Source organism: Mobula hypostoma, chromosome 3 (assembly GCF_963921235.1).
Source record: "Mobula hypostoma chromosome 3, sMobHyp1.1, whole genome shotgun sequence".
Classification (NCBI taxonomy): Eukaryota; Metazoa; Chordata; class Chondrichthyes; order Myliobatiformes; family Myliobatidae; genus Mobula; species Mobula hypostoma.
In genome coordinates, this window is record NC_086099.1 from 94,072,189 (window position 1) to 94,188,326 (window position 116,138).

The 116,138-nt window shown below is 43.5% G+C and overlaps 1 protein-coding gene and 1 long non-coding RNA gene across 4 annotated transcripts; one reads left to right on the forward strand and one right to left on the reverse strand.

The window, feature by feature from the left end:
* Nucleotides 1–25,987: 25,987 nt before the first annotated feature.
* Nucleotides 25,988–87,278, reverse strand: tmem150c (transmembrane protein 150C). Its single transcript, XM_063042190.1, has 8 exons — nucleotides 87,179–87,278; nucleotides 72,137–72,225; nucleotides 43,493–43,546; nucleotides 40,870–40,905; nucleotides 40,694–40,761; nucleotides 30,349–30,476; nucleotides 27,182–27,359; nucleotides 25,988–26,382 (listed from the first exon to the last, which is right to left on the reverse strand). Exons 2-8 carry the CDS (start codon nucleotides 72,223–72,225, stop codon nucleotides 26,180–26,182), a joined length of 756 nt encoding a protein of 251 aa, XP_062898260.1. The 5' UTR covers nucleotides 87,179–87,278; the 3' UTR covers nucleotides 25,988–26,179.
* Nucleotides 87,279–87,710: 432 nt separating this feature from the next.
* Nucleotides 87,711–114,479, forward strand: LOC134344140 (uncharacterized). Of its 3 annotated transcripts, none has more exons than XR_010017373.1 (4): nucleotides 87,711–88,201; nucleotides 89,088–89,212; nucleotides 103,814–104,265; nucleotides 113,735–114,479. It is a non-coding gene; the product is annotated as an uncharacterized LOC134344140 (long non-coding RNA). The 3 variants fall into 3 exon arrangements; XR_010017374.1 differs by lacking the exon at nucleotides 103,814–104,265 and having other exon boundaries at nucleotides 87,711–87,950; nucleotides 88,148–88,201; XR_010017372.1 differs by lacking the exon at nucleotides 103,814–104,265.
* The last annotated feature ends 1,659 nt before the right edge of the window (nucleotides 114,480–116,138 follow it).

The following is a 116,138-nucleotide window of genomic DNA, read 5'->3' on the forward strand; positions in this document are numbered from 1 at the left end:
ACACAGTTTAATCCATCACAAAAAAAACAGGCTCTCCCCCATTACATTTGTTTACACTTTCTGATACTTTGGAAAAACAGCCAATATAAACAAAGACTTCACCCACCTGGGCATCCTCTGTTTTCTCTCTTTCCATTAGACTGAAGATATAAAAGCTTGAAAGCATGATATTCCACTATTATAAGATTACAGAATGGATTTCTTGTACAATAAAGATGAAATCCTGACCTGACAACCCACATCACCATGGCACACACGAGGAAATCTGCAGATGCTGGATATTCAAGCAACACACACAAAATGCTGGTGGAACGCAGCAGGCCAGGCGGCATCTATAGGAAGAAGTACAGTCGACGTTTCGGGCCGAGACCCTTCGTCAGGACTAACTGAAAGAAGAGATAGTAAGAGATTTGAAAGTGGGAGGGGGAGGGGAGGGGGAGATCCGAAATGATAGGAGAAGACAGGAGGGGGAAGGGGAGATCCAAAATGATAGCAGAAGACAGGAGGAGGAGGAGGGATGAAGCTAAGAGCTGGAAAGTTGATTGGCAAAAGGGATACAAGGCTGGAGAAGGGAGAGGATCATGGGACGGGAGGCCTAGGGAGAAAGAAAGGGGGAGGGGAGCACCAGAGGAAGATGGAGAGCAGGCAAGGAGTTATTGTGAGAGGGACAGAGAGAGAGGTAAAAAAGGATGGATAGATAGATAAATAAGGGATGGGGGTAAGAAGGGGAGGAGGGGCATTAACAGAAATTATAGAGGTCAATGTTCATGCCATCAGGTTGGAGGCTACCCAGATGGAATATAAGATTTTGTTCCTCCAACCTGAGTGTGGCTACATCTTGACAGTAGAGGAGGCCATGGATAGACATATCAGAATGGGAATGGGACGTGGAATTAAAATGTGTGGCCACAGGGAGATCTTGCTTTCTCTGGCAGACAGAGAAACCACCAAGCACATCTTTCCCTCCCCCACTCTCTGCTTTCCGCAGGGATCGCTCCCTACACGACTCCCTTGTCCATTCATCCCCCCACCCCTCCCACCGATCTCCCTCCCGGCACTTATCCTTTTAAGCAGAACAAGTACTACACATGCCCTTACACTTCCTCCCTTACCACCATTCAGGGCCCCAAACAGTCCCTCCAGGTGAGGTGACACTTCACCTGTGAGTCGGCTGGTGTGATATACTGCGTCCAGTGCTCCCGGTGCAGCCTTCTATATATTGGCGAGACCCGACACAGACTGGGAGACCATTTCGCTGAACACCTACGCTCTGTCCGCCAGAGAAAGCAGGATCTCCCTGTGGCCACACATTTTAATTCCACGTCCCATTCCTATTCTGATATGTCTATCCACGGCCTCCTCTACTGTCAAGATGAAGCCACACTCAGGTTGGAGGAAAAGCACCTTATATTCTGTCTGGGTAGCCTCCAACCTGATGGCATGAACATTGACTTCTCTAACTTCTGTTAATGCCCACCTCCCCCTCGTACTCCATCCATTATTTATTTATTTATTTATTTATTTATTCGTTCATTCTCTCTCTCTCTCTCTTCCCCCCCCCCACAATAACTCCTTGCCTGCTCTCCATCTTCCTCTGGTGCTCCCCTCCTCTCTTCTTTCTCCCTAGGCCTCCTGTCCCATGATCCTCTCCCTTCTCCAGCCTTGTATCCCTTTTGCCAATCAACTTTCCAGCTCTTAGCTTCATCCCCCCTCCTTTCTCCTGTCTTCTCCTATCATTTTGGATCTCCCCCTCCCCCTTTCAAATCTCTTACTCTCTCTGCTTTCAGTTAGTCCTGACGAAGGGTCTCAGCCTGAAACGTCGACTGTACTTCTTCCTATAGATGCTGCCTAGCCTGCTGCTTCCATCAGCATTTTGTGTGTTACATCACCAATGCCTTGTGATTTATTGCCTATCTGCACTACACTTGCTCTGTAACCGTAGATATATTCTGCATTGAGTTGTACTACCTCGATATACATAGTGTATGTTTTGAAATTATCTAATGCATGTAAAACAAAGTTTTTCACTCTTCTGTATTCCAGTACATGTGACCATAAAAACTCAATTACATGCTTAGAAGATTTTAACTGGCAAAGGGCGGATTAACCTCTACCTTGCTGAGGCCAGGTGGCAACACTCAGATATTTCCTCTTTCTCACCCCTTCAATAAGTCCCCATTCTGGACCATCAGACCATTGTCTCCTGCAACATCACCAACCTCATCAACTGTGGAGATCTCCCATCCACTGCCACCAACCTCATAGTTCATAAGAAGATAAGAAATAGCAGGAGTAAGCCATCTGGCCTGTTCGTTTCTACCTCCTACCCAAGATCCACAAATCTGACTGGCCAGGTAGACCCATTGTCTCACTGAACTCAAGTCTACATACTTTGATTCCATTTCCCCCTTGGTTCAGTCCCTTCCCACGTACATCCGCAACACTTCACCTGCTCCCAATCTCCTCGACAACTTTCAGTTCCCTGGCTCTGACTGCTTCGTTTTCTCCATGGATGTCCAACCCCTATGCACTTCTATTCCCCTTTAAGAAAGCTTTAAAACTCTCTGCTTCTTAATCGATGACAAGCCCAATAATTCCCCTCCATCTGGTGGAACTGGTCCTCATCCTCAACAATTTTTTGGCTCCTCCCACTTTCTCCAAACTCAAGGTGTAGCCACGAGCACCTGCATGGGCCCCAGATGTGCCTGCCTTTTTGTTGACAACGTAGAACAGTCCATGTTCTAGGCCTTCGTTTGTAATGCTCCCAACTCCTTCAGTGCAACATTGACAACTGCATTAATGCTGCTTCATTCACCAATTCTGAGCTTGTCAATTTCATCAACTTTGCCTCCAACTTCCACTCATGCTGTCCCCTTTTTCGATCTCTCTGTCTCCATCCCTGGAGATAAACTGTCTACTGATATCTTTTATAAAGCTACCGACTCCCACATTGTCTCCTGTAAAAATGCCATTCTCTTTTCTCAGTTCCTTTCTCTCCACCAGATCTGTTCCCAGGACAAGGCTTTCCTTTCCAGAACATCAAAGAAGACCTTCTTCAAAGAACGGCATTTCCCTTCCTTCATTATTGATGCTGCCCTCACTAGCATCTGCTCCATTTCCCAGACATCCGCTCTCACACCATCTTCCCGCCACCTTAACAGGGATAGAGTTCCTCTTGTCCTTACCTACCGCCCCATGAGCTTCTGCATCCAGCACATCTTCCATCATCTTTAATGGGCTTCTACCACCAAACACATCATTATCTTTCCACCACTCATTGTTTTCTGCAGGGATTGCTCCCTCCATGATTTCTATGTCCATTTATCCCTCCCCATTAATCTCCCTCCTGGCACTTACCCCTACAAGCAGAAGTGCTATACCTACCCATTTACCTCCTCAAACACCTCCATTCTGGGACTCGAACAGTCCTTCCAGGTTAGGAAGCACTTCACCTACAAATCTGTTGGGGTTGTCTGCAGTATCCCAATGTGGCCTCTACATTGGTGAGACCTGACGTAGGCTGGGGGGACTGCTTTGTCGGGCGTCGAGCACCTTTGCTCTATCTGCAAAAACCAGGATTCTCCAGTGGTCAACCATTGTAATTTCAATCCCCCTTCCAACATGTTGGTTCAAGGGCTCCACTACTGCCACGATAAGGCCACTCTCAGGTTGGAGGAGCAAACATACCTCATATTCCATCTGGGTAGCCTCCAAACTGATGGCATGAGCATCGATTTCTCCAATGTCCAGTAATTCCTCCCCCTCCCCTCTTTTTCATTTAACAACTCTGGTACCCCTCTTATCTCTTCTCCTCACCTGCCTATCACCTCCCCCTGGTGCCACTCCTCATTCCCTTTCTCTCATGGTCCTCTCTCATCTCCTATCAGATTCCTTCTTCTCCAGCCCTTTACCTTTTCCACTTATCACCTCCCAAATTTAAGTTTCATCCTCCCTCCCCACCCACCTGGTTTCACCTATCACCTTCTAGCTTGTACTCCTTCTCCTCCCCCCACTTACTTATTCTGGCTTCTTCTCCCTCCCTTTTGAGTCCTGATGAAGGGCCTCAGCCTGAAATGTCGACCATTTATTGCTTTCCATTGATGTTGCCTGACCTGCTGGGTTCCTCCAGCATTTAGTGTGTGTTGCTCTGGATTTTCAACACCTGCAGAATCGCATGTTTATAATGAAGCACAGAAGTGTTTTCCTCTCTTAGCTCATTATCATTTCTCCTTGCACTCCTGGTTCCTTAGCAAAGTCCTCACAAGCAGCTCCTCCACTGAAAACATCACAGTCACTATATAAACGGTCCAGGCCGGAGCTACTTTCTCTCAGTGAGCCATGAAATCAGATACAACAAACCAAATGAATGATAACAACATTCAACTCTCTGACTGTGTGGGAAAGGAAGCTAAAGAGCATTTTAAAGAAATTATACAGCTCAGATGGAAGAAGTAGAATGCACAGTGATCTTTGTTTAACACAAGGACAAGATGATAAGAAACAGGAGCACAGGCATAACAATTACAATTCATTTAAATCACTGACTGTGCTTGAGAGTAGGTGCCTAACGAAGGTTACCCTTTGTTTTGTATATGCAAGTTCTGAAGATGTTGTTGTGGTGGTGGTGATGTATGATCTGGACCTGAGGATATAACACTCTTGCCCATAGTGCTTTGGTACCAAGTACAACAGTGCTCTAACCGGGTGGGGAAATCATTTTGTTGAGTCTCTGTTTTGACTAAAATGAGTTAAATTTTTAATGCATTCTTCAGCAATTTGTTTCAATTTTCTTTATATTGTTCCACCTCTGCTTTGTATGAAATAAAAGAATGAAAGCCCTTTTCTACTGGACGATGCTTTGCAGCATGGGCAATGCTCAACCTTGCTTAATTCCTATTAGCCTTGCATCTGATCTATCTTTCAGACAGGAGTATGCAGGTTAAAGCTCCACTTCAGAGACTTCAAGTCTAGCTACTGCCAGTGCAGCACTGGGAGACAGCTGCACACTCACATGCTGTTGTCTGCTCCCTCTACCCTCAGCCTCCCCAACTCAGTTTCCCTCACACCCTCTCTCCTTCAGTTCCCTCACTTCCCTTTTGCATTCCTCTTCTGTCTTCATTCCCAATTGCTCTCCCTTTCCATCCCTATTCTTCAGTAGCCAGCTGTGCACTCTTTTCCGGGGTGAGGCCATCCCTCCCTGTGCAACTGCCAGCCATGAACTCTCCTACCACAGTGAGCTCTAAACTCTCCCCGTAAGACGTGGCCCACCTCATTCTCCAATGGACAGTCATCTACTCTCCCTCCCCAGGTGAGTCTGCACCTTCCATCCACTGCTGCTCCTTCACACCAGAGAGGCTCTTTAGGCAATGTCCAAGACATGTCCACCCTCCCCTAAATCCACGCCCTTCCAATCTTTCCCCAGAAAGTGAATCAAAGTATACCGCAGATGCTGCAAATCAGAAATAAAACCAGAAACAAAACCAGAAACAGCAGGAAACACTCAACTTCATTCAGAATAAGGTAACTATCAATGACCAGAGGATGCTGTGAAATTTGTTGTTTTGTGGCAGCAGTAACGTGCAAGACCTTTGAGAAATCTCATGGCAGAGAGGAGGAAACTGTTTCTGTAATGCTGACTGTGGGTTCTGATGAACAGTCTTGGATTTGAAATATTAACATCGCTCTCCAATTTGCCGAGTGTTTCCGAAGTTAGTGCAATGTAGACCATTGTCAGCAGGCCAATATAGCAGCCATAGCGATGTCAAATATCGCATCGAGCTATGAGAGGAGCTGGCCAGGAAGAGATGTTGAGGACCAAAACAAAGGTGCAGTGAAGGAAGGTCCAGAGGAGGTTCACAAGAATGACTGCAGGAATGAAAGGGTTAAAGTACTGTATTAGGATCACTTCATGGCTTTGAGCCTGTACTCACCGGAGTTTAGAAGAATGATGGGCAATCTTATTGAAACCCATTAAATATTGAAAGGCCAAGACAGAGTGGATGTGGAGAAGATGTTTCCTATAGCAGGGGAGTCTAGGACCAGAGGGTACAGCCTCGGAATAGAAGGACATACATTTAGAACAGAGATGATGAGGAATTCCCTTAGCCAGAGGGTAGAAAGGTAGGAAAATGGGGTCGCGAGTGTTAATAAATCAGCCATAATGGAATGATGGAGCAGACTTGATGGGCTGAATGGCCTAATTCTCCTCCCATGTCTTATGGTCACGTCATCAGCAGCTGGTCAGCCTCCACTGAGAACACAGCTGAGACAGCTTTGCAGCTCGTTGGCTACTCCATTGTAAACCTTCCACTGTGAGCAATCCAGAGGTCAGAGAAAGCAGATGAGAGTGTTTGGGACCTGACTTCCTCTTGCAAGGGACATTTGATATATCGCTGATCACAGATAAACAGTCTGGTAATCGAGGAAACAAATGGATACTGCCAGCAGCAACCTGGAGAAGCTGGGAAAATACAAGCTCATAGAGATAGGATTAGAACTGATGTTTCCGGAGTTACATGAAGAGTTGTATAAAAGTTGCTTAATGAGATGGCCAGCAGCAGTGACTCCAGACAGCAACTACCGAAGACTGAGTCAGAGACTCAGAGTAAACCTCACTAAGATCACACCCTGGCCAGATTCTTCAAGAGTGGGTAATACCTGAATACAAGCAGAGAGTTTTGGAATACAAGAGATTCTGGAAATCTTGAGCAGCACACAGAAAAAGCTGGAGGATCCCAGCAGGTCAGGCAGCATTATGGAGGGAAATAAACAGTCAGTGTTTCTGGCTAACACCTTTCAAGACTCAGCATTTTAAGTGAGTTTTGGAAGTTGTAAAAGTAAATGAAAAAGTTGCGTAAGTAACTAAAGTAGTGAAGATGAAGAGTTAATGAGTCTTATTTGAAATGACTTGCTGAATCTTTCAGTAGGTTGAATCAAGCATGATTAATAAAGTATAGTTGTTAGGCAAAGTCATTGTCTGATGTGTTATTCTTGTGCTTAATTGACAACATTACTGTCATCTTATGTGCTTATGTTTATCCAAGTTCGGCCTGTGTATGGCTACATTGGGTCCGTGTGTGGTCAAAGCGGGTCTGTGAGCAGCCAGGGTCAGTCTGCATGGTAGAGTCCAAGTAGGCACATGTGTGTGCTTCCACTATGGTCAGTATGTTAACCCGTGCAGGACAGTCCAGACTCGGTTGCCTTAGCACTCTTTGCCATTAGAGCAAGAATGGCAAAGAGAAGCCAAGGTTACTTCGTGAAGTCAACGAGTCTGACAGCTGCCCTAAATGAAAAGAAATCAAAGACATGTAGCAACCACTGCTCGCAGTGAAGCTTGGCAACTGGAAGTTCAGGACCATGAGGGCCCTCAGAGTGGCTCTTCAGTCAATGCTGGGAGCTCGGGAGCTCTGATATGGACATTGACATCCTGAAGAGGCTATGCTGAGCAGAAGACAGCTGGCTCAAGGTGCAAGGAGACAGATAGAGCTTCTGAAAGGACAAGAGGAATGCTGCCCTCTGAGGCTGCTTTCTCGGTCAAGAATTGGGTAGCTTGCTACCTCAGCAATTCCCCTAGTAGGAGGCAGAATCACCTCTTGAAATCCAGCTCACTCTAGCTGAGCCATCATAATAAATGTTCTAACACCTTAAGCAACAGGTATGACCAAGGAGTCTGATTTCAGCATTCCTGCCTAGAATCCCAATGGTATCACCAACTCCAGAACATTGTTTTGTCAAAACCAATTTTGTCATATAAGTATAATGCTTGATAGCAATACCCTATATGCAAGAAATGGCATTAGCTAGATTATTATTTCTTATATTTCTCAATGATTATGAACTAGAGGAGCCTATTTGGCTTATAGTGTCCATGCTGGTTTTCAGAACAATCCCATTAACCTTATTCTCCTACTTATTTCCCAATATGCTTTTCTCTCATACATTCACATTAACATCCCTCTATTCTCCTACAAGCCATCTATTCTAGGGTCAATTTGTAGTAGCCAATTAACCTACCATCATCGTGTGACTGAGGGGGCATAATGACGTCCACATTATTCAAACATGATAAGTGGAAATGACTGCAGAACTGGTCACCATTCATCTCATCCATCAACCTGCCACCAGGTGATGACACTAAAAATGCTAATGCAGGAAACTCAAGCGTTAAAAGCCCTGCAAAGAAAACTTACCCTAATCAGTCCCTCACACACAACCAAATAACTTTCAACCTGAACAAGCTACGATGTCTCCACAGTGCTGTCTGGTCTGCCCTGGAATCCACCATAATTATCATCCATCAGAGAATGTCAGAACCGTCTTCATGAGAACAGTCCAAGAGATCCATTAACTCATTAATTCTAAATGCAAGGTCTTCTTGGATTGGAACCATGATCTCATCTCAAGGGAAAAAAATCTATAGATCTAAAGGCAGCCAAGGCCAAGGTCCAATATAAACCTTTGACCTAAAAAGCAGACTGTATCTGGAAAGAGCACAGACGAACCCAAAACTAGCATGGATTCTTCACTACAGTTATTTGTGGACCAAATCTACCCCCTCTGAGAGGCAAAAAATAAAGGAAAGCTTATGAAGGACAAAGAAATTATGCCATTTAAAGACCTCCTTAATTGCAACTATGTCTTTGGTAGAAGTGACTTTGATTCCATCCCACAGTACTCTCTCTGTGACAATCTTGGCAATATCTAAGGTCAGCCAGAAGTTAGAAAGGGCCTCAGCCCAAAACATCGACTGCTTATTCATTTCCATAGATGCTGTATGATCTGCTGAGTTCCTTCAGTATTTTGTGTGTATTGCTTTGGATTTACAGCATCTACAGAATTTCTCATGTTTACGAAGCCATCTGACAATTGGAAAAACAAGGCAGTGTCCCTGATCCCTGATGATGTACAAAATATAGTAGAAACTTACTGGGGAAAATTCCACTTTGGAAGAGAAGAAAATGCCAGTGGATCTCAGAGATAACACAATCATGACTCTCTTTATTGAGGAGATGACTGAAGTAATATTGAAGCCTCTGTGTGTCACATAGATCTTTACAACAGCCTCTTTCCAGTCATGGAACTTATCCTCCTGGAACTTATCCTCCTGGATTTTGTCAACAGTACAATGGACATTGTCTTCACTTTAGTACAAACGCTAGAAGAAAATTTGCACTGAGCACCAAAGGTTTTCCTGACCTTACAAAAGCCCTTAAAGTTTTCAACTAAACCCTTCACAAAAAGTTGCTGTTTGGTTATTATTTAATGTCTGTCATATGATGTATAAGCAGTGATTTTTACCCATGCAGAGCCAATCCTATTGCTGCCTGATACAAAACATTGAGCCAAACCTCTTCTTAATATTCCTCACTGCCACACTGCACCTCAGCTCCTTTTACTAAAGTAGAATTACCACTGCAGTAGAATTAATCTGCAGAATGAACAAAAAATTGTTCAACCTTCATTTTCCCTATTACAGGACCAAGATCTTCCAAACATATTCGTTGGTTTACAATGTGCAGATGACTGCACAGGTGCAAGCCAGAGGCCAAGCTATTGTCCCTTCATCGAAGCATACAAGAGAATGTTCCTCACGCTACACAATTAGAATATAGAAGTAGCTGCCACCACCACAGCACTACCCCTTGGCAATCAAGATCAGGTAGACCTTGAAAAACATGAATCACATTCTCTGTGCCGGAAGTCACCCCTCAGCAAAGGCAGCCAGCAATAGCAAGACTCTTCAGTGCTGTCTGTCCAAAGGAAACTCTTCAGCAAACTGAGGAAAAGCTTTCAAAGACCAAACTGTAAACTCAGGACCGAACCTATTCCCTTCTGGGCAGCAGTGATCTCTGTCTTCCTGTATGCTGTGGTGACATGGACAATATAAAGTAGGCAACTCCAGACAGCGATGGAGCCCTTCTGATGAATTTTGCCTTCACTATGTTCACGAGCTAGATCTGGGAGGCACAAAAGGCTGGAATCTTGCTCAGAATAAACAAGCTGCTGGAGGAAATCTACCTGTCAAGCAGCATCCATGGAGAGTAATAGACAATCAACATTTCTGGTCAAGGCCCTTCATCAGGATTGAAAGAGTAGAGGGTAGATAGCCAGTGTAAAGAGATGAGAAGGAGGGATGAGGCAAGACCTGGCAAGCAACACCACCTAACTCCATCTGCAAAACAAACCCTCCTCGCCTGCATTCATCTATCGTTTCCTAGCCCTTGCTAAAAAAAGACTGCACAAAACAAGTTATTAGTTTTTTTCACTCTATTGTATAATTTGAGTTTTGCATGCTGTCTAAAATCTATGTTCTGTGACATTGCTGTAAGCAAGTCTTTCATTGTACTCCACATGACAATAAACTCAATATCTTGATCTTAAATGTTGACTATTCATTTTCCTCTACAGATGCTTGTAATGTATGGATCTATTTCTTTTAGAGCAATGACTCTCCTACACATGCACATTGTTCGCTCTCTCTCTCTTGCTGCAATGTGAATACACCAGTTAAAGCCATCTCCCGCATGTGTGCTTTTATTTTAATCGATATGTAGTGCACAGACACAGCAAATTGGTGACAAATATGAACCTGAATGTCAGAAAATATCACGAACTGCACTGACAGTTACGGGACCAGACAGCGACAGGAAAGAGTTAAACAGTACAGAGAAGGCCGTCACAGACGCTAACAAAGGGATGCATGAATACAACATAGTACACAGCGAAAGACGCAACTAGCAAAGTTAAAGTGAAAATAACATGATGATGGCTTTAGTCGGTAAAGTTGACAAATTCAATAGTGCCAATAAAGGCTGGGAGTCATATATCAAGAGCGTGGAACTGCATTGTAATTCGAACAACATGGAAAAGCAAAAGAAAGTCCCCACACTTAGCTTAATGGGTCCAAGAAAGTACAATCTGTTATGCAACTCAGTAGCCCCTGAGAAACCAGCAAGCAAGACGCTGGACAAAATTGTTAGTTTTACAAAATCACTTGAGCCCTAAACTCCTGGTAATAGCTGAGAAATTTTGATTTTATAGAAGAAACCAGTCAAAGGATGAAAGCATTTCTGAATACATTGCAAACTGCAAACTTTCCCAGTACTGTGACTTCAGAGATGGATTTTCTGATTCATTAAGGGACAGTTTTGTAAGGCTTGTAAGCACTCAAAAGAGGCTACTGTCAGAAAGAGACTTAACCTTAGAACGGGAACTGATTATTGCAATATAGAACATAGAACATAGAATAGTACAGCACAGTACAGGCCCTTCGGCCCACAATGTTGTGCCGACCCTCAAACCCTGCCTCCCATATAAGCCCCCACCTTAGATTCCTCCATATACCTGTCTAGTAGTCTCTTAAACTTCACTAGTGTATCTGCCTCCACCACTGACTCAGGCAGTGCATTCCACGTACCAACCACTCTCTGAGTAAAAAACCTTCCTCTAATATCCCCCTTGAACTTCCCACCCCTTACCTTAAAGCCATGTCCTCTTGTATTGAGCAGTGGTGCCCTGGGGAAGAGGCGCTGGCTATCCACTCTATCTATTCCTCTTATTATCTTGTACACCTCTATCATGTCTCCTCTCATGCTCCTTCTCTCCAAAGAGTAAAGTCCTAGCTCCCTTAATCTCTGATCATAATGCATACTTTCTAAACCAGGCAGCATCCTGGTAAATCTCCTCTGTACCCTTTCCAATGCTTCCACATCCTTCCTATAGTGAGGTGACCAGAACTGGACACAATACTCCAAGTGTGGCCTAACCAGAGTTTTATAGAGCTGCATCATTACATCGCGACTCTTAAACTCTATCCCTCGACTTATGAAAGCTAACACCCCATAAGCTTTCTTAACTACCCTATCCAGCTGTGAGGCAACTTTCAGGGATCTGTGGACATGTACCCCGAGATCCCTCTGCTCCTCCACACTACCAAGTATCCTGCCATTTACTTTGTACTCTGCCTTGGAGTTTGTCCTTCCAAAGTGTACCACCTCACACTTCTCTGGGTTGAACTCCATCTGCCACTTCTCAGCCCACTTCTGCATCCTATTAATGTCTCTGTGCAATCTTTGACAATCCTCTACACTATCTACAACACCACCAACCTTTGTGTCATCTGCAAACTTGCCAACCCATCCTTCTACCCCCACATCCAGGTCGTTAATAAAAATCACGAAAAGTAGAGGTCCCAGAACAGATCCTTGTGGGACACCACTAGTCACAATCCTCCAGTCTGAATGTACTCCCTCCACCACCACCGTCTGCCTTCTACAGGCAAGCCAATTCTGAATCCACCTGGCCAAACTTCCCTGGATCCCAAGCCTTCTAACTTTCTGAATAAGCCTACCGTGTGGAACCTTGTCAAATGCCTTACTAAAATCCATATAGATCATATCCACTGCACTACCCTCATCTATATGCCTGGTCACCTCCTCAAAGAACTCTATCAGGCTTGTTAGACACAATCTGCCCTTCACAAAGCCATGCTGACTGTCCCTGATCAGACCATGATTCTCTAAATGCCTATAGATCCTATCTCTAAGAATCTTTTCCAACAGCTTTCCCACCACAGACGTAAGGCTCACTGGTCTATAATTACCCGGACTATCTTTACTACCTTTTTTGAACAAGGGAACAACATTCGCCTCCCTCCAATCCTCCGGTACCATTCCCGTGGACAACGAGGACATAAAGATCCTAGCCAGAGGCTCAGCAATCTCTTCTCTCGCCTCGTGGAGCAGTCTGGGGAATATTCCGTCAGGCCCTGGGGACTTATCTGTCCTAATGTATTTTAACAACTCCAACACCTCTTCTCCCTTAATATCAGCATGCTCCAGAACATCAACCTCACTCATATTGTCCTCACCATCATCAAGTTCCCCCTCATTGGTGAATACCAAAGAGAAGTATTCATTGAGGACCTCGCTCATTTCCACAGCCTCCAGGCACATCTTCCCACCTTTATCTCTAATCGGTCCTACCTTCACTCCTGTCATCCTTTTTTTCTTCACATAATTGAAGAATGCCTTGGGGTTTTCCTTTACTCTACTCGCCAAGGCCTTCTCATGCCCCCTTCTTGCTCTTCTCAGCCCCTTCTTAAGTTCCTTTCTTGCTTCCCTATATTCCTCAATAGACCCAGCTGATCCTTGCTTCCTAAACCTCATGTATGCTGCCTTCTTCCTCCTGACTAGATTTTCCACCTCACTTGTCACCCATGGTTCCTTCACCCTACCATTCTTTATCTTCCTCACCGGGACAAATTTATCCCTTACATCCCGCAAGAGATCTCTAAACATCGACCACATGTCCATAGTATATTTCCCTGCAGAAACATCATCCCAATTCACACCCGCAAGTTCTAGCCTTATAGCCTCATAATTTGCCTTTCCCCAATTAATAATTTTCCTGTCCTCTTTGATTCTATCCTTTTCCATGATAATTATAAAGGCCAGGGAGCGGTGGTCACTGTCCCCCAGATGCTCACCCATTGGGAGATCTGTGACCTGACCTGGTTCATTACCTAGTATTAGATCTAGTATGGCATTCCCCCTGGTCGGCCTGTCCACATACTGTGACAGGAATCCATCCTGGACACACTTAACAAATTCTGCCCCATCTAAACCCTTGGAACTAATCAGGTGCCAATCAATATCAGGGAAGTTAAAGTCACCCATGATAACAACCCTGTTATTTTTGCACCTTTCCAAAATCTGCCTCCCAATATGCTCCTCTGTATCTCTGCTGCTACTAGGGGGGCTATAGCATACCCCCAATAGAGTAACTGCTCCCTTCCTGTTCCTGACTTCCACCCATACTGACTCAAAAGAGGATCCTGCTACATTACCCACCCTTTCTGTAGCTGTAATAGTATCCCTGACCAGTAATGCCGCCCCTCCTCCCCTTTTTCCGCCCTCTCTATCCCTTTTAAAGCACTGAAATCCAGGAATATTGAGAATCCATTCCTGCCTTCGTGCCAGCCAAGTCTCTGTAATGGCCACTACATCATAATTCCATGTATGTATCCAAGCTCTCAGTTCATCACCTTTGCTCCTGATGCTTCTTGCATTGAGGTACACACATTTCAGCCCTTCTACCTTACTGTCTTTACACCGTTTATTCTGCTTCTCTTTCCTCAAAGCCTCTCTGTATGTTAGATCTCGCTTTACTCCATGCACTTCTTTCACTGCTCTATCGCTTTGGGTCCCATCCTCCTCGCAAATTAGTTTAAACCCTCCCGAACCATGCTAGCAAACCTACCTGCAAGGATATTGCTCCCCCTCGAGTTCAGGTGCAACCCATCCAATCTGTACAATATCATTAGAGACTGCTGCAAAAGATGCAGCAGAATTACAGGAAAAGAAGTTAGAATGTGAAATGCACAAAATGTCCCTGAATAGTGCAAAAAGCCAAAAATGTTATCAATGTAGCAAATTCTCCCATGAGGCAAATGACTGTTGGTTCAAAGAAAATGTCTGCAGAAAGAGTCACAGACAATGTCACATAGAGAAAGTATGCAAGTCAGACAAAAAGTACAACCAAAGAGAAAACCCATACAGTGTGAAAAGTTTCAAACACAAATCTAAGCAAATGCATAAACTAACCCAGTGTGAAATAGTACCAGACAACACAAGAATCTGACAAAGGTGAACTGTCATGCCTAGAATGGCACACTATTACTGAAGCAGATTGCAATATAATATGGATCACAATATAGGTATCTGGTGTAAAACTGAAAATAGAGCTGAATACAGGGTCAGCTTTGTCAATAAGTTCAGAGGCTGAATATAACAGATTGTTTTCTAAGCTACCATTAGAGAAGTTCTGAGTGATGGTAAAGATTTACACAGTTGAAAAAAGTGTCTCCAAAAGGCAAACTGAAAGTGAATGTGACGTATGGAGGCCAGACACAGCAGTTAGAGCTGTATGTATCAAAAAGTGGAGAGCCAGCACTTTTCAGACGTGAATGGTTGAGAAAATCCAATTAAACTGGTACATATTCAAAGCTCTCAATGTGTCATCAATAGGCAACTGCAGCTCAAATGGTAGAACTAAACAGAGACTGGCACAGTTGCTTAATGCTAATGAGAAGGTGTTTGAGAAGGGGTTTGGTAAACTCAAAGGCATAAAGGCCAGTATTACATGGAATGAAGCAGTAACATCAAGATTCCATAAAACATGTCCAGTGCTTTACACACTACATCCTAAAGTGGAGTTGAAGTTCAGAACTAGGAGGCATTTAGAATTCTCTCCAAGGTTGAGTGGGATGATTGGGCCAAGCCCACGGTCCCTGTGATCAAGAAAGGGAAGGCCGGAGCCATTCACATATGTGGGGCTTCAAGGTGAGCATCAACCCAGTGTTGTGTACTGTGCAGTATCCCCTGCCACGTATAGAAACCATTTTTGCATCTTTTGCAGGCGGGGAGAGGTTTTCAAAGATTGACTTGTCACAAGCCTTGTCTGCAACTGGAGATTGAGGAGTCAAGCAGAAAGTTCTTCACAATGGATTGTTCATGTATGATCATCTCGTTTTTGGTGTCACATCAGCTCCAGCAAATTGGCAAAGAGCAATGGACCAACAGCTCCAAGATATCCCAGAAACATAATGTTACCTTGATGACATCATTGTGACTGGCAAGAATGATGAAGAGCACCCTCAGAACCTTGGTAAAGTGCTTACCAGCTGAGTGAGTATGGTCTGCATGCAAGGAGAGAGAAAAGTGAGTTTCTCAAGAACTAAATCTCATATTGTGGACATGTCATTGACAAGCATGGCTTACAGAAGTCACAAGAGAAGACTGAAGCAATACTACAGGCACCCAAACTGGAAAATATGTCACAACTCAGGACATACTTGGGCCTTATAAACTACTACCACCGGTTTCTCCCAAACATTACTACAGTGCTGCACCCATTGAATGTCCTGTTGTAGACAAGAGCAAAGTGGGAGTGGTCAGAAAGATGTGAAAGTGCATTTAAGGAAACTAAGAGACTAATAACATCAGATGAACTGCTCACCCATTATGACCCATCCCTGCCCATCAGACTGGTATACGATTTGTCCCCTTAGGGCATTGGTTCTATTTTGTCACTCACGATGAAAGATGGATCTGTACGTCCTTTTCCATTTGCTTCAAGATCACTGATGAGCGCAGAATGCAATTATGCACAGAACAACTGAGAGGCCCTTAGTCTAGTATGGGGAATAAAGTAACTTCACCACTACCTCTGTGGTCAAAAGCTTACACTAGTGCAGATCACCAGACCCTTGTGTCCATTTGCAAAACCAGCCAGGTAATTCCAGTGATGATTACTACCCAGTTACAATGTTGGGCACTGTTCCTAGGAGTCCACTCTCATAACACAGAGTTCAAGGGTACCAAACAACACAGTAACACTGACAGCTTGTCACTGCTGACAACTGAAAAAGTAAAGTCTTCATACTGTGACCCAGCAGAAGTGTTCCACATCGCATTGGTGTACCAGTTGCCTGTAACAAATTCCGAAAAACAAAGGGAAACAAGAAATGACCTGACATTGTCAAAAGTCTATGAAATCACCATGCAAGGATGGCCAGCTCATGGTAACCCTATCTTTCCAGAGTTCTCAGCAAGACAAGACCAACTGTCGGTATGTCAAAAAACACTGATGTGTGACTCTCATTTTGTGGTTCCCTCTAAACTCCACACCTGAGTGTTGGAGAATCTGCATGAAGGACACCTGGGTACAGTCAAGATGAAGAACCTCACTGGGAATAGATAAGACAGATTGAAGACTTGGCCAAAAGCTGTTCAGGTTGCCAAAATATTCAAAATGCAGCCCCACAGGCACCGTTACACCCATGGGACTGGATGCTGTCATCACCAAGGCAAAGAGTACATATAAGAGACTTTGCTGGGCCATTCATGGACTCCATGTTTCTGATTGCTGTGGATGCTCATTCGAAGTGGCCGGAAGTGAAACTAATGAAGTCAACCACATCAGCAAAGATTGCCTTCACTCTGAGGACTATCTTCGCCAGAAATGGCTTACCTGAAAAAATTGTGAGGGACAACGGACCACAATACATGTCAGAAGAATCCAGACTGTTCATGAAGAAAAATGGCATCAGATATTTCAAGTCAGCTCCTCACCACCCAGCAACAAAAGAATTAGCTGAAAGGTTTATACAAACCTTCAAGAAGTCCATTAAAGTGATGGACAAGGAGGACATTTCTCTACAGCATAAGGTGGACAACTTCCTTTCTGTGTTTCAGAACTCTGTTCATTCAATGTCAAATCAACCTGCAATGCAGTTTATCAGCAGAAATCTGAGACCTCCTGAAACCAAATCTACAGAGGGAACTGCAGAATAAACAGTTCACCCAGTTGCCAAATGAATCAGCAAGGAGCTTCGAGAAGTGCTAGCGTGATTACTGAGAAGACAAGTGGACACCCGGTAAGATAGTTGCAAGAACTGGACTACTGACGTACACTGAAGATGTTGGAGATCATACATGGAGATGTCACATGGATGCTGGACGATACTGGATGCTAAACTGAAGAACACACCTGAGTCGATTGGTTGAGAGAGTGAGCAGTTTCAAATTCCTGGGTGTTAAGATCTCTGAGGATCTAACCTGGTCCCAACATATTGATGTAGTTATAAAGAAAGCAAGACAGCGGCAATACTTCATTAGGAGTTTGAAGAGATTTGACATGTCACTCAAGTTTCTATAGTTGTACCGTAGAGAGCATTCTGACAGGCTGCATCACTGTCTGTTGTGGGGGGGAGGTTACTGAACAGGATCGAAAGAAACTGCAGAGGGTTGTAAATCTAGTCAGCTCCATCTTGGGTACTAGCCTACAAAGTACCCAGGACATCTTCAGGGAGCAGTGTCTCAGAAAGGTAGCATCCATTATTAAGAACTCCAGCACCTAGGGCATGCCCTTTTCTCAAGTGTTACCATCAGGTAGGAGGTACAGAAGCCTAAAGGCACACACTCAGCGATTCAGGAACAGCTTCTTCCCCTCTGCCATCCGATTCCTAAATGGATATTGAACCCTTAGACACCACCTCACTCTTTTTTTTAATATACAGTATTTCTGATTTTTGCACATTTTTAATCTATTCAATATATGTATACTGCAGTTGATTTATTTATTTATTTATTATTTTAAATTTTTATTTATTTTTTTTCTCTTCTACATTATGTATTGCATTGAACTGCTGCTGCTGCAAACTTAGCAAATTTCACATCACATGGAGATGTCACATAGATGATAATAAACCTGATTCTGATCTTGATTGCATCCAACAAAATGGACACATTACAGTCACCGGACTTACCTCTCAGCAATGTGACACCGAAAACAGAGAACGTTGTCTTAGACAAGACAACTGCCAAACCTGATGCCTCTCCACAGGTCCAGAGGCGCTATCCTAAAAGACACAGAGCATCACCCAGAAAATTGAACCTTTAGAACAGTGAAGTTAGTTATGGAGTGTTATTGTGAAAGCATGTTTATTTGAATACGGTTTGGAAAAGGGAAATTGAATGTTTTGTACATATAGAGTCTTATATTACATTAATCTAAAGGGGAGGAAGCGTAACACAAGGATCTATTTATTTTAGAGCAATGACTCGAATAACACTCTATGGAGTGTTATTGTGAAAGTATGTGCATTGACCTGTTGTCTATGCATGCACATTGTTCTCTCTCTCTCTCCCCCTCTCTCTCTGCAATGTGAATACTGTACACCAGTTAAAGCCATCTCTTGCATGCAGACTTTTATTTTAATTGATATGTAGTTGCACAAACTCAGCAATGCTTACTGGCCAACTGAGTTCCATCAGCAGCTCACTTTTTGATCAAATATGGGAAGCAATATCAGCTTCCATTCACAACCCAACAGCCCTGGCATGGAGGCTTTAATTACCTTCAGTCACGGCCATGTGATGGGGAAAGCCACATCATTCCCAACTCTAACAATAGGCTCTCGGAGGGCATCAACCTCCTAGAATCTCCACAATGGAATTACTCTGAGAATGTTGGCAAACAGTGGAAAGAGAACTTGTGCCATCAATCATCTCCTGACACACCTGTGGCAGAGTATGTAGATCCTGCAGATGATTCATTAGCCAAAGGTATGAAGTGAAATCAAATCATCCTTAACTGTCCAGCCTTGCTTAAAAAGAAAAAGAACAGCATGGGATGGTTATTTGACAGAGAGCATCCCTTTGGCTGAAGTATTTAACTTGCACTCAGGAGAACATTGGCACAATTTTAAATTAGGATGTGGAAGTTTCCCAATATTCTGGCTAAAGTTTATTCTTTATCCATTATGTCACATACAATCTGGCTATCATTGTCATTGCTTTTCTGGGACCCTTGCTGCTATGTTCTTTGGTTAGAAGAATGGTGGCGCATTGCATGTAACTCGGGAGATGGGAAATATTGGCAAGTTCCTTTTTCAAACGCAGGTTCCTGCTCAGCAAACAGCATTGAGGGTCGCCATCTCATGGCCAAACAGAGAAGTTGGAATAGAATTCATAAGAGATTCACAATACATCAGAATCAGAATCAGGTTTATTAGCACTGACTTACATGATGTGGAATTTGTTGCTTTGTGGCAGCAGTGCATTGAAAAGTCAGAAAATTATTATAAATTACAAAATAAACAAATAGTACAAGAAAAGGGAACAATGAGGGAGCGCTCAAGGCCATTCAGAAATCTTATGGCAGAGGAGAAGATGCTGACACCAGATCGTTGAGTGGGGGTCTCCAGGTTCCTGTAGTGCCTCCCCAATAGTAGTGACAAGACAAATGCAAGTTCCAGATGGTGAGGGCCGTTAAAGATGGCCGAGGACTTCTTGAGGCATTGCTCTTGAAAATATCCTCTATGGTGGGGGGAAGGGTAAGTTTGTTCCCATGATGGTGCTGGTTGATTCTACAACCCTCTGCAGCCTTTTGCGACCCTGTGCATTGGAGCCTCCACACCAGGCTGTAATGCACCCAGCCAGAATGCTCTCCACCTTAAATCTCCTCAAACTCTGAGCAGAGAAGAGCCACTGGTGTGCCGTCTTTGTGATTGCATCAATATGCTGGACTCGGGATACATCCTCAGAGATGGTGACGCCCAGGAACCTGAAGTTCGATTGTATTGGGTTTTTTGATTGTGACGTTCTAAACTCAAACAAAGACCTTAAGCCCTATCCGATATAAATAGCCAGAGGTACTCTCACTAAAGGGAGGTTGTACTGCGGCTACATAATCTTCAAAACTACTTCACTTCCCATAACTGCCAATATCCACTATTTGAGGTGTTTGGGTCCCCCTTCCCCTACTAAGGAGGAGATACTTCCAGCTAACAAAGTAGATTAAGCACAGTTTATTTATTTTCAGTGATACACGTTTAATTCCAAACAATATTTTAAAACACTCATAGAGTATTTTCATCTCATCCAAATAACAAACCATTTCTAAAACACAAAGCATTTCCAAAACATAGTTACACAGTTACAACAATTCCCATAAGCTAAAAAGACATACCTACACACTGCAGATGAACCAATTGTCCGTCGCAGAAATAGAACACAGAGGAATGGATTCTAGATCACCCAGTGTTTCTGTCATTCTTCTTCATGTTCCTGGATCATTCCTAAAAAGTCTGGACTTCTCTCTTCATTTATTCTGTTTCTTTGCCACTTGGGATATTTTTCGGATATCACAGGTGATATTTTTTCACATACCTTTTAACACAAGTGGTCTAAAAGCTTCTGGAGCCAGAAACTGATTCCCTGAGTACAAAAACCTTTCAACAATTAACAGATCAGCTATTTGATAATATCAATCTGGTCTGCAAACTTCCTTGAACTAAGTAACTTAGCCAGCATTGTCTAGTTTGAAACTAACCCAATTAAATAACCCATTGTCCTACAATGCATCTCTTCAACAGGTACCCCAGGTGCTGTGGGTCTCAAATCTGCTTTATAGACAGTGCTTATTTGCAAAGCTGTCCTTTTAACTTTAAACTGATCACTGCGTGCCATTTACATTAAGAACTGAAGAATGGCTCCTGTTTACGACAAGAAGCTAAACAAAGAATATTGATTTGAAGTTTAACTTACTCAAAAAGACTTTGACCTCTAGAAGTGTCAGCCGCTATGTTTAACAGCTGAGCTTCACAGAAACAAAAGGCCCCCTGGCCCCAGACAGTGGAAATCCATCACAGAAACTGCTCACCCTTTCCACCAGAGTCCTCATTGAGGACTAGTACATATTCTCTTGCTTCACTTCCTCAAGTCCACAATCAATTCTTTGGTCTTGCTAATGTTTAGTACCAAGTTGTTGTGAAACAACTCAGTCAGCAAAGGGAATCTTGCACAAGCCAAAGTATTTAAAACGCAGTAAGCCTAACAGAGCAAATATAACTAAACATTTCTACTTTTTACACAAACAGGTTTCGCTTTATATAAACGTAAGTATTCTCAGTTCCCGATGTAGGCCTAAAATCGCTTTGTCTCAGAATCGATACATTTGCCCTTAAGAGGGAATAACTGGACTGCACATTAACCCTTACTCAATCTCATGTTAGAAATATAGAAAACCTACAGCACAGTACAGGCCCTTTGGCCCACAAAGCTGTGCCGAACATGTCTTTACCTGAGAAAAAACCTAGGGTTACCCATAGCAGTCTACTTTTCTGAGCTCCATGCACCTGTCCAGGAGTCTCTTAAAAGACCCTATCATATCCGCCTCCACCACTGTCACTGGCAGCCCATTCCATGCACTCACCACTCTCTGCGTAAAAAATTTACCCCTGACATCTCCCCTGTACTTACTTCCAAGTACCTTAAAACTGTGCCCACTTGTGGCAGCCATTTCAGCCCTGGGAAAAAGCCTCTGACTATCCACACGATCAATGCCTCTCATCATCTTATACAGCTCTATCAGTTCACCTCTCATCCTCCGTCGCTCCAAGGAGAAAAGGCCAAGGTCACTCAACCTATTCTCACAAGGCATGCTCCCCAATCCAGGCAACATCCTTGTAAATCTCCTCTGCACCCTTTCTACGGTTTCCACATCCTTCCTATAGTGAGGCGACTGGAACTGAGCACAGTACTCCAAGTGGGTCTGACCAGGGTCCTATATAGCTACATTACCTCTCAGCTCCTAAACTTAATCCCACTATTGATGAAGGCCAATGCACCATCTGCTTTCTTAACCACAGAGTCAACATCTGCAGCAGCCTTGAGTGTCCTAGGGACTCGGACCCCAAGATCCCCCTCATCCTCCACACTGCCAAGAATCTTAACATTAATACTATATTCCACCATCATATTTGACCTACTAAAATGAACCACCTTACACTTATCCTGGTTGAACTCCATCTGCCACTTCTCAGCCCATTTTTGCATCCTATCATTGTCCAGCTGTAACCCCTGACAGCCCTCCACACTATCCACAACACCTCCAACCTTTCTGTCATCAGCAAGTTTACAAACCCATCCCTCCACTTCCTCATCCAGGTCCTTTATAAAAATCACGAGGAGTAGGGGTCCCAGAACAGATCCCTGAGGCACACCACTGGAGACCGACCTCCATGCAGAATATGACCCATCTACAACCACTCTTTGCCTTCTGTGGGCAAGCCATTTCTGGATCCACAAAGCAACTTCCCCTTGGATCCCATGCCTCCTTACTTTTTCAATAAGCATTGCATGGGGTACCTTGTCAAATGCCTTGCTGAAATCCATATACACTACATCTACTGTTCTACCATCATCTGTGTGTTTAGTCACATCCTCAAAAAAATTCAATCAGGCTTGTAAGGCATGACCTACCTTTGACAAAGCCATGCTGACTATTCCTAATCATATTATGCCTCTTAGGATCTTCTCCATCAATTTACCAACCACTGAAGTAAGACTCACTGGTCTGTAATTTCCTGGACTATCTCTAGTCCCTTTCTTGAATAATGGAACAACATTCGCAATCCTCCTATCCTCTGGAACCTCTCCCATACCCATTGATGATGCAAAGATCATCGCCAGAGGCTCAGCAATCACCTCCCTCGCCTCCCACAGTAGTCTGGGGTACATCTGGTCCAGTCCCGGTGACTTACCCAACTTGATGCTTTCCAAAAGCTCCAGAATTTCTTCTTTCTTAATATCAACATGCTCAAGCGTTTCAGTCCGCTGTAAGTCATCCCTACAACTGCCAAGATCCTCTTCCGCAGTGAATACTGAAGCAAAGTACTCATTAAATACCTCTGCTACCTTCTCCAGCTCCATACACTCTTTTCTACTGTCACACTTGATTAGTCCTATTCTCTCACGTCTTATCCTATTGCTCTTCACATAGTTGAGAATGCCTTGGGGTTTTCCTTAATCCTGTCTGCCAAGGCCTTCTCATAGCCCCTTCTGACTCTCCTAATTTCTTTCTTAAGCTCCTTCCTGCTAGCCTTATAATCTTCTAGATCTCTATCATTACCTAGCGTTTTGAACCTTTGTAAGCTCTTTTCTTCTTGACTAGATTTACAATAGCCTTTGTACCCTACCATCCTTTCCCTGTCTCATTGGAACATACCTATGCAGATTTCCACACAAATATCCCCTGAACCTTTGCCACATTTCTTCCGTACATTTCCCTGAGAACATCTGTTTCCAATTTATGCTTCTATCTTCCTGCCTGATATCCTCATACTCCAATGAAACGCTTTCCTAACTTGTCTGTTCCTATCCCTCTCCAATGCTATGATAAAAGAGATAGAGTTGTGATCACTATCTCCAAAATGCTCTCCCACTGTTCATTACTTACAGTGAAGGCTAGGGGGGGAGGGAGGGGAAGGGAGGGGAACAAAGGCTAAGATTCATTGAACTGATGCAGAAAATAGTGTGATTTATAAGGAGAGATCGATAAAGACTGCCCTGTATGCCCAATGGTGGAACAAATAGTAGACCTCACTGCTCCAGTGACCCAGGTTTAATCCTGACCTCAGGTGCCATCTGGGGTGAAATCTGCACATTCTCCACATTATATCAAGGTTTAGTCAAGTAATCCAGGCACGCAGATTGGTACATTAATTGGCTGCTATGATTTGCCCCTAGTTTGTAGATGAGTGGTAGAATTTAAAGGGAATTGATGGGAATATTAAGGAACACAAAACAGAATTCGTGAAGAACTAATGTAAATGGGTGGTTATTCATACAGTCTTTGAGTCACCTTTTTTCTGTGCCATGTGATGCTATGACTCCATGAGATCTCTTTGAGATTCTCAATACTGCGAGAGGTTTGACAGCAGATGCTCTAGTTTTTCGTTTATCTGGAAAGACCAGAACTAGAGGGTATACTCTGGGGATAAATGAAAAGCTGTTTAGGTAAGACATTTCTTTTGCAGTGAGGTTGTAAATCTCTGGAAGTTAATACTTTGGCAAACTACTGACATTCAGCCACTGAGTGTGTTCAAGGCTGAAATGGATAAAACTTCGGACATCAGTGAATCAAGTACCAAATAAAAGAATGGGATTAAAAAGGGAAAGCGTAGTAGAGGCACAGTTTGCTTATTATATGGTGGAGTTTGCTTATTATATGGTGGGCAGTACAGCTCGAAGGCTCCTGGAGCCCTTCCTTACAGATCAAAATGTACCAGCAGCAGATTCAAGGGACAACTTGATGGCTCCCAGAAAACAAAGTGGCTAGACATGGTGGGGGTGGGCCGCATGTAGTTAACTGGGGAGGGCTGGATGCTGGACTTAACTTAGAGCCTTTGAACAATTCTTTCCAAAGTCTGCCTCCATGAATCCTTTAAAGTCTGCTCTGCCGTGGGAGAGTTGACTGCCAGTTCATGTCTATGCTGGAGTCAATAACAAATACATTTTTGTTTACAAGGGAACCCTCAGGCACCAGCAACACTTTTGCCTGCGTGAATATAAGCTCTAATGGCTGTTTGAACTGTATGTCCCAGACGTTCAATAAGACAGGTGACACTACGTTTTCCCTCGCCCGTTGCTTTATCCTTCAGTGTTAAGATAATGAGAGATGCTGGGGGTGTCAGGTGGCATCTGTGGACTGAAATTGACAGTCAATGTGTTGGGTCCAGACCCCAAATGAAGGGTCTCGACCTGTAACTAGGGACTTAGATCTTCTGACAAAGTGGACAGACACAATTTAAGACAGGGATGTGTGAAACAATGCTTTCTGACAGGAAGGGAAAGGAGAGGCAGAAAAATGCAATGACATATTTTTATAATATAAAGGTACCAGAAATGAGACCAAAGGGCACATCCACAAACTTATAAAGGATGTTGAAAAATCATAAACATAAAGAGATTTTGCAGGTGCTGGAAATCCAGAGCAACAGACACAAAATGCTCAGCAGGGCAGGCAGCATCTGAGAAGAAGAATAAACAGTAGATGGTTGAGGCCAAGACCTTTCATGGCAAGGAAGGGGGAAGAAACCAGAATAAGAAGGTGGTGGGAGGGAAGGAGCTCAAGCTGGCAGGTGGTAGGTGAAACCAAGAGAGGGAAGATTGATGGGGGAGAGGGAAAGAAGTGAGAAGCTGGGAGGTGACAGTTGGAAGAGCTAAAGGGCTGAAGAAAGAAATCAGATAGGATGTTGGCAAGTTGTTTTGTAACAGGCAAAAACAAGGATGTTTATGGAACTTGAATAAATCATTGTTTAATCCCCATTTGGAGCACTGCACCACCAGTTCTATACTACAGAATATTGCTGTCTTCTGGAGATTTACTAAAGCAGTACCCAAACTGCAGGACTTCAGTGACATACGAGTCTAGAGAAGCAATGGTTGTTCTTCGAATCAAGGAAAGAGATGTGCAAAATAATTAATGGTACTGATGGAACAATATGAAATGATTACAATGACACAAAGGTAGGAACCAGCAGACACAGATTGAAGAAAATTGGCAAAAGAACTAGAGGCGAGATGGAAGAGTTTATATATGAAGTGAGCTGCAATGTTCTGAAAAGGTGGTGGAAGCTGATTCAATTGTGGATTAGTGGACTATCTGAAGTTCATGACTGGATCCTTAAGTTAAAAAATAATTTCACATAATTATAACACGTACTGATAGATAAACAGATTCAAAACAGTGAATTTATATTTAAAGCAACAGTTGGACATATCTCTACCAGTATTCTGGGCCATTAGAAGGACAGTGTCAATAATTCTTTTCTCTATACGTGCTCTGAATAACACTCAGAGGTGACGCTGGCTACAGTTTCCATTGAATTTGTTTGCTTCTCTCTGCCATGGACCTCAAAATCATAATGCCAAAAGTCCACTGCAAATGTCACTTCATACAAGAGCAAACATGTTATTAAAGTCCATTGAACTCTTGCTCCATGCAAATAGCTATGCTGAGCTAGCAGAAGAAAGTCTGTACAAAACTTGGTTAAGGAACTCAGCAAATCATTTTCAAGCATTTTTTTACATTTTGCATAATTATTTCACATATCAGCAATCATCTTATTTAACATAGACCAAAGAACAGTATAGTACAGTACAGGCCCTTCGGCCCACAATGTTGTGCTGACCCTTTAACCTACTCGAAGATCAATCTAACCTTTCCTTCCCACATAACCTTCCATTTTTCTATCATCCATATACTTAACTAAAAGTCTCTTATTAAATGGCAGAACAGAAGTGAAGGACTGAATCAGCTATTCCTGCTCTTCATTCATATATCTGTGCTGATATAATTCAAATTAAACATAACTGATATATGTTAACTTCATTGTGATCACTAAATGAAGGAACATCATGCAGGATTCACATCCAACTAATAACAAATTAAAAATAATGTTATATACAAAAACTCACAGGCGAACATGTTAGAAATATGTCCTAATAGAAACCCAAAGGATCCCTGAATTTGGAAGAAAGTAAAAGAAAAAAAAAAGTTTTAAGATTTGAAATAAATGCTGGAACTATTTAGCTGATCAGCCAGTGTAGGAAAGGAAGCGCTGCTGAAACTAATTACAGAATTCCAAAGAGTCAAACATTGAACCATTCTCTTCTGACTGAAAGTAGATGGCCATGATCCAATTTCAAAAACTGACCCAGAAAAGTAATAAGCTAAAGTAAGAAGCTGCACTAAATCTCTGGGTATTCAATATTTTGATGATTCTAGCTCACTGTTTCAAAGCCAGCTCAATGCACGTACAGGGAAAAGATACACGCGATGAACCCCAAGGTGATTACCACTGAGAGGATAACACGGAGGATTCCAAGTTTTCGCCCTTGATTATTTATATTCCCTTGGAAAGTCAGAACTGCTTGAATCCAAAAGGCTGCTGTTCCAAAGCCAATCGCGGTGACTGCACCAACGTTATGTATTATTCTCTCATTAGACAGCTGGGAACATGAAAAATCAGGTTATTATTGAAACTTAATACTTTTATTTCAGCATTTTAATAGTTATTACAGTGCACTGGATCTTAACAATATCCATGTTAAGAATCAGAGAGTCATAAAGCTATACAGCATGCGTACAGGCCCTTCAATCCAATGAATCCATGCCAACAACAGTGCCCACTAAGCTAGTCCTGATTTCCTACATTGGCCCATGTCTTTCTAAGCCCTACCCCTGCATGTACCTATCCATGTGCTTCATAGATATTACTATTATATCCGCCTCGACCATTTCCTCTGGCAGCTTATTCCACATACACACCACCCCTTGTGTGAAAACTTTGCCCCTCAGGTCCCTTTTAAATCTTAGCCCTCTCACCCTAAGTCAATGCTTCTCTGTTTTAGACTCCCCCACCCTAGGGAAGAGATATTACCATCCACCTTATCTAAGCCACTCATGATTTTATTACACCTCCTTAAGATCACACCTCATTCTCCTATGTTTCAGAGAGTAGATCTAGCTTGGTCAATCTCTCCCTATAGCTCAACACTCTACACTTGGAAACATCCTCATAAATATTTTCTGTACTCTTACCATTTTAATCACGCCTTTCCAGTAACATAGTGACCAATACTGCACACAATACTCCAAGTGTGCCTCACCAGTGAATCACACAAATGCAACATGGAGTCCCAGCTCCTATATTCAGTGCCATGACTGATGAAGGCCAGCATACTAAAAACCTTTTAGATCACCGGATCTCCCTCTGATGCTGCTTTCAACAGACTATGCACTTGTATTCCTAGGACCCCCTGTTCTATTACATTCCCTTGTGCCACCCTTCCAGAAATAAAGGAGGAAGTATTAGCAGCCTTACAGCATGCTAAGGTGGATAAATCCCCAGGGCCTGACAAAGTGCCTCCACAATTTTTTGCTTCTGGTCCATCACTTTAATCCAGGGATGGCTAATGTATGTAGTGCAACCCTATTCAACTGAATGGGTCACTGAGCTAAATAAATGTTTTATTACCTTTTGTTTTTGATATTTTAATTAATTTCTAACATATTTAGCTATTTTAATTTATATTTCTTACATTTAAGTTTCTTAAAATTACTTACATCCATTGAACAGTTTTTATATGTTTCACTAAGAGAAGTTTAAACCCTCAAAGGCTTTTGATATCAGTGCCAAAAGACCGCTTAGTGTTTTCAAGGGTAAGGCCTCAAAATCCAACAACTCGAAATATTTTGCCTCCTACACCAAATGGACCCCTTTCAAGTACCTTAAAAACTTGAGGTTTTTAAGTTTGATCTGCCCTCTGTGATATGTCAGGCATTGAGGGGGGAGGAGAAGACGGCGGCACGATGCAGTGTGCGCGGCCGTTCCGAATGATATCGTATTTGTGAACTAGGATGCTGTGCACAATCCTGATTTGATGGAGACAGCCGTGAGAAGCACAGAGGAACATCTGGAGAAACTTCTGAAATGCCCGCTTCGCTGCCGCTGCTACTGTGCGATCCAGAATCTCTGGAGGGGAAGGCCCCAAATCCTCGGCTTTGCCTATTGCCTGTTGCTGGGGTCGAAGCACTTGGCAGAGATGGTGCTCGGTGCTCAGTGTTGGAGAACTGGTCGGAGGCTCGAAGTTTTCGGACGGACTCGGAGTCGGACTGTGGTCGGGTACTTCCAGGGTGCTGCATCGGCAAGTTTGCGGCACTGGAAGCTCATGGCAGGAAGAGTTTTTCTTCCTTTTACCGTCTGTGTGAGTTGATGGGACTTTCGAGAGACTTTGAGACTTTCTTTTACTGTGCCCATGGTTTGCTCTTTATCAAATTATGGTATTGCTTTGCACTGTTGTAACTATATGTTATAATTATGTGGTTTTGTCAGTTTTTTTAGTCTTGGTTTGTCTTAAGTTTCTGTGATATCATTCTGGAGGAACAAATTGTATCATTTCTTAACGCATGCATTACTAAATGACAATAAAAGAGGACTGCATGTCCTCATAATCTAATCTAATCTAATCTAATTGTGGTGGCAAATTTGGGTGGCTGACCAGTTTTGGGATAACCTAGTCAATCAAATTTTCCTTTATTCATGATTACTTTATATGCCCAGTTACTGATATTTAAGATTTTGAGATTAAAGAGCATAGCCAATTCTCCTATGCAAAACTGTGGCTGAAAAAGACTTTATTGATTGATTGAAATCAAAGTTTACTAACATTTTTTAATATAATTTTATCACTAGCATGCAAATTTGATCAATGAGACACAAAATGTCTGTCAAACACATCAACCTCAGGCAGAGAGTGACACTTCGAGGATCCATATATACGATAATGGAGGATGAATCTGGGGAGTCTGTATGCTGTATTTTGATGTTGCTGCGGGAAATCAGATGGATCAGCTACAATGGGAAGAATAGTTTTCCTTGCCTATATCCACCATGTGAGTCAATAAAATAGAAATGAGAGAGAAATGTCTTTGAAGATCATCCATCCCAGGTAAATGCAATGAAAATCTAAGGGCAATAGGGTGAAATTTTCACAGGATATCCCGATCTCTAGCAAAACATCAGCTGGAGGACTGGATCAGTTACCGTTTCTTCCCAATTTTCGCAAATCTCCTGCCAAAGTTATGACAACACCAAAAACATCTGAGAAAAATTCCATATGTGAAACTAAGCCCCTATCCTAAAATATACAGTATATATCCCTTTTTTGTGAGGCTTATGAATCTGTCCCTCAGTCTTGTAAATTGTTCTCAAATCTAGCTGGCATGTCTACCAGTGCATCTCTCCACTGGTCATCTCAAGAAGACCACATTGGTGTTTACACTGCATTTCCTCAAAATTACAATAAACTTCTAAGCTTTACCCACCCTTCAGTAATTGCTGAGATTACATTGAACTTTGTATTCTCTGTGCCAGGATGTCTGCTTCACTATAACAGAGCTGATGTACAGAGCAAGTTGATGAATACGGAAGTTTACCTGAAAATTCGCTACTATTGTCATTCCAAAAGATGATAGAGAAAATGATATCAGCCCAAAGATATTGAGCCATGGTTTCATCACTTTTGCTTTAAGCTGTGAATAACGGAGGACAGCAACAGCAGTCACTATTAGGGAGAGGTCAGGGAGGTGATAGCAGAGTGGGGGGGGGGATAAACAGATATGATGGATCAGTCCCTGCCACATTGACCAATACGAACTCATAATCACTATGTACACTATCTATTAACTGTGTGGTAGCAAGTTATCCCGAATTTCTAAAGCATTTTGAAGAGAAAGGGTCCCCATGTATTAACTGCTGCTTTAAATTAGTATTGTAAGCATTTCTAAGGAAACTTTACACAGCAACTGATTATTAGCTAAAGTGGACAAAGATGGAAGTTCTAAGCAGCAAGGTAATGAGGTTCCCAACGCACTTAGGGAATAAAGTGGCTAGCTCCGTGTCTCCTAAATCTGCATGGAAACTACGAGACCCATAATAATAGCTTTGAAGATCAAAATCTTCTTAGTCTACAATAACAAGCAAATTGATTTGAAAATGCATATGTTGCAAATTGCAAATAAAATCATAAGATGCAAGAAACATTTGGCAAATCAGTCCTGTATCTGTGGAGAGAACAGAGCAATTAATATCACAGAGTTAACAACAGGTCTAAAGCTAAAATCTTAACTCTGTTCTCCCCATAGGAGGTGAATGGATTGCTAAACTTTTCGAAGTTTTCTGCTTTATTTTCTTATTTGTCTGCCTTCCAAAGTAATAAATCTGTATAGTCGAATTAATTTTCATGGACAGAACTATCAAGGTCTGGCAGCACCAGGAGGAAAAATTAAAGGCAGCCAATGATTCTTCTCTTCTGAAATTGCTTTATTGCCACAGTATATCCCATGCTCTTTTTATTGGTGAAGTCCAAATATTAATTCTTAAATCTATTTCTAACAACAAATCCATTGCTGTTTGTGAAACCTTGCTGTGTTCAAAATGGTAATTCTCACTGCTTGCTGCTTATAACTTAAATCACACTAAGGCACTTCAAAGAATGACCATGAAGAACTTTACAATATGCTTATGCACAGGTGCACTAAATGCAACTTGTGATATGTATCTTTCTTGATTTCCCCAGAAGCACAAGAAGACCCACACAAAACTGGCAGAAAGATTATCCTCTTGGCCCACTAGCAGGAACATTTCTCCTGAACACTACCCCACTATTTTGCTCACTTTTTGCTCCATTGAACTAGTTTTATATATTCTTATGGTAACATAGTAGTTTTTAATGTATTGCTCTGTACAACTGCTGCAAAACTACAAATTTCACAACATGTCAGTGTTAACAAACCCGCTTCTGATTGTGCTCCATTGTAGTCAAACTGTTTGATTTTAGATTGTGAATTCTAGCTGCAATACAATCCATATAGATAGTCTCTGACACTGCTGTCAACCTATATATACACCAACTGAACTACATTCAGAAAACTAGCTTATAATCAGAACCAAAAAAAAAGGAAACATTCAGTAAGCCAGGGTAGATCTGTGTAGGTTGAAAGAATTATTGTGCCAGCTCAGAGGGTTATCCTCATGAAATATTAATTCTACTTTATTTTTCATAAATATGGTGGCTTGAAACATATTTTCAACATTTTGTCTTTATTTCACAATTCCAGCATCCACTGGATGACTCTAAGAAGATTATGCAGACATATTAGAGGTAAACATAAATTGTTAACTTTTGATTTTTTTTTCAATGGCTTAGTTTGGAAACTCAAACAGAATTCTCATTGCCTTACTGCTTATAACTTCAGTCTGAGTCTGCCAGAGCCATTTAAAACACTCATTATCACTAGCTAAAAAAGTACAAAGCACACTAATGCAGCTAAATGGTAATAAATTTCATGGACCTAATTCTCTACCTACTGAGGTTTTAATAGAAATGATAAATGTAAGAGACGTATACTGATTTCAATTTTCCCTAAGGCCCAAAATTCTGGATGGGTCCCAGCAATTTGAAATACCCAAATATAACAGTATTATGGAGGAAGGCAAAAAGTAGGAAACCAGAGTAGTTATCCTAGCATTCTGTTATCAGAAAAATGCAGGAATTCATTATCAGAACCTTAATACTAAGTGGAGTCAACATTGCCTCATGAAAGGAAAAACCATGTTTGATAAATTTTATTAGAGTTGTTTGAGGTTTAATTGAACAGGGTGAATAAAGAGAAACAAATAGATACAGCACTAGTGAGGAAACGTAGAAGGTAACTGAAGGCTGGCTGGTTCAATGAGTGAACAAGGATTGTGGATGAGTGCTGGGTTTAAATAGTCTACAAGTGCCATGTCAGAAACGTGTGGCAGGTGACTCCTGTTAGATGGGTGGAGACTGGAAGCGTTTGCCTGTGCAGATTTGACAAGAACACGCCCCTTTTACGGCCAGCACCCGATAACCCAGGATGATCCAGAAGGGCCCAGTGGAATTCCTCAATGAGCAATGGATCCAAAATGAAACTGGACAGAATCCAAGACCTCCCCTCCAGGCCGTACCCTTCCCAGACAACCAGGTACTGCAGACTCCATCCAATGATAACCTTAATCAATCAACTGCAAACTATGTACTCTAGACCACCCTAGGTTCAGGTGAATTGGAACAACGGGCTTGAGGCAGGACACGTGTAGGGTAGGGGCAGCTGGAGAAAGTAAGTGACCGGATTGCTATCATGGGTAATCTTGAAGGGCAAATGAACTGGGGCAAGAACTTACAGGAGTTGGGGCACAAATGCAGATCTCAGGTGGACAACACGACACAGTCCACAGCCTGGAGTAGCCTGGCTGGGTGCCACCAGTGAGGGCCCTACAACCTGAAATGGTTCTGGGAATAGAACTAAGTGACTGGAGGGTCGTTCCATAAGGTGTTTGTTAATTTGGAGAGTCAGAGTGATGAGGCTTTCAAGGTCAGTGGACATCTCCTGGGTATTCAGCTCAAAGGCCCGTTTGATGGCAAGTAGCTCTGTCTCCTACTCCATAACGCTATTGTGTAGAGTTAAGCTTTCATGAGTAGGCGGCACAGGATTGTGTCTTCACATCTCGTCCTCGCTGGGAGAGGATGGTTGCAGCCCCCAGGTCAGATAAGACAATCTCTACCACAAAAGGTCTGGAAGGGATCGGATGCTGGAGAATGGGATTGGTGGTGAAGCATCTCTTGGGCTCCTCAAAAGCATGGTTTGTGGCAGCAGACCAGGTTATCCATGAATTAGGTGACTTGGTGAGGGAGGTATGAGGAGCATCAATTTGGCTATAGTATCTGAAGAAATGGCGGTGCCCAACAAGTGCTCCAGCTGTTTGAGGGTGTGCGGTCGGGGCCGTTCAATGACAACACACACTTTCTCTGGGCCCATGATTATGCCATGGGCGAAAGGACATAACCCAATGCACAAGTAGCATTTCTGCAGTATAACTGATTTCTGAGGAAACGCTGAAAGGCGGAATGGACATGGCAAACGTGGTCTTGGAGATCCTTGGAGAAGTTGAGGACATCCTCAAGGTAGACAAACATATACCTGTGTAGCATGACTCAGAGGATCTCATTAATGAAGGCCTGGAAAACTGCTGGAATGTTTGGAAAGTCCAAAAAGCATCATCAAGAAGTCGTGGTGGTCAGTCAGTGTTATGAATGACATTTTCCACTCATCCTCGACGGCTGCGGATCAGATTGTATCCGTAGATCCAGTTTGGTGAAGAACTGGGGCCCCGTGGAGTGTTTCCAATGCATTATCCATCAACAGAAGAGGGCAGCAGTTCTCAATGGTCATCTTGTTGAGACTAGGGTAGTCATGCAGGGATGAAAACACCCATCTTTCTTTTTGACAATGAAGAACCATGCACCAGCTGGAGACTGGGATGATCAATTGAAGCCATAAGTAAACACAAAATAATCTGCAGATGCTGTAAAAGATCAAAGCAACACTTTCAGTATGCTGGATGAACTCAGCAGGTCGGGCAGCATCAGTCAAAAACGATGAGTCGACGTTTCCGGCCGGAACTCTTCGTCAGGACTGAAGAATGAAAGATGGGGAAGGATTTGAAGAATGCTTGTAGCTTCAGTTGAAAGACCAGTAATTTGAAAGACAAAGGGGTCGGCGCGGGGAAGCATTGACGTCATAGCCCTGAAAACAATGGGTAGTAGAAGAAGAAGGCGGAACCATGAGGGAGCTGGGGGAGGGGGTAGAGTGAAATAGGGATAGAGGAAGGGAGGGAGAATTACTGGAAGTTGGAGAATTCTATGTTCAAACCAAGGGGCTGGAGACTACCTAGACCGTATATGAGGTGTTGCTCCTCCAACCTGACTTTAGCCTCATCATGGCAGTAGAGGAGGCCATGTATGGACATATCCGAATGGGAATGGGAAGCAGAGTTGAAGTGAGTGGCTACCAGGGGATCCTGTCTGTTGTGGCGGACAGAGTGGAGGTGCTCGACGAAGCGGTCCCCCAATCTGCGTCGGGTTTCACCGATGTAGAGGAGGCTGCACCGGGAGCACCGGATGCGATAGATGACCCCAACAGACTCACAAGTGAAGTGTTGTCTCACCTGGAAGGACTGTTTGGGGCCCTGAATGGTTACAAGAGATGAGGTGTAGGGACAGGTGCAGCACTTACGCTTACAGGGATAAGTGCCAGGTGGGAGATCAGTGGGGATGGACATGTGGATAAGGGAGTTGCGGAGGAACCGATCCCTGTGGAAAGCGGAGAGGGGTGGAGAGGGAAAGATGTGCTTAGTGGTGGCGGAAGTTGCGGAGGATAATGTGCTGGATCCGGAGGCTAGTGGGGTAGTAGGTAAGGACAGGGGGAACTCTCTCGCTGTTGTGGTTGCGGGAGGATGGGGTGACAGCCGAAGTGCGGGAAATGGAGGAGATGCGGGTGAGGGCATCATTGATGACGGTAGAAGGGAAACCACGATCCTTAAAAAAAAGACGACATTTGAGATGTCCTGGAACGGAAAGCCTCATCCTTGGAGCAGATGCGGCAGAGACGGAGGAACTGGGAATAGGGAATGGCATTTTTGCATGTGGCGGGGTGGGAAGACGTCGAGGTAGTTATGAGAGTCAGTGGGTTTGTAGAAGATGTCAGTGGACAGTCTGTCTCCAGAGATGGAGATCGAGACATCGAGAAAGGGGAGAGAAGTGTCCGAGATAGAGTAAGTGAATTTGAGGGCTGGGTGGAAGTTTGAGGTAAAGTCAATGAAATTGACGAGCTCAGCATGGGTGCAGGAAGCAGCACCAATGTAGTTGTCAATGTACCGAAGGAAAAGTTGGGGAGCAGTACCGGAATTGGTCTGGAGTACAGACTGTTCCACATAACCAACAAAGAGGCAGGCGTAGCTGGGTCCCATGCGAGTTCCCATAGCTACACCTTTAGTCTGAAGAAAGTGGGAAGAGCCAAAAGAGAAGTTATTAAGTGTGAGAACTAGTTCCGCCAACCAGAGGAGGGTAATGGTGGTGGGGAACTGGTGAGGTCTATTACCCAGGAAGTAGCGGAGGGCTTTGAGGCCTTCTTGATGGGGAATGGAGGTGTATAAGAATTGGACATCCATAGCAAAAATGTAGCCGTTGGGACTGGGGAATTGGAAGTTATTGAAGAGGTGGAGGGCATGGGATGTATCCCAGATGTAGGTGGGGAGGGACTGAACTATGGGTGACAAAATGGAGTCCAGGTAGGCAGATACAAGTTCAGTGGGACAGGAGCAGGCAGAAACTATGGGTCTACCAGGACAGTCAGGCTTGTGGGAGGAGGTAAAACCGAGCAGTACGGGGTGTGGGAATAATGAGTTTAGCGGCTGAGGATGGAAGGCCTCCTGAGTTGATGATTGAAGGGCGGTGATGGTGGGGAAGACAATGGTTTAATGGAAGCCATTCTGCAGCATTTTAGTGACATAATCATTCATGGATTAGCTCTCAGGAGGGGAGAGGGAGAACAGAGAACCTCAGGGAGGGGTGGTGCCTAACAGGAGGCTGATTGTGCAGTTGTGAGGTCTGTGAGGCGACAGGGTGGCTGGCTTCCATTTTACTGAAGGCGATGGCTAAGGTGTGGTACCCCAGTGGGGGTTTGGTAAGGTCAAGTGTTCCACTGTCTCCACAGATTTATGACGAAATTCACTGAGGTTGCAGGCAGGTTGTCTGGCATGTGGGTCCCTAGTGCAACACTGAACCAGATTGTTGTGTTTTGTAACTTAAAAACATGAAACTAATTCAAAGGAAGAGACGGGAGTCCGAAATGTGAGTCTAACTTTGTGTTTACTTTAAGCAAAGCGCGCATGTGTCTCATGATAGTGTGATGACATAGGCAGTTCATGTATTTATACATATAACCCACAATGAATTATTTAAATGAACAAGACTGCTTTATCAAATCTATTTACAAGATTACTCAAATATTACTGAAATATTAAACATACAATGCGAATGACCAGGCGCAGTGAGGGTCAAGAATGGACAGCCAGGGTAACCCAAGATGAGAGGAGTGTTGGGTGAGTCGATCAGGAGGAACTGGATGGACTCGTAGTGCTCTCTGAAGCTCATATGCACACTCTGGCCATCCCAGATCCCAAGGGAAATCCGTCAACAGCCATAATGCAGAAGGGGTGAGAGATAGAGTTGATAGGGAGTCCAAGATAAACATACGCACGCGCGCACCCGCTCCAGAAAGTTGCCTGCTGCGCCAGAATCTACCAGAGCCTCCAGTGTGTGTACAGCTGTCGGGATGTGGAGAAGAACAAAGAGAGAGAATTGGGCTGTGGAACTTGAATGACAGTCTAGGGGAGCTTGCCAGATAGAAGGCCACTCACCTCTACCACGTGGTGCCATTTTCCTGGACGCAGTGGGCATTGGATATGTGGTGATTGGTGGCTCTGTAATAAGCACACAAGTTGTTTCTCCACCGCCATATGCTCGGGGGGGGGGGTGGTTAAGGGAGCTCTCCCTAACTGCATGGATGATGAGGGTCCTGCAGCCTGAAACGGTTTTGGCAATGGAACTGGGGTTCTGCCTGATGATCTGAAGGGTTGTTCCATTAGGGGCTTGTCAATTTGGAGAGCCAGAGTCATGAGGCCTTGAGGTCGGTGGGCATCCCCTGGGTAGACGGCTCATCTTTCAAGCACCCCGGGAGGCCGTGACTGTAATGGGCCAGCAGCAGTTTTGCAATCCGCCATGAGGGTCCTGTACTCCAGGGTGTAATCCAGCATCAAGTATGAGTCTTGACGCAGGCAAAGAATCATATCTGCTGTCCCCCTTCCACTTCCCAGATGGTTGAAAACCCTGCGCATCTCAGCGATGAATTCCTCATTTTTTTGTAGATAATGATTTTATTTTACCAGTTAGGAGTAGAGCTCGCTCAGTCAAAAGAGATATGACGGAGGAAATCTTGGCTCGGTCTGTAGTATACAGAGATGGCTGAAGCTTAACATCTAAGATACACTGGGATAGGAAGTTGCAGCATTGGGTTGGGGATCTTTCAAAGCATCTGGCACTGGAATCTATGGCTCAGAGGGAGAAGGTTGACTATCAAAGGTTGCTGTATTAAGATGAGAGTTAGAAAAGATGAAGTTTTGTTTCTCTAAAACTTATACAAATTGGTTAAAAATTTAGATGTTGCTAATAGAGAGCAGGATCAGGAAAATAGGTTTCAGAAAGTATCAGACTTGGAGAAGGTCAGGCAGATGGTCAATGGTTTCCTGCTGCTTCTGGCCCATGTGCTCATGTCGATGGACAACTTCCTTCAGGTAAGCAAACTTAGTTGGGCCAATCGCTAGTTCACTCATCCTGTCAGGAAATACTGAGGAGGTTTGACCCAAACACAGAGCAGTGGAGATGAATTAGTGGTGAGCAATAACTTTAATAATAATATTCAAAATAATGACTCACAAGAGGCCACATAACAAGAGAGAACAGACACTTAACAAGGTAATTGAAGGCTAGGAGAAACTGGTGAGATTGGCTGGTTCAAAAGGTGAACAAAGATTCTGGATGAGAGCTGGGTTTAAATAGGCTGCAGGTGATACGTTGGAAACCAGTGGCAGGTGCCTCCTGTTAGCTGGGTGGAAACTGGGAAGTACCCGCCTGTGCAGGCCTAACAGTGTTTTTGGACATCCAGTAAGCTTCCATATAAAAGGGTACTGCTAAAGATGGAGTTGTATGAATCTGCTAGTATGTAAAGCAAGGTGTAACCAGTAGGATGCACAAGGCCTCAACCAGAAATAAATTTGTAGATGATACAAAGATAGGCAGGAAATAAATTGATAGGATGTCACAAAAAGTCTGCTAAACGATATAGCTAGGTTACATAAATTGGAAAAACATTGGCAAATGATGCATATTCTAGGGATATGCTCAGTATGCAGACATCCCACCTCTCCCGCATATTGATAACAGCTCCCTGACACCCGCAAATTATATACAATATCCCGCAGATCGATTTTTTTGAGAGCGAGAGGGAGCATCCTGATTGGTCTCTCTTCGTACTAAGTAGACCTATCAATTTTCTCTGTGGGCGGGCTTTACAGTCCACCTCAAAAATAATGACAGTATTGCTCGCTGCACTGTTTGCAAAGTGACTTTTCTATTGCCCATGGTGGGTTAAAATATAAAAGACATGTTGAGGTGAGTTTAACAGGTGTCATTTGTTCATTAGCTTAGCTAACGTTATTTAAACTAAAACAACAGGAATTCTGCAGATGCTGGAAATTCAAGCAACATACATCAAAGTTGCTGGTGAACGCAGCAGGCCAAGCAGCATCTATAGGAAGAGGCGCAGTCGACGTTTCAGGCCGAGACCCTTCGTCAGGACTAACTGAAGGAAGAGTGAGTAAGGGATTTGAAAGCTGGAGGGGGAGGGGGAGATGCAAAATGATAGGAGAAGACAGGAGGGGGAGGGATAGAGCCGAGAGCTGGACAGGTGATAGGCAAAAGGGGATACGAGAGGATCATGGGACAGGAGGTCCAGGAAGAAAGACAAGGGGGGGGGGTGACCCAGAGGATGGGCAAGAGGTATATTCAGAGGGACAGAGGGAGAAAAAGGAGAGTGAGAGAAAGAATGTGTAAGCGGAACAAGTGCTACACATGCCCTTACACTTCCTCCCTTACCACCATTCAGGGCCCCAAACAGTCCTTCCAGGTGAGGCACCACTTCACCTGTGAGTCGACTGGGGTGATATACTGCGTCCGGTGCTCCCGATGTGGCCTTTTATATATTGGTGAGACCCGACGCAGACTGGGAGACCGCTTTGCTGAACATCTACGCTCTGTCCGCCAGAGAAAGCAGGATCTCCCAGTGGCCACACATTTTAATTCCACATCCCATTCCCATTCTGACATGTCTATCCACGGCCTCCTCTACTGTAAAGATGAAGCCACACTCAGGTTGGAGGAACAACACCTTATATTCCGTCTGGGTAGCCTCCAACCTGATGGCATGAACATTGACTTCTCTAACTTCCGCTAGGCCCCACCTCCCCCTCGTTGCCCATCTGTTACTCATTTGTATGCACACATTCTTTCTCTCACTCTCCTTTTTCTCCCTCTGTCCCTCTGAATATACCTCTTGCCCATCCTTCCTTCTCCCTGGACCTCCTGTCCCATGATCCTCTCGTATCCCCTTTTGCCTATCACCTGTCCAGCTCTCGGCTCCATCCCTCCCCCTCCTGTCTTCTCCTATCATTTTGCATCTCCCCCTCCCCCTCCAGCTTTCAAATCCCTTACTCACTCTTCCTTCAGTCAGTCCTGACGAAGGGTCTCGGCCTGAAACGTCGACTGCGCCTCTTCCTATAGATGCTGCTTGGCCTGCTGCGTTCACCAGCAACTTTGATGTATGTTATTTAAACTAGCTGGCTAGCTGCTAAGCAGCTACTCTATTGACATCCTACGTGATGAGGCCAAACTCCCTGTAGACTTGCTTAAAGTTGTAATAGAATAAAAATTGACTCCATGAAAATATAAGTACATATTTTCATGTCACATTTTCTGCATATACCCAAATTGGTTTACAGATTAGACAAAATCACTAAACAAAGTATCACATACACCCTTGGAGGTCGACGGGGGGGGGGGTGTGAGGGGTGCTACCTCCCTGAGATGAGTTTTTGCAGGGTGAGCATGTATCAGACTGAGCTTTATTAAAACATGTTGGAATAAGTCTACCTAAATTAATTTCCAGTGACTTTCCCAAACCATCCTAAAGTGACACCAATTGCAAGCTGTTTAAAATATTGAAACAAATAAATTAAGTTTATCTTCAGTTTAGCAACTTTCATGAATGTAGAAAACATCTAGCACTGATCCCTGCATACCTAGAAACGCTGTCATATTCATTACTTGGCTAAAAATACAGCTTTCAGGAGGGGTATCACCTGCAATACTTAAAAAGAAAAAGGTTACTGAATTTGTAGTCAATTAGCTCATAAAGCCCAAGTGAATAAGAGGGAAGAAGTAAGTGATGCACTGGATAGAGAAAATACCAAAATACCTTAAAAAAGGAGGGCGTAAATTGCATTTCTGTTTCCTAGAAAGAAAACAGACATAATGATTTCAGAAATAATTACATCTGTAAACTGTTTTTAAACATCATTTACACTTCCAATATATATATATATTTACATTGATATTACTTAACTGACTCTCAGGAAGTAACATTATTCGATGGTAATCCCTTTTCAAAGTGACAGTCAGACAATGAACAACTTGTATGAATTTACACAAATGGTTACAGAAATGCTCACACATAAAACATTCCCCTCTTAAGGCAAACTATGATGCATTCAATATTCCATTACAGCAAACTGGATAGGTCACACCAGGTCACCAAAGTGTTTAAAATGGGAATCTTTCAATACTGAAGGCATTTTAATTATTTAAACAGGTTCAGTTATTTCATTAAAACGGTGATTCACGCAGACAGATAAATGAAGTTAAAAAACGCAAACATGAGGAAATCTGCAGATGCTGGAATTTCAAGCAACACACATAAAAGTTGCTGGTGAACGCAGCAGGCCAGGCAGCATTACTACTTACTAGCTCTTCTTTCAGTTAGTCCTGACGAAGGGTCTCGGCCCGAAACGTCAACTGTACCTCTTCCAATAGATGCTGCCTGGCCTGCTGTGTTCACCAGCAACTTTTACATGTGTTATGTGAGATAAATGAAATGCTAGGTGTGAGGGACAAGATACCACAGCACCCAACAGATGCAGCAATGTTTGGAGCTTGTCCCGTTTTTGTTCCTTGATGCCCGTGCTCTTTCTCTATTTGGCATCCATTCACCCTCCAGTTGCTGGGCACTCATGCTTCCCCCTGACTGAGGCCACTCCACTCTACCCAAAACATGGCCACTACTTTCTTCAAGTACACTCCCCAGATACCCAGTGGCCCTCATCTCTCCCAGCAGCTGCGTCTAGCTCAGGCTCTCCAGGTCTCTCCCTTGGCAGAGTCTTGCTGACTATCTGGTCAGCAGGTCAAGGTCTCCTAATGCTCATGTTATGGGTCCCAGTATGTGGTTTCCCTGCCAATGGAGGAGGATTTGTGTTCGAGCAATGTCAGCCATTACACTCAGTAAATACAAAGACTCTACACCTATAGGCCTCGGTCTCCCACACTGTCCATAAACCCACAGAGCTTCTATTTCCCTTTGTTCCTGAAATTCCAGCAGGATGGCAGCACGACTAGTCACAGTGGCTTCTACAGGGCCAACAAACAGTGCTACTGTTCTACTTAAATGTATGTCTAATGATCTCAAGACCCCGCTGCACATTAAGAACACAAAGTACTGTGGGTGTACAGCATCAGCCAGTTGCTCGCTGCCGGAAATAATGAAGGAGCTGTGCAACGTGCTTCTGCCCGAGTCGATGGAGGCTTATAGTCAAATAGTGAGTGGCCATCATGGTTTCTTTTCTTGTGATCACAAGTCTTCCCCTTTGGGACATTATTAATCTGGTACGCCGCAAGTTGAATTCACTGATTTATTAGATGCGAGCAGGGGTGGATGGAGAAGGCCTAGTCCTCGGTCGTAGTGACAACTAGGCCTGAAGCCACAGTATCACCTGTTTGCAGCCGCCCAGAGTGACAGGACGAAGCCGTTAGGCTTCACCGGGGGTGGTGTGGCGCGGTGTCCAGAACGGAGTTGGAGCTGCCCTCCCAGGGTTTCGCTTGGCAGTAGACAAGCTCTGTTGTGGCTGACTGCAGATATTTTAGCGGCACTCAGTGGACTCAGGCCTCAATCTGCGAGGTCACTTGCTTTTCAGCCGCCGGAGAGGCGTCCGAGCCATCGCGCTCTACTGGGAGTGGTGTGGCGACTGAAGATTTAAAATGGACTGAGGGGTCTGGACTATATATATATATATATATCTGTCTGGTTGTGCTTTTACTAATAGTCTACATGTGTCAGTATATGCGAAGACTGCGCCTCAAAGCCGCGATGTCACCTAGCGGGAGTCGGCTGTCAAGCGAGGACTGGAGCTCAAAGCCGCGGATTTACCTAGCGGGAGTCAGGTGTCGGCCGAGGACGGCGCCTCAAAGCTGCGGATTTACCTAGCGGGAGTCGGGTGTCAGCCGAGGACTGCGCCTCAAAGCCGCGGTGTCACCTAGCGGGAGTTGGGTGTCGGGTGAGGACTGCGTCTCAAAGCCATGGTGTCACCTAGTGGACGTTGTGGCGGGTCAACAGACAATATTGGTGGGCTGGGGGAGGGGTCTGGACTGTATATATGCATAATCTGCATCATTGTATCTTACTGATATTCTGTATGGGTTTGTTGATTTGTAGGTACGAGGACTGCGCCTCAAAGCCATGGTGTCACAGGGGTTGGGGAGTGGGGGGGGGAGCTGGGGACAGTGTGGGAGGCAGGGAGCACAGAGGATACCAACTATAAACAATTACAAGAGAAACTCAAGTCAGACCAAGCTGGTTAAACAAGGTTTATTCCTTTAAGGTTATTTTTTCTGTATGTTGACAAATGAAACAAGTTACCCCTCATAGATAATGTATTTTTCAGTGCTATTTTTCCAGCTGGTCTCCAATAATGCAATTTGCAAAGTATAATTCTACCTTCAAGTAGGCATATTTATTGCTAAACTTCAGGAAAATCAGAAAAGGTACTTGCCTTTCCAGTAAATCAAGGCTACATATCTTTTTGTTTCTATATGCAAGTACGTACCTGTTGAAAATAGAAACTATTTTATGAATATCCAAAACAGACCACGAATATACAATTCAACACACACCACAGTAGTAGCTAACCAGGAGATCACTTAACAGTTTGGTAAATAGTGATAAAGCAAATTAAATGAGCTCTTACACTCTGTGATCTGCATCAAACCTGGCTCTGGCTGAATGACTCGAAGCTGCCTCTCTATAAACCCCAAAGAACCATGAATCAAAACTGAGCATCTGGTACGTAACTTATGGGAGAATCTCCAACATAATGAAGGATACTGGAGAAGATTTGATAAGAGCCCATGGTATGACAGGAAATATACTAGCAAAGATAGAAGATTAGTTGACTGGCAGGAGGCGAAGAGCGGAGTAAAGACACTGAGACTGTAACAGTTGAGGGACAGTGTGGGAGACGGGGAACACAGAAGATACCCACTATAAACAATTGCAAGAGAAACTCAAGCCAGAGTATGATGGTTAAGGATTTGTTCCCTGTACATTGACAAATGAAACAAGTCACCCCTCAAGGATAATTCAGGTTGGTTGCTGGTGACTAGCGGTGTTGGGACTGCTTCTTTTTATGTCAATGATTTGGATGACAGAGTTCAGTGGCTTTGTGACCAGGTTGGTGAACAATACAAAGGTAGGTGGAAGGGCAGGTAGCGTTGAGGATGCAGGGAGTCTGCAGGACTTAGACAGATTAGGATAATGAGCAAAGAAGTGGTAGATGAAATACAGTGTATGGAAGTGTATGAACGTACATTTTGGTAGAAGGAATTAGGCGTAGACTATTATCTAAACGGGGAGCAAGTTCAGAAATCAGTGGTGCAAAGGGATTTAGTAGTCCTTTTGCAGGATTCCTAAAGGTTATCTTGCAGGTTAAGTCACTGGTAAAGAAGGAAAATGCAATGTTAGCATTCATTTTGAGAGGACAGAATATAAATGCAAGGATGTAATGCTGAGGCATTATAAGGCATTGGTCAGACCATGGTTCCTTATGGTTGTCATAGCGGGGTGGGGCGGGGAGGGGGGGAGAGCTTAGTGGGGATAAGCTTCCACTGCCTATTAAATGTTCTTAATGGTGTTCGTCTCAAATAGCCTCTGACAGCCAAGTCCAGCGTCTGGTCTTTAAATGTGGCTTAGCTACTAAGCCTGGTGGAACCATTTCCACTGACAGGAAAAGGCACAAAAGCGGGTTACTGACCCCTTAAAACCGGTCACTTTGGACAGCTGGGGCTCATCAGCCATGGCTGGCAGCTTATCTAGAAGGAAAACTCTGATCTCAAACCTCCATTGCCTTGCAGTTATAACCACTCATGGGGAAGGCTTTGGGAGAAAATCCCGAGGAAAAATCAGGAGCTGGAGTTCCTAAGGCAGTACTACGTTAAGCTCAACGCTGACTGGCAACTCCTGTGATGCCGCTGGTGCCAAACTATATTGGTCTCTGCCATTCCCCAGCAGCATGGAGCCTGCTACATAGGCAACAGCTTGCACTTAAAACACGAGGGGACTGAAGCAAGGAGCAGTTGAAGATGTCAGCAAACACTCCAGCTAGCTCACTTGCACAGGCCCGGAGAACCCATCCCGGGACGCCATCTGGGCCCATCGCCTTCCTTGGATTTATCTTCAGGAAGGCCCTTCTAACTTGAACTCCATATCATTTTGCCCTGGCTTGTGTATCACAGCTAGGATGCAACACCTACAGTCGACCCCGACCAAAAGAGGCCTCCATTGGTCAGACCGCACCTGGAGTATTGTGAGCAATTTTGGGCCCCCTGTGTAAGAAAGGATGTGCTGGCATTGGAGAAGGTCTAGTGAAGGTTCACAAGAATGATCCTGGGAATGAAAGGGTTAGCGTACGAGGAGCATTTGGCGGTGCTGAGTCTGTTCTCGTTGGAGTTTTAGAAGAATGAGGGGGATCTCTCCTATCAAATATTGATGTAGGAATCTGTCGAACATTGCTGTAGGTGTGTAGGAACTTCTCACAGAGGGTTGTGAATTTTGAATTCTCTACTTTGGAGGGTTGCAGAGGCAAGGACATTGGGGTTAATTGAGGAAGAAGATTAATTTTTGAAACTGAGGACCATGGAAACTAGCAAAGCGAAGGAAGTTAGGCCATAATCATAATGAATGGCAGTGCAGGCTTGAGCAGCTGAATGGCCGACCCCGGCTTATTTTCACATTATGTTCTTATCACTCACCCCTAATCTAGATCAAAAAACAATTTGATATAAAGGCATCACAGATTGATATAAAGGCTGTTTATAAGAAATGAAGATATTCCATAATATAGTTGGGATGCTTCAGGAGATTGGATCAAAGATTAGTAAACTTCACTGCAAAGGGGAGATTCTGTAATTTGGCATTTCTGGTGGGGAGCATGTCAGGCAACCCACGACTTTTCCAGAGTTAACTCCCTATAAGTAAAACTCTGCTAATCCAGTCTCTGGCTATTCAGAAATCCCAACTGTTTGATATGTGGCACACCAGGTAATATTTGCTACACTCTTTCTCAACTCACAGGGATCCTGGTTCCCAACCACTTGTCTGGTTCTCCTGGACACCAGTTCCCACGCTTCCTTCCACGCACCAGGGCCACATTTACGTGGCTCCCTTCCAATGATGATAGAGACTATCTAAAACTCAAATCAATATTTGTTCTGTTCCTCTCCTCTTCCAAGGTTTCATGTACGAATACGAAGTGCTCAACATGACAGTGGAAAATGATGAATCCAGTTATGACAAAGACTGCAGTTGTGAAGCTGCCATTGTGAATTATTAACTTTGCTTCAAAATCTGTCACCAGCTTTTATAATTAGAGTGAATCGCCTGACCAGCCTGAAAAAATAATAGCTTGTTTTGGGATCTGCACATCAATTTTCTCACTGGACATGAAGATGCAGGAAGTAAGGAAATCAGTAGCTCATGATTTGATTCCACCAAGTGCTTGAAAGCCATAGCATCCACCTAACCAAAAACACTTCTTCTGACATTTGTAATAGATTCTGCAAGTTGCAATATACAGAGAAAAATTCACTTCCAAATTTAGATCTGTGTATATTATGTCTGTTGCCCTTTGAGATCCCCTTTGTGCAGTGACTTGTGAAGAGGTTTCAATGTGGTGGCCACGGTCAGTAGAAACTCTGGAGAATCGAACAAAGTTCAGTAATATCAGTCAAATCTCCTGCACTCAAACCAACCATCACCTTTTTCCAGACCAATCGCTGTCCATTCTTGTCAATTATGAGCCCCAGGCAGACAACTTCATACCAGACACATGCACACATGTTCTATTTCAGCCTGATACCATGCTCTCCCATAGCACTCTCAGGCATTCTCTCAAATGTCTGAGGTGATGAGGACATTTTCTTGATTACACAGGCCTCTCTGGATACACTGCAGTATGTGTCCAATTCAACTCACGTGGTAGATTGGTGTATGCACCTTGTTCATGTTAATTATCAGGCAGCTCTGGCTTGCTGAGCCCATATTCAGCAGCAAACAGGCATGACACACATCAAGCTCACAGAATATTAAGAATCTGCCAATTTTGTGAGCGGGGCTACAGATACCATTCATCATTAGAGATTATGTTTAGGGTTAATTTGTAGTCCCCACTTGATCACCATGCTGGACCTTCTCGCCAGATCCGCAAACCTTTGCCATTCTTATAACCAGACAATGTTGTCACCACCCATTTCCTCTGGTCTATGACTGCTCTGCTAAATTTGTAGCTTTCAAAAATATCAGACAATAGTCAGATTGAAGAGTACCATCAGGATTTTCACTAAGTTGAAGCTTCACCACAGTTCAGGGTACTGGGAGACTCACCAATGTCTCATATATCTCTGGCCTATCACTGACAACAACGTTGTTTTCCTCTTCTCATGTATAGTTGTGTATATTCCCCAGGAATTCAACAATTTTACTTGGTTCAGACTATTTCATTCATTTTGTGAACAAAATGAATGACTGAGTCTACTCATACCTTTCAGACTCCCTGATGTATTGGATTCATCAGGTAGCTGCCAACATTATTGGTCTGCTTCACAGGTTCCCAGCCTTTTTTATGCCATGGACCAATACCATTAAGCAAGGGGTCCATGGACCCCAGGCTAGGAACTCCTGATCTATTTAGAGATCCCCATTCTCTCTTTCCCTCATACTAGATCATTCTCCTACCATGCGACATTCCAAACTCAATGACAGTCTAGCACCTGGCAGATTCCTTGTTGTAAGCATATTGCATTAAAACAGTGGTCCACAACCACCAGGCCACGGACCAGTACCGGGCCGCAAAGCATGTGCTACTGGGCCACGAGGAAACGATATGAGTCAACTGCACCTTTCCTCATTCTCTGTCACACCCACTGTTGAACTTGAACACATGCGAGGTCATTACCCACACAAGGTCATCAGTCGGTCATTAACCTGCAACTACTCGGTGAGTGAAAAACAAACGTCGCTTGAGAGTTTCTCTGGAAGAAATGGTAGGGGATATAGAAGGCCTAACGATGATGATAACGCAGAGACAGCTGAGGCTGAGACGGCAAAAAAAAAGAAAGCTTCCTTCAACAGAAAATACGACGAGTCGTACATAAAATATGGCTTTATTGTGACCGGTGACTCGCACGCTCCAAGCCCCGTGTGTGATATGTGGAGACAAGCTGTCTAATGAGGCAATGAAGTCCTCAAAGCTGCTTCGGAACTTTGAGTCCAAGTACCCTGCACTTAAAGACAAACCCATTGAGTCTTTTGAGCGGAAAAAACGTGAGCAAACGGGACAGAGGCCAGTGCTGAGAGCCACCACCTGCACAAATGTTGCTGCTCTGAGAGCGTCGTACTTGCTGTACGTGCTAGCTGTATTGCTGAGGCTAAGAAGCCTTTCACTGTTGGTGAAGAATTAATTCTGCCTGCTGCCAAGGACATGCGTTGTGAACTGTTGGGAGAAGCTGCAGTTAACAAGATGGCACAGGTTTCTCTTTCAGCTACCACAGTTTCAAGGAGAATGGATGACATAGCGGAGGACATCGAAGCGCAGGTGTTGGAACGGCTTAACGAGTTTGGTTTCACTACCCGAGTCAAAGAGGTTGCTCCTGAATGCCAGTTTACACACTGTGTCACACACAGGGAAATGCTGACTAGCCGAAAAATGTCACCTGATCTTAACAGCGTATTGAGTGACGCTGAAGTTGTTGAAGTTATCTATCACATCAAAGCAAAAGCCCTTAACTCACGTCTGTTTGAGCAGCTTTGCATCGCTTCTGATCTGGGCCGACATTTAAGTGCTGGGTGGCACCTAATTAATTAGCTTGTTTATTTTGGCTTTTTTCTTAAAGATGTGCTGTGTGCCTCCCGGCTACTGCTGTACCCCTGCACGCTTCGCGGATCGGTATCGGAGGGTGGGCGTCACTGCACTACCCAAACTCCGACGACTCAGTCTAACACACCATCATCAGTGTGCTCTGCGCTGTCTTCCCGATTCCCGTAAGTGATACTACACTGTACATACATTATTTCTACTTTATATTGGCTGTGTATTTTTATGTGTTATTTGGTATGATTTGGCAGCTTCGTAGCTTAAAGGTTACAGGAGAGAGTGTTTTTGCCAACAGCACTTGCGTGAGATTTTCACTACGGAGAACAGTTCAGGCAATGATTGTGGAAAAGTATTTCTACTTTATATAGGCTGTGTATTTATCATATCATTTCTACTTTTACTGTATGTTACTGTTATTTTAGGTTTTAAGTGTTATTTGGCATGATTTGGTAGGTTATTTTTGGGTCTGCAAACGCTCACAAAATTTTCCCATATAAATAAATGGTAATTGCTTCTTCGCTTTACGACATTCCGGCTTACAAACCGTTTCATAGGAAAGCTCTACCTTCGGATGGCGGGGGAAACCTGTATTCTGGTCGTGATTAACCGTCACCACCACCCCCAGTCGGCAAAAATATTGTAAATATTAAACCGGTCTGCGGTGCAAAGAAGGTTGGGGACCCCTGCATTAGAAGGCATAGAGCAAGAAACAGTATACCCTTTGTTGAGAACAGTAATTCTCAATTGAATTTTTGTTTTCAGTATCTGTTACAATGTATCAATATCATACAGGTTGGTACATGGACTTAGATGCTACTAGACAACGGGGTGACCTGTTGGGGCACCCTTTGACAGAAGGGTAGTGCAGTCTGACGTGACCAGAATGAACATTAAATTTTCATGAAAGCTATTGCTATCTCTTTTGATTTGGAAATTAAAGAAGAAAAATTCAGCTTATTAAAGAAGAAAGATGCATAGCAAGACAAATATGTGACCAAAATGAACATTAAATATCCATGAAGTAAATTTGAAGGAATTGGGCTTGCTGGGTTGGGTCTGGAATTAAATGTCTGATGTAATGATGGATTTGGCCTTGAATAATCACAGAAGGATTCCATCCATTCCTAGTTGAAATGACTTCTTTGGCACCAAAGGATGTCATTTGAAAGAGGCAATTGTATTGTCTGATGTTCTTCCTGAACTCGTTTGCAATAGGTTCATCATTGCTGTACAAATTGAAGTAGAGGCTGCAAATTGCCTATCCTGACCTTTCCCTTCATACAGCAGAAATGTGCGGTTTCTCCAGTGAATAGGAAGGCACGACAGTGAGGGCATACTCTGGTCAACGAACCAACATCAGCAGAAATGTGACGGCATGCGAGTCGTGCATTTTGCCTTGCTCTTTCTCTGTCGAGGTATTGTCGTCAAAAGCGGCCATTGTCATTTTCAGCAACTCCCGCAATGATTACTCTGTGCCGCATATTCTCGAGTTGATCTTTCCTTTTCTCCTCTGTCTTGTCCTCTCTCCTCCTTCTCTGCCTGTTTTTGTCATTCTGGAGATGCACAGCCCTTTCATCCTTCGTCTCTTCATCTCTTCTACCATTTGTTCTTTCTTTCTGATCCTGGAGTTGTGCGGCCCTGGCCTCATCCAATTCTTGTTCTCTCCCTCTTCTTGCCGCTTCCCGTCGACATTTGGTGTTATCTCTTGACCATAATGTCCCCCTTCTCTTTCCACGCGGCATAATTAGGCTATCCATATATTTTTATCCTAATGCTTGATAGAAGATAGGAAGCAGTAACATCAAAGCCTACAAGCTGCTAAGGCTGGCCATGCGCATGCGTCGTAGTGTGGCGTCGCAGACCCCATGGAGGGTGGAAGCGGCTCTGTGAGCATCGTGAGGCGCTGTTAAGGCTGGCTGTGCGCATGCGTCGGGCAGTGGTGTTGCAGTCTCCATGGAGGGTGGAAGCAGCTCTGTGAGCATCGTGAGGTGCTGCTGAGGCTGGCGGTGCGCATGTGTCGTAGTGTGGCGTCGCGGAGTCCATGGAAGGTGGAAGCGGCTCTGTGAGCATCGTGAGGTGCTGCTAAGGCTGGCCGTGCGCATGTGTCAGGCTGTGGCGTCGCAGTCTCCATGGAGGGTGGAAGCGGCTCTGTGAGCATCGTGAGGCGCTGTTAAGGCTGGCTGTGCGCATGCGTCGGGCAGTGGTGTTGCAGTCTCCATGGAGGGTGGAAGCGGCTCTGTGAGCATCGTGAGGTGCTGCTGAGGCTGGCCATGCGCATGTGTTGGGCTGTGGCGTTGCGATTTCCATGATGGTGGATCAGATCTCGGGTGAAAGGCAACCTGTTGATTTTTGGCGAATGAGCAATTTTATACGAATATATAACCCTGAACTTTGCCCGCATTCTGTAAGTTAGCGCATTTTAATTCAATTTAGTCAAAAAAAGTGCCGCTGTAACGCACCGTTTGCACTAATTGGAGGTCACAAACAGACAAACAGACAGACAGAGCATGAGAGTTTTAGTAGTATATAGATAACTCACAGCCATATGTACTGCAATAATCACAAAGAAAAATTAAGAGAAAGTACAAAGTACACCATCATCTCTACAGTTCTGATTAAAAAGCTCAAGAACCTGGGCCTCTATACCTCTCTCTGCAACTGCATCCTCGACTTCTTTACTGGAAGATCACAATCAGTGCGGTTTGGAAATAACATTTCCACCTCACTGACAACCAATGCTGGTGCACCTCTGGGACATGTGTTTAGTCCCCTGCTCTACTCTTTCTATACCCATGACTGTGTGGCTAGGCTCAAATGCCATTTACAAATTTGTTGATGATACAACCATTGTTGGAAGAATCTCAGATGGTGATGAGAGTGAGATATACCTGCTCGTTGAATGGTGATACAGCAACAACCTTGCACTCAGTGTCAGTAAGATGAAAGAACTGATTGTGGACTTCAGAAAGGCTAAGATGAGGGAACACACACCAGTCCTCATAGAGGGATCAGAAATGGAGAGAGTGAGAAATTTCATGTTCCTGGGTGTCAATATTTCTGAGGACCTAACTGGACCCAACATATTGGTGCAGCCATACACAAGGCAAGACAGTGGCTATACCTCATTAAAAGTTTGAGGAGATTCGGTATGTCACCAAAAATACTCGCAAATTTCTACAGATGTACCATGGAGAGCATTCTAGCAGGCAGCACCAGTGTTTAGTATGGGGGGGGAAGGGGGGGGGTTACTGCACAGGATCGAAGTAAGCTGCAGAGAGTTGTAAACTCAGTCAGCTCCATCATGGGCACTAGCCTCTGCAGTATTCACGACATCTTCAAGGAGCGTCCATCATTAAAGACCCCCACCACCCAGGACATGCCCTCTTCTCATTGCTGCCATCAGGAAGGAAGTGCAGCAGCCTGAAAACACACACTCAAAATAATTCAGAAACAGCTTACCCCGCCCCCTGCCATCCAATTCCTCAATGGACATTGAACCCATGAACACTACTTCCACTGCTTTTTTATTTCCTAGTTACTATAGAAAAAAACCCTGTCAATTACAGTGAATATATATTTATATATATACTTACTGTAATTCAGTCATTTTTCTGTCCATTATCATGTATTGCATTGTACTGCTGCTGCAAAGTTAACAAATTTCACAATATGCCAGTGATAATAAACCAGATTCTGTTCTGACAAAATTTAGCAAAATAAACAACTGTCATTCAGTGTATGAAAAAGGATATTCCAACAAACATGACAAGGCACTATATAAATAATTCCCTTTTTCAATTAGTTTTTAGTTCTGAAGGAGATTTAGCCACTTTAGAAGGGTTTCAGTCTAGTAATTGATGCTTTAAACCTGAAATACTGAGTTATGCAGATTTCTGCTCAGGATTTGGAATAACAATTCACAGTCTAAACCATGGCAGTGAGAGGCGAGTGGAAAAAAGAAGAAACTTAAAAGCATACATTAGGTATTTATGCGTCATTAATCATGTCGATAAGACAACTGTACTCAAAGCAAAAATGACACTTTACGATTTAGAATTGGAACTTCATAAGGTAAATAAAGATATTCCACTAAACAAAAATTAACAAAGAATAAAATGAATTTATTTCATACATAATTGTAATTCTAATGGTTTGGTAGCCCGCACACGCGGGACTCGAACCGCCATCAGGAGCCATGGGCAGACATGCGGTAGCGTGTTTGGAACTACCCGCTCGGGGCGAACCTTCCGGGGACCTTCCACGGGTCGCGGGGCCCATGGGAGGAGAGATTTAAGCATGCGATTTTGAATCAGTAAAGGCATTCAGAGTTCAACTCTGTCTGCCTCTGTGTGTTTCTTCAGCAGCGTGTTTGCGCGCGTCTACATTGGTGACCCCGACGTTCCAGACGGCATCTGGAGCCGGCGATTCAGCGACCAGCCATGAGTTTGAGCAACTCCCACATCGCGGTCTCTCTGAAGCTCCCAACTTTTTGGGCCACTCAGCCCCACGTTTGGTTTGAGCAGGCTGAGGCCCAGTTTGATATCAGAGACATTACAGGCGACGCCACGCGGTACTACCACGTGGCCAGCACGCTCGTCCAGGAGACGGCAGGCCGGATCATCGACTTCCTACGCCAGCCACCAGTGGAGGACAGGTACACTAAGCTTAAGGAGCTCCTGATCCGTACCTTCGGACTCTCCCGCCGCGATCGGGCTGCGCGGCTCCTACACATGGACGGCCTGGGTGACCGCATGCCATCTGAGCTCATGAATGATATGCTGGTGCTCATGGATAGCCATAAGCCGTGCCTTTTATTTGAACAGTTGTTCCTCGAGCAAATGCCAGAGGACGTTTGCCTCCTCCTCGCGAGTGAGGATTTCAGCGATCCACGCAGCGTCGCAGCTAAAGCAGACATCCTTTGGTGGAGCAAGCAACGTGGAGCAGCCTCCATTGGCCTAGACACGATCGCGCGCCCCAAAGCCCAGGCCCCGCAACCGAAGCCGTTGAGACCCATGGGGGAAAAAGATGAAAGTTCGGAACAATGGTGTTTCTATCACCAAAGATGGGGCTCAGGCGTGCGCTGGTGCCGTCCACCATGTGCTTTTCTGGGGAACGCCGGAGCCAGCCGTTGCTAATGGCTACGACAGCTGGCCACCGAGACAGCCTCCTGTACATATGGGACCAACACTCCGGGTGGCGCTTCCTGGTAGACACCGGGGCCAAAGTCAGCGTACTCCCCCCCTCGAACATGGACACTCATAACGTGGTCCCAGGCCCTGAACTCACCGCTGCAAATGACACCAGTATTCGGACCTATGGCCCGCTAACTATCTCACTGCATTTCGGGTCCAGCCGTTTCACTTGGACTTTCACGTTGGCAGCGGGGTCACAGCCACTACTAGGGGCAGATTTCTTATGAGCCAACTGCCTCCTGGTCAACCTAAAAGGCTGGCGTTTGGTCCACGCCGAGATGTTCCAGACTTTCCAGCTCAGAGAAGCCAAGCTACCGGCCCTCCATCTGGATTCTGTAACCCTCTCGGGTAACGAATTCGCCAGGGTGTTGGCAGAATTCCCCTCCATAGTCACCCCGCAGCTCTCCATGGCCGACCCCAAGCACAGCGTGCAACACCACATCCCCACGCAAGGACCGCTGCTGCACGCCCGAGCTCGCAGACTCCTACCCGACAAGCTCCACCTCGCCAAGGAGGAGTTCCGTAAGATGGAAGAGATGGGAATTGTTCGCCGCTCAGACAGCCCGTGGGCATCCCCGCTGCACATGGTGCCCAAGTCCGCAGGAGGATGGAGGCCCTGCGGAGACTACAGAAGGCTCAATGACGCCACAACCGCCAACAGATACCCAGTACCCAACATACAGGACTTCATGACGAACCTGCACGGAGCGACCATCTCAAAAATCGACCTGGTCAGGGGATACCACCAGATCCCAGTGCATCCCAACGACGTTCCCAGGACAGCCCTCATCACCCCGTCCGGCTTGTTCGAATTCCTGAGGATGCCTTTCGGTCTCAAGAATGTGGCCCAAACTTTCCAAAGGCTCATAGACTTGGTGGGACACGGCCTAGATTTCATTTTCATTTACTTGGACGACATCCTGGTGGCCACCAAGAGCACGTGGCACATTTGCGCCAGCTCTGCCAACGCCTGAGCAACCACGGACTGGCAATCAATCCGGCGAAGTGCCAATTCGGGCTGACGGAGGTCGACTTCTTGGGCCACAGAGTCAACTAACATGGCACAGTTCCCCTACCGGACAAGGTCCAGGCCATCCGCCAGTTCCCCAAGCCCAGCATGGTCAAGGGCCTGCAGGAGTTCGTAGGGATGGTTAACTTTTATCATCGGTTGGTGCCGGCAGCAGCACACATCATGAGATCCTTGTTCAGCCTGATGGCTGGCAAGGCCAAAGAAGTGGCACGGGACGCGGAGCCCACAGAGGCATTCGAGCAGGCCAAGGAGGCGCTGGCAAAGGCGGCCCTCCTAGTGCACCCGAGAGTCGATGTACCCACGGCACTCACAGTCGACGCTTCCCACACGGCAGTCAGCGGAGTCCTGGAGCAGCTCGTCGAGGACCAGTGGCGACCACTCACTTTCTTCAGCCGGCACGTACGGCCACCAGAGGTGAAGTACAGCGCTTTCGACAGAGAGTTGCTAGTGCTCTACCTGGCTGTCCGGTATTTCCGGTACTTCCTCGAGGGAAGGGAGTTCACCGTGTATACGGACCACAAGCCCATCACCTTCGCACTGGCCAAAGTATCGGACCCACAGCTGGCTCGGCAGCAGAGGCACCCGTCCTTTATTTCAGAATTCACCATGGACCTCCGCCACATCGCAGGGAAGAACAACGTTGTCGCTGACACACTGCCTCGCCCCTGCCTCCACTCAGTAGGCATATCGTCCTCAGGAACAGACTATGCAGCACTGGCGGAAGCACAATGGTCAGACGCCAAGATCCCGGCTTACCACACCACTGTTTCGGGGCTCCAGTTGGAGGACGTGTCCATCGGCCCGGCAGCGGATCGACTCCTGTGCAATGTGTCTACCGGCAAATCCCGACCCGTGGTACCAGCAGCATGGAGGTGCCGGGTGTTCGACACGCTGCACGACCTGGCCCACCCGTCCATCCAGGCATCCATCAAGCTGGTAGCGGACAGATTCGTCTGGCACGGTTTGCGCAAACAGATCGGACACTGGGCCAGGACCTGCGTACACTGCCAGACCGCCAACGTCCAGCGGCACGTGAAGGCTCCCCTCCAGCAGTTCCAGCCCACGCACAGGAGGTTCCGACACATCCACGTGGACATCATCGGCCCTCTGCCAGTCTCCCGGGGCGCCAGGTATATCTTTACCATGGTAGATAGGTTCACCAGATGGCCGGAAGCCGTACCACTTGCAGACATGTTCACTGAGTCCTGCGCCAGGATGCTCATTGCAAACTGGATCACCAGGTTCAGCCTCCCAATGGACATCACCTCCGACAGAGGGGCGCAGTTCACATCGGGTTTGTGGACAGCACTGGCGCAGCTCCTGGGCACCCAGCTGCATCACACCACAGCGTACCATCCCCAGTCCAACGGTTTGGTAGAGCAATTCCACCGGCATCTCAAGTCAGCCCTGATGGCGTGCCTCCAGGACAGATGAGCTTCCCTGGGTCCTACTGGGCATCCGCACAGCCCACAAGGAGGACCTGGACACCTCCTTGGCAGAACTGGTCTACGGCGCCCCCCTGATGGTCCCAGGCGAGTTCGTACCAGAGGCCCGAGGTTCGGAAGAAACTCCAGCAGCAGTGCTAACAGGCCCGAGGTTCGGAAGAAACTCCAGCAGCAGTGCTAACAAGGCTGCAGGACAAGGTAGGGACCCTGGCACCGGTCCCGACCTTCAGGCATGGTCCCACGCCATCCTTCACCCCTAAAGACCTCCGAGACTGTGAGTATGTTTTTATTCTCAGGGGCATGCACAGGTCACCTCTACAGCGGCCGTACGAGGGACCCTTCAAGGTGATCCGGCACAACGGAACCACGTGTGTCGTGGAGGTGGATGGTCAGAAAGAGACTTTTACAGTGGACCGCCTCAAACCGGCGCATTTAGACATTGAGCAACCAGTGAGGGTACCCGCACCGCGCTGGCGAGGCCGGCCACCCAGGCAAGCCACACAGACTGGGGGCTCCACTCCCCCGATGGACATTTCTGGGGGGAGGGGTGGCGGCCCGCACACATGGGACTCGAACCGCCATCGGGAGCTGCGGGCAGACACACGGTAGCACATTTGGAACTACCCACTCAGGGCAGACCTTCCGGGGACAGTCTGACGTCATATCCGCCCCACGGGTCGCAGTGACCCATGGGAGGAGAGATTTAAGTGTGCGATTTTGAATCAGTAAAGGCATTCTGAGTTCAACTCTGTCTGCCTCCGTGTGTTTCTTTCATAGCGCATTTGCGCACGACTACAATGGCTTATTTATTATTTTATCTCAGCTTATAATAATAAAAAAATGAGACACAACTCTTCAAGCTTTATTTCTTTTGAGGATGGTGACAATGAAAGCAGCTCTGACTTTGATGCACTGTCAATCACTCCAAAAGACTGGAAGTAGAGTAAATACTGAAAGGCTTTTATTAATAGTAAATGGTCCAACGTCCATGCTGAGTATCTGCCCCTGGACTGAGAGGAGGAGCAATGGCACAATCGCCTTTATTCAGGGGTCTGTGGGAGGAGCCACAGGGGCAGTCAGCAGAGGGGTGTGTCCAGACAGGTAACCCAGTTACAACATATATACATGGTTTACCATATTCACCCCTCCTTTTTTTAAAAAGAGTCCCACGGGGTGAAGTGACTGACAATATTTAAAAACAAGTGTATTTACAGGTCAAGTCTATCAGGCGGTCGAGTCCGTCGCTGTGATCTGCATAGCACCGGTGGTGATTGCACCGGCAACGGTGGTTGTGCTGGTTCCAGCCTGACTTGAGGTGTCAGCACGTTAGGCGTCAGTAATCCCTCGTGCGTGTGCGTCGTGCCCGGTATGAGAGTGTCGTATGGTGTCTGTGTGGGGCTTGGAGTGCGCGGTGTCTGGTGGGTATATATATCGGTCGGTACAGGGTTAATAGTCACCAAGGAATGTTCAGGGTAGGGGCCCGGTGCTCCTGCGGGCGCCAGGTCGCAGATGGAGACTGTGTCCTCACGCCCATCAGATAAAACCACGTAGGCATACTGGGGGTTTGCATGAAGTAAGACCATCAGGGAGTACTTATTGCTCCTTGCATGTTTCCGGAGCAGCACTGGCCCCAGGGACATCAACCAAGTTGGTAGGGTGGTCCCAGTGGTCGACTTTCTGGGAAAAGAAAAGAGCCGCTCATGAGGGTTGGCATTGGTGGCTGTGCATAACAGGGAGCGGATGGAGTGGAGTGCCTCGGGAAGGACCTCCTGCCAGCGGGAGACCGGCAGTCCCTTTGACCTGAGGGCTAAGAGTGTGGCTTTCCACACTGTGCCATTCTCATTCTCCACCTGTCCATTCCCCCGGGGATTATAGCTCGTGGTCCTACTAGTTGCAATTCCCCTAGCCAGTAGGTATTGGCGCAGCTCGTCACTCATAAACGAGGACCTTCTGTCACTGTGGATATAACATGGGTATCCGAACAGAGTAAAGAGCTTGCACAGGGCTTTTATGCCTAACGTAGTAGTGGTATCGGGGCAGGGGATGACGAAGGGAAACCGCAAGTACTCATCGATTACGTTAAGAAAGTACACATTACGGTCGGTGGAGGGAAGGGGGCCCTTAAAGTCGACACTCAGTCGCTCAAAGGGGCAGGTGGCCTTGATTAGTTGTGCTTTTTTGGGTCGGTAGAAGTGTGGTTTGCACTCTGCACAGACTTGGCAGTCCCTGGCCATCGTCCTGATCCCCTCAAGGGAGTAAGGCAGGTTGCGGCCTTTCACGGAGTGGAAAAGCTGGGTGACCCCCCAGGTGGCAAAGATCTGCATGTAGGGCATATAGCCGGTCGATCTGCGTGCTGGCACACATTCCCCGGGATAGGGCATCGGAGGGCTCATTGAGCTTCCCAGGCCTGTACATGATGTCATAGTTGTAGGTGGAGAGTTCAATTCTCTACCTCAGAATTTTATCATTTTTGATTTTGCCCCACTGTTGATTACTAAACATGAATGTGATTGAGCGCTGGTCAGTCAGCAGGGTGAACTTTTTGCCGGCGAGACAGTACCTCCAGTGCCTAATAGCTTCCACTATGGCCTGGGCCTCTTTCTCCACCGCAGAGTGCTGAATTTCAGGGCCTTGAAGGGTACGGGAGAAGAACGCCACCAGTCTTCCTGCCTGGTTGAGAGTAGCAGCCAGCGCAAAGTCGGAGGTGTCACTCTCTACTTGGAAGGGAATGGCCTCATCCACTGCATGCATTGCTGCTTTGTTAATGTCCCCTTTAATGCGGCTGAAGGCCGCACAGGCCTCGGCTGACAGAGAGAATGTGGTGGACTTGACCAGGGGTGGGCCTTGTCTGTGTAGTTAGAGACCCATTGGGTGTAATATGAAAAGAGGCCCAGGCACATTTTAAGGGCTCTGAGGGTGTTGGGAAGAGGGAGTTCCAACAGGGGACGCATACAGTCGGGGTCAGGGCCAATGACATCCATTCTCCACGACACACCCAAGGATAGCAAGTCGGGTGGTTCCGAACACACACTTGTCCTTGTTCTAGGTGAGATTGAAAGCTTTGGCTGCTTGGAAAAATTTTAGGAGATTGTTGTCATGATCCTGCCGGTCGTGACCGCAGATGGTGATGTTATCCAGATATGGGATTGTGGCCTTCAGTTGGCACTGGTCCACCATCTGGTCTATTTCCCTCCGGAAGACAGATACACCATTCATGACACCGAAGGGGACGCGCAGGAATTGATAAAGCCTGCCGTCCGCCTCTAAGGCGGTGTAAGGGCGGTCCTCCCGGCGGATGGGGGGGCTGATGGTAAACGTATTTTAGGTCTATGGTCGAGTACACCTTGTACTGTGCTATCTGATTGACCATATCCGCGATGCGGGGTAGAGGGTAGGCGTCGAGCTGCGTTAATCTATTGATGGTCTGGCTATAGTCCACGACCATCCTATTTTTCTCCCCATTCCGAACAACCACCACCTGCGCCCTCCAAGGATTTGTGCTTGCCTCAATGACCCCTTCCCTGAGCAGCCGCTGCACCTCCGACTTAATGAAAGCTCTGTCTCCCACGCTGTACCTCCTGCTTTTAGTTGTCACAGGTTTACAGTCAGGGGTCAGGTTGGTGAACAGCGGTGGGGGAGGGATCTTGAGGGTGGAGAGGCCACAAGTGATGTTGGTAGTGTGCCAGTTGGCATGGTGTTGAGTGGGATGTGCGGGTTGGTGTGTGTGGGTGGCCAGTAGCGGGGTATGTGACGTATCCCTACAAAACTGGGGATTTACGACAGTGATTGGCGGGAGGGGCCCGTCATACTTCATTGTCACGCTTTTCAGGTGGCTCTGGAAGTCGAGCCCCAATAGCACAGGGGCACACAGCTGAGGCATGTCCAGTAACGTAAAGTCTCAATATTCTGTGCCCTGCACCACTAGCACCACTACACAACCGCCCCCCGCCCTCCCCCCGGATGTCTGTTGTATGCGACCCGGAAGCCATGGCTATCCTCTGGCTTACTGGCCGTATCGCGAGTCCGCAATGCTGCACCGTGTCCGGGTGGATAAAACTCTCCGTGCTGCCCGTGTCAAACAGGCAGCTTGTCCTGAGCCCCTCCACCAGGATGTCCATCATTGACCTTGCGAGCTGGTGAGGAGTGCTTTGGTCGAGGGTCATGGAGGCCAGAGTTGAGTCGCTGTCTTGGTCCGGCGTGGTGGGGTGCTGCGTGAGCACCCGTGGGTCGTAGGTGGTGCGAGGTGGCGCCGACCAAGATGGCCGCCCCCATATTTCGCACATGGTGGCGGCATACAGGCAAGATGGCAATGGCCAAGATGGCAACCCTCATGCCTTGCACGCGGTGCTGCTCGATCCTGCTCGCGGTTTGGACTTACAGGCCTTGGCGAAGTGACCCTTCTTTCCGCAGCTGGAGCAGGTAGCTCCTCAGGGCGGGCAGCGTTTCCGGGGGGTGCTTCTCAAGTCCGCAGAAGTAGCACTTTGTGGACTCACGACTGGCAGCAGCCGAGGTCAATTCGCCAACAGGTTGCGGGGTCTACGGCATCCATGAGGCTGTCGGGAGATCGCATGCCTGGAAAGCGTCAGAGTTGTGGAGAACGGCCTCCAGCGTGTCGGCCAGCTCAATCGCCGAACATAAGGTAAGATCGGCGTGTTCCAGCAGTCGCTGGTGCACATACACTGACCTGGCAGTGACGAAGGCGTCTCTTACTAGGAGCTCCGCATGCTGTCGGCCATCAGCCCCCGACAATCATAGGCCCACACAAGTGTCTGTAAGGCCCAGACGAACTCAGCGCTTGACTCTCCAGGCCGCTGCTGCCGCGTCGCCAAGCAATGTCGCACATAGACGGTGTTTACCGGCCACAGGTATTGACTTCTGAAGGCGCTCATCGTGCTGTCGTAGCTCGGCTGGTCTCTAATCATTGAGTAGACCCGTGGACTGAGCCTGAGAGGAGAACTCTGCGCTTCGCGGCGGACTCGGTCACTTCAATCTCCTCCAGGTATGATTCGAAGCAGGCCAGCCAGAGTTCGAAAGCATTTCCGACTTCAGGCGTTTGCAGGTCAAGGTCTAGCTTGTCAGGTCTCAGGATATGTTCCATGCCTTAATATTACTGTTGATAAAATTGATGCACTGTCAATTACTCCAAAAGACTTGAAGTAGAGTAAATACTGAAAGGCTTTTATTAACAGTAAAATGGACCCACGTCCATGCTGAGTATCTGTCCTGGACTGAGGGAGGAGCAGTGACACAATTGCCTTTATTCAGGGCTCTGTGGGAGGAGCCACAGGAGCAGTCAGCAAAGGGCCGTGTCCAGACAGGTAACCCAGTTACAACCTATATACATGGTTTACCACAGACTTCCCCTGACATTCCCCTTCCTAGATTTGGGAGATGAGGCTTTGTATTTCTGTGATACTTGGCAAACTTCTGCCAAGTTTTCTGCAAGGTTTTTGTCCTTTTCCAGTTGACCTGCTGGCTGGGGTGGCAGAGTAGATAAATCAGAACTAAGGACACTCACGTTAAACACTGAATCACAGATGAAGGTGTTGAAATCATTTTAAAATATTTTTAATAAGATATTAGTTGAATTAATGCAAGACTAAAGTCATAGTTTTTCACTAACAATTTGTATCTTTTAATGATTTTATTTTCACAATATGTGATGATTGTCTCCACCTACTGGCAGAAAAGCATTGTAGCAGTTACATAACAGTTTATATTTTCATTGGCAAGTGTTAGCACATGGCACATGTGCTGAGACTGTGTATCTTTTAATTGGTCCTTCCTTATCTTCGGAATTTGCTTAACTCAAGTATAAAAGTACCAGGCTCTGCAAAAATCACCATCTTTTCTCTGTCTTTTCCTGAGGATCCTTAGTTTCATATGCTCTGTTTCCATTCCTTTGTTTAAGCTTTAAAATAAATTATCATAAAGAGCCTGGGGACTGAAAAATCACCAGATCCAACAAAGGTTCAATGTCGCAGATGAGCAAAAGACAGTAGAATGTTGTATTTTGGGTGGTTTTCATTCATTTTCAAGACAACTATATAGAAGCTATTTAGGCATTCAGAAGCAAGAATGCTACCATGGAGGCAAGATAGAAATATAGAAACATAGAAAACCTACAGCACAATACAGCCCACAATGCTGTGCCGAACATGTACTTACTTTAGAAGTTACCTAGGGTTACCCATTGCCCTCTATTTTTCTAAGTTCCATGTACCTATCCAAGAGTCTCTTAAAAGCCCCTATTGTATCCGCCTCCACCATCACCAGCAGCCCATTTCACGCACTCACCACTCTCTGCATAAAAAAAAACTTACCCCTGACATCTCCTCTGTACCTACTTCCAAGCAACTTAAAACTGTGCCCTCTCGTGTTAGCCATTTCAGCCTTGGGAAAAAGCCTCTGACTATCCAGACAATCAATGCCTCTCATTATCTTATACACCTCTATCAGGTCACCGCTCATCCTCCATTGCTCCAAGGAGAAAAGGCCAAGTTCACTCAACCTATTCTCATAAGGCATATTCCCCAATCTGGGCAACATGCCTCTAAATCTCCTCTGCATCCTTTCTATAGTTTCCACATCCTTCCTGTAATGAGGTGACCAGAACTGAGCACAATACTCCAAGTGGGATCTGACCAGGGTCCTTTACAGATGTAACTCAATCTCATAGTTGATGAAGGCCAATGCACCATATGCTTTCTTAACCACAGAGCTAACCTGCACAGCAGCTTTGAGTGTCCTATGGACTCGGACCCCAAGATCCCTCTGATCCCCCACACTGCCAAGAGTCTTACCATTAATACAGTCGGCCCTCCTTATCCATGGGTTCCACATGCGCGGATTCAACCAACCGCGGATCGGGAAAACCTGGAAGTTCTCTCTCCAACACTCATTGTTTGAGCATGTACAGACCTTTTTTCTTGTCATTATTCCCTAAACAATACAGTATAACAACTACTTACATAGCATTTACATTGTATTAGGTACTATAAGTAATCTAGAGATGATTTAAAGTACAGGCAGTCTTTAAGTCAGATTTGTACCTAAGTCGGAACAGGTACATCCAGTATTATTTAGCGTCAGTTAGTCAAACGTTTGTCTTAGTATATAGTATATTTTTACCTTTCTATGCATATAAAACACTTAAGAAACGTATGTATTTCAATAATTAAACCACTGCAATGCTTAGTAATAATTGTAGCTTTCTTCGGGGCAGGGCCTTTCACATGCTCCATTATTCTCACTTTATCCTCTAAAATTGTTCCGATGGTTGACCGACTGTAGCCTAACACTTTTCCAATGACCGATGACGTTTCACCTCTTTCTGATCATTTTATTATTTCGACTTTACTTTCAATCGCGATCGTTTTCTGTCAAAAGAACAGAAACACTCGGATTCAGCAGCAGCCACGGGCGGCGGATTCTGAGCTCCCCCGAGTCCTAAAGTCCACCCGCACTGAGGCAGGTTAAATAAGGGACTTGAGCATCCGTGTTTTTTGGTATCCGCGGGGGGGTCCCGGAACTAATCCCCCGCGGATAAGGAGGGCTGACTGTACTATATTCTGCCATCATATTTGACTTACCAAAATGAACCACCTCACACTTATCTGGGTTGAACTCCATCTGCCACTTCTCAGCCCAGTTTTGCATCCTATCGATGTCCTGCTGTAACCTCTGACAGCCCTCCACACTATACACAACACCTCCAACCTTTGTGTCATCAGCAAATTTACTAACCCATCCCTCCACTTCCTCATCCAGGTCATTTATAAACATCATGAAGAGAAAGGGTCCCAGAACAGATCCCTGAGGCACATCACTGGTCTCCGACCTCCATGCAGAATATGACCCATCTACAACCACTCTTTGCCTTCTGTGGGCAAGCCAATTCTGGATCCACAAAGCAAGGCCCCCTTGGATCCCATGCCTCCTTACTTTCTCAATAAGCCTTGCATGGGGCACCTTGTCAAATGCCTTGCTGAAACAGCGGGAGGAGAGAAAACAGCGTGCTGCGCGTGCGCAGCCCTCCGGTGAAAAATGATATCGTATCCATTAAATAGGGGCCACAGACAATTCTGATTTGATGGAGAGGGACGTGAAAGCACAGAGGAACATCTGGAAAAATTTCTGAAATGCTTGTTCGCTGCTGTCGTTACTGCGTGGTCAGGAATCTTTCGGAGGGAAGGCCTCAAAATCCCCGGCTTTGCCTGTTGTTGGCAACCGAGATGGAGGTCGAATCACTCGGATAGAGATGGCGCTCAGTACTTGGTGTCGGAGAGCTGATCAGAGCTCAAAGTTTTCGGAAGACTCAGAGTCGGACTGTGGTCGGGCATGGCAGGGAGAGTTTTTCTTCCTTCTCCCGTCTGCGTGAGATGTGGGACATTTGAGAGACTTTGAACTTTTACTGTGCTCATGGACTTCTTCATCAAGTTATGGTATATTGTTGCACTGTTGTAACTATATGTTATAATTATGTAGTTTTGTTAGTTTTTTTCAGTCTTGGTCTGTCCTGTGTTTTGTGATATCACACTAGAGGAAATATTGTAGCAACACACATCAAAATTGTTGGTGAACTCAGCAGGCCAGGCAGCATCTCTAGGAAGAGGTACAGTCGACGTTTCAGGCCGAGACCCTTCGTCAGGACGAACTGAAGGACCAACTAAATTGTGATCACTACCTCCAAAATGCTCTCCCACTGAGAGACCTGACATCTGACCAGGTTTATTTCCCAATACCAGATCAATTACAGCCTCTCCTCTTGTAGGTTTATCTACATATTGTGTCAGAAACCTTCCTGAACACACCGAACAAACTCCACGACATCTAAACCACTCTCTCTAGGGAGATGCCAGTCAATATTGGGGAAATTAAAATCTCCCATCACAACAACCCTGTTATTATTGCACCATTCCAGAATCTGTCTCCCTAACTGCTCTTCAATGTTTCTGTTACTATTGGGTGGTCTATAAAATACACCCAGTAGAGTTATTGACCCCTTCCTGTTTCTAACTTCCACCCAGAGACTCTGTGGACAATCCCTCCATGACTTCTTCCTTTTCTGCAGCCGAGACACTATCTCTGATCAACAGTGCCATGCCCCACCTCTTTTGCCTCCCTCCCTGTCTTTTCTGAAACATCTAAAGTCTGGCACTCTAAGTAACCAGTCCTGCCCGAGCCATCCAAGTCTCTGTAATGGCCACAACATCATAGCTCCAAGTACTGATCCACGCTCTAAGCTCATCCGCTATGTTCATGATACTCCTCGCATTAAAATAGACACATCTCAAACCATCAGTCTGAGCACATCCCTCCCCTATCACCTGCCTATCCTCCCTCTCACACTGCCTACAAGCTTTCTCTATTTGTAAGCCAACCGCCCCTTCCTCCATCTCTTCAGTTCAGCTCCCACTCCCCAGCAATTCTAGTTTAAACTCTCCCCAGTAGCATTAGCAAACCTGCCAGGATATTGGTCCCCCCCGGATTCAAGTGCAACTCGTACTTTTTGTACAGGTCACTTTGGCCCAAAAGAGGTCCCAATGATCCAGAAATCTGAATCCCTGCCCCCTGCTCCAATCCCTCAGTCACGCATTTATCCTCCATCTCACTCTATTCCTATACTCACTGTGTTATCCTCCACCTCACTCTATTCCCATACTCACAGGCAGTAATCCCGAGATTACTACCTTTGTTGTGCTGCTTCTCAGCTTCTTTCCTAACCCACTGTAGTCTGTTTTCAGGACCTCCTCCCCTTTCCTACCTATGTTGTTGGTACAAATATGTACCATGACCTCCGGCTGTTCACCTTCCCACTTCAGGATATCATGGACATGATCAGAAACATCCCAGACCCTGACACCTGGGAGGCAAACTACCATCCGTGCTTCTTTCCTGTGTCCACAGATTCGCCTGTCTGACGCCCTAACTATAGAGTTCCCTATCACTGCTGCCATCCTCTTCCTTTCCCTACCCTTCTGAACCACAGGGCCAGACTCTGTGCCAGAGGTACGGCCACTGTTGCTTCCTCCAGGTAGGTCATCGCCCCCCCCCCAACAGTACTCAAACAGGAGTACTTATTGTTAAGGGGGACAGCCACAGGTGTACTCTCTAGTATCTGATTCTTGCCCTTCTCTCTCCTAATTGTTACCCACTTAAGCAGGAGGAAATCTTGCAGATGCTAGAAATTCAAGCAACACACACAGAATGCTGGTGGAATGCAGCAGGCCAGGCAGCAACTATAGGAAGAAGTACAGTCGACGTTTCTTCATCAGGGTCTCGGCCTGAAACGTCGACTGTACTTCTTTCTATAGATGCTGCCTGGCCTACTGCATTCCTCCAGCATTTTGTGTGTGTTGCTACCCATTTATCTGCCTCCCGAGGCCTCACTGTGACAACTTACCTATAGCTCCTATCTATCACCTCCTCACTTTCCCTGACCAGACGAAGGTCATCGAGCTGCATCTTCAGTTCCCTTACCCTGTCCCTAAGGAGCTGCAGCTTGACACACCTGGTGCAGATATGGCCGTCTGGGCGCCGTCCGGGTGGCTGGGAGTCTCCCGGGCATCCCACATCCAACAGCCAGTACAGAACACCGGCCTCGCAGACATACTTCCTATTCTTCACAAGTAACTTACCTCGCCTCGACCCATTGAGCCAAAACCTTCCTACTCTGACTCCCTCTACTCTGATGCCCACTCTATAAATCTGTCTTCTTTTTTCTTCCCACCTGTCTAACTCGCTGACGTCCACGTGCCTGCACTGTTGTGCCTCGATCAAACTGCCGAAGAAAAAATGGTCTCCTTTTAAATTCTTCCCGCCGGTCTAGTTCGCATGTTGGATGAAGAGTCAAAGAGAAACCTTTCTGTCAAGTAGGTGACATTTTATGGTGTCAGCTGACGCACTTTCTTGGTGTCCAAACCACCATTTCACAACATCATGGAAAAATATACTTCTGGTTCTAACAGTAGGAATGACAGCAACCTGAGTTAGGTACTTTGAACCAATTTACAGGATTTTCAAAATAATAGCAAATTCTGTTTAGGCAAAGGAAGAATGTATTAATTAAGCCAAATTATACTCTCCACGAACTGCATGGAATATACAATTAGTTATTATGACGTTTTAGCTTTTACAAAGATAAAGTGAACTGCTGCAATTTCTTCATAATCATGGTAAAAACAATGACAATTTATATTCTTATACCATCTGATGACTTGTAGTTTGATCTAATTATAAATTCTGTATCAAATCTTGAAAATTAAAAGTGGCCTGGTTCTCATTTGACTGTTAAGCCTTTCTTGATACTGTAAGAGTTGAAGTTCAGGCTGCAGTTTGGCACATTGTAAGCACATCATATTTTCCTAGTGGAGTACAGAGGGCTAGCTTTCTTTGATGTGCCACCATCTCTGAGTTTTAAAAAATGACTCAGGAAAACAATTTAGAATGAGAGAAATTCACTGCATTACCAAACAAAATTTGACTCTAAGCAATACTCAGCAAGTCAAGCAACATACATGGAAAGAGCAGCAGAGATATCATTTTAGGTCAAAGACCCTTCATTTTAACTCATAACCGACAGAAATCCCACTGTAGAGGAGTATAGCTTCTTCAAAGCGGGTATTCCTTAAAGAGTGGTGGTGGCAGAGATTTCAACAATTATCAAGATAAAACTCTGCAGATTTTGCAGATCTGAAATGTGAACATAATATCCTGGGAATAGGGGACTCGATAGTTAGAGGTGCAGATAGGAGGTTCTGTGGTCGTGACAGAGAATCCAGGATGGTTTGTTGCCTCCCAGGTGCCAGGGTCAAGGATGTCTCTGATCGATTGCATGACATTCTGAAGTGGGAGGGTGATCAGCCAGATGTCGTGGTGCACATCGGTACCAATGACATAGCAAGGAAGAGTGAGGAGGTCCTGGAGAGTAAGTATAGAGACCTTGGTAGGAAGTTGAAAATCAGGACCTCGAGGGTGGTAATCTCAGGATTGCTACCTGTGCTACGTGCCAGTGAGGGTAGGAATAGGATGCTCTGGAGGATATACAAGTGGCTGAGGAACTGGTGTAGGGAGCAGGGTTTCAGATATCAGGATAATTGGGACCTCTTCTGGGGCAGGTGGGACCTGTACAAGAGAGACAGGTTACACTTGAACTACAGGGGGATCAATATCCTTTCAGGGAGGTTTGTTAATGCTATTGGAGGGGCTTTAAACTAGATTTGCAGGGGGATGGGAACCACAGTACCAGAGCTGACAGTGTGGCTGGGGTGAAAATAAATGATGTTAAAAGTTCAAGCAAATCCACTAATAGAAAGGTTGTGAGTGGTGGTAAAAAATCTTCTGAGGTGTATATATTTCAATGCTGGGAGTATTGCGGGGAAGGCGGATGAGTTGAGGGCGTGGATTGACACGTGGAATTATGACGTTGTAGCAATTAGTGAAACTTGGCTACAGGAGGGGCAGGACTGGCAGCTTAATATTCCAGGGTTCCGATGTTTCAGATGTGATCGAGGCAGAGGAATGAAAGGTGGGGGAGTGGCATTGCTTGTTAGGGAAAATATTACAGCAGTGCTCAGGCAGGACGGATTAGAGGGCTTGTCTACTGAGTCCTTGTGGGTGGAGCTGAGAAACAGGAAAGGTATGGCCACATTAGTGGGATTGTATTACAGACCACCCAATAGTCAAAGAGAATTGGAAGTGCAAATCTGCAGAGAAATAGCAGGCAACTGCAGGAAACATAAAGTTGTGGTGGTAGGGGATTTTAATTTTCCATATATTGATTGGGTCTCCCATACTGTTAGGGGTCTAGATGGTCTAGAGTTCGTAAAATGTGTTCAGGAAAGTTTTCTAAATCAATATATAGAGGTACCAACTAGAGGGGATGCAATATTGGATCTCCTGTTAGGAAACGAGTTAGGACAAGTGACAGAGGTCTGTGTAGGGGAGCACTTTGGTTCCAGTGATCATAACACCATTAGTTTCAACTTGATCATGGACAAGGATAGATCTGGTCCTAGGGTTGAGGTTCTTAACTGGAAGAAGGCCAAATTTGAAGAAATGAGAAAGGATCTAAAAAGCGTGGATTGGGACAGGTTGTTCTCTGGCATGGATGTGATCGGTAGGTGGGAAGCCTACAAAGCAGAAATTTTGAGAGTGCCGAATTTGTATGTTCCTGTCAGGATTAAAGGCAAGGTGAATAGGAATAAGGAACCTTGGTTCTCAAGGGATATTGCAACTCTGATAAAGAAGAAGAGGGAGTTGTATGACGTGTATAGGAAGCAGGGAGTAAATAAGGTGCTTGAGGAGTATAAGAAGTGCAAGAAAATACTTAAGAAAGAAATCAGGAGGGCTAAAAGAAGACATGAGGTTGCCTTGGCAGTCAAAGTGAAGGATAATCCAAAGAGCTTTTACAGGTATATTAAGAGCAAAAGGATTGTAAGGGATAAAATTGGTCCTCTTGAAGATCAGAGTGGTCGGCTATGTGCGGAACCAAAGGAAATGGGGGAGATCTTAAATAGGTTTTTTGCGTCTGTGTTTACTAAGGAAACTGGCATGAAGTCTATGGAATTAAGGGAAACAAGTAGTGAGATCATGGAAACTGTACAGATCGAAAAGGAGGAGGTCCTTGCTGTCTTGAGGAAAATTAAAGTGGATAAATCCCCGGGACCTGACAGAGTGTTCCCTCGGACCTTGAAGGAGACTAGTGTTGAAATTGCAGGGGCCCTGGCTGAAATATTTAAAATGTCGCTGTCTACAGGTGAGGTGCTGGAGAATTGGAGAGTGGCTCATGTTGTTCCGTTGTTTAAAAAAGGATCGAAAAGTAATCCGGGAAATTATAGGCCAGTAAGTTTAACGTCGGTAGTAGGTAAATTATTGGAGGGAGTACTAAGAGACAGAATCTACAAGCATTTGGATAGACGGGACTTATTAGGGAGAGTCAACGTGGCTTTGTGCGTGATAGGGCATGTTTGACCAATCTACTGGAGTTTTTCGAGGAGGTTACCAGGAAAGTGGATGAAGGGAAGGCAGTGGATATTGTCTACATGGACTTCAGTAAGGCCTTTGACAAGGTCCCACAGGGGAGGTTAGTTAGGAAAATTCAGTCGCTAGGTATACATGGAGAGGTGGTAAATTGGATTGGCCATTGGCTCGATGGAAGAAGCCAGAGACTGGTGGTAGAAAATTGCTTCTCTGAGTGGAGGCCTGTGACTAGTGGTGTGCCACAGGGATCAGTGCTGGGTCCATTGTTATTTGTCATCTATATCAATGATCTGGATGATAATGTGGTAAATTGGATCAGCAAGTTTGCTGATGATACAAAGATTGGAGGTGTAGTAGACAGTGAGGAAGGTTTTCAGAGCCTGCAGAGGGACTTGATCCAGCTGGAAAAATGGGCTGAAAAATGGCAGATGGAGTTTAATACTGACAAGTGTGAGGTATTGCACGTTGGAAGGACAAACCAACGTAGAACATACAGGGTTAATGGTAAGGCACTGAGGAGTGCAGCGGAACAGAGGGATCTGGGAATACAGATACAAAATTCCCTAAAAGTGGCATCACAGGTAGATAGGGTCGTAAAGAGAGCTTTTGGTACATTGGCCTTTATTAATCAAAGTATTGAGTATAAGAGCTCGAATGTTATGATGAGGTTGTATAACGCATTGGTGAGGCCGAATCTGGAGTATTGTGTTCAGTTTTGGTCACCAAATTACAGGAAGGATATAGATAAGTTTGAAAGAGTGCAGAGAAGGTTTACAAGGATGTTGCCGGGACTTGAGAAACTCAGTTACAGAGAAAGGTTGAATAGGTTGGGACTTTATTCCCTGGAGCGTAGAAGAATGAGGGGAGATTTGACAGAGGTATATAAAATTATGATGGGTATAGATAGAGTGAATGCAAGCAGGCTTTTTCCACTGAGGCAAGGGGAGAAAAAAAACAGAGAACATGGGTTTAGGATGAGGGGGGAAAAGTTTAAAGGGAACATTAGGGGGGGCTTCTTCACACAGAGAGTGGTGGGAGTATGGAATGAGCTGCCAGACGAGGTGGTAAATGCGGGTTCTTTTTTAACATTTAAGAATAAATTGGACAGATACATGGATGGGAGGTGTATGGAGGGATATGGTCCGTGTGCAGGTCAGTGGGACTAGGCAGAAAATGGTTTGGCACAGCCAAGAAGGGCCAAAAGGCCTGTTTCTGTGCTGTAGTTTCTATGGTTCTATGGAAATGCTCAAAGTCCTTGACCCAAGCTCTGTTTCTTTCTACAGGTGGTACCCGACTTACTAGGTACCTAACAGCATTTTTTTTTTGGCTTTTATTCAAGAGGTTAATGCTGTTTCCAGTATGAAACATACGTGACTATTTTTCTCCACCAGTTCCAGCTGGCATATAATGAAGCTGTGCCTCCTGATCACTTTACTGACAACCTAAAGCCATTTACTACCTGAAAAATATGTATTGTACTGTGGAATATTACAGGCAAAACTTTGCAGGGCCATTAGTGTCCTCTGTCTCTTAAATAAAGGAAAAGGAAAAATCACATTGATGTTTTAAAAGCATTCCCTTTACATAATAATTATTTCAAAGATGTGTGTGGTGGACTTACGTAGTCCAGAATCCAGCTGCTGCAAGGACAGTAATTATAATAGGTACAAGTATCCAGCAACTGCAGTTCTTCATTTTCTGACTAATCATCTGTTTCAGAAAGACAGAGACAGAAATAAGCCAAGGTAGTTTCACATAGCTAATTAGTTTTTTTGTAACATCTGTGCCATCTCACCACATTAAAGCTCCAACTCATTATTCATGATAGACAAACATGGATACACCCTGCCACTTAAACTATCTGGTCAAGGCAGAAATGGACTGAACCCTATGTAAGTGCTGTGTTTGAAATCAAAATTGTCACACTTGTTTTTATTCTCTCTGCAGCGTGACTTTACTGTAATTTCCAGTTCTAGATTGATGATCACTGAATTCCATCGCTGCTGCAGCACTAGATTCTGGAAATCCCTTACAAAACCTTTCCTCTTTTGAAATGCTTCTACCTCTTGGACTAACTGATGGTTCTGTGGAATTCCTTAGATGGGCATCTTCCTTCGAAAGTCTGGTGTCAATGTAGTTCGGTAATGCTCCTGTGAAGAACCTTGGAATTGTCCTCTCAGTTAAGGATGCTACTTTTACATAAGTATTTGATTTGGTGTGATGATTGTTAATCTGGATCTGAATTTTAATTCTAGAAAGCTCCCTTCACCGCTATCTCGATGCCAGGTAAAATAACTGCTCCAGCCTATGGTCAGGCCACACCTGATCCCCTCCAGTTCGCCTACCAGCCCCGGCTAGGAGTTGAGGATGCCATTGTCTACCTGCTGAACCGTGACAAGCCAGCGAGCACTGTGAAGGTCATGTTTTTCGACTTCTCCAGTGCGTTCAACACCATCCGCCCTGCTCTGCTGGGGGAAAAGCTGACAGCGATGCAGGTGGATGCTTCCCTGGTATCATGGATTCTTGATTACCTGACTGGCAGACCACAGTACGTGTGCTTGCAACACTGTGTGTCCGACAGAGTGATCAGCAGCACTGGGGCTCCACAGGGGACTGTCTTGTCTCCCTTTCTCTTCACCATTTACACCTCCGACTTCAACTACTGCACAGAGTCTTGTCATCTTCAGAAGTTTTCAGATGACTCTGCCATAGTTGGATGCATCAGCAAGGGAGATGAGGTTGAGTGCAGGGCTACGATAGGAAACTTTGTCACATGGTGTGAGCAGAATTATCTGCAGCTTAATGTGAAAAAGACTAAGGAGCTGGTGGTAGACCTGAGGAGAGCTAAGGTACCGGTGACCCCTGTTTCCATCCAGGGGGTCAGTGTGGACATGGTGGAGGATTACAAATACCTGGGGATATGAATTGACAATAAACTGGACTGGTCTAAGAACACTGAGGCTGTCTACAAAAAGGGTCAGAGCCGTCTCTATTTCCTGAGGAGACTGAGGTCCTTTAACATCTGCTGGACGATGCTGAGGATGTTCTAAGAGTCTGTGGTGGCCAGTGCTATCATGTTTGCTGTTGTGTGCTGGGGCAGCAGGCTGAGGGTAGCAGACACCAACAGAATCAACAAACTCATTCGTAAGGCCAGTGATGTTGTACGGATGGAACTGGACTCTCTCACAGTGGTGTCTGAAAAGAGGATGCTGTCTAAGTTGTATGCCATCTTGGTCAATGTCTCCCATCCACTACATAATGTACTGGGTGGGCACAGGAGTACATTCAGCCAGAGACTCATTCCACTGAGATGCAACACAGAGCGTCATAGGAAGTCATTCCTGCCTGTGGCCATCAAAATTTACAACTCCTCCCTTGGAGGGTCAGACACCCTGAGCCGATAGGCTGGTCCTGGACTTACTTCATAATTCACTGGCATAATTTACATATTACTATTTAACTATTTATGGTTCTATTACTATTTATTATTTATGGTGCAACTGTGACGAAAACCAATTTCCCCCGGGATCAATAATGTATGACTATGACTATGACTAATCATCATAGAACAAGGATATCAATGCAAACCAAATGAGCCTGCTTTCATATTAAGAGCATAACCCACTCCATAAGGAAATAAAAATGAAAACCGTGCACAATGACTCCAGCTTCATTGTTCTTCATGTTTATATAATTCCTCCAAAACAATGCTGTCATCATACATTCTTATTGATCATCTTCTCTTCTTCAAACTCATTGGAATACTTCCTTCCAATATCTTCAAATATAAATTATTATTTTGAGGCTTTGCCCAATGCTATCTCTGTAACTTCTCATGGTCTACATTCTCTTGATCGTCCAACTATTAATCTCCATTTCGCATAACTCACTTTGTAGCAAACTTTGGTACCCACTGAGTCTCACCATCTTCAAAAACCGTAAAAGCTGGAAAATGCTTTGAAAGACCCACCTAATCATTTCTGTCAATGATTTATGTCTTTTCCTTTATCAGTTTCTTTTTAAACTGATCTTTTGCTGGATTACCCTATTACTCTTTCTTACTTTAAACTTGTAACACAAATACAGATTGGTTTGTGGCTGGGCCACGTAAAGCTACTGTAGCTCTGTTGCGGGAGGTGTTGTATGAGAAACTGGAAAATAAGAATGTCACACCAGAAGACCAAAATGGACTAACGTAATGTAATTAGTATTATGGTAACTGGCTTTTAAGGAACGAGGTGATTGCAAATTTCAGGTATGTCATTCTTGTTTAACTCCGCCGTTGCTCTTGCCTCCAGGTCAGGTTGTGGTCCTCAGGCGGCTCCAGAGATTTGAGCACAGAAATCTAACCAGAAATTCCAGTGAAGTACGAGGGGAGGCCATCAATGCTGAAAGAACAGTGTGGAGATTAACTGGATAATTCATGTCCACTAGATAAAGTCTGGATGAATGCAAATGATCCTGCGACTCTATTTCTAAGGAGAATTCGTGGAGGTACCACTTAGGTTATGACCAATGTTTCCCTTTTACTCACTGTTTCCAAAACATTTTAACTGGTGACTATACTACTGTAGTACTAGTCCAATCATTCGAGTTGAGTATGATGTTCTCCTAAGGGGTTGTCTATTGGTTTGTCCTCAGGTGGCTCTGGAGGCTGATCCAGGATCCACATAATCTGGGAAATTTGGATGGATTCTCTTAATGGAGAATGGCTGTGTGTGACTTTCTTTAACGTGGTCAGGGTCCAGTGGCTTGGAATGCAAGATGACTGAGGACCCTTCTCTGCTGCAGCCTTCCTCTGCCTTCACTGCATTGTGATGTGTTATCATCTTCCGCCAGCTCCACCGTGAGGTCTTGGTTGAAACGCTCTTTGTTGGAACCTACCCTTTGACCTTCCCACCCACCATAGGCGACCCTACCAGGAGTAAGGAGCAAGTGCCTATACTCCAGATGGCATCACTCCTGGGACCTCAGGAGCTTACAAACTCACACAATAAGGTGGCAATCCTAAAAGACACTATAGTATCTCTACACTACTACCACTCTATAGAAACACATAAATAGCTACAAAATGCTTTATACCATGCAAGATACTATATTAATAAAAATATTTTCTTTCAAATACTGTTATTCCTTTATGCAACTGGCATGTGTGCTAACTTAGTAGAGGTTAACAGTTTCAGAGAATTCATACTGAACAAATGCAAACAAAATGTCCCATAATTTAACATACATTATCAATTTAATAATTTTATAATTTGAAATAATTATACTGCAATAAATAATTAATAATTTTATTTCCCTATCAACCACATTTTTGTCACATTTTACAGAAACAGGTTTAATATCACCAGCATGTGTCATGAAATTTGTTGCTATGCAGCATTACATAATAAAAACTGTAAATTACAGTATATAAATGCACACTGACACACACATTAAATTAAATAAGTAGTGCAAAAAAGTAGTGACATAGTGTTCATGCTTAAGGATGGTTCATAGCAGGTATTTAGAATAATTTCCTAGTTATAGTAAGAGAGGACGGTATTCTTGATTTAGTTATGTTGAATATATTTCTGAAGAATATATATTTATGAACATAAAAACCAGCAGTGTATGAGCAGATAATGAGAATATTATATTGAGATGGAGGATGATGAGGCAGGCTGAAAAGGCTTAAGTACCTACTTCTATTTCTCTGAATCAACTAATCATCGCACACCAAAGGATTCTCTAGGAAAGAGTGATTGGGCCATGGTAGAACTTAAAAAGCAGCTTGAGGGTAAGAACTTGGGTCTAAAACTTGTCCAAAATGTAAATAATGGCAATTGCAATCACAGAGTAGGTCAAAGTGGTCCGGAGAAAATAGATTAAAAGGTAAAACGATCAATCATCATCACAGACAATTGGGGAATATTCATAGATGTCCAAAAAGGTACTTGTAGAAAGAAAAGCTCTATGGGACAGATGCAATGTCCAGGGCCAACTGAAGAAGTTATCTAATACTATATATTAAATTGAAAGGAAAAGCAAACAATTCTGCAAAGATTAGTGTCAAGCCAGAGAACTGGAAAATCTTTACAAAGAGCTTAACCTTCCTTCACCAGTTTCTAAAAAAAGATTTAGATGGAGTATGGGAGTAAACTCAGAAATACTATTTTGAAATTGGCAACCAGCGAGGTGCATATATTAAATGACTTGGATGAGGGTAATTAGTATACTGTAGTCAAATTTGATAATGATACAAAGATAGGTGGTTTAGCAATTTGTGAGTACATAAAGAGCCAGCAAAGGAACTGAGATCAAACATAGAAATTAGAACATTACAACACAGTACACGCCCTTTGGTCCACCATGTTGTGCAAACTTAGCCCTCCATTTTTCTATCATTCATATACTTATCTAAGAGTCTCTCAAGTCTCCCTAATGCATCTGCCTCTACTACATCACCACTATACCCCCCCCCCACCCAGCAGTGTGTCTCACTGTGTAAAAAAAAAATTACATCCGCCATCTCTCCTATACCTTCCTCCAATCACCCTTAAAATTATGTCCCCTCATACAAGCCATTTCTGCTCCGGGAAAAAGTCTCTGGCTGTAGACTTGATCTATGCCTCTTATCATCTTGTACATCCCTCATCCTCCTTCACTCCGAAGAGAAAATCCCTAGCTCGCTCAACCTGTCCTCATAAAGATATGGTCTCCAATCCAGGCAGTGTCCTGGTAAATCTCCTCTGCACTCCCTCTAAAGTTCTACAGGGAGGTTAAGTGACTGAGGAAGTTGGCAGATGGAGAATAATATAGGGGAATATAAGGCACGTGTGATAGTGTGATTGTGGTAAACCATATATATATATATATGTTGTAACTGGGTTAACTGTCTGGACACGCCCCTCTGCTGACTGCCCCTGTGGCTCCTCCCACAGAATCCTGTTTAAAGGTGTTCGCCTTGCCCCTCCCCCTCAGTCTGGGACAGACACTCACCGTGGAGGTCGTGGAGGTCGTATTGTACAGCAAATAAAAGCCTTTCAGTATTTTACCAAACCTCAGTCTTTTGGAGTTATTGAAGGTGCTTCAGTGATATAATCATCTCCTTTTGTGATGTTGAAGAACTGAAGTGAATATGAACTTCCACACTGCTTTGTTTTAAGCATAACTGTACTGCCCCAGATTTTTGCAACAGCACCTGATGTTGTGAACCAATTTCACAGAAAGTGGCATTGAGCACTTAAAATTTCTTGCCTTCCAGCTACAAGATCAGGTTCAATTTTGTAGCTGTCTGTAAGGATTTTGTTATCTTACAGACCTGGAGATCTGAGAGGCATGTTTTTCACACAGAGTGCTGGTTGTAGGAAACAATCTACCAGGGAAAGCGGTAGAGGCAGATACAAATGTTTAAAATGTGATACCAGCATTTAGAAACCATTTTGACAGGTGTTTTGGTCTAAAGCAGGCAAATGGGATTAGAGTAAATAGGCATCGAGGTCAGCATTGACGTGTTGTTATGAAGGACCGATTTCTGTGCTGTACAACTTTATGTCGTTCACTTTTGAAGGAAGAACAGTAAAACAAATTATTAATTAAATGCAGTGAGATTACAAAATATACAAGGGGATTGGAGGATCCTGGTTAAGGATAAACAAAAGGCTAGCCCAACAAATAAGTAGGAGAAATACTGGCCTTTTTGCAAGAGGTCTGAAGTACAAAAATGGAAATTTTGATGCAATTTTACAGGCATGAGTGAGACCACACCGGGAGTACTGAATACAGATTTGCTCTCCGCTGTTATTATTAATATAATTTTTATTGAGTTTTTGAAAAGATTACATAGAAAGATAATATCTACCCTCCCCCCACTTAACCCTTCCCCCCGATATATACACCTACCTGAAAAAAAAGAAAAAAATGAAAAGAAAAAGAAAGAAGAAAGAAGAACTGCCTGGATATTGGAAAGTTTCCACATGTTCCATGGGATTCAAAATAAATTTAGTATATTTATTTATTACTTTCCCCAAGGGACCAACATCTTTATCATCGGAGCAACTAAATATGCCATCCTATCTTTTGTAAATATGGGCGCCAAATATTCAAAAATGTATCATATTTATCTCTTAAATTATAAGTAATTTTTTTGAGTGGAATACAACTAGAAATTTCATTATTCCAACGATCCATACTTAAATACGAATCCGATTTCCAAGTAACTGCTATAGCCTTCTTGCCTACTGCCAATGCAATTTTTATAAACTCTTTCTGATATTTATTCAGTTTAAGTTTCGGTTTTATCCCTTCAATATCACCTAATAGAAAATAATATAGGGTTATGTGGAAGTTGAGTTCCAGTAATTTGTTCCAATAAGACTCTTAAATTTATCCAAAAAGGTTGAATTTTGGAACAAGACCAAATAGAATGTAAGAAAGTACCAATTTCTTGATTACATCGAAAGCATTGATCAGATAAGTTTGAATTTAATCTACTTATTTTTTGCGGTGTAATATATAATTGGTGTAAAAAATTATATTGTACTAAGTCGTACGTTTATTGTATTTGTCATACTGTCAAGACACAGTCTTGACCAATTTGTTTCATCAATATTAACATTCAGATCTGTTTCCCATTTTTGCTTTGACTTGTGGATTCCTTGTTTAATTGCCTGATTTTGAATCAAATTATACATAAAAGAAATAAATTTTTTAATTTTTCCTTTTTGAATTAAAATTTCAATTTCATTGGGTTTTGGCAAAAACATTGTTTGACCCAGTTTGTCTTTTAAATAAGCCCTTAACTGAAGGTAAAAAAAGAAAGTGTTATTTGATATTTTATATTTATTCATTAATTGTTCAAATGACATCAATATACCTTGTTCCTAACAGTCTCCTATAGATCTAATCCCTTTTTGGTACCAATTATATAAAAGTTGATTATCCATTGTAAAAGGAATAAGTCTGTTTTGAATCAAAGGTCTCCTTGCTAATAAAGATTTCTTTATTTCATTATTAACGTTTATCTTATTCCATAGATCAATCAAATGTTTTAATATAGGAGATTCTTTCTTTTCCCGTATCCATTTAGATTCCCATTTATATATAAAACCTTCAGGTGTATTTTCTCCTGTTTTATCTAATTCTATTCTAATCCATGCCAGTTTTTGTTCGTCAAAGAAAGATGAATAAATCTGAGTAGATTTGCTTTAAAATAATTCTTAAAGTTTGGAAGTTGTACCCCTCCTAACTCAAATTTCCATGTCAATTTTTCCAATGATATTCTTGACATCTTACCTTTCGAAAGAAATTTTCTCACACGTTTATTTAACTCTTGAAAAAATTTCTGTGGCACTTGTATTGGTAATGTTTGAAACAAATACTGTAATCTAGGAAATATATTCATTTTTACAGCATTAGCTCTACCCACTAATGTTATTGGTAGTATCATCCATTTGTCAAGATCTTCTTGAATTATTTTCAATAGTGGTAAATAATTAAATTTATATAAATTCTTTACATCATTATCAAGTCTTATACCTAAATACTTAATACCATTTACCGACCATCTAAATTGGGTTACTAATCGACATTGGCTATAATCTCCTTTAGTAAGAGGTGAAATTTCACCTTTATCCCAATTTATTTTATACCCTGATAATTTCCCATATTAATCAAATTTAGAAGATAATTTACGTAACAAATGCTGTGGGTTTGTTAAATAAATCAAAACATCATCAGCAAATAGATTAATTTTATATTCCTCCTGATTAACTCTAAAACCTTTAATATCTGAATCAACTCTAATTAGTTCTGCTAATGGTTCTATCGCCAATACAAATAAAGCAGGTGATAATGGACAACCTTGTCTAGTTGACCTTTTTAACTGGAATGGTGTTGAAATTTGACTATTTGTCACTACTTTAGCATTAGGGTTAGTATTTAAAGCTTTAATCCAGTTTATAAAAGGTGTTCCTAACCCATATTTTTCTAATACTTTAAATAAAAAATCCCATTCCAATCTATCAAATGCTTTTTCTGCATCCAAGGCTATTACTATACTCATCTCCTCCCTTTTTTGTGCCAAATGAATTATACTGAGTAGCCAAGTTACATTATCTGCCAATTGTCTATCTTTAATAAATCCTGTTTGATCCATATGTATTAATTTTGGTAAAAATATTTAGATAATCTATTCGATAAAATTTTTGCTATTATTTTATAATCCGTGTTCAACAAAGAAATAGACCTGTATGATGCTGGTTTTAAAGGATCTCTATCTTTTTTTGGCAATACTATTACAATCACTGTTGAGAAAGATTCTGGGAGTTTATGTGTTTTTTCCGCTTGACGTATTAACTCCCTAAAAGGAGGAAATAATAAATCTTTAAACTTTTTATAAAATTCAGGTGGAAAACCATCCTCTCCTGGAGATTCATTACTTTGAAGTGATCCTAAAGCTTCTTCAACCTCTTTTAATGCAAAAGGCATATCTAATCCCTTCTGTTCTTCCGAATTCAATTTTGGAAGAGTTACTTGTGATAAAAACCTTTCTATCTCATTAACATCATTTTGTGATTCCGATTGATATAATACCGAATAGAAACTTTTGAAGGTTTCATTAATTTCTCAAGGTTTATAAGTAATTTTATTTGCACTTGTTCTAATTACATTTATCGTTTTGGAAGCCTGTTCTGTTTTCAACTGCCAAGCAAGAATTTTGTGTGCTCTCTCACCTAACTCAAAATACCTTTGCTTAATTCTCATGATTGCTTTTTCCATTCTATATGTCTGAAGCGTATTATATTGTAACTTCTTATTGACAAGTTGTCTTCGTTTTTCTTCTGTCGTATGTCTTTGAGATTCTTTTTCTAATTTTGTAATTTCTTTTTCCAATTGATCTAGTTCTGCCATATATTCTTTCTTAATTTTAGACGTATAACTTATTATCTGACCCCTCAACTATGCTATCATCACATCCCATAGTATAAATTTATCATCCACTGAATGAGAGTTTGTATCCAAAAAAAATTGGATCTGTTTTTTCATAAAATCACAAAAATTTTGACATTTTAATAATGTTGAATTAAATCTCCATCTACAAGTCACTTCTTCCTTATCAGTCATTATTATTGTCATTAATAGAGAGTGATCTGACAATATTCTTGCTTTATATTCCATATTTTTCACTCTGTGTTGAATACTGATTGATAATAGGAAAAAATCTATCCTTGAGTAAGTTTTGTGTCTATTCGAATAGAACAAATAATCTCTTTCTTTGGGATTGATTCTTCTCCATATATCAATCAAATTTAAATCTTCCATCAATGATAAAGTTAGTTTTACTACCTTCAATTTTGTAACAGCCTTAGTTGATCTATCTAAGACTGGGTCTAGGCAAAAATTAAAATCTCCTCCTATTAATATTTTTTCATGGGCATCAGCCAAATTCAAAATCTTCATCTTTAATCCATCTCGCTCCCCTGGGTTTGTTCTTGTATCTTCAAAGAATCTCGCACAAAATCCTCCGCTTTCTGGTAATTGCCAAAAAATCTTTTTTCTCCAGCAGCCAAAAAAATCTTCAAGGTTGCAGGATAACGCAATATAAATTGATAACCGTGATCCCAAAGGACTTTTTTCACTGGATTAAATTTCTTCCTTCTCTTCAAAAGTTCATAACTTACGTCAGGGTAGAAAAAAATTTTCTTCCCTTCTATTATCAGTGGCCCTTTTCTCTTCTTGGTAGCTTGGGCAGCCGCCTGTAGAATCCTTTCTTTGTCTTGAAATCTTAAGAATTTTATTAAAATTGATCATGGATATTGGTCATCTTGTGGTTTTGGTCTTAGAGCTCTATGTGCCCGTTCAATTTTAATTGATCGGTCTTCCTCTTTCATTTGCAAAGTTTCCGGGATCCATCTTTGAAAAAATTCTATTAGATTGTCTCCCACTATATCTTCTTTAAGACCAACAATTTTAATATTATTTCATCTACTAAAATTTTCCAGCACATCCTCTTTTTCCAACAGTCAATTTCTTTCCATTTTCCAGACAAGCATATCATTTTCTGTTTTTTCCACTCTGTTGTTAATATGTTCCATTGTTCTTTCCAACTTTTGAAGTTTTTTATCCATTTTCTCTTGTCTTTTCATAGCTTTATTATAGCTCAGCTTCATGTTTCTAATCTCTATTTTTACTCCTTTTAATTCAGTCATTACTTGCAATAAAGCCTCTTTTATGTCTCCATCATATCCTTTACTTTTAGTCTCTTCGAGTTCTTCCTCCTCTTCTTCATCTGTGTTCTCTGCGGAATCCGATTCTGACTCTGAGTCACTTTCGCTTGCAGTGGCCGTCAGTTCTTGTAGTTTAATTGTATCAATTTGCTCATGCCAACTTCTTTGCGCATGTGCAATTCCGGCATCTTCTTCCCAGGGACCGCTACCGCCACCATTGCTCCCTGTTCTTCTACGCCAGAGATAAAACGCGTCTCCTCCGAAGGAGATCCAACCTGAGTCTGAGGATCCATCGCTGCAGTAGGCCTTTTTTTCTTCCCGTCTCGCGGCAACTTCACAACGGCAGACTTCTTCTGTTGCAATTTACGAGGCATATCGTAAAATAGTCTTGAGAAGTTTATAAGTAGTTTTCGGAAAGTATTTATTAACTTTGCTTTGATTAAATGGTACTTTGCTGATTTTTTACGAGAGAGCTGGATTCATACATCTCAATCCCACGTCATCACGTGACGTCCCCCTCTCCACTGTTAAGGAAGGACATATCATTGGAGGCAGTATAAAGAAGGTTCACCACATTAATTCTTCTGTTGAAGGATTTGACGTTTGACGATTGACGAAAAGAAAGCAAGGTGGCATAGCAGTGAGTGTAACATTTTACAGCACCAGTTGTAAGGTCAAGGTTCAATTTTGCTGCCATCTGTAAGGAATTTGTTCGTTCTCTCTGTGACCCCATGGGTTTCGTTCAGGTGCTCTGGTTTCCTAACACATTCCAAAGATAATACCAGTTAAGGTTAGTAAGTTGTGGGCACACTATGATGGCACGGAAACATAGCCATAACTTGCAGGCTTGTCCCCAGCACACCTTCAATGTATGTTAGTCATTGGTGCATTTCACTGTATATTTCCATGTACCTGACAAATAAAGCTAATATTTACACCTTAAGTTTGCTCTCTATGCCCAATGCAATTTAGAAGAGTGAGAAGATGTTTTCTCCAGTGAGGTATCTAAAGTTAGGCTATATAGTTTTGCACCAACAACAGATGGAACAAATGAAGATATAGATAAATTCTATGAAGAGCTTGAACAAGCAAAGAATGGATGCAAATCTCAAGATATTGTTACTGTCATGGGAGATCTAAATGCTAAAGTAGGACAAGATGCTGATGGAAATACCATAGGAAAATTTGGACTAGGGGAAAGAGGTGAGAAATGGGTAGAATGGTGCAAGATGAATAATCGGGTCATTATGAATACCCACTTTAAAAACCATTCAAGATTCTTGTGGACCTGGAAAAGTCCACGCGATAACACTCGAAATCAAATTGACTTTATTACTATAAACCAAAGATTTAGAAACTCAGTGACTCAATGCAAAACATATCCAGGTGCAGACTGTAATAGTGACCATAACCCAGTAGTATGTCATGTAAAAGTAAAACTTAAAAAACTAAAGAAGCAAAAACCTGAACAATCCCTTGACTACTTGCAATTAATTAAAGAAGAAAACTTAAAAGAAAAATTTACAATTGAAGTAAGGAATAGATTTCAAAGTCTAGAAATAGAATCTGTTGAAGATGATAGCAATCATGTAGAAATGAAATTTAAGTCTCTAAAGGATGCCTTGGTAGAATCAGCAAAGTTAGTGATTCCTAAAAAAGAAAAAAGCACAAAAAATGCAAACACGAGGAAATCTGTAGATGCTGGAATTTCAAGCAACACACATAAAAGTTGCTGGTGAATGCAGCAGGCCAGGCAGCATCTCTAGGAAGAGGTAGAGTCGACGTTTCGGCTGAGACCCTTCGTCAGGACTAACTGAAAGAAGAGCTAGTAAGAGATTTGGAAGTGGGAGGGGGAGATCCGAAATGATAGGAGAAGACAGGAGGGGGAGGAATGGAGCCAAGAGCTGGACAGTTGATTGGCAAAAGGGATACGAGAGGATCATGGGACGGGAGGCCTAGGGAGAAAGAAATGGGGAGACGAAGTGCAGAGGATGGACAAGGGGTATAGTGAGAGGGACAGAGGGAGAAAAAGGAGAGATAGAAAAAGAATGTGCTATATATATATATATATATATAAATAAATAAAAAAAACACGGATGGGGTACTAAGGGGAGGTGAGGCAATAGTGGAAGTTTGAAAAGTCAATATTCATGCCATTAGGTTGGAGGCTACCCAGACGGAATACAAGGTGTTTTTCCACGTCCCATTCCCATTCTGATATGTCTATCCACAGCCTCCTCTACTGTAAAGATGAAGCCACATTCAGGTTGGAGGAACAACACTTTATATTCCGTCTGGGTAGCCTCTAATGGAAGAAAGGAGACGGAAGAAAGCAAATCCTATAGAATATAAGTCCTTAGATAAAAAAGTTAAAAGCTTATGTCAAAAAGCCAAAGAAGAATGGTTAAACCAGGAATGTGAGCAAATAGAAAGAATCCCTATTACTGACCCAAAAAGGTTACATCAACAAATCAAGAATATCACTGGTAAAAAGCTCCTCTGTTTTTCAGGTGGATGTTTGAAAGCAAAGACCGGTACCATTATCATGGAAAAAGATGAGATTACGAACAGATGGAGTGAGTATATTCAGGAATTGTTTGAAGACAATAGAGGCAAAAAACCAGAAATTAAGAAAAACATTGATGGTCCAAGTATTTTAAAATCTGAAGTTCGTAATGCAATAAATAAGATGAAGAAAGAAAAGGCAGCATAAATTGTAATAGAACAAATTATTGCCCTTTAAGATCATGGTATTGAAAAACTTACTGATTTAATCAATGACATTTATGAGACTGGAATAATACCAGAAGAGATGAAAAAATCAGTATTTATCACTCTTCCTAAGAAACCTGGAGCAATAGAATGTGAATTACATAGGACCATAAGTCTAATGAGTCATATCACCAAGATACTTCTAAGAATTTTGATGACAAGAGCTAAAAGTAAGATACAAGCTGAAATAAGCAAGGAACAATGTGGTTTTGTGAAAGACAAAGGTACAAAAAACACAATATTGATGCTAAGGATACTGTCAGAATGAGCTTTTCAAGTGCAAAAAGACTGTTTTATCAACTACACAAAAGCATTTGATGAAGCACAATAAGTTATTTGAAATATTACAGAATACTCTAGATCTAGATTTGAAAGACATCTGTACTGGGAACAAACTGCCACTGTAAGAATAGATGGAGAAGTGAGTCAGTTTACAAAAATCAAGAGAGGCATTAGACAAGGGTGTGTTTTCTCCCCTGATTTATTTAATGTGTACAGTGAAACAATATTACAAAAAAATAAGAGACATCTTGGGAATCAACACTGGCGGTGAAAATATCAATAATTTCAGATATGCGGATGACACTGTGGTAGTTGCAAGTACGGAGGAAGAACTACAAAACTTTATTGATATAATTGTTGAAGAAAGTGCAAAAATGAGTCTGTCAATCAATTGTAAGACAGTATGAATAGTGATATCCAAAAAGGAGAATCCTATCTACAGGCTGAGAATAAACGGGGAAGACATAAAACAAGTACAGAACTTTTGCTACTTGGGAAGCTGAGTGACATCAGATGGCAGGTGCGACTTGGACATCAAAAGAAGAATAGGGATGGCAAAAGACACCTTTACAAGAATGAAGAGTATACTGACCAATACTAAACAAGGCATGACAACCCACCTCAGAGTACTGAAATGTTATGTTTATCCAGTTATGTTATATGGCTCAGAATGTTGAACAACATGTATCTAGTAACATGAGGAAACGAATTGAAGCAGCAGTAATGTGGTTTTTGAGGAGGACGCAAAGAATATCATGGACGAAATGCATATCTAAAGAGGATGTCATGAACAGAGCAAACACAAAAAGAGAAATAATGTATGAGATCATGAAAAGGCAGGTAACTTCATTGGACATGTGATGAGGAAAGAGGAGTTAGAATGCACGGTAATTATGGGAAAGATTGAAGGGAAGAAAGCAAGAGGAAGACAAAGACAAATGCTGATGGAGACAGCAGCCAGAGAATTGGAAATGAATACCAATGAATTGATCCACTTGACCCGAAACAGGAGTGTGTGGGCCATGGCAGTCAAAGCTCACACTGGGCATTTCACCTGATGATGATGATGATGATATAGTTTTGGAATAAGATGGAGACAAGGAATGTCTTCCTTCAGTGGGTCATGGAATTTTGGTATTTTCTAACACAGAAAGCGGCAAAAGTCAGTAAATGTATTCATGGTAGAAACTGACAAGAATTTAAACTAACAAGGGAGTTGTGGAGAGGGGAAATGGCAATTAGGCTAAAATCAAGCATGCCATAATTGTACTGAACGGCGACCGAATGGCTTACTGCCACCCGTTTCTTATAATTTTTTGTATACCAAGACTGATACTTGTTCACTCCGCCTAAAGTATTCGTCGCGGTAAGAGCCTCTTTAGGGCGTTAGTACTCACAAGAATTTGGAACTTGGCTTCGAAAGTAAGCGTAACGCCAACTGTCTACTCAGTACTGCAAATGACGAGGTGGGGTTGTTTGGTGCAAGGGTGCCCTATAGACACCAGTTCAATCTGAAAATTAAAGCTTTAGGGAGAAGTAGGCGTTGCGCTGCCCTCACCTCACAGAAAATGACTGACAGCACCCCCCCGCCCCCCGAGCGCGCTCAATCTCTTCCCCCTCCCCCACACCAAGCACGCGCTCACCCTCTCCCCGCCCCTGCAGCCTCCCAACTGACACTCAACGCAAACTCCCACTCACGCCTCGCCGCAGCTGTGACTGACAGCGTCCAGAACAGTACAACTATTGAGGGCGTGGCCCGGCATCGACCAATTGGAGCGCCGGTAGGTATAAAAGGGGCGGTACTTAGGGCAGTGACCGTTGCCGCGCAACTTCGTTTGTTTATCGAGAAGAGGCCGTTCCGGCAGTTTAGTCCGGTCCGCCCCGCCCCGCCCCGCAGTCCCCCGATTTACCGGTACGTGCGTCCAGAGCGCCCATGCAGTCACAGGGAGAATGTGCAAACCCCTTATCGGGAATTGTACTCATGTTGCCGGTGCTGTAAAATGTTGAAGCGCCAGCATTGTTTATTCTTCTCTATAGGTGCCGCTTGCTGAATTTCCCCAGTATCTTGTGCGTGTAACTCAGGACACGATTCCTGCGGATCTGGCTTCACCGAGTGGCTGTGATGTAAATACAATTTCCAGCATCTGCAGAATTCCTGTTGTTGACTGGGTAGGTTAGTGTTTTACAGAATGTGTGGGCGTCATGGGTGAAGCTAGTCCGCACCTTTTGTTTCAGAGCGTGGTGGTGAGCTGCCTTCATACACCAGCACTGTTACGCTCACAGGGCTGATGGTTACAGGATTTGGATGCAGTAATATCTATTAAAACTCAATAGGCCCATAAATTTATCTTCATCTTTCTCACTAGCTCTCTACTCAATGCTGTTTTGTATGAAAGTTTCTGCCTCCTCTACCAGACCAGGTAAGTGCCTTTGGTTCATAACTGAAATATTTTCCTCTCATTGTTCTGTATTCTTTCTACCAGCTTCTCTAATAAAGGAAATAACTATTATCCTGCAGAGGTGTCATCTGCCACTGTAACAGGTATATAGTGGACATAATCTCTTTAGCTCTCCACTCTGCTTTGGTGCCCCTAGACAACAGAATGTACATGAGGCTGCTATTAGTTATAGTTCAGCATTCAATACTATCATCCCCTTACTATTAATCACCAAGCCTCTAAACTTGGGCCTCTGCAATTGGACCCTCAAATATCTCACCAGGAGATCATATATCAGTAAGGATAGGTGATAATCTGCTCTTTTGTCCTCCCCCCCCCCCCCCGCCGTAGATGCTGCCTAGCCTGCTGCATTCACCAGCATTCTTTGTGTGTTTATTTATGGCTTCATGGACCATTAAGAAACCTGATGGTGGAGGAGAGTGTAAGTATTAGGATTGTAATTGAACATGATTTATCTGAATCCCCCATACACCATGGTTCTATTGGCAGCATCAGCATTGGGTACGATAGCTAAAATTAGTGACTGGATAAACTTTGCATATCACACCTCTCATAATCCAAAATGGCAGAATTTACCAGATGCTGTATCGGTATTATGGTTATATCTCTTCCAGATGCTTCTGATATTTCTCCTGTTTCAAAGATTTCTTCCCACTAGTGTTGATAGCCCTCTCACCCAAATCCATTCCCTTCCTACATCAATGTTCTTGTCTCTTCTCCCTATCAGAACCAGAATTGGGATCTCCTTTGTCCACACCTTTGACACTTTTACATCTAACAGATCATTTTTGTTAATTTTCCAATGTGACATCACAACCAAAGCTATCTTCCTCACTTTCCCTTTCAGCATTCTAAGCTGTTCCCTTGGAAACAACTTGCTTCATTCTTTCATTTCCAATTATTTCTGGAGAAACAAAGAACTGGAAAACTGGAGAAATTGAATGACATAAGGAATACCATGCAAGGCAAAAGGTAAGAGAGGAATTATAGGCAAGTTGGGTTAAAATGTTATTTGGAAATTAGAAGATTCTAAATTAACAATAGGGTGATGAATTAATTAGAGTCTGAACAAATGTAGGTCATATATGATGCACCTGGGTTGAACTTTTTAAGGTGATGACTAACGTAGCTGACAATTTATTAGATCTTATTTAAATAGGTCTCCAGAAGACAGTTCTTAAGGTTCCCTGTAGGTTTATCTTAGGAACTAAGGCCAATTGATTGATTTGTTTATAAGGATAGCTGAGAGACAAGACACTAAAGTGTCTTTAGGGAGATAGTCTAATTGACAGGGTTTGATTAGGACTGTTCCATAGAGATCTGTGTTGGGACCAATCTATACATTGTATTTATAAATGACTTAGATGGAATAATGATTCAGATAACCAGACTTGATCATTTCCAAAGACGGTGTAAGTAACTTTCCCTGATACCTATTATCTGTGTTCGGCCCTGAATCTGTCCCAGTGAGATAAAGCTATCTGAGACTTGTGGACCATTATAATTTAGACCTCTTTTAAAAGTTTATTAAAACTAAATAATTCTACTAATATAAAGTAAATATTATAAATAATATCATTTACTATTTTGACCTTCTTTGACCCTGTGAACAGAGATAAATTAGAGAAGTTATATAAATGGGGGAAAAAAAAACAATATGCTAGAAATGCTTGGTAGATCAGGCAGTATCTGTGGAGAAAGAAAAATTATTAACATTTATCAGTTCTGACAAAAATGTGAAATTCTAACCTTCTTTGTCAAAGACTCAGGCTGACATTCTGAATTCCTAGCAGTTTCTGGGATTCTAGAGTATCCCCCTTTAAATTTGGCTCTCCTCATTACATGTATGTAATGACCTTGGAACTGTCAACATTTCCTCCACAAACTCGGATTCAATCCAAGTGCAGCCTGGGATCAAACGAGGGTTTGTCACTCTCCAGTTTTCCTTGCTACAATACTGCATCCTACCTCCAACCAGCTTCTAGATTGAGTTGATTTAATTATTTCAGGAAGAGGAAGAAATTTCAATTTTTGTTATCTCCACTGCAAAGCCAAGATCATGTCAACCTCAATCACTGAATTCTGTGTTCAGAATACCTGACCTCTAGCCATCATTGACCTCTTTACTGAAGGGTAAGAAAGGATGTGCCCTACATTGAATATGCAAGAGATAAACAACATCATGTACTACACCACCTCCCCCCCAAAAAAATCAAAATTCAGTGCCAGACGCTAGTAAACAAGGATCACGTTACACATTCAGAGAACATTTATTTGCACTTTTACACCTTTGAGCAAAGATAGATGTCAATAACCAAATTCACTGCTGCCTCCAGGTACCACTGAAGGCTTTGGCCAACTACACAAAATAATCTTTGAACACCAAAACATCAAACCTAGTACCACATTCATCTATGACAAAGCTTAATGTGCTGTATGTCTTGAAGTCATAAATTTATAGTAGTCACTTCAAGGGACAAGGCAATGCTGTCTCTGCAAAATCCTCCAAACTGACTGGTGGGTTAGACATCCAATGTCAAAATATTCTCCCAGGTCATCAACCCTGGTATCAAGATTCTGACCTCACTCGATCAGTTTCGGGAGGCTACGCGTTGTCTGTTGTGACTGGTATCAGTCTTGCAAAACAATCATTCTAATGTGAGCTTTGTCACAGCAGGAGAGGGTGTTCCCAAAGTCAGCTTTTAAAATTGTAACATCCCCACTGACTCATGAGAATCCCTAGTCAATAATCATTTAGAATGGAGAAGAACACTCCATAGAGACAATATTTGAGTCTTCATCACAGGATCATGCACAATATCTTAAACCAGCAAATGTAATTAGAGACTCAAGTATGAGATTAGATCATTCTCACACATCTGAAATGGCCAGCAGGTCACTGAGTTGTATCAAACTGCCACTTTCAAGCATAATAATAGAGACAGAGTGTTTACCCAGCATCATCCTGGTACTGCATTTGGGCACTGCAGTTACACAACTAGCCCACTCAATAATCATCAATCTTTTCTTGTGAACAGCCAGAGATAACACATAATTGGAAAAGGTATCCCAAAGATGCATACCTTTGAACTCTATCCATTGGGAAGATGTGGATGTTCAATCATTTATATTAAAGGCTGAAGTTGATACATTTATGGACATTAAAGTAATCAGAGGATATAGAAATGGCGCAGCAAAGTGAATGTAAGTCATAAGATCGGCAATGATCTCATTGAATGCAGAGCAGGCTGGAGAAAGCCCTATTGGCAATCCTGCTTCTAATTTTCTCATACCAGTCATGCAACTGTCAAAGTACAGTAGTTACAGAAATACACCTTCAGCCAATCTCTCAAACTTGTCCATTATGAATCCCAGATATGTCCTCTTCCATCATTAAGCTAAAACCACATAAGAAGACCCTGCAATTTCTGACAATTACTTACTGCTAATTACTACTGATCAGTCTTCCTACTTTCCACTGATTACCACCAATTAGTCTTCCCCATCCAGTGATTCTAAACTTCTTTCTTTTGAAGAGCATTTGGAGGAAGTGTTGAGAAAACCAAAGGCATAGCATCTACTCTGATTAAGGAAACTTAGTACAGTATCCATTGCCAACAGCATCACAAATGACCAAGCTAGCAGATTTCTGAAATAGTTCATTGCCAGGCCGGGCAGAGAGAGAAGCAATCTCTTCTCCGATTCTCAAGGACTTTTCAACTAATTTGCTCAGTATTATTATTGCCTTTTTTATTATTTGCAGAATTTGTCTTCATTGGCACATTTGTTGTCAGCCTTTGTTTTAATTGTAGTTTTTCATGAATTTTATTCTTTTTCCTTATTTTCTTCTAAATGCCTGCAAGGAAATGAATCTGAGGATAGTATATGATGACATATACACACTTTGTTAATAAATTTACTTTGAACTCTGAACCTAACCACCTTAGCCGCTGTAGATGCATCTGTCTATGACAGCAAAGAGGACAGAGCACAACCCATCTGGGGGTAAAGTCCTGTCCTTACAACAAGGACATCCTCAGTCATGTAATGTGGTGCTGTCCTCCAAGGATAGTGTAAGACCAGTTATCATGGGCTCAAGGGGTTAAATTTCTGTTTCTAACATCCTTTGAGATTATTGATCTGCTGATATGTTCAAGAAGTGAAGAAAATTATGTAACATAGTTCTCCATTGTGTAAGGTTACACCCTCTTGTAAAACTCACAGGATTTTGGAATTTAATCTCCTAATGCCTGCTGATTATGGTGACATATTTAAGTTATATCATGGAAAATTTGAGCCATTTCAAAGAAGAATAATTTAGAAAATAACGCCTAGGTACTGTAGTATTTTAAGGAACACAGAATAGTTTATATAAATCTGCATTAACGCATACAGCTTAATTCCTGAAAGGTTCATTGGTACTCGACAGCTTCAGAACAGCTTACTTTATGGACAATTTCATCAGGTGACAATTTGTCCATGTGTATGTATTAAAATGAAACCAGGCTCACTAAAATGTGATCATTTAGAAACTACTGAACTTGTCTGCATTCTAATGTTACAAAATCAGAATAAAAGTTACGAGGTTCACTGCATGCTAGCCTGTGATTATCTATCACTTTTCTCTATTTGTCTTGCTGCTATTTATGGAATTGTGTATACATGTTGCAGCCTCTTAAGTGCTCCAACATTAATGCCATTAATTATTTTCAGGCTAAAGTACTAATCCAACAGTTTCCTGGCAGGGATGTAGAGTTGCATATTTTGCATTACTGCCTGAATTTACAACACCTCTGCAAAGTTTTGATCTTAAACAGTATAAGAAGGAATCCCTCAGAGCTGTACCCTGTTTGTCAAGAATGATAAGAAATTGGTAAAGTTTGATGATTTCAATGATTCTTTCCAATTTCTTTCGTACTACCTGTGAAGGTTGAAGTTTCTTCTGTAGCTTCCTCCCTGTCCTCAGTGAAGTATCCAACAATGAATTGTTATGAATCCACACCGCTCATTTCAGATATTTAGTCATAGAGGAGTACAGCCCTTTGGCCCATCTAATCCATGCTGAAACCATTTAAACTGCCTACGCTCATTGGCTTGCACCAGGATTACAGCCCTCCATATCCCTGTCCACGTACCTATCCAAACTTCTCTTAAACATTAAAACTGAGCTCGCATGCACCACTCCAAACTCTCACAACCTTCTGAGTGAAGGAGCTTCCCCTTGTGTTCCCCTTAAACTCCTCAGCTTTCACCCTTAACCGTAGTCCCTCCGACTTCAGTAGAAAAAACCTGCTTGCACTTACCAGATCAATACCCCTCATAATTTTGTATACCTCTATCAAATCTCCCCTCAATCTTCTATGTTCCAAGGAATAAAGTCCTAATCTATTCAATCTTTCCTTTTAACTCAGGTCCTCCAGGCCCAGCAACAACTTTGTAAGTTTTCTCTGCACTCTTTCAATCTTGTTTACATCTTTCCTGTAGCTAGGTGACCAAAATTGCACACATTACTTATACTCCAAATTAGACCTCACCAGCATCTTGTACAACTTCAACATAACATCCCATCTTCTGCACTCAATAAATTGATTTGTGAAGGACAATGTGCCAAAAGCTTTCTTTGTGACTCTGTTTCCAGCTGGTCCAGATCCCTCTGCAAGCCAAGGCAGCCTTTCCTCACTGCCCACTACACCCCCAATCTTGGTGTCATCCTCAAATTTTCTGACCCAGTTAACCACATTATCATCCAGATCATTGATATAGAGGACAAACAACAAAAGACCCAGCACTGATCCCTGCAGCACCACACTAGTCACAAGCCTCCAGTCAGAGGGGTAACCCTCTTCTACCACTCTCTGACTTCTGCCACAATGTCTCATCCAATTTACTACTTCATCCTGAATGTCGAGACACTGAACCTTCTTGACCAGTCTCCCATGCAGGACCTTGTCAAATGCCTTACTAAAGTCCATGTAGACAACTTCCACTGCCTTGCTTTCATCCACTTCCCTGGTAACTTCCTAGAAAAACTGTAAGATTGGTTAGACATGACCTACCATGCACGAAGCCATGCCGACGATCCTTAATCAGTCCATGTCTATACAAATACTTATATATCCAGTCCCTTAGAACACCTTCCAATAACTTTCCCACTACTGATGTCGGACTCACCAGCCTATAATACACATGCCCTTACACTTCCTCCCTTACCACCATTCAGGGCCCCAAACAGTCCTTCCAGGTGAGGCATCACTTCACCTGTGAGTCGACTGGGGTGATATACTGCGTCCGGTGCTCCCGATGTGGCCTTTTATATATTGGTGAGACCCGACGCAGACTGGGAGACCGCTTTGCTGAACATCTACGCTCTGTCCGCCAGAGAAAGCAGGATCTCCCAGTGGCCACACATTTTAATTCCACATCCCATTCCCATTCTGACATGTCTATCCACGGCCTCCTCTACTGTAAAGATGAAGCCACACTCAGGTTGGAGGAACAACACCTTATATTCCGTCTGGGTAGCCTCCAACCTGATGGCATGAACATTGACTTCTCTAACTTCCGCTAGGCCCCACCTCCCCCTCGTACCCCATCTGTTACTCTTTTTAATGCACACATTCTTTCTCTCACTCTCCTTTTTCTCCCTCTGTCCCTCTGAATATACCTCTTGCCCATCCTCTGGGTCACCCCCCCCCGTCTTTCTTCCCGGACCTCCTGTCCCATGATCCTCTCGTATCCCCTTCTGCCTATCACCTGTCCAGCTCTCGGCTCCATCCCTCCCCCTCCTGTCTTCTCCTATCATTTTGCATCTCCCCCTCCCCCTCCAGCTTTCAAATCCCTTACTCACTCTTCCTTCAGTTAGTCCTGACGAAGGGTCTCGGCCTGAAACGTCGACTGCGCCTCTTCCTATAGATGCTGCCTGGCCTGCTGCGTTCACCAGCAACTTTGATGTATGCAGCCTATAATTTCCTGGTTTCGGTTTAGAGCCCTTTTTAAACAATGGAACAACATCAGTGATCTTCCAATCCTCTAGTATCTCTCCTGTCGCTAAGGATATTTTAAATATCTCTGCTAGGGCCCTGGCAATTTCTGTACTTGCTTCCCAAAGGGTCCAAGGGAACACCTTGTCAGGCCCTGGGGATTTATCCAACCTGATTTGCCTCAGGGTAACATTGCTGAGTTATTAACTTCAAACTTTCTGCTTAATCACTCAAAGAGTTGAACTGCGCATGCACATAACGAGAGCTATATAACTCATCTCCTACTGTAGGCCACGAACTTATCAGTCATCCCTACTGTGGACCACTTTCTGGAGGTCCAAGATACCAACTTCTACAAAGAAGGGATCTGTATGCTCCACAACCGCTGGACTAAGTGTGTAAATGTAGGAGGGGACTATGTTGAAAAATAAATGTGCTAGGTTTTCTAAAATTGACTCTTTCTACCTTAGGCCACGAACTTATCAATCACCCCTCGTATCTCAATAAATAAACGGTAAATAGATAAATGAATAAATAAATAGATATTTATTTACACCATTTGATTATAGTGAAATATTTTAGATTTTTAGATTAGATTATGAGGACACTTAGTCCTCATTTATTGTCATTTAGAAATGCATGCACGCATTGAGAAATGATACAGTGCTCCTCCGGAGTGATATCACAGAAAAAATAGGACAAACCAAAAACTAACATTGACAAGACCACATAATTATAACATATAGTTACAGCAGTGCAAAACAATACCATAATTTGATAAAGAGCAGACCATGGGAATGGTTAAAAAAAAAGTCTCTAAGTTCCGATCGACTCCCGATAGTCCCCGATAGCAGGCGGCAGAAGGGAGAAACTCTCTCTGCCATAAACCTCCAGGCACGACAACTGTCGATGCATTGAAAGCACCCGACCACAGCTAACACTGAGTCCATCCGAAAACTTCGAGCCTTCAACCAGCCCTTCGACACCGAGCTCCAAGCACCATCTCTGCCGAGCGCTTCGACTCCGTCCCAGCCGCTGAGTGCTCTGCCTTGAAGGTTGTCCTTCCAAAGTGTACCACCTCACACTTCTCTGGGTTGAATTCCATCTGCCACTTCTCAGCCCACTTCTGAATCCTATCAATGTCTCTCTGCAATCTTTGACAATCCTCTACACTATCTACAACACTACCAACCTTTGTGTCATCTGCAAACTTGCCAACCCACCCTTCTACCCCCACATCCAGGTCATTAATAAAAATCATGAAAAGTAGAGGTCCCAGAAGAGATCCTTGTGGGACACCACTAGTCACAATCCTCCAATCTGAATGTACTCCCTCCACCAGCATCCTCTGTCTTCTGCAGGCAAGCAAATTCTGAATCCACCTGGCCAAACTTCCCTGGATCCCATGCCCTCTGACTTTCTGAATAAGCCTACTGTGTGGAACCTTGTCAAATGCCTTACTAAAATCCATATAGATCACATCCACTGCACTACCCTCATCTATATGCCTGGTCACCTTCTCAAAGAACTTTATCAGGCTTGTTAGACACGATCTGCCCTTCACAAAGCCATGCTGACTTTCCTGATCAGACCATGATTCTCTAAATGCCCAGAGATCCTATCTCTAAGAATCTTTTCCAACAGCTTTCCCACCACAGACATAAGGCTCACTGGTCTATAATTACCCGGACTATCCCTACTACCTTTTTTGAACAAGGGGACAACATTCGCCTCCCTCCAATCCTCCGGTACCATTACCGTGGACAACGAGGACATAAAGATCCTAGCCAGAGGCTCTGCAATCTCTTCTCTCACCTCGTGGTGCAGCCTAGGGAATATTCCGTCAGGCCCTGGGGACTTATCTGTCCTAATGTAACTTAACAACTCCAGCACCTCCTCTCCCTTAATATCAACATGCTCCAGAACATCAACCTCACTCATATTGTCCTCACCATCATCAATTCATCATCATTGGTGAATACCGAAGAGAAGTATTCATTGAAGGCCTCGCTCACTTCCACAGCCTCCAGGCACATCTTCCCACCTTTATCTCTAATCGGTCCTACCTTCACTCCTGTCATCCTTTTGTTCTTCACATAATTGAAGAATGCCTTGGGGTTTTCCTTTACCCTACTCGCCAAAGCCTTCTCATGCCCCCTTCTTGCTCTTCTCAGCCCCTTCTTAAGCTCCTTTCTTGCTTCTCTATATTCCTCAATAGACCCATCTGATCCTTGCTTCCTAAACCTCGTGTATGCTGCCTTCTTCCACCTGACTAGATTTTCCACCTCACTTGTCACCCATAGTTCCTTCACCCTACCATTCTTTATCTTCCTCACCGGGACAAATTTATCCCTAACATCCTGCAAGAGATCTCTAAACATCGACCACATGTCCATAGTACATTTCCCCGCAAAAACATCATCCCAATTCACACCTGCAAGTTCTAGCCTTATAGCCTCATAATTTGCCCTTCCCCAATTAAAAATTTTCCTGTCCTCTCTGATTCTATCCTTTTCCATGATAATGCTAAAGTACTAGATCTAGTATGGCATTCCCCCTAGTCGGCCTGTCCATATACTGTGACAGGAATCTGTCCTGGACACACTTAACAAACTCTGCCCCATCTAAACCCTTGGAACTAATCAGGTGCCAATCAATATTAGGGAAGTTAAAGTCACCCATGATAACAACCCTGTTATTTTTGCACCTTTCCAAAATCTGTCTCCCAATCTGCTCCTCTGTATCTCTGCTGCTACCAGGGGGCCGATAGAATACTCCCAATAGAGTAACTGCTCCCTTCCTGTTCCTGACTTCCACCCATACTGACTCAAAAGAGGATCCTGCTACATTACCCACCCTTTCTGTAGCTGTAATAGTATCCCTGACCAGTAATGGCACCCCTTCTCCCCTTTTTCTGCCCTCTCTATCCCTTTTAAAGCACTGAAATCCAGGAATATTGAGAATCCATTCCTGCCCTGGTGCCAGCCAAGTCTCTGTAATGGCTACTACATCATAATTCCATGTATGTATCCAAGCTCTCAGTTCATCACCTTTGTTCCTGATGCTTCTTACATTGAGGTACACACACTTTAGCCCTTCTACCTTACTGTCTTTACACCGTTTATTCTGCTTCTCTTTCCTCAAAGCCTCTGTATGTTAGATCTTGCTTTACTCCATGCACTTCTTTCACTGCTCTATCGCTCTGGGTCCCATCCCCCGGGTCCCATTTTGCATGTGTTGCTCGGATATCCAACATCTGCAGATTTTCTCTTGTTTATAAAGAAAATTATGTTGGCCGGAAAGAACTATAATCTACAAATCAGTGAACAGGAATGATGCAAAGGCAGTGGAAACAGACAAAGCAAAAGTCTTTGTTCGTGCTATTTGGTTGCAGGAATGGAGGCAACCTATTTTGTTAAACATTCCTTCCAGTTGTCATTTTGTGAATTGTTTGGTGAACTGGTTGTTGCTCAGGGATAGCTTAATCAGAGCAAATGAACATGGACACAAGGAGTTTCTGCTAAACCTGAGACTATTCTCAGATAAGAAGTTGTTTATTATTTAAAATAGCAGGGACAGCCTATGATCTGGTCATCTGGGCTCAGTGTTTGGCTGACCTGGTTAGACTAGTTTAGACCTGTCTGAATTGGACAGAACAAAAGAAATCACCTGATGCACGAGGCTAAAGGAATACTGCTTTAGCCATTGGGCCAGATCCAATAAGAAGCTAATGATGTCAGATGTGCTTAAGCCAAGGAAATTGAAACATCATAGAATGATTTGATTTAAAAAAAAAAGAATAAGAATGAAAGATTTTGGGAGCACAGGCAGCAACAACTCTGTGGAGATCAACCATTGGAGAAGTGGATGATCCCACCTTGGGATCAGGAAGAACATCAGGCCAGCGTAAACTCCTTTTCCTGGGTACTACTCTTCTATTCTTTGACTGTTCGTGGAGGGTCAAGGAAACCTAGTGGGTGTGTACACAGGCATTTAGTTCATAACTTCACGTGCTTGTTAGTTGAGACAATAAAGGCACTTGTCAGTAAATACAGACCCTCTCTGTGCCTAACTGATCATAATTGTTGAGAGTTAAGACTTGTAACAGAATTGGCATCCCTGGGTAGGCTCAAGGATAAATTTCTTCGTTGAGTCAGTAGGATACTCAAGTTTGACCATGTTGGTGAGGTACAGAGAGATCTGGGGCTGGGTATATAGCTGTTACTAACCGAGGATGAAGAATTTTCAGGTAATTCTGCAAATCCAGAGGACTTGGATTGTTTTGACTGGAGAGGTCTCCTCCAGAAATACATATTGAGGAAATGGCCACAATACATGGATTATGCTGCTCACACCAGCAGTGAAGGGAAAACTGCTGGGGAAGCTCTTTGGAAGATTGCTCAAAGGAAATTGTCAGACAAGGAATCTAAATGATTAAAGAAGCCAGTAATATTTGGCTGTTTAATTGAGGATTTTATTGAATGTTGGCAGAAAGATAAACAGAGTGGGACAGGTTAGACAAGGAAAACCTGAAATGTTAACAGGTAATGTAGAGCAGGACAGATTAGAAAAGGAAAATTTAGGATATCAGCAAGAAACTAAAGTAGAGTAGGACAGATTAGAAGAAGAAATCAAAAGGCTTCACAGAGGATAGTGCACCTTAAGAAAAAGTTTACTGATTTACAGGGGCAGAGAAATCTGGATTTGATGCATTTGAACCAGTTTCAGTTGAAGTGTGAGAAAATGGATAAAGAAAAGAGTAAACAAGAAGATGAAGCTCATCAGTCATGGTTGGCAGCTCATCTAGCAGAAGGAAAACTTTGATTTCAAACCTCCACTGCCTTGTGGTTATACCCACTCACAGAAAGGCTTCGGGGTAAACTCAAAGGAAACGTCCAGAGCTGGAGTCCCTTAGGCAGTTCTACATTGAGTTCAACACTGACCTGCAACTCCTGCAATGCCGTTGGTCCCAAAAAGTATTGGTCTCTGCTGTTCCCTTGGATTCATCACTGTGAGGAGAGGGGGAGGCTGCTGAATGGGCAACAGATTGCTCTCCATATCATACTGCCCTGGCTTGTGTATCACGTAGACACTAACACGCAAATCCATAGTCGACCCTGACCAATGGCGGACCATGAATGTGATGCAGAAATCAGAACATGAAAAGAAGAGCAACATTGGAGATCACACTAAGTGTCTAAAGCTGACAGAAAAGTTGCAGGGCCAATTTACTGCTCTGAGAGGATTAATATGTGCTTTTGGATCTGAAAGTGGGGAGGAAGATGAATATGGAGATATGGATTGGAGTGATTTAGCAGATGGGGTGACCAAATAAGGTTACAAAGAGGAGCCTTCTCCCAAGAATCCCCCGTCAACATATAACCAAAAGTATATGCACGATTGCTTCCCCCCCCCCCCAAGTTACTAACAACTGGGGGAGTCAGGGCAAGAAACAAAACCAGAATGTAACCTACTCTGCCCTATTTGTAACAGAGGGATACTGGGACATATTTGCTTTTAGGATGAATCTAGGGAGCTGTTTCAGGTAATTAGTTACTAGAGAGCAATACACGTCTAGGTGATGCCATGGAAAGAAGATCGATTGTAATGTCCTTGCATCCAAACATACATTTTGCTGGGGGAACAAATGAGGAGTTAAAGAATGTGATACTGACTGTTATGGGTAGTAACAGCAGGGACCCAATAGAAGATTTAAGTAAATGTTACCAGAGGAAAGGAGAACACACATTTACCAAATATGGATGGTGTTCCAAGGGGTGTATGGATTAACATTAGATTGAGATAATTTAGAATCAGAAGCAGCAATTAAATAGTTAAGTGTCTCATAGCATCGATAATCTGGAAAGATGTTAGAACTGTTTGATCCCAGTGACCCTACACATATTGAGGCATGGGTACTTGGGAAAATGGTTAGAGCATGGGAGAAGGAAGTGCTGGAGTTAGATTTTAACTTTAGAAATACTTCAGAAGGAACACGCTTGATTGCACAACAGATAACCGGATGATATATACTGAACAAATTGAGCAGTATTTTGAAGCATATGATGTAGCCAATGAGAAGCAAGTGCCAGTGCAAAATATGGAAAAGCATATAGTTTGCTTAGAAGTTTAACTGCTCCAACCAAGCCAGTTGAATTCAACTATGCTGATATTGTCAATGTAATACTGGAAAATTTAGGACCAAAACAATTGTTGATTGCACAATGTTTTGGGTTTCTTAAGTGGAATCAAAAGAAAAGGGAGTCCATTTCAGCCTATATGGCTGAATTGAAGAGAGTGAGCATTGTAACTTCAGTGATAGGCTTAATGATGCACTAAACAAACATTTAGTTTGTGAAATCTTACAAGAAAGCTTTCAAAAATGACTCCACATGGAAGCACAACTCACATTGAAAAGAGCAGTTGAAATCACTGTATCAATAGAAACAGGAGCCAGAGACACAACTGAGTTGCAGTCAGGAATGAAAGTGAGTGTGAACCAAACTGCAACACCTAAACAGAAATCAGCCTGACCAAACAAATTGTGTTACCATTGTGACAGGGGCTCACATATACCAGACTGATGCAGGGTTAAAGGTGAAACTTGAAGAAAATGTAACAAGGTAGAACACATACTAGGAGTGTGTCAGGCAAACAAAAATAAATGGATTGCACAGGAAAGAGATAAAGCTAAAAAGTCAAGTTGCAGTTTTAAAAAGAGCACTAATCTGTTGTTGATGAAAAATCTGATAATAATTAGAGTGACACAGGACTGGATACCCTTGAGATTTACAGTGTGAAAACTAACATGAGACAAGCAATATGGCTTACACCAGAAGTGAACGGCAAATTAATTCAAATGGAATTAGACACCGGGTTGTCTGATTCAGTCATTCCACAAAATGAGTTTGAACAGCATTTCAAAGATACTGAACTGAAGCCTACAGATATCCAACTAAGAACCTATACTGGAGAAAAGATAACCCTGAGGAATGACATTTGTAACAGTGAAATACAACAACCAACAAGCTACATTGGTCTTGTATGTGGCGAAAATAGGAGGGCCAGCATTCTGGGGACATAATTGGCTGAGACAACTACAACCTGATAGGAGATCCATCCACCATTTGCATGCCACATCCCCTGTAATAGAGTCAACTCAAAGTGAATTAAGAAAGGTACTGAATGATGCCACAGCAGTGTTCAAAGATGGCTTTGGAAAACTCAAACATATCAAGGGTAAAATAGTGTTAAATGAAAATGCCACACCAAAGTTTTACAAAGCCCATCTGGTTCCTTATACCATCTGTGATCAAGCAGCCAGTAAGCTAGATCATAAGGAGACTGAAGACATTCTTTCCAAGGCTGAGCAGAGCCCATGGACAATGCCAATGGCCCCAGTCACCAAAAAGAATGAGTCTATCAGAATCTGTGGTATCTTTAATATCACCATCAAACTAGTACTGAAAGAAGATCAATACCCTCTGCCCAGGATAGAAGATATCTTTGCAAATCTTTCTGGAGGAAAAGACTTCAGCAAAGTGGACTTAGCTGAGGCCTGCCTACATATGGAGATGAAGGAAGAGTCCAAAGTGTTCCTCACCATAAACATTCACAAAGTGCTTTATCACTATAACAGGCTTATTTTTGGAGTAGAGTCTGCATCTGAAAGCTATGGACCAGGTGTTGTGAGGCTGCCCAAGCACTCAGTGTTACCTGGATGACATCATTGTTACCAGTGAGGATGACAAGCAACATCTCCAAAATCCCAAGGCAGTGTTAAAAAGATTAGAAAATAATGGGCTCTGTGTACACTGTAACAGGTGTGAATTCTTTAAACCAAGCATCACTTACTGTGGTCACACCATTGACACACAAGATTTAACACAAGCGTGCTGGGAAGATTCAAGCAGTGGTGGATGCCCCAAAGCCAAAGGATGTGTCACAGGTATGGTTCTTTTTAGGAATTGTCGAGAACAGATTCCTACCAAACCTGGCCACTGATCCACCCTTTCAATTCATTACTACAGATTGGCAATGAACAAACCAGTATGACATGGCTTTCCAAGAGACAAAAGAAGTGGTGACATTAGACTCTGTACTTGCACATTATGATCAACATCGTCCAGTAGAGCTTGCTTAGTGACATCTTGCCATATGATATGGGGCAGTCATGTCACATGTTTTGAGTGATGGAAGTGAATGTCCCATAACCTTTGCATCATGTTCCCTTACCACTGCAGAGAAAAATTACAAACAAATTGACAGAGAGCATTGAGTCTGGTTTAGGGTGTAAAATGTTTCAACCAGTATTTGTATGGGAGAGAGTTTACCCTCATTACTGGTCGTCAACCACTAGTGTCCATTTTCAATCCATAGAAGGGTGTTCCACTAATAATATGAATGCAGAGGTGAAATTTGTTGCTTGGAAAACACAATTACATGATCAAATTCATGAAGTTAACTAATTATTGAAATGCTACTAGTGTGTCCCATTTACCCTTTGAAAAAGAAATACCCAAAAAGATTAGAAAAGAGGACACTCTTCTTGACGTTTTCTTCCTAATGCAAATCGAAAGTCTTTCTCTTACAGCAGAGTTGATCCAAAGAGAAACCAGAGAAGACCCCACACTGTCTCAGATCTACATGACTACTGAACATAGCTCAAATGCACAGCAGAAATTCCAGCTCCCCCAATTTCACTCGCACCGGGATGAACTTGCCTGTGACCAAAGTTGCCTTATGTGGGAATTGAGAGTTGTTGTTCCATCCAAGCTGAGAGCTAAAGTGTTGGAGGAACTACATGCCCGTCAAAATGAAATCATTGGCTTGAAGCTTTGTCTGGTGGCCTGGGATGGATCAGCAGATTGAACAGCTTGCTGTGCACGGTTCAGGATGCCAATACGTCCAGAGAAAAGGTGTCCACAGCTATCAGAATCACTTTTCTGCAGTCCCACAGTCAACTCCTACAACCTCCACGGAGGAGCCCCCAGAGTTGAGATGCATTCTACATTAAGTGGAGTAAATAGTGGAGAGCAGTATCAGGTGGGCACTGAGTGTAAACACTCACACTATCAGATTAATGTAGGGATATGTTATTTTGCACACATACATTGTATATTGTTTACTGTAAGGGTTAAGAAGTTTAGAGATAATCTGGGGAGAATGTTTTCATGCAGAGGCTGGTTTGAATCTGAATCACACTGTCTGAGTGGATGTTGGAGACAGGTACTCTCACATTCAGTAAGTATCCTAATGAAATCTTGAATCACCATGACATAAAAGTCTACAGATAAAGTGCTGGGCAACTGGATTACCATAGATAGGTACTTGGTGGAGCCAAAGAGCCTGCTAAGATGTTGTACGACTTTCTCATTATTTATTTACTGAAATTCTCTCGTATTAATGGTCAATATATCACTTGTCTTCTTACTGAGCCAGCATGTTGAGATGATAGATTCACACAGCACAGAAACTAGCTGTTTGGTGCATGCCAGTCAAGATGCCCATGCAACTCTGTCCCATTTGCCATCTACCTGTCCAGCTGTCATTTAAATGTTAATGTACCTACTTCATTCACTTCTTCTGGCAGCTCATTCCACATACATGCCAACTTCTGTTTAAAAAGTTACCCCTCAAGTTCCTATTACATCTTTGCCCTCTCCCCTGAAACCTGCGTCCTTTAGTTCTTGATTCCCAACATTGGGGAATAGGCTGAGTGCATTCACCTTACCTATGTCCCTCATAATTTTATATGCCCCCCCCATAAGGTAACTTCTCAGTCTCCACTCCAAGGAAGAAAGGCCTAGCCTGTGCAACCTCTCTCTATAACTCATTCCCTTAAGTCATAGCAACATTCTTGTAAATCTTTTGTGCACTCTTTCCAGTTTAATAACATCTTTTTTTTAGCAGGGTATCCGAATCTGAACCCAATACTCCAAGTACAGCCTCACCAACATCTTGTACAACCACACCATGTCCTCCCAACTTCTATACACAATGCCCAACTAATGAAGGTCAGCATACCAAAAGCCTGTCTACTTGTGACTCCACTTTCAGCAAATCATGTGCCTGAACTCTAAGCACAAGAGATTCTTTGGATTCTAGAAACCTGAAGAACACATACAAAATACTGGAGGAACTCAGCAGGTCAGACTGCATCTACGGAGAAGAATAAACAGACAACATTTCAGAATTAAACCCTTCATCAGGATTGAAAAGGAAGAGGGAAGAAGCCAGGGTTCTCCATTTTGAGTTGTGTACAGCAGGTCTACACCCAATATTGAGAGTCAGAACAATACAGAATCTTGGAACATAATTAAGTTCCAGAACAGGGGTTCCCAATCTGGGGTCTACAAACTCCTTGCTTAATGATATTGGTTCATTCCATAAAAAACATTGGAAAGCCCTGTTCTAGAGCAATACTTATTAGACCATAGGACATAGGAGCAGAATTAGGCCATTTGGCCTATCGAATCTGATCCGCCATTCCAGCATGGCTGATTTATGACCCCTCTCAACCCCATTCTCCTGCCTTCTACCTGTAAACTTTGACACCCTGACTAATCAAGAACCTGTCAACCTCCGTTTTAAATATACTCAATGACTATTACTTAATAATGACTGAAATATTAAATATGCAACAATCATAACATTGCCCTTTTTACATGTTTTTTCTATCTTCCATTGTAATTTGTATTCCACGTCCTGGCTACTGTTCAGAGGCTGTATAAAACTCCCATCGGTCTTTTTACCCTTGCAGTTTAACTCTACCCACAAGGATTCTATGCCTTCTGATCCTATGTCACTCCTTTCTAAGGATTTGATTTCATTTTTTACGAGCAGTCACCCTCCCCGCTGTGCCTTGCATCTTAAGCTCCCAACTATAGTTTTCGTTCAACCATAATTTAGTGATGTCCATGTCATACCTGCCAATCCCTAATTGCACTACGACGTCACCTACCTTATTTTGCATATTGTGTGCATTCACATATAACACTTTCAGTCCAGTATTCATCACCTTTTTTGAGTTTGTCCCCCTGTTACACTTCAACTCATCCCACTGACTGCAATCTTTCCTAGGGGGACCAATATCCTGGCAGGGAGATTAGCGAGGGCTGCTGAGGTGACTTTAAACTAGAATGGTTGGGGGGTGGGAATCAAATTAAAGAGGCTAGGCGTGAGGAGGTTAGTTCACAACAGGGGATGGGAACCAGTGCAGAGAGACAGAGGGGTGTAAAGTGAGCGTAGAAGCAAGAAGTACTAAGGAGAAAAGTAAAAGTGGCAGGCGGACAAATCTAGGGCAAGCATTAAAAAGGGCCACTTTTCAACATAATTGTATAAGGGCTAAGAGAGTTGTAAAAGAGCGCCTGAAGGCTTTGTGTGTCAATGCAAGGAGCATTCGTAATAAGGTGGATGAATTGAAAGTGCAGATTGTTATTAATGATTATGATATAGTTGGGATCACAGAGACATGGCTCCAGGGTGACCAAGGATGGGAGCTCAATGTTCAGGGATATTCAATATTCAGGAGGGCATAGACATGAAGGAAGGGGAGGTGGGGTGGCGTTGCTGGTTAAAGAAGAGATTAACGCAATAGAAAGGAAGGACATAAGCCGGGAAGATGTGGAATCGATATGGGTAGAGCTGCGTAACACTAAGGGGCAGAAGACGCTGGTGGGAGTTGTGTACAGGCCACCTAACAGTAGTAGTGAGGTCGGAGATGGTATTAAACAGGAAATTAGAAATGTGTGCAATAAAGGAACAGCAGTTATAATGGGTGACTTCAATCTACATGTAGATTGGGTGAACCAAATTGGTAAAGGTGCTGAGGAAGAGGATTTCTTGGAATGTATGCAGGATGGTTTTTTGAACCAACGTGTCGAGGAACCAACTAGAGAGCAGGCTATTCTGGACTGGGTTTTGAGCAATGAGGAAGGGTTAATTAGCAATCTTGTCATGAGAGGCCCCTTGAGTAAGAGTGACCATAATATGGTGGAATTCTTCATTAAGATGGAGAGTGACATAGTTAATTCAGAAACAAAGGTTCTGAACTTAAAGAGGGGTAACTTTGAAGGTATGAGACGTGAATTAGCTAAGATAGACTTGCAAATGACACTTAAAGGATTGACGGTGGATATGCAATGGCAAGCATTTAAAGGTTGCATGGATGAACTACAACAATTGTTCATCCCAGTTTGGCAAAAGAATAAATCAAGGAAGGTAGTGCACCCGTGGCTGACAAGAGAAATTAGGGATAGTATCAATTCCAAAGAAGAAGCACACAAATTAGCCAGAGAAAGTGGCTCACCTGAGGACTGGGAGAAATTCAGAGTTCAGCAGAGGAGGACAAAGGGCTTAGTTAGGAAGGGGAAAAAAGATTATGAGAGAAAACTGGCAGGGAACATAAAAACTGACTGTAAAAGCTTTTATAGATATGTAAAAAGGAAAAGACTGGTAAAGACAAATGTAGGTCCCCTACAGACAGAAACAGGTGAATTGATTATGGGGAGCAAGGACATGGCAGACCAATTGAATAATTACTTTGGTTCTGTCTTCACTAAGGAAGACATAAATAATCTTCCAGAAGTAGTAGGGGACAGAGGGTCCAGTGAGATGGAGGAACTGAGTGAAATACATGTTAGTAGGGAAGTGGTGTTAGGTAAATTGAAGGGATTAAAGGCAGATAAATCCCCAGGGCCAGATGATCTGCATCCTAGAGTGCTTAAGGAAGTACCCCAAGAAATAGTGGATGCATTAGTGATAATTTTTCAAAACTCGTTAGATTCTGGATTAGTTCCTGAGGATTGGAGGATGGCTAATGTAACCCCACTTTTTAAAAAAGGAGGGAGAGAGAAACCGGGGAATTATAGACCGGTTAGCCTAACGTCGGTGGTGGGGAAACTGCTGGAATCAGTTATCAAAGATGTGATAACAGCACATTTGGAAAGCGGTGAAATCATTGGACAAAGTCAGCATGGATTTGTGAAAGGAAAATCATGTCTGACGAATCTCATAGAATTTTTTGAGGATGTAACTAGTAGAGTGGATAGGGGAGAACCAGTGGATGTGGTATATTTGGATTTTCAAAAGGCTTTTGACAAGGTCCCACACAGGAGATTAGTGTGCAAACTTAAAGCACGCGGTATTGGGAGTAAGGTATTGATGTGGATGGAGAATTGGTTAGCAGACAGGAAGCAAAGAGTGGGAATAAACGGGACCTTTTCAGAATGGCAGGCAGTGACTAGTGGGGTACCGCAAGGCTCAGTGCTGGGACCCCAGTTGTTTACAATATGTATTAATGACTTGGATGAGGGAATTAAATGCAGCATCTCCAAGTTTGCGGATGACACGAAGCTGGGTGGCAGTGTTAGCTGTGAGGAGGATGCTAAGAGGATGCAGGGTGACTTGGATAGGTTGGGTGAGTGGGAAAATTCATGGCAGATGCAATTTAATGTGGATAAATGTGAAGTTATCCACTTTGGTGGCAAAAATAGGAAAACAGATTATTATCTGAATGGTGGCCAATTAGGAAAAGGGGAGGTGCAACGAGACCTGGGTGTCATTATACACCAGTCATTGAAAGTGGGCATGCAGGTACAGCAGGCGGTGAAAAAGGCGAATGGTATGCTGGCATTTATAGCGAGAGGATTCGAGTACAGGAGCAGGGAGGTACTACTGCAGTTGTACAAGGCCTTGGTGAGACCACACCTGGAGTATTGTGTGCAGTTTTGGTCCCCTAATCTGAGGAAAGACATCCTTGCTATAGAGGGAGTACAAAGAAGGTTCACCAGATTGATTCCTGGGATGGCAGGACTTTCATATGAAGAAAGACTGGATGAACTGGGCTTGTACTCGTTGGAATTTAGAAGATTGAGGGGGGATCTGATTGAAACGTATAAAATCCTAAAGGGATTGGACAGGCTAGATGCAAGAAGATTGTTCCCAATGTTGGGGAAGTCCAGAACAAGGGGTCACAGTTTGAGGATAAAGGGGATGCCTTTTAGGACCGAGATTAGGAAAAACTTCTTCACACAGAGAGTGGTGAATGTGTGGAATTCTCTGCCACAGGAAACAATTGAGGGCAGTTCATTGGCTATATCTAAGAGGGAGTTAGATATGGCCCTTGTGGCTACGGGGATCGAGGGTATGGAGGGAAGGCTGGGGCGGGGTTCTGAGTTGGATGATCAGCCATGATCATAATAAATGGCGGTGCAGGCTCGAAGGGCCGAATAGCCTACTCCTGCACCTATTTTCTATGTTTCTATGTTTCCCTACCAGCTGCCTGTCCTTCCTCACAGTCTCACTATACACTGCGTCTACTTGTATACCAGCTGCCCCATCCTCAGCCTTATCATTTTGGTTACCAACTGCCTGACAAATTAGCTTAAACCCTCCCCAACAGCTCTAGCAACCTGCCCACAAGGATATTGGTCCCACTCAGGTTCAGGTCTTCCTTATTCTTTTTGTACAGGTCATACCTTCTCCAGAGGAGATTCCAATTATTCAGAAATCTGGATCCAGAAGGGAAAGAGGGGAATGATAGTGATAGGGGACTCAGTAGTCAGGGAAACAGACAGGAGACTCTGTGGACAGAAACGGGACACCCGAATGGGATGTTGCCTCCCAGGTGCCAGGGTCAGGAACGCCTTGGATTGCGTACACAGCAGTTTCGAGTGGGGAGGGGGAGGGCACCCAGATGTCTTGGTACATATTGGTACCAATGACATAGGAAGGAAAAGCAAAGAGGCCCTGATAAGAGAATTTCTAGAGCTAGGTAAAAAGCTGAGAAGCAGGACCTCCAGGTTAGTAATTTCTGGATTTCTGCCTGTGCCATGCACCAGTGAGGGTAGAAACAGGATGATTTAGCAGATAAATGTGTGGCTGAGAAGCTGGTGCAGGAGTCAGGGGTCAGGGCTTCAGGTCTTGAATCATTGTGATCCCTTCTGGGGAGAGGTATGACCTGCACAAAAGTGACAGGTTGCACCTGAAGCTGAGGGGCACCAATATTCTTATGGGCAGGTTTGTTGGAGCTGTTGGGGAGGGTTTAAACTAATTTGGCAAGGAAATGGGAACCAGGGTGAAATGACTCAGAATAGGATGGATGGTAAAAAAGCAAAGACAGCATGCAGTCAGACTGTCAGGAAGGGCAGGCAGATGATAGGACATAACTGCAGCCAGCAGGGTGAGTATCAGTGCATGAGGGATGCAGAATCAAAAAGGGTAGCAAATGCAGTACTCGAAGTGTTATATCTCGATGCACAGAGTATAAGGAATAAGGTGGATGATCTTGTTGCACTTTTACAAATTGTCAGGTATGATGTTGTGGCCGTCACTGAATCATCGCTGAAGGATGGTTGTAGCTGGGCACTGACTGCCCAAGGTTGCACATTGTTTCAGAGGGATAGGAAGGTAGGCAGAGGGTGTGGCATGGCACTGCTGGTAAAGAATAGCATCAAACCAGTGAAAAGATGTGACATAGGATCAGAAGATGTTGAATCCTTGTGGGTTCAGTTTAGAAACTGCAAGCATCAAAGTATCCTGATGGCAGTTATACACAGGCCTCCAAACAGTAGCTAGGGTGTAGACCACAGATTATGACGGAAGTAGAAAAGGCATGTCAAAAGGGCAATGTTATGGTAGTCATGGGAGATTTCAATATGCAGTTCAATTGAGAAAATCAGGTTGGAAATGGATCTCAAGAGAGTGAGTTTGTTCAATGCCTCTGACATGGGTTTTTAGAGCAGTTCGTCGTTTAGCCTACTAGGGGATCAACTATACCTGATAGGGTGTTATGTAATGAATGGGGGGTGATTAGGGAGCTTAAGGTAAAAGAACCCTTAGGAGCCAGTGGTCACAATATGCTTGAGTTCAACTTGAAATTTGATAGGGAGAAAGTAAAGTCTGATGTAGCAGCATTTCAGTGGAGTAAAGGAAATTACAGTGGTATGACAGAGGTTGGCCAAAGTAAATTGGAAGGAGATGCTGGCACGGATGACAGCAGAGCTGCAATGGTGTGAGATTCTGGGAAAAATGAGGAAGGTGCAAGATGGATGTATTCCTAAAGTAAAGAAATACTCAAATAGCAAAATAGTACAACTGTGGCTGACAAAAGAAGTCAAAGCTAATGTAAAAGCAAAGGAGAGGGCATACAACAAAGCAAAAATTAGCAGGAAAAATTGGGAAGTTTTTAAAAAGAGCAACTAAAAAAATCATTAGGAGGGAAAAGATGAAATATGAAAGAAAGCTAGCAAACAATATCAAAGTGGATAGTAAAAATTTTTCCAAGTATGTAAAATATAGAAGAGAGATGAGAGTGGATATAGGACTGCTGGAAAATGAGGCCAGAGAAATAATACCTGGGGACAAGGAGATGCCAGATGAACTAATTGAGTATTTTGCATCTGGCACATTGCTAGTCTGAAAGACCTAAGGGTATATAAGTCACCTGGACCAGATGAAATGCACCCCCAGGTTCATAAAGAGGTAGCGGTAGAGATTATGGAGGCACTAGTAATGATCTTTCAGAAATCATTGGACTCCGGCATGGTGCAAATATCACTCCACTCTCTAAGAAACGCAGAAGGCAGCAGAAAGGAAATTATAGACCAGTTAGCCTGTCCTCAGTGGTTGGGAAGATGTTGGAGTCAATTGTTAAGGATGAGATTATAGAGTATTTGGTGACACTGGACAAGATAGGACAAAGTCAGTATAGTTTCCTTAAGGGAAAATCTTGCCTGATGAACCTGTTGGGATTCTTTGAGGAGATTACATGTAGGATAGATGAAGAGGATGCAATACATGATGCATATTTGGACTTTCAGAAAGTCTTTGACAAGGTGCCACACATGAGGCTGCTTACCAAGTTAAGGGCCCATGGTATTACCGGAACGTTACTGGCATGGTTAGCGCATTGGCTGATTGGTAGGAGGCAGTGAGAGGGAATAAAAGGATCCTTGTCTAGTTGGCTGCCAATGACGAGAGGTATTTCACGTGGGTTGGTGTTGGGACCACATCTTTTTATGTTGTATATCAATGATTTAGTTGATGGAATAGATGGCTTTGTTGCCAACTTTGCAGATGATACAAAGATTGGTGGAGGAGCAGGTGGTTTTGAGGAAACAGGTAGGCTGCAGAAGGACTTGGACAGATTAGGAGAATTGGCAAGAGAGTGGCAAATGAAATGCAATGTTGGAAAATGCATGGTCGTGCACTTTGGTAGTAGAAATAAATGTGCAGACTATTTTCTAAATGGGGAGAAAATCCAAAAAATTGAGTAGCAAAGAGACTTGGGAGTCCTTGTGCAGAACATCCTAAAGGTTCACTTGAGGGTAGAGTTGGTGGTGAGGAAGGCAAATGCAATATTAGCATTCATTTCAAGAGGTCTAGAATACAAATTAGGGATGTGGTGCTGAGACTTTATAAAGCACTGGTGAGGCCTCACCTTGAGTATTGTGAACAGTTTTGGGCTCCTCATCTAAGAAAAGATGAGCTGGCATTGTAGAGGGTTCAGAGGAGGTTCACAAGGATGATTCTGGGAATGAAAGGGTTATCATATGAGGAATGTTTGATGGCTGTGGGTACTTGCTGGAAATTTGGAAGGATTGGGGGCGGGGGGTCTCTTTGAAACCTTTTGAATGTTGAAAGGCCTAGACTGAGTAGATGTGGAAAGGTTGTTTCCTATGGTGGGAGAGTCTAGGACAAGAGGGCACAGCCTCAGCCTAGAGGGGCGTAGATTTAAAACAGAGATGTGGAGAAATTTTTTTAGCCAGAGGGTGGTAAATTTGTGGAATTTGTTACCACAGGCAACAGTGGAGGCCAGGTCATGAGGTGTATCTAAGGCAGAGCTTGATAGGTTCTTGATCGGACACAGCATCAAAGGAGAAGGCCAAGAAGTGGGGCTGAGGAGGGAAAAAAGGATCAGACATGATTGAATGGTGGAGCAGGCTCAATGGGCAAAATGGCCTAATTCTGCCCCTATGTCTTATGGTCTAAATCTGAAACTTGCCCCTTGCACCAATTTCTCAGCCACACATTCACCTGCTAAATCATTCTATTCTTATCCTCACTGGTGCATGGCACAAGCAGTAATAGTGTAATATTGTTGCAGCATAGTAGCATTGAGTACCAAATCAATACTGAATACCAGAACCATACTGTGATACTGCAATAAAGAGTAACACTGAGGGTTACAGCAAAGCAATACTCAATGTTACAGTCTAGTAATACTAATGCAGAACATCTATGCGTGATATTTTTGTTGACCAACTCAACTAACTGAAGTTCTAATAAGCCTCTCATTGAGACCATGTTGTTACTTTGACTCATCCTCATATTCTCCCACAGGAGCTTGTATATTGGTCTAGAACACAGAGAACTGCTTCTTCCTGGGTCCCCAAGTGCTTCTATTTTTGTGAGCCTTCGCCCTAGTCGTATTTGTATTACATTGGCTGTTGTCTAGGTTGTTCTTGATATATCTTTGAGTGATACGAATGCCTTTCACCTTTACTTGCAGGCATCCCACATTATCAAAATTGGAAAACAATTATCTAAGTGTTCTTGAAGGTCAGCAGAGAGGTTGCCCTTTATGAAGCTGATATCTTGATGATGAGAAATTGAAGAAACGACTGAAAGCTCTTGTTAACACTTGAGGCTGTGCCTAGGCACGTGGCTCATACACTATTGCAGTTCGGGGGCGAAGTGAAGATTACGTTGACTCAGTTATCTCTGTTACCTTTGTAAGGGGGTTTCATCTTTTATGTTACTGTGTAGGCTAATTAAAATGGCTTCTTTGTTATGTTATACTTGGGAATGCTTCTTTGTTATGTTAAACGCTGAGAAAGTTCTTGCGCTAGCAACTCGTTTTGGGCTAGTGTGATAAGAATATGTTACGAACCAATTGGGATAGTTGTTATGTTTTTGGTGTATCTGAAGGTATTGTATGCACGGGGTTTTGGGGGAGAAGGCGGGAGAGAGAGACAGAGGATGGACCAGGTGCTGTGAGTCCGTTAATGGGGTCGGACCCCGAGCGGGGCGTTCAACGAGGAGAGGAGACAGCGACGGACTCGTGTGGAGCATCTGGTCGACCACTGTTGTTGGTCCCAGGCGGCCGGTCGAGGTGGTCCGAGGGGTCACAGGTGAAGAAGGGTCCTGAGCTCCAACTGTTTGTGCACGAAGAGATTGAACTTTGATAAGTATGGTGCCTTTGATTTTCCTTTTATATTTTATTCTCTATTAGTTATATAGTTCCAGTAATATCTATAAACTGTAAATCATTTAATCGTACCCGGTGTATTGTCTGTTATTTGGGCAGGGTGGGGTACATCACACAGCATCCACACAAACTAATTACCCAGTTTGGCGGGGCCGAGGGCTATTTCCCTAGACGACAGTGAGCAGAGCGACCCTGAGGCTGGCCAGGGGGGCTACACCTTGTTTCAAGCAACATCACTGGAGCTTCTTTAACCACAGACCTTTAGAATAAGCGAACGAAGGCTCTCAGGACAGCAAACCACAATTGTTCGTCCATCGTTGACGTCGAAGAGGACCTTGACACCATAATGATGGTGTCGAGACTAGCGCGTGATTTGGATTTAAGTGAGGGAGAGTTGCGCAGCGTCAGCCTCACTCTCTCTTCCCAATTCCCATCTGGATCCAGTGGCAAGACAGAGTCTAGACGGCTGGAGATGGGACTAGGCGCAGTGGATGACCAGGACGTCTTCTGTGTCTTGTCCTGCTCTACACGTTCCACGATGCTTGCAGAGACCGCCTTCTTGACCGTTGGACCTTCCGCTGGTCTCGTCCGCTCAATCCGCCGGAGTCTGTCTTCACATGCTGGGATAGACAACTCCCTATCACACTGAGGGTTTGAGACCCGTCAGCTACCCTCACCTGGTTTAGCCAGCTTGTCGAAGCCATTGCCCGGGGTGTGGCCGCTGTCGCATGCAAACAGCTACGGGGAGCCACAGGTGAGAGCTGAGTGCCAGGTCAGGACCAAAGGTGGATTAACCGCCCTGAAAAGGACACGACATGTTCCCCCACCAGAGGTGCTACCCCTCCCTGACACCCCATATACCCCTAACCACAATAATGGCTAAAGAAAGTACTGAGAGAGAAGTGGAAGTACAATTACAGCCATTCACTCCCCTCAATGGCACTCATCCAAAGGACAGGAAATAATTCAAGCCCAGCTGTGCAGGTATAACAATTTAGGTACTTAAATCTGTTTTTACTGCATGAGATTAGAGCCAGGTAGTCAGTAGTATTTTTTGAGACTTTGCTGCTTAAACAACTACTCTAATTTTTGGTATTTTTTAAGCAGGACTGAACTCCATTTCTCCTTCTGCTATTAGCTCTGGTATAAATCATTATTTCTAGGTTATCCCCAACTCCTTTCACATCTACTTGTGTGTGAAACCCACCCTTCTTTATTTGTTGGTTTAGGTATCAGTATTCCATAAATGTAAATCTACTAAAATGGTGAAGTTCTGGGTTTAGTATTCCATCCAGTGTTGAATTTGCTGTTTCAATTTGAGTCAGAAAGTAGAACAGCACAGCACAGGAACATGAACTTTGGCCCACAGTGTTGTGCTGAACTAATTAAATTAGTAATCAAATAGCTAACTAATCTCTCTTGCCTACACAATGTCCAGGTCCAAGTTCATAGCTCCCTGAAAATAGCTACACAGGTTGATAATGTGGTTCAGGCAGCATATGGCATGTTTGCCTTTGCTAGTTGAGACACTGAGTTCAAAAGTCAGGAAGTTACTGGGTGTCACAGCCTTATAAAACTCTAGCTAGCCCACGTCTGGAATTTTGTATGCATTTCCGGTTGCTCCATTTTGGGAAAGATATTGAAGCTTTGGAGAAGATGCAGAAGAGGTTTACTAGGATGTTTCCTGGATTAGAGGGCATCTGCT

Coding starts and splice junctions, on each gene's coding strand:
- tmem150c (XM_063042190.1), bottom strand. CDS start 72,225: ATGATTAGTCAGAAAATGAAGAACTGCAGTTGCTGGATACTTGTACCT. Junction 40,906..43,492: donor AGCCTTGATTTACTGGAAAG/GCAAGTACCTTT, acceptor TTTTCTTTCTAG/GAAACAGAAATGCAATTTAC. Junction 27,360..30,348: donor CAATAGTAGCGAATTTTCAG/GTAAACTTCCGT, acceptor TCATGTTCCCAG/CTGTCTAATGAGAGAATAAT.